Here is a 104,154-nt window from a genome sequence, read left to right on the forward strand (position 1 = left end):
TGAGCATCTGGAGAGTGAGCCAGCAGATGAAAGATGAAAGATGATGTGCTCTCTCTGCCTTTCAAATAAATAAATAAGAAAGAAACCATACATGGCTAGTGGCTATCATATCGGACAGTTCAGGTTCTAGCCAAAGCTTTTCTCTCTTGATTCTTTGTTTATAAGAGTTACTAGGAATGATCTCTCGCGGAACATTTACTCCTTGCCAGCTCTTGCATAAGCGCTTTACAGACACAGCTCAATGGATCAGAAATTTCATTTTTTCAAATTAAACATTTGCTTATTTATTTGAAAAGCAGAGTTACAGGGGGTGGGGGGAGAGCGAGTTTCCATATGCTGGTTCGTTCCCCAAATGGCCACAACTTCTGGGGCTGTGCCAGGCCCAATCCAGGAGCCCTGAACTCCATCTGGGTCCCAGATTGATGGGAGGGGCCCAAGCACTTGGACCATCTTCTGCTGCTTTCCCAGTTGCATTAGCAGGGATCTGGATCAGAAGTTGAGCAGCCAGGACTTGAACTGGTGCTTGTCTGTGATACCAGCATCCTAGGCAGCAGCTTAATCAATCCACAGTGAGAAATTCCATTGTAAAGATTTAAGTAAACTGACTGCAAGCTGCATAAAAAGCCAGAGGGCCACTCGAGTATAAGTCTTGTCTCCATCATTTAGAGAACGTTCCAGCCTGGGTGTCCTTCTCCAGTCCACTCCCCACAGATGGGTGCCAGGGCCTGGTGAGCCTCATCAGCCAGCAGCAACTGGCAGATGGGAGACAGTCCTGCCAAAAAGAGAAACTCTCTATACTCTCCATCTCCCAGGGGACCCAGAATCCTGGTTTCTGACGCGCCACCTTCAGGCACCTCTCCCCTTGCCTTTCCCCTGGGCCACAGTGTCCTTTAGGTCAGAACCCAGAGCTCAGCCGGGTGCTCCATGAGAAGTCCAGGAGAAGCCTGTCATGCTGGAAGCTGGGGTCTGAACGAATCTTTGCTTTTACGCAGGAAAACAACGGTATTATAATAGCTAGCTTTTCTTGAGCACCTACTCTGTGCCAGGCACTTTACATACACTTGTGCTTCTAAGTCTCACAACAGTCTTGGAGGTAGGCATGACCATCACCACTGTCCATATGTGGAAACGGAGGCTCAGCAAAGGTTAAGCAGCTTGTTCGTGTTCACACAGTTTGTAGAGGAAGTCTAGAATCAGCACTCGGGACTGGCATCTGTGAGGACCTGGAAGCTTCCACTGGGCATTTTCCACACTGAGAGGATAAAGGGGGTAGAAGGGCGGGCCAGGGGGGCGCATGCTGTAGCAGTGAGGGACTGGGTCTGCTGTCAGAGCGCCACCCCATTTTCCCCCTGCCCAGCCCCCTGGCCCGGCAAGCCTCTTCTTCCCCTAAACTGTGCTGCAAAGGCAGGCAAAACTCACTCTGGCTGAGGCTGCTCTTCTCAGAAAGGGAAACAGCTGGGATGAAAGGCCTTATGCTTGGCAGGTGCCGGTGTGTGTGTGTAGCTCATGCACCAAAGGAAAACTGCTCCCTTCTCGGCCACACCCCCGCCACGTGTGCAGGGAGCCGGGCAGCTGGGAACTCTTGAAAGGGCTGTTTACTTCCTCCCAGAGTTTCTGCAGGAAAACCACCTGGCAGGGAGCAGGCTCAGCAATCAGGCCTCAAATTGGCTCCCTGCGCTCTGCCTCCAGGCTCATCCAGCCTCAGGGAGGCTGTGTTCCTTCTGCAGAATCAGGAACCCACTGTGCGACCCTGCCTTCCTGACACACAGACACAGTCACGCACGCATGCGCGCGCACACACACACACACACCCATGCAGGTTCTTGATTAAGGCACCAAGTCTGGCCTGCCTGGCCTGCCAGTCCATGCCCACCAGGCACAGCAGAGCCTGGCCCGAGCTCATCTGTGTACACAGCTGGGTTAGTGTAATGTTAGGAGCTGCTTCACAAACAGGGGACAAAGACAGCAGCTCCAGACTAAGCGCAGTCCTCCTGCTCCCTGGGAAGACCCCCCACCCCCACCCCTTCAGTTGGCCAAACACCTCTACCCCATCTCTGCTGCTGGAGGGAGACGGGGTCAGCTGTGCTTCAGGGCCCTGCTGCGAGCTCAGAGCCTGGCTTCACAGTAACCTTCACTTTCTAAGCATGACCTTGTCTATTTTGGGGACCTCAAAGAGGATCAAGTCCCCACCACAGAAGGCCCAAGGTGGCCACAAAGGCCACAATGGAGGGAGAGGTTCCTCTTTGTGCTTTAACACCGGGTCACCTGTAAGCAGAAGAGCGCTGACCTTTTCCCCCTAGTGAACTCTCTAGTGCCCACCCCCAGGGGGAGGAGGAGTGAGGCTGCAGGGCCAGGGGCTGTTAGGATTGCACACTGGGCCCCATCCAACAGTGGCTAGCTGGCTATTTAAGTCAGCACCCCCTTAGCGGGTTGCACAGAGGTGGGGGACTTCCCAGAGCTACACGGTGAGGGCGCGGAGGAGAGAAGGTCTGTCTGAAGACTGGGGTTGGGGCGCTGGGGTTCGTGGGCGTCAGGACGCCCAGGTGAAGTAGGCGATCTCGTCCAGGTCGACCGGGTAATCGGTGAGCAGCACGGGCGTCTTATCGAAAAGCTCACCCTTGTAACTGCGCCACTTGCCCGCGGGCAGGTAGACGTCGCGTTCCTGCTTGCCTGGCTCCAGCACGGGCGCCACGAGCAGCGTGTCCCCGATCAGGAACTGCGAGTCGATGCGGTGCGCGGTCTCGTCGCCCGGCGCGATCCACCACAGGGGGCGCACGATGGGGTCGCCCGTGTCGGTGATCTCCCCGGCAAGCTCCAGCAGCAGCGGCGCCACCAGCGAGGCCCGCAGCGCGGCGAACTTGTGTGCGATGGCCACCACTTCGGCGTCGTACTGCCAGGGCGGGATGGAGAACTGCATGGCCGGCATGAAGGCGGCCACCTCCAGCCAGCGCACGTAGAGCTCGCGCTCGGGCACTGGGCCGCCGCCCGCCGTGCGCTCGGGCACCGCGTTGCCGCCCACCATGTCCGGTAGGATGAACGGGTAGCCCAGCATGCTGAGGGTGAGCACGGCGGGGATGAGCGAGTGCAGCCCCAGGTCGTAGCCCCACACGGAGTCGCGGTCCACCAGGCGGAAGAAGCACGAGATGTTCTGCGACTGGTAGCCCACGCGCACCTCGGCCAGCGAGAAGAAGGGCAGCGCCATTTCGGTATAGCGCCGGCTCCAGACGCTGGGGTCGGGCAGCTGCCTGTAAGTGCTGAAGTCCCGCGGCAGATAGCTGACCTCTCCCGCGTCGAACTTGAAGGAGGCCACAGAGTAGCGCGAGCGCAGCCGCCGCAGGTGTCCCTGGAACCAGTCCCGGGCCTCCGGGCGCGTGAAGTCCAGCACGGCGCCGATGCCGTTCCACCAGCGCACCAGCGCGGGCAGCCGGCCCGTGGGCTCGCGCACGAACAGCTCGCGCTCCACGCCCTCGCCGAAGCGCGACGAGTTGTAGTTGACGAACGGGTGCACCCAGAGCGTGACGCGGAAGCCGGCGTCGGCGAGGCGGCGGAACATGTCGCTGGCGTTGGGGAACTTGGCCTCGTCGAAGTCGAAGTCGCCATAGGCAGGTGTGTACATGTCGTCGATTTCCAGGTGGCTGCTGTTGAAGCGGTGCTGGCGGATCTGCTGGGCGAACCGCAGCACCTTGTCCTGGTCCACAGCGCGCCCGTAAAGGGCCCACGTGGACCAGATCGGGTCTCGGAAGGCCTCTGGCGCGGGCACCCTGGAAGGCTTGTTGAAGTAGCGCCGCACCATGTACTTGTGGATGGAGGTGACGTCGGAGCCCACGCACACGCGGTAGCTTAGCTCCGGAGCCGCAGGGCGGCCGGCGGGTGGCTTGTAGGGCGTGTCGTGGTAGCGGGCCTGCAGCCTCAACGACCGCTCGGTGCTGTTCCAGCCCAGGTGGAAGGGCACTGAGTCATTGACTTTGATGGCGGCCGCGCGCGACGATAACCAGTAGCGTTCCAGGATGCCCCCGAAGGCGGCGTCGGAGGAATAGACGTCGCTGGTGACAAAAGGCTGCGGCTCCAGCTGGCCCTCCAGGCGAATGGGCCAGTGCTGCGTCCTCATCTCCGCGCCACCGTACCAGTACGCTGGGGCGTCGCCCAGGAACATGGCGTGCTCCACGGCGCGCCCCGGCGCCGCCTCCTCCCAGCGCACGCGGTAGCACATGACAGTGTCCTTGGGCCGCACGGTCTGGATGAAGAAGTGCAGGGGGCGCCCGTCGGCGGTGCGCGAGCAGCCTAGCACAGCGCCGTCACGGCTGCAGGAGTCCAGGTCCAGCGCGCCGGAGCGGAAGGCCAGGCGGAAGACTTGCTCGCCCTTCTGGTTGCGGATGGAGAAGCCGCCGCGGTTAAGGTCCAGCAGCTCGGTGCGCAGACGTTCCGCTTTGCGGAGGGAGGCACTGTAGTAGCACCAGGCCACCACGGCGGCCAGCACCAGCAGCAGCCCCAGAGCCGCCGAGCACAGCAGCGGCCGCAGCTCTTTGGACGGCTTGGGCTTGGCAGGGGTGAAGTTGTCCGGGAGGAAGGTGTACATGGCTGCCACCTCAGTGCTGTTGGGGTCTGCGTGGAAACCAGGGCGGCGGCGGGGATAGGCCTGGCTTTTCTCCCCAAGGTTCCGGGACATGGGTCCCCAGCTAAGGAGCTGGCGGACGGTGGCGCCGCTCAGCCATGCCCGTCTGAACCTGGCCTCCCCGGGTCTGAAAGAGGGGAGAGAGACATTCGACTGAGCTTTCTCATTTCATCATCCTTCCATTGGGGGCAGCATCGTAGAGGGAGTGGGTCCTTTGGGCAGGTGTATCCTGGGACCTAAGGGCTTGAGGAGAGTCAAAGGTGACTCTTACCAGGACGGGTTCTCTCTGCCTTACATCCTTTCTCACGGGCTCAAATGCTTGCCAACGTGACTGGGGAGCAGCACATAACTAGGAGATGGCGTGCACCCCCATTTTTCTGGTGGAGAAACAAACCCAGGAGCACAGTGTCTGGCCTCCAAGAGGGACGATGGCCCTGCCAGCATCTAGGGACTTCCATCAGGGCTGAAGGCTAGGAGGAGGAGAGGAGGAAGAGCTCAGGCAGAGGGCAGGAGAAGTGGGGAGGGGGCAGCCCAGGCATGGAATTTGATGAGTCAGAAAACAGATGAGATCCGCAGGTTCTAGAAGACACCCACGCCAGGCTCAATCCCAGGGCCCAGTCTGGAGAGAGGCAGGTTGGGGTCAAAGGTTAGGGCCGGGGTCAGGATCCTGGCATGGATGGCTGGCGGCTTCTCAGGTCTGCCTGAGTCTGCTTCCCTGGCCACCTTCCTGTTCTGCTCCCGGCACCACCTCTGTGGGGCAGCTACCTCCCAGCTCTGTCTCTGTCACTCACCCACTGCTCTAGTTGAGGTGCTGTTCCCTGTATCATTGCAGCACTTCTGAGAGGCCTCCCTGCCCCCAGCCTTTCTCTTCAGTGCCTTATGCTCGTAGCCACCACCGTAATCCTTTTGAGGCACTTAACAGATCGTACCCGTCCCTAGCTTCTAGAGCTGTTCGTGACCTTCACAGTGAAATTCAGATGGGTGAGTTCCACAGTGGAGGCTCAACGCACGATGTGGTCTCAGCTTCTTTCTGATTGCATGTCCAGCCAGATCTATCCAATCAGTGCTTCTCCCAGTAAAATTCTTCAAGCCACCTGCCCCAGGAGATTCACCCACCCAGGTTGGGCCTTTCCTCCACCTACCAGGTCTCTGTGGATCGGATAGCCACCACCACACACATAAACTCACACACTGTTTGCTAAACATGCAGGATGACTTCAGGGGAAACACAGGCTTGGGGGAAGGTGTGCGTCCCAGGCTGCTGCTCAAAGCCACTGAACTTTCCCCATCCCAGCCTCCAGGGCAGAGTCCAACAAAGAAACAGCACCAGCCAGGTGCACATGCAGGCATACACACTGCCAGCCAGCTAGCTGCCTAACTGCTCCAGCTGGGGGAAGACAGGGAGCCTGGCAGAGGAATTAGCTTCCTCCCAGGTGCCGGTGTCTGTAAGTCCTCGGCAACCTCCAGGGAGACGCTGGGTGGAAGTGCTCCACGCCGTCACCTCCCCCGCCTCCCCTATTCCAAGTGCAGATGAGAATGTTGACCCTAGATATTAATAGAGTCCCCTCTTCACCTTATACCCTGACCCAAGATACACTTAAGATTTATTTATTTATTTGAAAGATGGAAAGACACAGAGAGACCTTTCATCTGCTGGTTCACTCCCCAAATGGTCTCAATGGCCAGGGCTGGGCCGGGCTGAAGCCAGGAGGAGCCAGGAACTCTATCCAGGTCTCCGAAGTGGATGGTAGGGGCCCAAGAACTTGGGCCATCTTCCACTGTTTTCCTAGGCACATTAGCAGGGAGCTGGGTCGGAAGTGGAGCAGCCAGGACTCAAACAGGCAGGTGGAGATTTAACCCACTGGACCACAATTGCCACTCCCCAGGGCCTTATCCCTAGTGCTCCTTCCCTCCCAACTACCTAAGTTTTCAGTCCCAGTTTATCTGAGACAACTTCTATCCATTTCCTCTCAGCCCATATCACCTAGCTTTCCTCCCACTTCCTGCAGGTACAAGTTAGAAAGCCTTCCTAGAAAATGTAGGCAGTAGCCCTTAGCTGATGCCCTCATGCTGAGCAGAATCCGAAGACGAAGACAGCCTTAGGCAATCCAGGCCCATTCCAGACACAGAGGGAATAAGGGGAGAGAGACCATATCCAGAGAGGACACGGCCCCCTTGTTCTCAGCTTTCCTATTGTCAGCCTGTCGCTCCATCACTCCCAGAGGCACGGGGAGTCCACCACAGAGGCCTCAGATGCCTTTTCCAACACTTTGGTCCTGAGAATCTTAACTTTCCAGGATTCCAAGATTCTTTGGTGAAGGACAAGAGCCCACCCACCTCCCCAAGGACTGAACATCCATTCTGTGGGGGGTACGCGGCTGGTCTCCTAAATGCCAGCACACTGTCCAGCCCTGGCAGCCATGTGCAGGAGCAGACACAACCACAGTATCTATTCTACAGAGGAGGAAACAGTGGCCCAAACAAAAGGAAACCTGTCTGAAGTCACACACACCCCAAGGGGAGGGGCAAGCTTGCCTGGATCCAAAATCCTGCCTCAGTGCCACACAGGCTAAGTGTCGGGAGATGCGAGCTAAGGGTCTGAGCTGGCTGCCCGAACGCAGGGGCAGCAGGGAGCTGGGTGGCTGAGAGCTCTCAGTCAGATGGGCATGGGTGGAGTGAGCCTGTCTTTGTGAGGGCTGGTGCTGCTGCTGGCTCAGGACAGACCAGAAAGGCCTCTTGGGGGTGGGAAAGAGGCCATTTTAATGGCATCTAGTACCATAGGGAAGGAACTCAGAGGTTCTGTGTTGGTAGTGGCGCTAGAGACCCCTGTAATCTACCACCTCTGCCATCTGACCCAACAAGATAATAATGTGAGCAGGTGGGGTCTGCAGGGTGGAACTGCTTCCCCTCGGCCCTCGCGCAGCCTCCTCCCCACTGGACACTCGACCTCAGTCTTGGCTGCCAGCCCCTAGTCTGGTCTGAGGGTGAGGGCCTGGCCCAGCTCAACCGAGGGGAGGCCATTCCAAGCACAGTCAGTTTGTGGGACACAGTTCGCAGGGGGAGGGGGTAGAAATGTCAAAGGCAACTCGATCCGGTCCATCTCCCTCCCCTGCGACGGGATCCGTGGGGATCGAGTAACTGCGCCTACACAGCCGGGAATACTCCGCCCTCGGCGCCCCGCCCGACAGCCACACCGTACGCGGGGACAGACTGAGGTCAAGGGACCTGTCGCCCGCTGGGAACCACGGCCCAGGTGTCCAAGCTCGCTCTACACACTAATCGGCGGGAGCGAAAGTTCAGGGATCATGCTCCCTCAGCAGCTCCCCCCTCCCCAGGTCCTCCCGTTCGGCTCACTCACAGACAACAGGGACGCCCCGTCAGAAGTGCGGGTGCAGGGAGCCTCCCGCAGATCCCCCTTTGGTGAGAGCGGGAGTTGGGCGGCCACCGCGCCTGGCGGGGCGCTGCCTGGCTCTGCACAGCGGAGCCCCTCCTAGGCCCCGCCCCTGGCTTACTTGGCCACGCCCCAGCCGTCCAGTCTGCCCTCAGCTCCGCCCCTGGCGGCCAACCCCTCCCCATGTGTCATCACGCGGACCTGAGACCCCGCCCTGAGCCCGCCGCCCTCCCGCTGCTCTCGGCCCTGCCCCTGGCATCTCAGGCCCGCCTCCAGCTCCGTGCCTTCCAGCTGGGAAATGTAGTTCTGGGGGAAGCAGCAGCTGCACCAAGTCGGGATTGTTGCAAGTCCGAGCTAGGCTGGGGTGAGAGAGAGAGAGAGAGAGCCGCAGGGTAAAGCCGCAAAGGCCTCTTCTTTTGCAAATTTGGTCAGGTGGAGGCCTTAACTGTGCGACCCTTGTGCGAGCCTCTCAGCTGGGACAGGGGTAGTGGAATTCAGGGAGGATCTCAGCGCCCAAGGCGCGCAGCACCTGGAGCTCTAACCAGTCCCTTAAGCTGCGGGTTCCCCCTGGACAGGACAGCATAGCTCGAGAACAGGAACAGGATTCTGCACCCCCTCCCAGTCCCCAGTTATCTACAGGGTCCAGCCCCTCCTGGAGTGACAGGTTACTCATAAACCTAGTGCTGCCAAGAGGTGGTCGTGCTCCACTGCACTTCTTCCTCATGGGGGAGCCGGGGGTGGCCCACAACTCTGAGGTTTCACATATTTGATGAAGGAAGAAAGAAAAAAAAAACCCGAATATCCCAGAACAAGGCTTTGTTTTGCAATTTTAAATTTTTGAGTCATGAGAGCCTCCAAAATTGCGTTTTGGGCCCCTTCAGTAGTGGGGGGGAGCAGCAAGGGTTCTGAACACAGTCTTTGGGGGTCGCTGGGAGCAGAGATCTAGAGATTCGGGTGTAGGGAAATGGCTTTGACTGTGGAAGGGAGGACTCTGGGCCCCCTGAGACGTGGGAGGGCACTGGGGACATACTGGGGGCATGTCAGCCGGAGGGTCCTCTCAGAGTGGGAAGTGGTGCATCCTCCCTGCGTGCCCAGGTGGGCTCTGAGCGGAGGCAGGAGGACGTGAGCTGGATGCAGGATTGCTGTTGGGTGTCGGGAGGGCACCCAGGGAAGCAGTGCGCTGATGGGAATGGGCAGGGTGATTTGGAGAAACTGCCTCTCAGTCAAGGCGGCTTTGCCAGGGGCCTCAGCAACTGGCCCTTCACGTCCAGATCCAGCTGGGTAAGGACACCGGAGGCTGCCTTTGGGGGTAAAGAGTTTATTTGTTGCTCTTCCCACCGTGGCCTGGCCAGCCCAGGCTCTACCAGCAATGGTAGTCGGGATAGGTCTCAGACACAAACTCAGGGTGCACCACATAGTTGTCTCTCTGGGCACCACCGGTCTTCTTGAAGTGACTTGTATCCCATCTGCGAGGAGACATGTCTCAGAGCTTTTGGACCCTCACTTTTCCAAGTGGACATCTGACTTCAATTCTCAGTGCTGACCTTTGCCGCTAACAACTGACCCTGGGCTCCTACACTGCCCACCCCCACTCTCCACTGTTAACTTTCTGATAGCCAACACCCGCTCCTTAACACTGATTTCTTACCATTTACTAAGCCATGAGCCCAACACCCTTGACTCTGGGTAAATCGACTACCAATGATACCCCCTCCATACGGGCCTCCTTGCCCTCTCTTGGGATCCTCCCTTTCCTTGCCAGCTTTGATTTCGCCATGGCACTAGCTCCCCCTGGTGGCATCTTCCTGTCAGTGCGTCGCGGGGGATAGTACCCACCCTAACTAGCCGCCGCCCCCCCACCGACCCCCTGCCAGGAAGAAGGTGCCAGTGGTGTGCACGCAGGTGAGCGCGCGTGCCAGACTTACCTAAGGTTCGGACATGGGTAGTATGACGGCGGGAGAGTTGTAACAGCACATTCCATTCCGGGCCGGTGGTCGTAGGGTGACACAGCCCTGGAAGAAGCAGCGGGGGGACAGGGAAGGGTAGATCCTATGTTCCCAGTCTAGACCAAGCACCTAGGCGGTGCTTCGTGGTCAGTCAGGGGTCCTCCTTTTCCTTATACCTTACGGAGACCCCACTGAAGCACCGCCTTCAGGGAGCCCCCCGGAAGTCCTCCTCCCGCAAGGCCCCTGGGACTCTTGCTGTGGGGCAAGCACTGTCTCCAGCATTATGAACAAGGCCACGTTACTCAGACTTCTGGGAGCTGGGGCACTTCCCTTCTCTTCCATGCCCCTGTCAGGGATAAGCCACAGCCTTGCACAATGGAGCAGGCTCTGAGGAGGGGCGGGGGACCATCCCTGGGCTAGGGACCGGGCTCCCAACCCCCTCTGCACAGCTCTCTAGAAGCCTTGCCTGCCCTGCCCTGCCCTGCCCTGCCCTGCCCTGCCTGCTGCCTGGTCGCAGGCCCAACGCGGCGCGGCAGGCCAGGCTCTGCTGTGAGCTTGGGCCTGTGTTCCTAGCGGGAACAGGCGAGGACATCTACCTCCAAGGGTGGCGCGGGGCTCCGAGGAGGAGGCCGGGGCGCTCTGGGTCTCAATTCCTAGCCGTTAGCCCCTGGCCACGACCCCACCCCGTACCGACGGTGACCCCGGGGCCAGGAAGAGAAGGGATTTTTCTGAGAACACATGCACACCGCACGGCCATGTGTTCCCCGGGAGAGGGCAGGGCTGGCCGGCGTAGGAGCATAAGGCGACTCCTGTTCGGGGTTACCTCCTCAAAAACGGTGTACATGACCTGGAGCCCTGTGCATTTGGGACGGGGCCGCGGATTTGGAGTGACCTTCGCACTGGTTCTCCCCGGCCTCAGCCGTCTGCCCAGGCTCTGGGGCCCGACTGCGGGCCGGAGCCGTGCACGAGGCTGGTTACGGGCGGGCAAGGCGGCCGGCGCGGGGCTAGAGGCGGGGCTGCGTGCGGGCCGGAGCGCGCGCCTCCCGGTCCGCGGGGACCCTGGCGGCGGGGCCCGCCGAGGCGGGCGGAGCCCTGCGAACCTTACAGTCGGCTGCTCGGCGCACAGAGGCCGCAGGCGGCGCTCCGTGTACGGCGCCTCGCCGGTGCAGTAATCCATCCCGCGCAGGCAGTAGTGGCGGCCCGAGCAAGCGCTTTCGTAGCCGAGGTAGGGCAGGCGGCCCGGCAGCGGGTCCAAGCACCCGCATCGGGGCATGACCCGCGGCAGCTGCTGGTTCCGTGACAGCGAGTTCAGCATGTTCACCACCACCTCGCGCTCTGTGTGCCGGAACCCGGGAGCCCCAGAGGGTCACAGGGATGGGAAAGGGCAGGGTCAGAGACAAGGGGAGGAAGAGACAAAAACAGGGAGGCATGGAGACAGGGCTACACCCTCGCCAGCACCCCCGGTCCCCGCCCTGCCCTCCACCCGGCTCCCCCGACACCCCTCTGCCTTCTCGCTACCCGCTGCTTTCCCGGCCCCCCTATCCTTTACCGTAGGCGTTGAGCCGCTCCGGCTTAGGAGGGTACTCCAAGGGCATTCCTCGAGCTACCGTCTCCATCCCGGCGTCCTGCAAGTGGCACACGTGCTAAGCCCTGACCCGGAAGAGCTGCTCCGCTTTGGGGGTCCTCCCAGAACACCCCGACCTGCTCCCAGGCGGCGCCTTCCCTGGCCCTCAGCAGGTCCCTTGCTCTCCAGGGCTCGGAGTGTTGGGGGTTGTCGCCTGGCAACGCTTTCACTCTGCCTGCCGGGGCGGGCGGTGGTGGAGAGGGCTTCCGGGGGTGAGGGATGGCCCTGGGACCCTGTCTGGGGGGCGTCTGCTTCCGGTTTGGCTTCTTTTTCCAGGTGACTGTGTGTGTGGCTGTGTCTGGGTGTCTCTCTAGGGGGTGCTTTTTCAATACAGCTTTCCCGTCAGAACTGCCTAGGATACCGGGGGTGGGAGGGGAGGAATTCTGATTTCTAGTGAAAAAACGGGATCTGGTCAATCACAGATCAGCTGTCTGCCATCTATAAGAACTTCTGGGGCCAGCATTGTGGCGCAGATGGTTAAACCTCTGTCTGCGACGGCCGGTTTGAGTTCCCGCTGCTCCAGCTTCCTATCCAGCGCCCCCGCTAATGCCCCTGGGAGGCCCAGGCAGTGGAGAATGGCCCAAGGACTCAGGGCCCCTCAGGGCCCCTGCCACCCACATGGGAGGCCTGATGGCTCCTGGATTCCACCTGCTACAGCTCCTGGCTGTTGCAGCCATTTGGGCTGTGAACTAGCAGATGGAAGCCTCTCTCCTCCCTCTTCTTTCTCTCTGTCAACTCTGCTTTCCAAATAAATGAATCTTAAAAAAAGAACCTCTGCTCTGGCCTTGGATCCTGCCATGGGTCCTCTGGCCTGGGCCTGGGCCTGGGGCTGGCCTCGCTCTGAACTCAGAAGGCTTGTGCTGAACAGCTTTGCTCTCTTGCTTTTTGTCCTCGTTTACATCACAAAGGAGGGCTAGCCAGAGCAGGCAGACTGAGGGTCACAGGGTCCAAGACCACATGGGGAGGGGCTGGTTGGCAAGTTTCAGAAAGGTCCCCACAGGGTCTGGTCAAATGTTGAGACCCAGAGACCCAGCAAAGCCGCAGTCCTGGGCTCCCTTTTCAGCTAGAAAATACAAACCCTAGTTTCACAGATGGGGCCAAGACCCATGTTGATGGGAAAGGAAGGAGGGACTAATGGTCCAACAGCAGCGGCTGTGGTTTGGGAGGAGTGGGGTGTGTGTGTGTGTGTGTGTGTGTGTGTAACACAGTAGATACCTTAGGCAGTCGGGGGAGGCAGGTGGTGTACTTGTTCCAGTAGGGACTGTTGTATGGTGCTGTCCTCCACGTGTTGTAACGGTCACTGCTCAGGTAGCATGGGCTGCACTTATCTGCTTAATCACAGGGATGGGATGTCAGATACTCAGTGAGTGTTACTCTGGACCCGCTCTCAGGATCTGGGACCCCCAGGTACTTCTCCTCTGACCCCTGGCACAAAGCTGACATCCTTGGCCTCCCTCAGGGCAACCCCTAAGCCCAGTATGACCCCACACTTGTCTTTGACACTGGGGTGCAGCCCGTGTCCCACCTAAGGCAAGCTTCTGAGTGGCATCCCTTGCACTGGTCAGTTTCCATCCTGGCACTACCCTCTGTCGATCATCTTCTACACCCAGGCTCCAAGGTTTGCCTGTTCTGCCTCCTTAGAACCATTTCACTCTAACCCCTCTACCAGTATCCCATATCTCAGCAGTGCCTTAACCAGGGGACAGTATAATGTCATTGTTAATAGAGGCTCCGTAAATAGGCTGCCTGGGTTCAAACTTCAGTTCTATAAATTATCAGCTGTGTCTGAGCTTGACCAAGTTAATTTTGCTCAACATTAAAATGGGGGTAATAGAGCTGTTAGGAGGTTTAAATGGGTCTACATATAAGAAACATCTAGAATGGTGCCTGGCATACAAAAAAACTACCATGACTAGCATACCAGTCTCTTTGCCTCATTGAAATCATATAATCCAACCTCAACACAGAAGCCATAAAAATTTTCATTTTTCACAAATGAAACGACGTTGTCCAAGACACTTCCCTGCTTCAAACCTGCACAGTCACTGAGTCCTGTCCCACAAGGCCTTGCACCATCTACTCTCCTAAAGTCTAAAAGAACACGTGAGAGGCAGAAGGAAAGAAATCCTAGAGGGAGAGCGGGTGTGTGAGGGGAGGAGGGGGAATCTTGGGATTTGGGGGGTTGGATATAGCAAGTTTGGGATGTCTGGGGACATCCAGGTAAAAATGGCCATGATCAGATGAAAGAGTGGAATTCTGGTGCCAGGTCAAGCCTGGAAGTGAAGACTTGGAGCCATCAGTGACTGAAGCCACGAGCAGCTGAGATACATGGCCTTGGGAAAGGAGCAAGGGGAGAAGAGGGCTCAGGATGGCATCCAGAGGAAGCCAGTTTTCCCTGTGGGTGCACAAGCCCCAGGAAAGTGAGACATCAGAGAAGCTGAGGGAGGAAGTAGTTTCCAGAAGTAGAGAATGGGAGCAGAGTGAAATGTGCAAGGTGAGTCTCCTGGGGTAAAAATGGAAGAGTCCCATGGCTCGGGGGATTGAAACCACACAAGGTCACTTCAAGGGTTTGAGTGTAGGAGGTGCAGACTCCCAACCTCAGTTGGCAATTATCAGTTCACTCAACAAATATTTGTGAAACTTGCACCTGTTTTAGATGGAGGGGATGCATCTTGAATAAGCCAAGACTCTGCTCTTTTGGAATGCACAGGGAGACAGCTCAAAAACCTAACCGAATGAGCTAATTTCTCATGGAGTGTAAGAAGGGCAGGAAAAGAAGAGACAGGATAGACTACGCTTTGGAGAATCTTGGCTGTGAAAGAGAGGAGCAAAGGGGATTTTGAGGCATGAAGACATTAGAGAAGGTTATAGATTGAGGGAAAGAAGTGCGGTGGGACGGAGAGGTGCAGGAAAGATGACATCTGGAGAGATTTGTTGGAAGGAAGTTAATGTTCTCTCCACCTCTCTAAGGATGAGACTCAGATCTCTTCTAGTTCTTTTTTCACCCACAAGGAGTTCCCCCACCAAGAGCCAGAGGGTCAGGTCAGGTGGTTGGTGGTCAGGTTGGAGTGGCAGGGGAAGTGGTTAGGGAAGAAGTGTAGGTCCCGGGCGGAGTTAGGAGTTGATGTAGGATCAGGATGGAGGTTGTGCTCAAAGTTAGGTTGAGGTTCGTGCTCATTATTGGGGTTGCTGCTGGACTCAGAGCTGGGTGAGGGTCGAGGCCCTACCTTCATATTGAGAAAGCCAGTACTTCTCAGGCAAATAGGGATGTCCCGATATGGAACTCTTATAGGTGTAGTCCTGGTTATTGCATTTGACCATCTTCCGCAGGGCTTCAGGATCCACGTGGCGCTCCATGGTTTGAGTCAAACCCTGGGCAAGGGGAGGGGAGAGAAGTGGGTAGGTGCATGGAGACCTGGAGCCTTGCTGGACCCAGACAAGATAAGATCATCCCAGGTGGGTCTCCGAATCCCCTTCCCCATGCAAGAGGGATTCTCATGCCAGTCTTTGTCACTCTGCATGGTACCTGTGAGTGAATCCCTCCCTTCCTCCCTCCTTCTCTCTCTCTCTCTCTCTCTCCCTCCCTCCCTCCCTCCCTCCCCCTTTCTCCCTCTCCCATCCAAGACTAGGGGTTGTAGTCAGGCTCGTGCCCTCAGAGTGGTTTTCTGAATGTCTCATTTCTGTCTTCTCTTGAAGGTCAAGGCTGACTGTCCCTGCCTTCTTCCTTCTGGACTGTGTGCTGCCTGGGATCAGGGCTTGGATCTATGCCAACAGAACCACAGGCCCCTGGCACAGTCTGCAGCCTCTTGGAGGGGTCTTGGACAGGGAGGGCTGTCTGGGAGTCTGGCACCTTGAAGGAGCTGAAGGAGGTGGCACCCACTGTAATACTCAATTCCCTGGACTCCGATCTGTTCCTGATTCCACCATGGCTCTGACCCCGGCATCAATGTTACCCTTGATCCTGACCTTTGCTTTACCCTGCTCCTGATCCTACCTTGACCTTTTCTCTGTTCTTGGTCCAGACCCTGGACCCTTTCTCTTCTGGGGGTTTCCCTCATCTAATCCTTTCAACTCCTTGTTTGGCCACATCCGTGGAGGCCCAGATCAAGCCTCTACCCTTGGGAATCCCCTTGTCCTCAACTGAGGGCAGTTGTAAGCCTACAGTTTTAAGTCTCTGAAAAGGCAGCTTGGGTCACAGGGATGGGGGACCCCCAGCAAAGTCAGAGACCAGAAAGGGTTCCCTCATAAAGGGCAGTGAGGTGCTGGGGTGGTGACGCTGCCACCAGCACTTGCCCCTGTGATTTATCTATTTATTTATTTATTTTTGACAGGCAGAGTGGACAGTGAGAGAGAGAGAGACAGACAGAGAGAAAGGTCTTCCTTTTGCCGTTGGTTCACCCTCCAATGGCTGCTTCGGCCAGTGCGCTGTGGCCGGGCGCAGCGCGCTGATCCAATGGCAGGAGCCAGGTGCTTCTCCTGGTCTCCCATGGGGTGCAGGGCCCAAGGACTTGGGCCATCCTCCACTGCACTCCCTGGCCACAGCAGAGAGCTGGCCTGGAAGAGGGGCAACCGGGACAGAATCCAGCGCCCCGACCGGGACTAGAACCCGGTGTGCCGGCACCACAAGGCGGAGGATTAGCCTAGTGAGCCGCGGCGAAGGCCGCCCCTGTGATTTTAACAGCAGAAGCTTCTTTGGGCCAGGGTCGAGCCCTTGATGCTCTCAGTGCTCCAACCACCCTGAAATCGCTCAGCTCAGGGGCTTCTGGGATCGTCTGCGCCCAGCTGAGGGTGTTCTGTGGGCAGAATATGTGAGATGTAGGTGCAGAGGTCCCATGACTCAGCACTTCCCTGACCTGCTACACACACACACACACACACACACAGTGCATCCAGAGACACTCATTAAACACGTGCAGGTATACATCCATCTGTACACTCTCAAACATAGCCCACTCACACACGAAACACTCAGAGCCACATACACACAAATGGGAGAGCAGCCTTTTAGAACTCATAGATTTTTGGTTAGAGGCTTTCCTCAGATGGCTGCAATCGTCGTCAGCTCATGGATAAAGCATATTGGAGGCTTTGAGCTGCAGATGGGCTTTGTCAACCCGAGTGTCACTGTAGGATGATCTGCTTGGATGATTTTGCTTTTTCCTCTCAAGCTGTAACATCAGGATCTGCAGGTCTTTCCTCTTGGGCTGATGAGATTCCACAGAAGAGACTTCCAGTCTTTGGCCTGAGGGCAGTGCCAGTGGTCTGAGACTAGTGCCCCAGAGGTGTGCGGGGGACTCTGCTCTCCAGTGTGTGGAGGCTTGTTTTCAGCATGGCATCCTGCCTTCGGCTCGTATCCCTGCTCCCGAGGTCCTTGCCAAAAACTAAGCCTTCTGACTTGCAGAGACTGATGCAGGCGGTCACCCTCTGGCATGGACTAGAAGCGAGATTCATGGGTTTTATGGTTTCTTAAATAAGCTTTCAGATAATCTTTATTTTAGCCTTGGTCCTGTCCTGTTTTCAGTTCTAGAGAAGACCAGGATTACCCACAGCTGAGCACTTTGGAAATTGTACAGTTTTAAGTTGAATTATGTATTGAGTTTCTATTGCTGGCTTTGGATTCAGCTTTGAAATCTGTTGTGGGTTACTGCCTATTTGTCATGCTTCCAGTTTTCGAAAGTTTGTTGCCATTGTCCCTCCCTTCTTATCACCAGTTTATGTCCTAAATATCCACGTAGTATAGTTTCAGGAGGGAGCCAAATCGTGTGTGTTTGATGTTAATTCAGAGAATTATAGTCCTTTATTCTATACACTAATCCTTAGTGAGAAATACTACATGTTGCAAATCTTTCAGTTTAAGATTTGAAAGGCAGAGTGACAGAGAAAGGGAGAACACACACACAAACAGAGAGAGAAAGAGAGAGAGAGAGAGAGGGAAGTCTTTCATCTGCTGGTTCATGGTTCACTCTGCAAGTACCTGAAATAGCCAGAAATGGACCAGGCAGGAGCTGGGAGCCAGGAGCTTCTTCCTGGTCTCTCACGTGAGTGGCAGGAAACCAAGTACTTGGGCCAGCATCTGTTGCCTCTCAGGTGTATTAGCAGGCAGCTGGATCAGAGGTGGAGGCAGGCGTCTGATATGGGCTGCAGGTGTCCCAAGTGTGGTTTTAATCAACTGGAAATTTTTACCTCTAATTTCCTTTATGGTGTCTTTGATAAACAGAAGTTCTTAATTTGGGGTGGATGTTTGGTGTTGTGGTTAAAACACACTTAGGACATCAGCATCCCCTATCAAAGTGCCTTGGTTTGAGTCCTGGTTCTGCTTTAGAATCCTGCTTCCTGCTCCTGTGCCTCCCTTGGAGGCAGCAGGTGGTGGCTCAAATACTTGGGTCCCTGCCACCCATGTGGGACACCTGATGGAGCTCCTGGCTCCTGACTTCAGCCTGGCCCAGCCCTGGGTGCTGTGGGCATTTGAGGAGTGAACCAGTGAATGCATGAACGATATTTCTCTCTCTCTTGAATAAATAATAAATGAATGAATAAAAATAAATTCTTAATTTTAATATAATGTGTTAAACTCTTCTTTCATGGTTAGTGCTTTTTTGTGACATGTTTGAGAAATCCATACATAGTTTCCATTGGCTTTTGCTTCTAAATGCTATACAGTATTGCTTTCCATATTTAATTAGTCAAGAGTTGCTTCTTGGGTTTGATATGAGTTAGGAATCAATTTTATTTTTATGCATAGGGGTTGCCAATTGTCTCATTGAGTAGTCTGACTTTCCTCAGATTTGTGATGCTACTGCAAATCTGATATATCTTTATTCCCCACAGCTTTATTTTCAGCAATGTCTGTTGTATATTGATTGTGTGGGTCTATTTCTGATATATTCTAGTCTATTAGACAATTTGTCTATTTCTATAGCTTTGTAATAAATATTAATATCTGATTGAACAAGTCCTCTTCTTTAGATGTGCTTTATCTATTTTTTTTGGGCTTTGCTCTTCTCTATTGATTTTAGAAGCAGCTTGGTAAATTCCTTTTAAAAATCCTATTGGGAATTTAAGCAGAATTGCATTAAATCTTTATGATAGCAGCTCTCCATATTTGTAAGCATATTATCTCTCTCAATTTGATATTAGTCTTTTAGAAAGTATTCAGTACAATTTCATACTATCTACATTTTTTGCACACATTGTTAACTTATTTCCATTTAACTTTTTTTGTTGCTTGAATGATGTGTATTTTAAAAATTATGCTTTCTAGGGCGTCAGCGTTGTGGTGCAGCAGGTTAAGCTGCTGCTTGCAGCACTGGCGATACTGAAATCCATATTGGAGCACCGATTTGATTCCCAGCTGCTCCACTTCTGATCCAGCTCCCTGCTAATGCACTTGGGAAAGCAACAGAAGAGGATGCAAGTGCTTGGGCTTCTGCCTTGATGGAGTTCTTGGGTCGTGGCTTTGGCCCAGCCCCGTCTCTGCTGTTGCAGCCACTGAGGAGTGAGCCAGCGGATGGGAGATCTCCCCCTCTGTCTCTTCCTTTCTCCCTCTGTCACTCTTCCTACCAAATGAATAAGTAAATAAATAAAATATATAGATATGTCTTTTTTTTTGACAGGCAGAGTGGACAGTGAGATAGAGAGACAGGTCTTCCTTTTTCTGTTGGTTCACCCCACAATGGCCGCTGCAGCCAGCGCACTGAACTGATCCAAAGCCAGGAGCCAGGTGCTTCTCCTGGTCTCCCACGTGGGTGCAGGGGCCCAAGCACTTGGGCCATCCTCTACCGCACTCCCGGGCCACAGCAGGGAGCTGGACCAGAAGAGGAGCAACAGGGACAGAATCCGGCGCCCCAACTGGGACTAGAACCCCGGGGTGCCGGCACCGCAGGCAGAGGATTAGCCTAGTGAGCTGCGGTGCTGGTCCTATAGATATGTCTTTTAAAAAATAAAAATTATGCTCCCTAAATATTTGTTGTATAAAATGTGGTTGACTTTTAATCTTATATTTGTCCAACTTTCTAAATTCTCTTAAAAATGTAGATTCTAAATATATAAGTATAATCATCTTAAAATAATGAGTTTTATTCTTTTTTTTTATTTGACAGGTAGTTTTAGAAAGTAAAAGAGAGAGACAGAGAGAAAGGTCTTCCTTCCATTGGTTCGCTCCCCAAATGGCCGCTACGGCTGGCGCTGCACTGATCCGAAGCCAGGAGCCAGGAGATTCTTCCTGGTCTCCCATGCTGGTGCAGGGGCCCAAGCACCTGGGCCATCCTCCACTGCCCTCCCAGGCCACAGCAGAGAGCTGGACTGGAAAAGGAGCAATCGAGACTAGAACCTGGCGCCCATATGGGATGCTGGCACCACAGGCGGAGGATTAACCAAGTGAGCCACAGCGCTGGCCCCAGATTTTTTTTTAAATTATTTTTATTTACTTGGAAGCCAAAGTCACAGAGAGAGAGGTGGGGGGGAGACACAGGGTTGGGGGGGGCGGGAGAGAGAGAGAGAGAGAGAGAGATCTTCCATCTGCTGGTTCACTCCCCGAATGGCCACAATGCCCAGGATTGGGCCAGGCCAAAGCCTGGAGCCAGCAACTTCTTCCAGGTCTTCTACAGGAGTGCCGAGGCCCAACACTTGGGCCATTGTCCACTGCTTTTCCAGATGCATTAGCAGGGAGCTGGATCAGAAGTGCAGCCAGCTGGGACTCAAACTGACACCCCTATGGGATGGGATGCTGGTGTCACAGACAGTGGCTTAACCCAGTATGCCACAATGTTGGCTCCTCTTCTTTTTTTAAAAGAGTTATTTTTATATATTTGAAAGTCAGAGCTGCAGAGAGAGAGGGAAGAGAGAGATTCCATCCAGTGGTAACTCCCCAGATGGCCACAATATCTGTTTCTTCCTTTCCCATCCTTGTATCTTTTTACTTTTTCTTTCCTTGATGTCCTGGCTAGGCCCTCCAGTACAATGCTGAATAGAAGCAATGATAGTGAACATTCTTGCCTTGATACCAGTTTTAAAAATGATTGCTTTTAACATATAACCAATCAGAATGATCTTGGTTTTATACTTTTGGTATACATCTTTATCAGATTAGGGAATTTTCCTTCTATTTATGTTTTCTAAGTTTTTGTTTTTAAATGATGAATGGGTATTGATTTTTAGCAGCTTCCATTTTTGTATCTTTTTTAAAATATCTTTTTGAAGTATAATTTACATGTCATAAAATCCACTGTTGAGTACAATTCAAGGATTCTTAGTAAACTTATAGAATTGTTCAACTATCCCTACAATCCTATTTTATAAGTATTATCATCCCCCAAAAATGTTTCTCACGCCTATTTATTTCTGAATAATTGAAATGATCTTGTGGTTTTCTCCTTAAATATGTTAACATGGTGAATGACATTTTTCTAATGTTAAACCAGCCCTTTTTATTTCTTTCTTTTTTTTTTTTTTCTTTGACAGGTAGAGTTTTAGACAGTGAGAGAGAGAGAGACAGAGAGAAAGGTCTTCCTTCCATTGGTTCACTCCCCAAATGGCCGTTACGGCCGGCACTGTGCCAATCCGAAGCCAGGAGCCAGGTGCTTCCTCCTGGTCTCCCATGCTGGTGCAGGGGCCCAAGCACTTGAGCCATCCTCCACTGCCATCCCGGGCCACAGCAGAGAGCTGGACTGGAAGAGGAGCAGCCGGGACTAGAACCTGGCACCCATATGGGATGCTGGCACCACAGGTGGAGGATTAACCAAGTGAGCCACAGCGCCGGCCCCACCAGCCTTGCATTTATGGAATAAATGCAACTTAACCATCATGGATTACTTTTTAGACACTAGTGGGTACAGTTTGCTAATAATATTCACTTAGAATTTTTGCTTTTATATTTATGTATAATTTTATACTGATGTCTAATTTTTATTCTTAGCTTTTTATCAAAAGTGTATGGCTTCGTAGGATGAGTTGGGAAGCATCTTCTTTTCTCCTGTTCTCTGGAAAATTTGTGTAAGATTGAATAAGGGGTTGGCGCTGTGGCATAGCAGGTAAAAGCTGTTGCCTGCAGTGCCAGCATCCCTGGGAAAGCAGTAGAAGACGGCATAAGTCCGTGGGCTCCTCCACCCGCGAGGGAAGACCTGGAGGAGGCTTCTGGCTACTGGTGTAGGTCCGGTCATTGGAGCCAGTTGGGGAGTGAACCAGCGGATGGAAAACCTCTCTCTATCTGTGCCTCTCCTTCTCTCTGTGTAATAATGGAAAACCTCTCTCTATCTGTGCCTCTCCTTCTCTCTGTGTAATTCTGACTTTCAAATAAATAAATAAATAAATATTTAACAAAAAAGATTGAAATAAACTTCACCTTGAATGTTTGTGAAGACATAACTTTAATTTTTTTTAAGCAATAAGCATGCTAGCAAAGTTTAATGAAGAGAAATAAAGAAGAGAGCACACCTGACAGACCAGGTGGGCCTATCAGTAAAGAGTTAATTGTGAAAGCCCTAATTTCCTATGCTGGGTATTCTTGTGGGAAGCTTAAAATTATTGGTTTAATTTCCTTAATTGTTATTGGAGCACTCAGCTTTTTCTAATTCTTCTAGAACTGGCAAATTTTACTTTTCTAGTATTTGCCTATTGGTTTTCAATTAGCATGAATTTGTTTGAAACATTCTTATAATATCTTTTTTTCTTGTAGATCCATGGTTAGACCCTTCTTCCATTCATATTTTCTTGTCTTTTTTTCTTGACTGAGCGGAAGAGATTTGTATCTTATGAGTCTTGTCAAAGAACCAACTTTTGGCTGTTGACCTTTGAATCTTTGCTTTCTGGGTTAGCTTTTTTTCTTATCAGTACCTCCATTCTATTACTTTCCGTTTATTCTGTTTTTTTCCTCCCATAATTTATTAAATATGATTCTCTGCTCCTTCATGTTTCACCTTTTATCTTTACTTAGACAAACATTTAGGCTTTTATCCCCAACCTTGACTCTTCACGAGTTCTGAGATGCAGTCTTTTCAGTTCTGAGCACTTGTACATTTCTGTTTTGAGTTCTTGCTTGACTCATTACTTAGAACGTTATTTCTGGGGGCCAGTGCTGTGGCACAGAGAGTAAAGCCGCCGCCCGCAATGCTTGACCTATCAGTAATTGTTGTGTGTTAAAATGGAATATGTTGGATGTTGTCAGTTTCCCCTTCTAGTAATTCGATTAGGTCAGTACAAGTTTAGAAGTGTAGTATCTTCCAGGAGAGTCGAAACTTTGTCATTTATGTGTGCTCCATCTAAAAAAGTCTATGTGTGCATTTAACCTGAAAGTCCCTTTTGTATGTTAGTTATTCACTTGCTCAGCTTTTTGATATTGTGTCTGAATCAGTCGTTTGGATCAAAACTAAAATATTAGAAAGCAAAACCACTATGAGTCATATGAGAGAGTTATTTTAGGGGTTAGACTTTACATAATCGCAGGAACCCATTAAGAACTCTGCATGCCTATTGTCAGGAAGGAAAGCTGGATGTGACGTGGGGAAGAGCAAGGACAAAGGAGCCCATGAGGACAAGCGAGAGCCTACGTCTGGCTTGTTGCCGCCAACCTTGACGATGTGTTTGGCCTTCGGGAGAACTGGTGCCCTTTGCCACGGAGCTGCACACACGCTTGGCCCAGGTCCCAGAGAAGGTGGAGGAGACAATCCAGCTGGAACTGAAGAGTTGTAGTTGGATGCTGCCCTATGTTAATAAGAGAAACTACAAAACCAGCAACGTCCTGCACAAGCCCCGCTGTGCCTGGTGCCCCACACCAACCTTCAAAAGTAAAAACGACTGTTCATTCATTGTCTTCCAAATTTCTTGCAACTTTTGTGGCCACTTGGGAACCACGGAGGGAAGGGAATTCTGGAAGGGAATTCTAGTTCTAGCTAGCTGACAGTACAAAACTACAATGTCTTGTGCCCTCTTTAGAACAGTGGAAGGATCTTGGAACACCTTAACTCTGCCCTGTTCTAATTTAATAATATTGTTTTCTAACATCCTAGTTCTTTCTTTAAATATTATAAAACCATTGTTTTTCATATTTTCTTAAATTTGCTTGTGTCTATCATCAGTTGTCACCTTCCTTCTTGCATCCCAGGCTTGCCTTCTCCCCAAATTATACCCTTAGAGGTTGCTTTACTACAGATCTAACAGAATAAACATTTCAGTTTGTGTTCACCTGAAGATGTCTATTTTTCCCTTTGTTCTTGAAAGAATGACACCTTGAAGATATTTTCTCTCTCCCTGCTTCCAAGGGCATTTCTCCACTGGTGTTCTGTAGTTTGTCGTGAAGTACTTAACTGGGGAATATTTCTTCTTTGATTCTGTATCTATGGAATCATATTTTTCATTGGTTCTGGAAAAATCTGAGCCTTTTCCCCCTCAGATAATGCCTATTCTTTTACTTCTTTCCTTCTGGGACTACAGTCGCATGTGTGTGGATCTTTCATCCTGCCCTTCAGTATTGCTTGATTTCTTAAAAGATAAATATTTTTCCAGTTTGTCTCTCTGTGCTGCATTCTGGGGAAATTCAATCTATCTTTTATTTCATTAAAATTCTTCAACAATGTATGATCTACTGTTTAACCCTGTCACTGGGAGAGGGGAGCGTTGTGGGTGGGAGGGAAGTTATGGGGGGGAGGAGCTATTGTAATCCATAAGCTGTAACTTGGAAATTTATGTTCATTAAAAAAAAAAAAAAACCCTGTCACTGGATTTTTGGTTTTAACAAACATATTTCTCATTTCTAAAATTTATATTCAGTTCTTTTTAAAATTTTTTCATTTAAAAATTAATGTTTTGATCATTGATCAGTAATTTCATGTTTTTTAAAATTTATTTATTTATTTGAAAGGCAGAAACACAGAGTGGGGAGGGAGAGAGAGAAAGAGAGGCAGAGGCAGAGAGAGGACTTCCATCTTCTGGCTCACTCCCCAAATGGCCACAATGGCTGGGGCTTGGCCAGGCTGAAGCCAAGAGCTGGGAGCTTTATCCAGGTCTCCCACGTGGGTTCAGGGGCCCAAGCACTTAGTCCATCTTCCACTGTTTCACAGGCACATTAGCAGGGAGCTGGATTGAAGTGGAGAAGCCAGGACTCGAACCAGAACCCATATGAGATGCCTGCACTGCAGGTGGAGGCTTATTTTATTTCTTGTGAGCTCATAGTTGATTAGCTTTACTCTGAAGACTACCTGGAAACCTACATTAAGGATGTTTTCCATCACAGAAGACAGACAATCTGTGTGTGTGTGTGTGTGTGTGTGTGCACATGCACGCTGGAAGGTCTGGGAGCCAGGGATATTGAACTTTCTGGTTCAGTTTGGAATTTACAGATTTAATTCCTTCAGTTTAAGGCCAGTTTAAGGCATAAGCTTCCTCCTGTAGTGCTACTATTGACATCTGGTCTCACAGAAAACCTGTCTTTTTAAGTATACTTACCACTCACCTCCATGAGTCCAAAACAAGATAAAACTTTATTTTTATGCAGGACTTGGTTGTTTTGAAGGCAGAAGTGTCCTGTAGTTTTTCTTGACCACTATGTGGTCAGAGCAGAAGCCTTTGCTTCATTCTTAGTCCCACTGCTAACCCACCTGACTTTCAATCCTTGCCAGTCATTGAAGCTGTCTGGTCAGGGCACAAAGTTACCACATCCAAGGGGTCCCCTTCTGTGTCAGCAACATTTGACACTGACTTTTATCTAATAATGCTGTCTTAGGGCCAGCATCATGGCACAGAGGGTTAAGCTGCTGCCTGTGACACTGGCATCCCATTGCTGAGCTAATTCGTGTCCTAGCTGCACTGCTTCTGATCCAACTCCCTCTAATGCACTTGGGAAAGCAGTAGAAGATGACCCAAGATTAGGCCCCTGCTCATGGGAGACTCCAATGGAGTCTGGGCTCCTGGCTGTGGCTTGACTCAGCTCTGGCTGTTCTGGCCATTTGAGGAGTGAAACAGTGGATGGAAGACTCGCTCGCCCTCCCTCTCTTTCTGCTTTTTAAATAAAAGAAATCTTGGGGCCTGTGCTGTGACTCACTTGGTTAATCCTCCCCCTGCGTTGCCGGCATCACATATGGGTGCTGGTCCTAGTTACGGTTGCTCCTCTTCCAGTCCAGCTCTCTGCTGTGGCCTGGGAAGGCAGTGGAGGATGGCCCAAGTGCTTGGGCCCCTGCACCCACATGGGATACCAGGAGGAAGCCTGGCTTGTGGCTTTGGATCGGCATAGCTCTGGCTGTAGTGGCCATTTTGGGGGTGAATCAATGGAAGGAAGACCTTTCTCTCTGTCTCTCTCACTAACTCTATCTGTTAAATAAATTAAAAAAAAAAGAAATCTTTACAAAATTAATGCTGGGAGCTGGCGCGGTGGCATAGTGAGTTAAGCTGTCACCTGTAGCGCCAGCATCCCACGCGGGTGCTGGTTTGAGTCCTGGCTGCTCCATTTCCAGTGCAGCTCCCTGCTAATGCATCTGGGAAAGTAGCAGAGGATAGCCCAAGATTCTGGCTCCCGGCTTTGATCTGGTCCAGCTCCGGCTGCGGCAGCCATTTGGGGAGTGAACCAGTGGATGGAAGCTCTCTCTCTCTCTTTCTCAGTAACTTTGCCTTCCAAATAAATAAAATAAATCTTAAAAAAATTAATGTTGTTTATTAGTTTCATTTTGACTTTCTTCTTGTGTCTCTGACCATAATTCTCTTTCTCCTTTTATGACTTTTTTTTTTAAAAAAATTTGACAGGTAGAGTTACAGACAGTGAGAAAGAGAGAGAGAGAGAGAGAGAGAGAGAGAACGGTCCTCCTTCTGATGGTTCACCCCCCAAATGGCCACAACGGCCAGAGCTGCGCTGATCCGAAGCCAGGAGCCAGGTGCTTCTTCCTGGTCTCCCACGCGGGTGCAGGGGCCCAAGCACTTGGGCCATCCTCCACTGCCTTCCCAGGCCACAGCAGAGAGCTGGACTGGAAGAGGAGCAACCAGGACTAGAATCCGGCGCCCATATGGGATGATGGCACCGCAGGCGGAGGATTAACCTAGTGCGCCACGGCACTGGCCCCTGACTTCTTTTATCTACCCATGAAATAGGATATTCTCCAAATGTCTGCCCTTGGCCGTTCTCTCAGTCCTCTTTGGCAGTCTCACCTGCTCCTGTGACTTCAGCTACTGTTTATCTGGTGATGACTTCGGAATCGCTATCTGTGGCCCAGACCGCTTTCCTTTGCTTCCAGTAAGTATACCTAACTACCCAAATATTTTCCAATATTTTTGTCCCTAAATGAACTCCAAATCTCTAATTTGCCACACCAAACCTTAGTTGGTAGCAGTACCATGCCTCCAGTTGCCAGAACCAAAAACACAGGAGTCATCCTAATCCTCCCCTCTTCTTATCTCTAGATGGAAATCAAGACCTTTGATCTTTTCTTAAATTCTTTCCTGTTGAGCATGGAAGAGCAGGTAGTCATGCTCATTATTACAATCCTTATTGCAGCAGTTTGAGGTATATATCAAAAAAAATTTTTAAATGTGCATATCCTTTCTCCCAATAATTTCATATCTAAGAATTTATCCTCAGGGAATAGCCAAAGATGTGCATATTTATACACATAAAAGAATGATTATATAAGCAAAACTTTATGAGTAATAAAATTTCTAATACTACTCATAAGATTCCTTAAATATATTATGGTGCACTCATAAAACAGACTACTATACAGTCATTAAAATTATACGGTTGAATATTTTTGATGCAGGAAAATGTGCCTGATTGCTTTGTGAAAAAAGTAAGATTCAAGATACTAGGATAATATGACATCACTTTCGTAAAAAATATTTGCTTCCTAAAAGGGCATAAAAGACTGTAAGAATATATTGACGGTGGTTACTTTGGGTAAAGGAATTGTGGCCCTTCTTTATGCTTCTTTGAGCTATCAACATTTTTTGCACTTGAGCACATATTTAATTAGTAAAATATATATGTAGATCTAAAAATAAATTCTTTAAAATTTATCTTCTTTTCAAGAAGTTCCTTTTTTCACTGCCATAGCCTCTCACTGTCACCCACCTAATGCTTCCTTCTCTTTCTCCCCTCATTGACCTATTTGTCCTGGGCCCCAACCCCTTCCAACCTGAGTGATCTAACTCATGATTCAACCATGACACTTGCAGGTTCAGAAACTTGGAGCCTCAATCACCATAGCCTGAAGGCCCTTCTTAGTCTGCAGGCTCCTCTTCCACCGCAGGGCTAACTGCTCCTGCTCCAGCAATCTCAGTTCTGGTTCTGGGTCTGCCACTCCCCCCCACCCCCCTCCCCATCATGCTGCCTTCCTCTTCTGGAAGCCTCCTCCCCTGGATCACCCGGTAGACCTGCCCTTGAGCTCCCCAAGTGTTCCCCATCAGCCTGTGCCTCCGCTGGGGTCTGCTCCACACTGGTGACCATCCTCTGTTCACCTGTTTGCTGTAACCTCCACAAAAGCGGGCCGTGGTCTTTCCTTTTTGTATTCTCAGTGCCTGTACATGAAGATACTCAGTGGGGGCCTGGCACCGTGGCTCACTTGGCTAATCCTCTGCCTGCAGTGCTGGCATCCCATATAGGCGCCAGGTTCTAGTCCCGGTTGCTCCTCTTCCAGTCCAGCTCTCTATTGTGGCCTGGGAAGGCAGTGGAGGATGGCCCAAGTGCTTGGGCCCCTGCACCCACATGGGATACCAGGAGGAAGCACCTGGCTCCTGGCTTCGGATCAGCGCAGCTCCAGTCTTAGCGGTCATTTGGGGGAAGAACCAACGGAAAGAAGACCCTTCTCTCTCTCTCTCACTGTCTAACTCTGTCAAATAAAAAAAAAAAAAAAATAAAGATACTCAGTGATGTTTTGTTGGATGGTGCACCCAGATGAATTCTCTTAGGCAGAGTCACAGACTCAGAGGTGTCCTCTCATTTTTGTGAAAGCTGAACAGTCCCTCCTGCTCACCCGTCTTCAGACACACACAGACCCAAGGATACTGGGATACACGTGTATAAAGATATGCCTATAGAATATTTTCTGGTCTTTCCCCACAGGCAGCCTCAGGACCTTTGCACTTTCTGATCACTCTGGGACTTTCAGCTCTTCACATGACTAGTTCTCTCTCATCCTTCTAGTCTCAACTCAATGTCATCTCGAGAAAAAGAGGTCTTTCATGGACTGTCTAAGTAGCTCTCTCTTTCCATTTCTAGTTCCCTATTTATTTCCTTGAACGATTTATAAAATCCTTATTTCTTGTTTATTGTCTCTCTCTCCCTACCTCTTACGCTGATGTAATTCCATGAGGTCAGGATCTTGCACTATTTTATATGCCACTGTGAATTCTTTGCCTAGGCAAATGAATAAAACACAAATGCGAAGCTACAAATAATTACAAACACACGATGACAACCCTGCATTGCCAGTCATCTAGACAGCCATGGCCATAAACTCTGGCCCACCCCTCCCCAAACCTCCACTTACCGGGGTCACAAACTTGTTTGCCTCCCAGGCCCACAGAGGTGGGTCCTTGTAGACCTCCTTGATGGAGGTAGGAGCCCTGTAGGAGTCATTGTAGGTGCTGATGGGGGTCTTGGTCTTCCGGGAGAAGAGGAACATGGTGGCGTCTGGGGGATTTGGTAGTGGGCTCTACCTACCAAGGGCTCTTGCTGGACATCAGTGACCACCCCTTCCCCCTCACCTCCAGCCCGGCAGATGCCCCAGCTGCTGTGCCCCCTGCTGTGGAGGATGCCTCCGCTTTCCTCCCCTACAGCCTTCCTACTCCCACCTCACCCTGCTTCTCCCTCCCAACTGGGCACTGCCCATTGTGATATCACCTGGCCCAGCCCCATCCCTGGTTAGGAGGTCTGATTCCCTCTTGTCTCCTGGCCACTTCCTGCCTCAAGTCTTTCGAAAGAGCCCAATTTCCAAGAGTTCAGAAGGCCTCTGGAGACCTTCTAGACATCTCTGAAGAGGAACAGAGGTGACTCACCCCGGGTCACGCAGGTCAGCGGCACCCCTGGGAACCAATGGGTGGAGGTGATGTGACATGTACAGTCAGAGGATCCTTTCTCTCCCCTTCCCAGCCCACCTGCCCTTTGCCCACACCCCAGATAGGGAGCTGAGGCTAGCTTATTTGATGCTTTTAATATTATTTGTGTTACACGATACACAACCAAGGATGATGGTCAATACTGCAATGGAAATGTTAAAAAAAATATTATACACGGCTCATGTCTTCCACACACCTTCCTGGAAATAAATTAGTGAGCACGGAGAAACCTGGCTGGGTGGTAGCCACAGCTGAGGGTAGAGGGAGTGTTAAGGCAGTATCTACAAGGGGGAAGGATGGCAGGGGGCAAGGTAAGGCCTTGATTCCTCCCCTCCAACCTTCCGGACAGGGAAGGAGGGAGCCACAAACTCTCCCCAGACTCGGACGCTGCTGCTGCCGCTGCTGCTACCAATCCCTACCCTCTCAGCCTCACTCGTACTGCCTCAGTTGGAAGCCCTTGCCTGCCAGGGATCTAGTATGTTGTGTGGGGAGAGAGCTTTTCTGGCTTCCTCAGGGCCAGAGAGATTGAACAGGGTGGGAGAGATGGACTCAGATGGGGGCCAGTATGGGACTGAGGGTCCAGCATTTACCTTCTCTGTCCTTGCCTTCCTTTGGCATTTTCTCATTATGTAGGGTCCCTGGACCGGGGGGGGTGGGGGGTGGAGGAGTCGGGAGTGGGGAGCTATACCCCAACACTTTGGAGTTAACAGATCTTGGGTGCAGTTCAGGGAGTGGTGCTACCCTTCCTAAGCCAGCAACCTCCCTCCTTCCTCCCACTTCCCCCTCACCAACTCCCACCTCCCAGACCTGGCGTCCAGAGAATGGGCTATGGATGCGTCCACTGCAGCTTGCAGCATGCAAGTGGGCTCTGTACGAGTGGGTACACCACCGTGTGTGGGGTGTCAGCATGAGGACCTGGGCCCCGGGGGCACACTTTGTGGGCCACAGGCCTGAGCCAGCCTAGGCTATCTGTGCTTTCACTTTTCTTGGCAGGAGGGCAGGTCCACATCGCCAGCCCCAGGGCCAGGCTCTGCTCATGTCTTCCCTCTTCTTTTCATTGTCAGCTTCCCTGTCCCCTGCCTCCACGTGAGCCGCAGCAGAAGCAGCAGTGTACACATTCCGACCCAAACACCCCACACAGCTCCACACAGGACAGGACTTGCACGCACGCACACCTTCACAGACGCACACACGTGCATTTCCAAACAGCCACGTGAACCTCGACACGGTCTTGGCAGGAGCGGCCCCTTCCCTTTTCCACACAGACACAGGACTCGGTGAGCTCCCTGCACGTACTCAGAAACACAAAACTCCCCAGACCTCGCCAGAGGAATCCTGAAGAAATGCCTTCTGGCATAGAAGATCCTAAAAAAATGATTTCTGGGCTGTTCATTTTAGAGTTGAGGAAACTGAAGCCCAGACAAAGTGAGGAGCTTGTTAAGACCAGAGGGAGGGTGCCAGAGCCAGGAACAGACCCCAGGCTTTGGCCGCCCAGGCCAGGGCTCAGTGCACTGCTGAGCAGCCTCTCATGCTGTCAGCACACAATCACACACACACACCCCGACAGCCTCAGCCACACACACACGTTCTGCCAAGCGCTCCCTGCCACACACATGCAGCCTCTCCACCCACTGGATTATAAGCTTGCTTCTTGAAGACTTCCCGGGGACCAGCCTTGCAGATCTTGGACGTTGGAGGCTGGCCTTACTCCCTGATCCTTGCCTGGGGCAGAGACCAATAAACAGAAGCATGGGGTTGGGGGGGGGGGCACAGGAAGCGGACAGCACAGGCATAAGATAGATGAATGGGTAGGGGCCAGTGAGAACAGTTCATTTAACCCCAAACTCCTGCCTAACTCTAAGGCTCACTTACTCTCTCCAGTACCCAGACAGCAAAGAAGGGAGGGGTGGATGAGGCAAAGAGGAGGAGGAAGAAGGCAGTGATCTGATGGGTGGGGCAGAATCCCCTTTGGGCAGCTTTGCCATCCGGAGAGGGGCAAAGCCCATTTAGGTACACCGGCCGGCAGGGGGCGCTGGGGACCCCCCCCCCCCATCCTCACTGCCTTGGGCCTTTCTCCCCCAGCTCCCCTTTCCTGGTCTGGCTGGGAGATTTCCTGGTCTGGCTTTGTGACCCCTAGCCCTGCTCAGAACTGTTGTCCTCCCTGCCGTCCATGTCTTATCCCCCACCCCGGCCACCGGACTGCAGCCTTGGTAAGGGGGGCAGCTCCTGGGTGAAGTCCCCCAAATAACTGAGCCAACAGCCCCCACCCCTCCTCAGCCCCCGGGTGCAGAGAGACCCGGTTTTGGTTTCTCCGGCTCCATGAACACACAGAGGTACACGTCCTACCATAGGAGGAAGCAATGACTGTTACAAGGTTAGCGGCTGTGGCGGCGCGGGGCCGGGGGCAGGTGGACGACGGGCAGGCAGGGGTCGGCCCCTGCCCGGTCCAACCTCCCCCACTCGGCCCCGCCCCCGGTGGCCGCGGCGGCCCGCCCGCTACTGAATGTGGCAGGCGGTGGAGGACGTGGCCTGGCAGCACATGCAGGTGGGGTTCACGGACTTGGGGGGGATGAGGTCTAGGTCCTCGTCGTCAGGGATCTCGTCTAACCGGTAGCCGTCCTTCAGCAGCTGGATGTTCAAGTCTTGGTTGATCTGCTGTAGGCAAAGGGGAGGGAGGTCAGGCTCAGGGCTACCAGGAGGCTGCCCGCAGAGCCCGGCAGCAGCCCCAGGGCACGTCCCGCCTATGCCCCATTCCCGGGGAGCCCCGCTCCCCCCACCCCCCACCCCGCTCTGGCCTCAGTCCCTGACAGGCGCCCAGCCTCGTGAGGCTCTGCCCCACCATAGGCCCCCTCCCCATTCCACAGTCAACTTCTCACCTCAGCCTGATTTATTCGCATCAGGTCAGACCCCGGTCGGAACAGCCCTGGTCCAAGCCCCGCTCCCACCCCGGGCTCCACTGTGGAGCCCAGTGATTTCTGTTGGAGTTTACCCCGCCCTCACGGGCTCCGCCGCCTACCGGGCTCCACCCAGCAGCATCTATTTCCCATCTGCGGGTATGATTCGGAGGCCCACGCCGCCGGGATGGAGGGGTCTGGGGCGGGAAGGTGTGGGGCCTCACCTCAGCAGAGGAGTAGCCAGAGGAGGAGTATCTGGACATGTCAAAGTCATCATCGCTGGCCGTGCAGGAAAGAGGGCAGAGAGGAAGTGACTCAGCCGCAGTAGATGGCACACTCCCCGCACACCCCACCCCTTCATCAGCCAATACCCCTCCAAGTCCCACGTTCCAAATAAACAGCACCATCTAAATAAAAGCTGTGCTTGCTGAGCCAACACAGGTGATTTTTTACAAGCGAGATTCCCTAGCCCATTCACCCTTAACTCTCTTTTAAAGCTGCTACTCTCTTCACTCCTTTCTTACCATTTTTTTTAAAGGCTCAAATCACCCTGTCTTGATGATTGGGTTTTTCCAAAGTCTACTTCTAGCCAGGTGTTCTCCCCAGGAGTAGGCCTCATCCCTTAGAGGGGACAGGGCTGTGAGTGTGGCATCTGCTGTCCAGAGGCAACATCAGAACTCATTTAGGATCAATTGTTCAAGGAGGGCAGCAGGCCCTGCCCCCACTGCCTATAAAAACATTTTCATTCCCCGGAGAACTCATCCTTGGATGGCTCCTGGCTGAGGAACACCCCGAGTCTGACAATATAACAGGGGTGGCCTGTTACCGCCCGCTTGTGCTCACACAGGTTCCTGCAGCTTGCCCAGCTGCCCCCAGGTCTCCGTACGCACCTGTCTGTGTCAAGGGCAACCAGTGGCTTCTCATCTGGGCTCTGGTCAAGCGAGGAGTAGCCTTTATTGGGGACGACCAGCCTGGGTGAAGAATTTTGGTGGTTGGAATGGCAACTGGAGCACACAAGCCTGGCAGGGGACCAGGCTGGGGCCTGGCCCACTGCTTCTCTCCCTCCCTCCTTCCCTCCCTCCATACCTTAGATCCTGTTGAGGGTCTTTCCTCTCAGAGAGGAACTGGGCATGAGGAGGGAGGGAAAATGGGTAGGTGCAGGACAAGCAGAGAGAGGTGTGGGCTGGCAGGGTCCATGGGGTAGGAGGGCCTCTACCTTGTCCGGGCCATGACATTGTTTTTCTTGGGTTGCTGGTTGACAGGGCTGCCCATGCTGCCGTTCTTCAGGGAGCCCTTCCGGGCCAGCTCCCGCTGCTTCTCTGCAGGGAAACATGGGAAGGAAGCTGTGTCCTGCTCCCAGGGCCACCCTGCCTTACCGTTCAGGGCAGCCTGGGCTGGGCCTCCACGGTGGAACCCCTTGCTGCTCTAGAGTCTGAGGCAGAGGTCCCAAATTCTGGCTCCTGCCGCTTGATGGAGACAGTTGTTGGCCCTATACAACCTGAGGAACACAGTGGGAGCTAAAAGGAGGAAGCTGACCCCTGTCTTCCATGTGGGACAGTTAGTGGTGCTTGATACCAAGGAAAGGCTGGAGAGGGAGAGAGGTTCACAGCAGGATGGAGTAATCAGGGAAGGCTTCCTTCAGGGGCACCACAAGTGAGAGAGAGGAGCACATTCTAGGCAGGAGGATAGAGTGTACAAAACTGCAGTGTGGATCTGTATGGAGTGGAGGGGGAGAGGGGGAGAGAGGTCAGGTTGGAAAAGCAAGATCCATTTATTCCATTACTTATTCATTCAGCAAATGTTTGTGTCATCAGTCATGTGTCAGCCCTGTGGTATGGGGCTGGGGACTCCCTCTGGCTACAAACTCACAGCAGAGGAATTTGGGATTAGTGAGGATGGTAGAAGGAAGGCAGGGCCTCTGAAGGTGGAAGAGTGGGAGAGGTAGAAGGGCTGGCAGGGAAGTGGGCGGGGGCTGAGACAGCCTTTTGGCTGCACAGCCTAAGTGACGCTCCTGACTCCTCTGCTAGCCTCTGAGTTCTCCCAACCTCCAATCTACCAGCTCATGGGGCTGGCCACAGGGTGATGCACTTTCTCATATATGGCAACTCTCACTAGCAGTAGCTGTTTGTGTCCTGGAGGAGGCCCATCTACCCCTTCCTTCCCACTCATCTTAAGTAAAGCCTGCACCTAGGAAAAGGGAATGGTAGGTGAGAGGGACAGTAGGGGAAAGTTGTCTCATAAAATAACCACATGCTTCACAGCATAAGGATGAGAAGGGCCTTAACAGTTACTGTGACTCATTCTGAATCTTCCCCTGAGCTCCATGTCTCTGAGTTGCGTGTCTCCAACTCTCTGGCCCTCTTTCCTTTGCTCGTCTGATGCTTGCAGCTTTTTTCCAGCCTCTTTACAACAGGTGGCAGCTGCCATTACCACTTAGATCCTCTAGGGGGTGCAATTTGCCTTTAAGTTCCTAGTGGTGATTTTCTTTGGTGCAACTGGGACAAATTTATGAATTTTCATGCACTTTGTGCTATTGTAATGGGAAAGGGAAAATTATTTTAAAAGTATGCCAGAATTGTTGAAATAGTAAAAAAAAGATGCAAACAATAAACTGGTAAAAAAAAAAACTACGGACTATTATGCAACCATTTAAAAGAATGAAGTCATCGTCTATATAATGACATAGGAAGGAGCTCCAAGAGAGGAGGACAAGTTTTGGAAAACATGTGCAATACGGTATCACTTATGTTAAAGCACAAAATAAAACTACAAAAGTGTAGAATGATTACCTCAGCAAGGTGGGGGGGAGAATGTGATGGGGAAGAGTAGAAGAGAACTCATTCTTGTTGAACTACTTGTATTATTAAACTAAACAACTTAAACTGGTTTTAGTGTGAGTCTGATGTCCTAGGAAGATGAACAAACTCCACTGAGAGAACTGCTCTCTTGTTTAGAAAGACAGCTTGAGGGGCTCCCTGGATGGAGTCTGGAAGGGAACAAGGTAAAATAAATAAATAAATAAAAGGACAGGACTTTGTGGAAAGGAGTCCTGGCGTCTTCACAGGAAGAAGCTTCAGAATAGCTGAGAAAGGCTCTTGGGGCTGGGAGGGGGGCCCAGGATGTGGGGACAGCGATGGGTGTGACTGGGAAGGCAGAGGAGTTTGGAAGGACAGTGGTGACCTGTATTTAATGATAATCTCTTTCTCGTGTATGCTCTGTTGTAATTTTTCTTCATAAAACCAATATTTTTTTAGTAAAACTCTGTTATATATTGCAGCCTTGGATCACTGAAACCTCTTCCCTGGAGGGAGGGGGCAGTATGGAGGGTAGGGTGAAGTGAGGAGAACAGATGCAAGGGGTTGGGGTGGGCAGTAGTTGGGAGCCATTGACTTCAAAGGAGCAGGCTGCCAGTAAATGGAATTTGGAGTGGGTATGAGATATGCTCCCAAGGGAAAGGTGATCTGGGAAGGCAGGGAAATAGTTAGGTTTGCTAAGAAACTAAGGGGAAGACCACCCCCCCAAAAAACAAAAACAAAAACAAAAACAGGAGCCAACTCAGCTCTGAGATCCAGGCTGTAGAAATCTCATTCCTTCCTCTCCCTCAGACACGGCAACTGACACTCCACCTTCGCGGCAGCTTCCTCTTGGCCTGACTCAAGGTTTGCCAGACTTCCAAGTCCTCTCTCGTGCGTTCCATGCTCTTACCCCTGCCGCTAGCCCCGGGCATACCTGGAGCCTTCTTGGCTTCAGAGATGCCTCCCAGAGTTCTGGGTTCCTGCAGAGAACGGTCACTGCCCTCTTCGCCTTGCAGGAGACAAGGTGTCTGGCAGTGCCAATGTCTTGGTGGCTTGAGTCTTGGAATCATCTAGCCTGAGTTGGTTTATTTGTGGTATCTCATTGAAGACCCAGCCCAGAGCACCTTCTCTGTCTACTCCCCACATCTCCCTCACCCCCCAGACACACTCACCCAGCTTCACTTGGAGCGGGGATGGTTTGTAATTCATGGCTACTGACTCACCCTCCCGGGCGTCACAGTCTCCGTCTGAGATAGAGGCGGCGGCTGGGTCCTGTGGGGAGAAAGCAGAGAGACAGGGAGCTGTTGGGAAGTGAGTGCAGAGGGCTACTCTCAGCCCTCAAGCTGGCTTTCCCACTTGCCCTAAGGGCTTCTGGGAGCACTGACCCTGGCAGCAGGCCAAGCATCCTGGAGGGAGGGGTAGACCCATTCACCATGGGGCTGAGGCGCTGAGTTGGGTGGAGGAGCCAAGGGTCTTGGTATCATTTACACCCACCTGAGTGTCTGTCTTTAAAGTCTTGTGTGATCCAGTCCCCTCCAGAAAGCCCATGGTGAGTTTCCTCGCTAAACTCCCACATTAGTTGTCCTACTCCTCAGGGCCTTCTTGAATATTTGTTGGAAAGGTCTTTCTACATTCCTGTGAGTTTAAGCCTGAACTAAGGTAACAGTAGGTTCTCCCTGAGATGGGTCTCTCTGTCTATTTCCCCTAGTGCTGGACAAGTCCCTTTCCCTGGGATCTAGAGAACTAACTGGTCAACCCAGGCCAGCCTTGAAGGATGCACCGTTGGACAGAAAAAGAGTTCTATTGAGGACAACTCCAGTTCATAGCTGAGTTCTAAAGAGTGTCTCCTGGGAAAACCTGAGGGGTTGGCTAGGTATGGTAGATGAGAAGACAAATCAGCAGGCAGCCAGTTCTGTCCTGTGTTGCCCAGAGTGGAAAACGCTTGGTGCTACAGATGACAAAGAAGGTCAGAAAGCATGCAGCCTGTGTATTTCACAGGGTCTGCAACCTTTGCCATCTCCCTCATCACCTTCCTCTAATTGGGCTGGCCCTGTTCTACCCAGAGTCCTTATTTAGCCTTGAATTCACTCCGGAACACTGTCCTCTGCTAAAAGATCTAGGGCCCTAGCTTACCCTGCCTCCGTCAGTTGGAAAGGGCTCAGTCATCCATATCCTACTGAGAAGCTGGTGGTGTGGCCCACTGTTGACATGGGCGCTGCCATCTTTGCATTTTAACCTGGGACTGCAGTGGGATGAGCCTAAGGGATGAAGATTGCAGATGGCATTCAAGGCTGCTGCCTGTTCTGCCTCTGGGGGTACAGAGAGTGGACAGATCAATAGGTAGAATATTCCAGGTCTTGCCTCACAGTGTTAGGCCCAGGGATTTGAGTGATGCTGGTGACTGAATAAGGGAAGAATATATGGAAGGTCTTCAAAAAGTTCATGGAAAATGTGTATTATGAAAAATTTATTCATGGTTTTCAATTTGTACTAAAATAAAACATGCATTTAAAATTTTTTATTTTTATTTAAAAGGAGAGAGAGAATGAATCTGTCGTCTGCTGACTCACTCTTCAAATGTCTGCAATAGCCAGGGCCAGGACTGGGTGAGGACAAAGTTGGAGGCTTGGAACTCCATCCATGTCTCCCCTGTGTGTGGCAGGGACCCAAGTACTTGGGCCATAACTACTGCCTCTCAGGGTGCACACCAGCCGGAAGCTGGATGGAGAGCAGTCTAGTCAGGCACTCTGCTATTGGATGTGGCCATCCTAAGTGGAGACTTAACTATTGTATCCCCAAATAAACATATCTTTTAATTCCATTTTCCATAACTTTTTTGGAGTGCCCTCATTTAACCATTATGATAACTTCTGTTCCCTTTCAAAATGGGGCAGTGGGGATGAAACCACGCTTGTCACTAAAGGGAAATGCAAGGTCTAGAATGTTTGGTAGGGAAATTCTGGCCTTGTCTGTATTCTTCCAGGTCATCTGGTGCACAAGGCCACAGGGGTTTGCAGGTTCCTAAGAGCAACCTCCTAGCTGAGGTTGAGGGGGAAGGGGCCAGCAGTCTCTGCTCAGAAAGCTCAGATAACACAGGATCTGCATCTTAGGCAACTTCCCATGCCACAGCCCTTTCCAATCCTGCCTCATCCCCGGCTCAGCAGCTCCCGTGGGAGACTCCTTACAGACAGCACCTCTCCCCTGTAGCCTTGGAGAAAAGGGCCTCCAGGGGCTCCTTTGTGCAGGAAAGGTGGAGACCCAACAGGAGGGTTTTGGCTTCCGCTTTTAGGCCTTTAGGATTCATCCCTAAGCACTCAGCGGGAGGGCTTTTCTAAGGGCACATCCCTAAGCACGCTGGTGGGAGCTACCAGCGACACATTGGCACGTTTCTGACGTCCTCAGTCACAGTCCTGTCTTTCTGTATCGTTCATCACGTGTCACACACGCCACATCCATCTGGGAATGGTTCCCTCTCCTGGCTTTCAGGACACAGTGTTCGCTTGGCGCATCTCTGGCCTCTTTGACCTCCACTTCTGTGTCCTCTGCAGGGTCCTGCCCTCAGCCCTCCTCTCTCTCTCCTTGGGGGACCCTTATGTCTCTTACAGTTTGGACATTTTTACATTGGTGACTTCCAATCGTGTCTCCTCCTCCACTCTCCACCCCATCCATCACAGGAGAATGTTAGATCTCGCTGTCCTTCCCCTGAAGCTAATTTTTGAAAACAGGAGGCTTGAGGCATTTTGAGCTAACTTGTCACTCCTCAATGCAAATGACTTCTTCAAGTTTCTTCTCTCAGGCTAGAGGTACTGGGTGTGTGTAGACTGAGCAGGAAGGACAGGGCCTGGGAAGCTGCTGACCAGTGCTGGCCACAGGGACCTGTGTGGTCCTTGGGGCCCACTGGACAGTTCCTGGTGGTATTTGGTACCAAGTCAAACTGCCAGATCTTTTGAGCCATGTCTACGGTGTAAAGTCCTAGGCTGAGAGGTCCCATGTGAAGACCAAAATTCACAGCACCGCCCTGCATCATTGTCCAAGCACGACAGAAGGCCATCTTAGTGGTAAAGCTCTCAGCTCCTTGGCTGAGATGCCTACCTCGCCTGCCACATGTATTTTCTTCATTAAACTTTGCTACTTTCACCCCTCAAAAGTTCTCTGTCACTGTGCCTACAAATGCAAGCCTTTACTGTGGGCTTCCTGCATGTCTGCCCTGAGAAACGGCCAATGCACCCTGACTATCACATAGAGATGTAGTCAGGGAGATTAAATATAAAATATTCATGAACAGAAGTACCAGAGAGGAATCCAGGCAGAAAGAATGTCTGGATCGAGAAATTAGGGAGAATTTAAAATGTCCCTCGAGGACATCACTCAGGCATTAGCTAGATTTGGGAACTAGAGTGGAGATTAACAAGATTATTAATAAACGCTCAGCAGAGACAGACATTGAAATGCATCTCCAACAGCAGCCCATGTCTCTGCAACCATTCAAAGTCTCCAAAGACTGTGGAGGTGATTAACAGCCTGAGCTCACTGTTTCTGAATATGTAGGCTAATGGTCAGTGCAAAGCCATTCTAGCTAGAGGAGAATGAAAGTTAGAGAAGACCCCTTAGAGCTATTCTGAGCCAGTGATTTTCATTAATCTGTGTTCTCTGAACCCTGTGCCCTGGGCAAGCCTGAGTGTAAGAGATAGCAATAAGATGGGGGATTGGCTTCCCTTCAGTCAGAAGAGATCTACCTTTATTTCACTTCCACAAGACTTGTAGCCTTTCCATAAGGTTTTGGTTGGAGAGAGGGTTCTATTGCTTTTATTAAAACACATTAAAGGCCGGCGCCGCAGCTCACTAGGCTAATCCTCCGCCTAGCGGCGCCGGCACACCGGGTTCTAGTCCCGGTCGGGGCGCCGGATTCTGTCCCGGTTGCCCCTCTTCCAGGCCAGCCCTCTGCTGTGGCCAGGGAGTGCAGTGGAGGATGGCCCAGGTGCTTGGGCCCTGCACCCCATGGGAGACCAGGAAAAGCACCTGGCTCCTGGCTCCTGCCATCGGATCAGCGCGGTGCGCCGGCCGCAGCGCGCCGGCCGCGGCGGCCATTGGAGGGTGAACCAACGGCAAAAGGAAGACCTTTCTCTCTGTCTCTCTCTCTCACTGTCCACTCTGCCTGTCAAAAAAAAAAAAAAAAAAAAAAAAAAAAAAAAAAAACAAAAAACAAAAAAACCACATTCAAATCCATTTAGTTAATCCAATTTGGTCTTTTTTATTTATTTATTATTTTGACAGGCAGAGTGGACAGTGAGAGAGAGAGACAGAGAGAAAGGTCTTCCTTTTGCTGTTGGTTCACCCTCCAATGGCCGCCGCGGCTGGCGCGCTGTGGCCAGCACACCGCGCTGATCCGATGGCAGGAGCCAGGTACTTATCCTGGTCTCCCATGGGGTGCAGGGCCCAAGCACTTGGGCCAGCCTCCACTGCACTCCCTGGCCACAGCAGAGAGCTGGCCTGGAAGAGGGGCAACCGGGACAGAATCCGGCGCCCCGACTGGGACTAGAACCTGGTGTGCTGGCGCCGCAAGGTGGAGGATTAGCCTAGTAAGCCGCGGCGCCGGCCCCAATTTGGTCTTTAAAAATGTTTTATTATGGAAAATAGAGAAGACAATATATTGAGGTTTTTGGGTAACTATAATTAGCTTCAACAAATATCAATTTATAAACTCATTCTTTTTGTAAAAATATTTTACTGTTTATTTGAAAGACAGAGTGATAGACATGGGAGGCAGGGGCCCAAGCACTTGGGCCACCTTCCACTGCTTTCCCAGGCACATTAGCAGGGAACTGGATGAGAAGTGGAATAGCTGGGACTTGAGCTGGCGCTCTGATATGGGATGCTGGCTTAACCTACTATACCCCAATGCTGACCCCAATCCATTCTTTTTAAAAATGAGAAAACCAGACCGGTATTGTGGCACAGCAGGTTAAACTTCCACAATGCAAGATGGACCAAGTGCTTGATCCTACTGCACACATGAAGCCTCAGATGTGGTTACCAGCTCCTGGCTTTCATTTGACTTAACCCTGACCATTGCAGCCACTGGGGTGGTAAGCCAGCAGATAGGGGAATCTCTCTCTCTCTTCTCTCTGCCATTTTGCCTTTTCAATAAGTAAATAAATCTTTTTAAAAGTAAAAATGAGTGGCCGGCGCCGAGGCTCAACAGGCTAATCCTCCGCCTTGTGGCGCCGGCACACAGGGTTCTAGTCCCGGTCGGGGCGTTGGATTCTGTCCCGGTTGCCCCTCTTCCAGGTCAGCTCTCTGCTGTGGCCAGGGAGTGCAGTGGAGGATGGCCCAAGTCCTTGGGCCCTGCACCCCATGGGAGACCAGGATAAGTACCTGGCTCCTGCCATCGGATCAGCGCGGTGTGCCGGACCCAGCGTGCCAGCCGCGGCGGCCATTGGAGAGTGAACCAACAGCAAAAGGAAGACCTTTCTCTCTGTCTCTCTCTCTCACTGTCCACTCTGCCTGTCAAAAAAAAAAAAAACAAAACAAACAAAAAAAAACAACTATAACTAGGACTTGGAGCTAGAGACGGGCTGTCTGGGAGGCTGCTCTGTTCCTGCAGACCCAAGCATCAATCTGCATATGAACCTTTACCTTTTACCTTTTCCTCCCTATCTCAGAGCTGTATTAGCTCATGGGTTGTTGCAGGCTGGCTAGCCTGACATGTTGAAGCTAGGGTAGTACAGTAGATACAAAGGTATCTACTAACCTAAGAGACCTGCAGATGAGTAAGATGGAAATGGGTGGGCAAAAAGGGAAACAAGAGGGAAAACCAGAGAGTAGGCTCATATCCAGGAGTCTTGGGATGGAAGGGACTGGAGCAGTAGACATAAGGGACAGCTTCACTGAATGGCCAGCAGAATTTTGCAGTTCTACTCTGGTAGGACTTTGTAAGAAGACTTAGAGGGGCCGGCACTGTGGCATGGTGAGTAAACCTGCAGCCTGCAGGGCTGGCATCCTGTATGGGCAACGGTCGAGTCCTGGCTGCTCCGCTTGTGATCCAGCCCTCTCTTACGGATTGAGAAAGCAGTAGAAGATGGCCCAGGTCCTTGGGCCCCTGCACCCAACATATGAAACCTGGGGGAGGCCCCAGGCTCCTGGCTTCAGATCGGCCCAGCTCTGGCTGTTGCAGTGATTTGGTGATTATACCAGAAGATGGAAGACCTTCCCCACCCCCGCCTCTGTAAATCTGGCTTTGAAATAAATAAGTAAGACAAAAAAATTAAAGACCTACAGGGGCTTTGTAGTTTCTAATGCATGTCTTTTAGATCCATGAGGTTGTCTGATTCTCACCCACTAGACAAAACATTTAAATTATACCCCTCTTCCACTGGGCAACAGCCACATAGCTTGGATGGGTTGACCTCACTTCCAATGCTACAGGCAAGACAACCTATGTAATCTAATCCTCCGTGCCACACAGACCAAAAGGAAGATTGTAATAGTTAAAAGCACAGACTCTGGAGCCAGAGTGTCGAGGTTCAAATTTCAGTTCCTCCATTTACTAGCTGTGTTGATCTGTGCTTATTTCCTCATGTGTAATAAGGGATTATTATTAATACCTAAGTCAAAGGTTCTGGTGAGGATAAAATGAATTAACATTCATAAAGCATTTAGAATAGTACTTACTTTAGTACCTACCTATCACCCTACCTGTATTAGTGACACAGCTATTAGCATTGATTCAGTGAGGCCCAACAATTTTGGATAGTGGGCTCTGGGTGTGACTGGCCCACAGCTGCAGCCCTGGCACCACCTAAGTTGGGGGCTGCCTCATATGCAGAGATGTTGTAGAAGAGATGCACCCTCCACAGACTCCTTTCTTTCCTTACTCTACCATGCTAGATTTCTCTCCTTTAATTTACAATGCTAGGCCTGGGGTTATAAAGATAAATAGAAAACAGCCTATCTTGAAGGAGCCCCCAATAATTATTGATAAAGGTAACATGAACCATATAAAAGTAGAACAGATGGTACGAAGGGCAGGTAGTCAGAAAATACACTTGAAAAGATCTCAAACATCAGCTACTTTAAGAGGAAGAAGTAAGGCTAATCAGGGAACATGTGAAAAGGTTCAAAAGCATAAAACTAGCATACTATATTCAAGGAACAACTGGAATTTTGTGATCATTGAAGACTAAAAGGTATACTTAAAAATATCAGGAAATGAAGTTGGTAGTTTCATGGGGGCTGAGATCATGGTGGAAGGTGGGCCTTGATTTTGTTCTTTACTCAGAAAGTGATGGGGGAACCAATTAAGCCTTAAACAGGGAAGCAGCATGATCAGATTTGAGATGGAGGACACTTTGATAGCCATGTGGAAGGTGTGTGGGAGGTGAATAGGGCTGGAGGTAAAGATAATTAGGAATTACTGAAACAATGCTAGCAAAATATAGCAAGGACCTAAACCAAGCAGAAGTAGAAGAAAAAAGGACAGAAAGGAGGATGTTAAAGAGGGTATATTTGGCAGACTTGAGAGATAAAATATAAAAGGAAGAGTCCAGATTTCCTGAGTTTTCTGTCTGGAGTAATTGGGGAAGGAGTGCTAATTACTAAAAAAATGCAAGAAAAGTCACAGCTACATTGCCAGGGAAAACTAAATAAGTTCATTTTGGGAATGTTGAGTTTTAGGTGTCTTTTGGATATCCAAATGATATCACTAGTCAGTAGGATTTGAGTCTTGGGTGATCAGGAAAGAGGTGTGGGCTTACAGTAATGGAAACCACAGACGAAAACAAGCCCTCTCAAAGAGAATGAGGGTGAAGAAAAACAAGAACCAGTGATAAAGCCTTGGGGAACATCCAGTCTTAGGGAATGGTGGAAGAAAAGATTGAGTAGCAGCAGAAATGAGATGTAGGAATAGAATTAAGAAACCATTCAAACAGAGTTTCAAAGTGTAAGAAATCAACAGTGTTAATTAAGTAAGCAGATCAGTCCATAAAATAAAGGCACAAACTAGACATAAGGAAGTCATAGGTAGCCTCAGTGAACAGTTTCAGTTGAAAGGTAGGAACAGAGACTAGATTACAAGGGATTTAGGGAGAACAGAAGACAAGAAGGTAGAGATGGTATACATAGGCTATTTTTTCCAAGGAGTTATACTGAAAAAGGAAGAAAGAGAATGGATAACAGCCAGAGGGAACTTTAGAGTCATAGGATTTATTGAAAGCTGAGGAACACATGACCACTGTCCTAGACTAAATGGAAGGGAGCTGAGTAGAAAAGAAAATGTTGATGGAGTGTAGTCTTTGAGGAGTCAAGAGCAGACAAAACCAGAATCTTGGACCAGAAGAGGGAGTTCTTAGTGAAATGCAAAGGAGGTGAGGACAGGAGGAATGCAGATAATATAGAAATAGAAAGGTAGGTAGAAAGTTAGGGGAAGGCTGGCACCATGGCTCAATAGACTAATCCTCCACCTTGCGGCGCTGGCACACCGGGTTCTAGTCCTGGTCGGGGCACCGGATTCTGTCCCGGTTGCCCCTCTTGCAGGCCAGCTCTCTGCTATGGCCTGGGAGTGCAGTGGAGGATGGCCCAAGTGCTTGGGCCCTGCACCCCATGGGAGACCAGGAAAAGCACCTGGCTCCTGGCTTTGGATCAGTGTGATGCGCCGGCCGCGGCGGCCATTGGAGGGTGAACCAACAGCAAAAGGAAGAACTGCCTCTCTCCCTCTCTCTCTCTCTCTCACTGTCCACTCTGCCTGTCAAAAAAAAAAAAAAAAAAAAGAAAGTTAGTTAGGGGAATTTGGGGCTGGTGCTGTGGCATAGCAGGTAAAGCTGCCCTCTGCAGTGCTGGCATCCTATGTGGGCACTGGTTTGAGTCCTGGTTGCTCCATTTTCAATCCAGTTCTCTGCTATGATTTGTGAAAGCAGTGGAAGATGGCCCAAGTGCTTGGGCCCCTGTCACCCATGTGGGAGACCCAGAAGAAGCTCCTGGCTCCTGGTTTCAGATTGGCCCAGCTCCAGCCGTTGTGGCCATTTGGGAAGTGAACCAGTGGGTAGAAGACCCCTCTCTCTTTCTATGTCTCTGCCTCTGTAACTCTGCCTTTTAAGTAAATAAATCTTTTTTTAAAAAAGGGGTGAATTTATTGGATAAGAGGGATACTCAGTGGCTGGTCACAGTGGAAGGATATCAGGCTGGGCTGTGTGCTACAATCCTCATCTTTCACCTGCTCATGATCTAGTAATGAAGATGAGAGGTGCTCTCCGTGGTGCTGAACAATTCTGTTTTTGTCTTGTACGCTGAGCTTGGTTGATTCAGGGTACAGACATGACTCAATTTTAGCTTTCTCACAAGGGAAAGTAATCTCTGTCCATATCCAGGTACTAATTCTCAGGAATATGGAAATAGAAATTGATTTAAAGTGACGCAGGAAGAGGCAAATTGCTCATAGAAACATTAACCTTTCTTTACACACACATGAATTTTCTTCAAGTTTTAAGAGGAGATGGAGAAACAGTTATGAGTGCCTTTGCTACTTCTAGAATAGTCACATCTGAATTTGGATGAAATTATGAAGTAGGACAGACAGTAAGGAAGGAGGGCCAGGAAGGAGAGTCCTCATAAGGAAACAGCTGAGAGTTTAGCCCACTTTCTGACAAGTGAGCACAGCAACATAGGGTATCAAAGACCAGCTCTGTTTCTTTTTTTTTTAAATATTTATTTATTTGAAAGGCAGATATGCAGAAAAAGAAGGGGGGAGAGAGAGAGAGAGAGAGAAAACGAATCTTCCATCCACTGGGTCACTTCCCAAATGGGTGCAACCAGTTTCTTCTGTTTCTCCCACATGGGTTCAGGGGCCCAAGTACTTGGGCCATCTTCTGAAGCTTTGACAGGCACATCATTAGGGGGCTGGATCAGAAGTGGAGCAGCCAGACTCAAACCAGTAAGCATATGGGATGCTGGCATTGTGGTGGAGGCTTAACCTTCTACACTACAGTGCTGGCCCTCAGCTGTGTTTCTTGTCAGAATTTGTCCAGAGATCAACTCAGAAACTACCTGGGGCTGTGGTTTTCTAATTCACTTCCTCAAAATATCTGTTGGCAATGGATGGAAATAAGTATATTTAAATATCACAGTTTAAAGGGAGATCAAATAAATACAACCTAACTTCATTGAGTGCTCATGACTGGGAAAAAAACCTTACCTCTTATCAAAGAATATTCAGTAGCAATCTAGGCATTGCTTTTTTGTTTTGTTTTCATTTTCATTTTTTGAAACAATTTTTCCCGGGCCGGCACCGTGGCTCACTAGGCTAATCCTCCACCTAGCGGCGCCGGCACACCAGGTTCTAGTCCCAGTCGGGGCGCCGGATTCTGTCCCGGTTGCCCCTCTTCCAGGCCAGCTCTCTGCTGTGGCCAGGGAGTGCAGTGGAGGATGGCCCAAGTGCTTGGGCCCTGCACCCCATGGGAGACCAGGAAAAGCACCTGGCTCCTGGCTCCTGCCATCGGATCAGCGCGGTGCGCCGGCCGCGGCGGCCATTGGAGGGTGAACCAACGGCAAAAAGGAAGACGTTTCTCTCTGTCTCTCTCTCTCACTGTCCACTCTGCCTGTCAAAAAAAAAAAAAAAAAAAAAGAGAAACAATTTTTCCCAAAGAAATCTTTTATTTAATGAGTTCAAGTTTCATATGTATAACTTTAGAAATCTAGTGATTCTTCCCACCATACCTACCCTTCCACCTCCACTCCCACCCAACTCCTCCTCCCTCTCTGATTCCTAGTCCCATTCCCCATTAAGATACATTCTCAATTAACTTTATACACAGAAGACCAACTCTATACTAAATAAAGATTTCAACAATTTGCACACACACACACACAAAGCTGGTTGAGAACAAGTTTTACAGTTGATTCTCATAATAGGACTCATTGAGGACAGAAGTCCTGCATGGGAAGTAAGTGCACAGTGACTCCTGTTGTTAATTTAACAATTAACATTCTTATGTATGACATCACTGATCACCTGAGGCTCTTGACATGAGCTGCCAAGACTATGGGAGCCTTTTGAACCCACAATCTCTGTTAGTATTTAGACAAGGCCATAAGCAAAGTGGAAGCTCTCTCCTCCCTTCAGATAAAAGTACATACTCCTTTGATGGCCACTTCTTTCCAATGGGGTCTCTCTTACAGAGATCCTTCATGTGGGACATTTTTTTTTTTGCCACAGTGTCTTGGCTTTCCATGTCTATGCATTGCTTAGACCCCTCTCTACTTCAGATGACTGTTCACTTAGCCTCTAAGCTGGGATTCCCATCTGTCTCTAACTCCACACCTCAACATGAGTACCATTTGACCAATGACAGCTCTTACTCTGTGGTTTGACCTGAAGTCACACCTCAAAAATATTCATTGGACATTTCCTTTGCTCCCTATCTCTCCTTCTCCAGGAGCTGCCTATAGTACCAGGTAACTGGTCAGGACTTTTGGGACATAATTTGCTTAAGGGTTCCACTTAAAGGGAAGGACAAAGATTTATCATAGCAGTAAGGTACTTGGGGAAAATCTAGAGGAGAAACAGAAACATACGGGAGACAATCTCTCCAAATGTTAGTGACAGTTGCAAGGAGGAGAAGAAAAACAGAAAAGCTAGAGAGAAAATTTGAAATGAAATTAGTAGAGAGAACAGAGGGTCCTGGCTAGCTCAGGGAGTCCTCTTTTAAGCTAAAACTCCCCAGTTTTCTTTTTCTTTACTAGAAGGCTCTATTCAAATAAAATAAATTAAATGCCCTCTGTCTTCCAGCTCAGGACTACTTGCTGGCAGTAGGATGCAGAACCACATTTCTGCAAAGCATTTTGAAAAGTGAAGTTCACTAAAAAGAAGTGAGATTCTCATGCTAGAGCTTGGAATTCATGCCAGTCCTATGAGGAGCTGGGGGTTTTCTGTCTTCTTAAATAGCTCTTAGGGCAGAATTTATGAACAAAAATAAGCACTGCCAAGCCTTAGTATCTTTATGGTATCTGTCACTGGGGAAACCTAAATGAAAGAGAGTGTTGCTGACCCCAAGCCTAGTAACAATGGTAGCCATGGCAAGTTTAATAGATTTTTCTACTATAAAGCAATATCTGCTAAAAATAATCTTTAGTTTCATCATCTTGACATAAGCTCTGTTAATATTCTAGTGTATTGGAGCTGGCGCTGTGGTGTAGTGGGTGGGGCTGCCAACTGCAGTGCCAGCATCCCATATGGGTGCCGGTTTGTGTCCTGGCTGCTCCACTTCCAATCCAGCTCTCTGCTATGGGCTGGAAAAGCACCTGTACCTGCGTGGGAGACCCAGAAGAGGCTCCTGGCTTCGGATTGGCACAGCTCCAGCTGTTGAGGCCAACTGGGGAGTGAACCAGTGGATGGAAGACCTCTCTCTCTCCGTCTCCTCTCTCTTTGTGTAACTCTTTCAAATAAATAAATAAATAAATAAATATTCCAGTGTATCTGAGTCATTTGGACATATTGTAGCAGTAACACTCTGAGATTCCCCTTTTCAGGGAGCTGGTGCTTCCATCCTCATGGGAACCATGCTGGTTCTGTGTGGTCTCACCTCTCTGAATATATGCTTTGACCAGGTAGAGACAATCAGAATCTCCCCCAGAGTTGGAAAATGGGACTAAAAGGAGATGTAAAGTTCAAAAGTATGGGTAACAGAGAAAGCCACTGGACCAGGAAAGTAGAATAAAGCTGTTGTTCAGAAAGAAGCAAACACAAGAGAAGGAGAGTTCAGGGTACAAGTGTTGTGGTGAAGTGGGTTAAGTCACTGCTTGGGATGCTCAAATCTCATTTCAGAGTGCCTAGATTTGAGACCCACTTCCACCTCTTGCTAATGCACACCCTGGGGGGCAGCAGGGATCCAAGTAGTTGGATCCCTGCCACCCACATAAGAGAGTTGGATGGAGTTATTGGCTTCTGGCTTCAGCATAACTTAGTTTTGGCTGATGTGGGCATATATGTGAACCAATGGATAGAAGCATACTGTCTCTCTACCTTTTTTTAAAAAAAGATTTATTTATTTATTTATTTGGAAGCCACAGTTACACACAGAGAGAAGGAGAGGGAGAGGGGGAGGGGAAGGGAAGGGGGAGGGAGAGGGAGAGGGAGAGGGAGAGGGAGAGGGAGAGGGAGAGGGAGAGGGAGAGGGAGAGGGAGAGGGAGAGGGAGAGGGAGAGGGAGAGGGAGGTCTTCCATTCACCGCTTCACTCCGCAACTGGCCGCAATGGCCAGACCTGTGCTGATCCAAAACCAGGAGCCAGAAGCTTCTTCCAGATCTCCCATGTGGGTTCAGGGGCCTTGGGTCATCTTCTACTGCTTTCCCAGGCCATAGCAAAGAGCTGGATTGGAGGTGGAACAGCCAGGACGCGAACTGGCGCGCATATGGGATGCTGGCACTGCAGGCGGCGGCTTTACCCACCATGCCACAGTGCAAACCCCACTACCTCTTCTTCTTCTTCTTCTTTTTTTAAAGATTTATTTATTAATTTGAAAGGAAGAGTGACAGAAAGCATGGGAGATATACAGAGATCTTCCATCTGCTGGTTCATTCCCCAGATGGCAGCAATAGCCAGGGATGAGCCAGGCTGAAGCCAGGAGACAAGAGCTTCATACATGTCTCCCACGTGGGTGGCAGAGGCCCAACTATTTGGGCCATCTTCTGTTGCTTTTCCTAGGCTATTAGCAAGGATCTGGATGGGAAGCAGAGAGCCGCGCATGAATTGGTGCCCATATGTGATGCCAGCACCACAGGTGGTGGCTTTAGCCACTTTACTACAATACCGGCTCCTGTTGTTCTGCTTTTAAACAAATAAAAATAAATATGTAAGTAAATTTTTTTAAAAAAAGATGAGAGTGCTCTCTTGGTTTCAGGTTCTCATTCTAGAGACTTCCTTACTTTAACTACATGCTGCTCTTAGACATTATGAGAAACTCCAGTGACTCTACAGTCCATTCTTTTTAGCTTATATTAATTTTAGTTGGGTTTTGTTACTGTAACTAAAACAGTATGAAAAATAAATAGAACATAGCTTTTTCTTTAAAAAATAAAGAACCCACGCTGTTATCTTGTATTTATAAAAATTACCATCAGAACATTATTAGTTCTTTATATTCCTAATTGTTTTTTTTTTTTAATTTTTTTTATTTTTTGACAGGCAGAGTGGACAGTGAGAGAGAGAGACAGAGAGAAAGGTCTTCCTTTGCCGTTGGTTCACCCTCCAATGGCCACTGCGGCTGGCGCACCACGCTGATCTGATGGCAGGAGCCAGGTGCTTCTCCTGGTCTCCCATGGGGTGCAGGGCCCAAGCACTTGGGCCATCCTCCACTGCACTCCCTGGCCACAGCAGAGAGCTGGCCTGGAAGAGGGGCAACCGGGACAGAATCCGGCACACCGACCAGGACTAGAACCCGGTGTGCCGGCGCTGCAAGGCGGAGGATTAGCCTAGTGAGCCGAGGCGCCGGCCCCTAATTGTTTTTTGTAACTATCAAGTTAATGGTTATATAATTTCCATAAAGATAATGTACAGTAACTGTCTAACCACTTATTTTTGACATTCAGGTTTATAATTTTTCACTTTTATGAATAATGAATGATACACTGAAATCTGTATAAATTCACATTTAGGATCACTTCCTAAATAAACTGGAATGCCTTAGTCAAAAATCATAAGTGCTTTTAACATTCTTGACATGTATTGCCAACTGCTTTCCCAAAGGATTGTTCCAATTTACAGTGCCTCCAGTCATAAGCTAGGTTTTAATATTTTATTTTGCACTGTGTGCCAGGGAATTTCAGGTCATCACATCTATCCATCATCTTCCAAGACAGCTTGCTCCAGTCCTCTTTTACCTGATTCCCTCTGGGGAATCTTCTTTCAAAGAGCAGGATTTCCTCTGAGAATCACCTGCCAGACAAAATACTCTTGACTCAAGGCCACCAATCCAGAACAAAAGGAGGGAATCTGAAGCTTGGGAAGTGCTCTGAGTGGAGCATCAGGACTGCCTGGCAGCTGGCCACCATACTTCAGCCTGTTCTCACCTATGCCAGCATGTCAGCTGTAGGAACTGTGACTATATGTGCAAGCCAAGAGGCAAACCTCCCAGAATGTCTGTCTTGCTCTCGAGCTGGGAGAATGAACCAAACTGGCTCTGGAGTTATCCCGGCTGGGGTGGCAGCTCTTACTCCCTTACCTATTATTTGGTATTCAGAAATAGCTACTCATAAACAGGGAGAGGAAAGGATGATGACAGGTATGAAGCTAGTAGTGAAATGGCAAAGAGCTGGGTTTGTTTCTTAAATGGAGAGCCAGTGAGTTAAAGATTTAGAATCCTGCTTCTTCAAGGTTGAGGAGCATGCTTGTCCCAAGTGGATGCTCTGCTCTTCATTCCTATTTCTAGTTACTGGGAGCTCTGAAACCAAAAGCCTTATTTGGGAGAATGGATAAATGTCTTAACACTCACTGTAGCAGCTTGTACATAAAGGATGAGAGGACAAGCTTCGTGAGCCAGGAGGTAGGAGCCAAAGTCAGAAAATGAGGGTTCCTCCTGAGAAACTTGGCTTGGCCTAACCCCTAACCCTCATTCCCTGAGCCAGATGTTGAGTAGGCTCCTGTCTTACCCTTAAACTAGCTAGAGGCACAGGTCTTGGCCTGCACAAACTTGTGACCTACAAGATCTTTGAGCTTCAGATCACTATCCCTTTCCCTCCATTTCAGTCTCTTTAGGGAAAGACTATCTCATTTAATGGAGAAATGGATAAACCTACAAAGTTCTTTAAAAATAGATCAGCACACATGGCCCGGGAGTGCGGTGGAGGATGGCCCAAGTGCTTGGGCCCTGCACCCCATGGGAGACCAGGAGAAGCACCTGGCTCCTGGCTTTGGATCAGCGCGGTGCGCTGGCCACAGCGGCCATTGGAGGGTGAACCAACAGCAAAGGAAGACCTTTCTCTCTGTTTGTCTCTCTCACCGTCCACTCTGCCTGTCCAAAAAAAAAAAAAAAAAAAAGATCAGCAATGATTAAAATGGTAAATTTTATGTTATATAAATTTTATCACAGTTAAAAAATGAAAAAAAAAATTGACCAGTAGGCCTAAGCAGAAGTTGGGATGAGGGTAGGTAAAGGAGGGGAAATTTCTTTTTTTTTTTTTTTTTCCATTCAGGTTTAGCTAATGCAGACTTTGGAAATGAGGCCTTTTGTGAGAAAGAGGAAATGATTCTAAGATCAAGGCTATCTGGAAGGACTGGGGATTTCTGGTTGGGTTTCTGGGGGCCTTTTACTAGGGATGCCCCTTTGAGGACAGGAAGACAGGAACTAGATATTTGGTGCTGAGAGTTAGGGAGCATGGTTCAGAGGACATTTCCATGTTCTTCCAGGATGTAGATTCTAGTTCCTCAAGGTAAGGATGAAAGTGTGGACACTAAGAAATACTGCCCAGGAATCAATATGGGGCACTCCACTGGAATGTCCTTGAGATTGGTCCCTCACAGCCCTGCACATGGCAGAAAGCCAAAGCAGAAGAAATGCCAACAGACACTGATATTTATCTGGGCCATAACGACATGCAGATCCTCATCTCGATCCTGGCCCTAAATCCCACTTAAGGATTTTTGATAAGCTTCAATGACTCAAGGGACTGAACCTGGCCTGCACTGGTTCAAGAATTTTTGGGGCTCTTTGATTCTTCCAGGAAAGCAAAGTAATAGTCTGACAGAGTCTATGGGATCCCTTCCCTATGGCTTTGGAAAGGTAAGGAATTAGTCGCCTGCAATGGACTTTGGATCTGGAGGACATCAAATAGCTTCTCTCCTCTGTGGAACTTTTCCTGCCCTGCTCTCCCTCTCTTTTCCAGCCTGTTCTAACTCTCTAACTCTCATTATGCCCAGGAGCTCACAAAGACAACTCGAAACTCTAAAGGTCGGCTCTCTGACCAGGCCAGTCTCCCATTTTTTTTTTCTTTTTGTCCTTTCAATAATTAAACATTGGTGAGCTTGCCACTTGTTAAAATTCTTGATATTCACAGAACACCAGTAAGGAGCAGGGCACAATTATATTGGAGAAGGAAAACACCAAGTCATGGTTCTTGCTCAGCTATTAAAGAGGGGAGATGACAAGTACACAAATCAGCCTATTTAAGGCGGAAAGGGGAAGCTGAGAGGTGGAAATGTGTAAAGGGTTGTGGGAGCACAGAGAAGAGAGTGCTGGTGGTGGAGGCTTGCTAGCCTCCCTGACCAGAGGGTCAGGCCTGGGCAAGAGGCTGGTTACACCAGAAGCCCAGCTGTTGGGTCACTCAGTACTTTGGCAGAGGATTTACAGCAATGACTGAAGTTTGGTCCTAGGGCTGGGACTCAAGTCTTAATACTTTCAGTTGCTGCTGCTGTAACCCCTCCAGTGCTCAGCCCACCTCATTTCTGGGGATCAAAACCTTTTCCTTTCACACAGAAAAGGGTCAATTGGCTCCAAGTGGGTGGCTGCGAAGTTTTTATTGAACAAATAGGGATTGAGTCTTAAGAATGTGAGAGAGATAGAGATAGAGATAGAGATAGAGATAGAGATAGAGATAGAGATAGAGATAGAGATAGAGATAGATAGAGGGGATGGCAGTGTTGTGATATGGTGGGTTAAGCCACTGCTTGTGATGCCAGCATTCCATAATGGAACATCAGTTGAGTCCCAGCTACTCCACTTCTGATCCAGCTCTCTGCTAATGTGCCTGAAAGCAGCAGAAAATGGCTTAACGTCTTGGGCCCCTGTACCTATGTATAAGACCCAGATAGAGTTTTAGGATCCTGGCTTCGCCCTCATTACAACCACTGGGGAGTAAACCAGAGCATGGAAGATCTCTCTCTCCCTCCCTCTGTCACTCTGTTTGTCAAATAACTAAAATAGATCTTTAAAGAAAGAGGGAGGAAGGAGAGAGAGAGAGAGAGAGAGAGAAAATTTTTTTTATTGCCTCCAACCAAGCCTAGGGTCTGCAGTCACTCTCACCAGTCCTACTCTACATAGCAGGGAGACCATGGCTGTAGGGTTAGAGCCTGGCCTGGGGTGAAGGAAGTCAGAGAAAGATAAGGAAGGTTAATTACAAAAAGGCTATGGGCTCCCCTTCTGAATCTCTGAAGTCCAAGTGCATAGCAGTTGGGGGTAGAGGAAGGAGAAGAGAGATTTTAGCTTAGTACAAGCTCAAGGCAAATTTTAAAGCTAGCCAATTTCTTGTCATGCAACTCTCAAGAGAAATGATACTCAACTGCTAAGCTAGATTTCCTGGGGTTCCTGCTGGAGGGTTTGCTCAAGGCAGTAGAGAGCCTTTCTCTATCCACTCATCACTTTCTGGCTGGCACAGTGACATTGACCAACTAAAGGAGATTCAACCTTATGCTTAAGGCATCCACAGGAAGGGGCCCTAAAAGAAATAACCAACACCCTCCCAAGGAGCCTCCCTACATCTCTGCAGCCCATACCTCTGGGGACATCTTCTCTACTCTGATCATATCTCCCTGCCACAGCCCCTCCCCACCTATGCAGTTTTCCCCTCTTCTAGATAGCTCTGACACACCTGTGTACAACCTTCTACTCCTGCTGAGCCTAGAGCTTCTTAAGCATTAATGTGCATACAAATAACCTGAGGATTTTGTTTAAATGCAGATTCTGATTCAACAGGTTAGAGCGGAGCCTGAGTGTTATTGATACCAGTGCTGTTAGTGCAGGGACCACCCTTAGAATAGTGAGGCTCTATGCCAGCCCTACACTATCCCTGAACAGTCCCTCAAAGTGCCCTCTACCCTGGTTTAACCTGGTTAGTCTCAGTGCCAAGAGGAGACAATCATTTGGGAAGGGAAGAAGTAAAGGGCTGCTCAAACCTCATGTTGCAGAGGCAGCTCTATTAAGCTCTCTGGCTGATGCAGGCAAGATGTTCAGAACAACTTATCCTACATATGGTTTTTCTGGAATTCATCCAACTGTTGTTAATATTGCTTGAAGATTTGCTATATTCATGTATACAGCCATGGTGCTGGGCATTTTATCTTTATCATCTCATTTAATCCCTCCCTCCCCACCAAACCAAGTAAGATAAATTATTATTTTAGAATTGGAGAAGCAGGTTATGTAAAGTAATATTTTTGAAGTCATGCCTTGAAGGCGATTTGAACCTAATTTGTTCATCTCTCATACCCAAGCCTCTTCTCAGAGACATCAGATAAAGCCTTCAGAGCTTACATAGCTGTGGGACTTTAGTTTTGCAATGCAGTCACTTGGAAGGCTGGTATCCAGTTCAATCATGTCTCCAGCATTTGCTCATCTTTAGAAAATGGCATAGATGCTTTCTGGTCATCAATGTCTTGTTCAGTGAGTTCTCCGTAAGAAGGGAATATTTGAGCTGCTGAAGCAGTCAATAACGAGAGAGAGAGAGGGAGAGAGAGAGAGAGAGCGCGAGCACAGCCTGGTTTGTGATCCTGCTACTGAGGGAGAAAAAGCACTGAGAACTGAGACTGTGGAGTCTAAGAGAAAAAAGTAGAGGCAGTGCAGGAAAAGGAAAATAAAAGGGGTTTTAATCACCAAATTTAGTTCTAGTCCCCCATTTTAGGGATACCTACATTCTAGGCATGGTGATGGGTGTTGAGTATATAATGATAACATGGATATGGTCCCATGAAGCATTCAATGACAGGCAAATTAATAAGCAGATCATTTTAATAATATGCTAAGTGCTGTGACAGGTTTGCATAACTGTGGTAAGTACACAGGCTACAAGTGCCTATTCCACCCTGGTGTGTTAGGGAAGACAACTCCAAAGAAATTTGAAGCATGGAGCATGAGGAGGAAATAGAAGTGAACCAGACAGAGAAAGGAGTGGGGAGGCAGATGCACATGACTATATATAGCAGGCAAAAAAGAACAGCTCAATTTTGCTAGAATGTCCAATATTAGGGGGGTAAAGTGGCAGGTAATGAGACTAGAATGGAAGGAATTTTAAAAATTATGCAGGACATTTTCATTTCAGGGCTTCACACTTTAATTGAAAATAATGGGGAGTCCCTAAAGGATTTTCAACCCATTGTCAGATTTATAAAGACAGAGCACTCTCTGGGAGTAGTATCAAGAGAATGGCCAGGAAAGATTAAACTGGAGGCTGGGAAATCAGATAAGAGTCATTCCAAGAGGTGAAAAAAGCTCGAATAAAGCAGTATTTGTGGCATTAGAATGAAGATGATGGAGAAGAAAAACATATCAAGGTCAAACTGCTGATTGGGTCTGGGTTGGAGGGAAAAGATCTAGGCAAGGATGACTCCTGGTTTTCACCCGTGTGACTGGGTGAATTGTGATGCCATCAAACAAGACAGAAGAACGGAAACAAGAGTAAGCTTTAGTGATTTGTCTGTGTGTGTGTGTGTGTGTGTATGTGTGTTCAGTAGTGTGTATAAACATGAAGGGCTGGGACAAAAACCTCAAGGAATACCAGCACTGAAGGACTAGGCAGAAGAAGACCAACAAGCATGGTCAGAAGGGCAAGAGACCAGGAGAGACCATCATGAACATCTGGGAAGGATGGCTTTTGAGAATAATAATTTAAGACAGTGGGGGACCAGACCAGTCATAGAGGGACAATCCTCATATGACAAGAGAAACTGGCGGATAGTTGACATCAAGAAAGAACACAAGACACGCTCTTTTTCTTAGGTTAGTTAACATTTCAGCAAAAACTTTATTTTATTCTCAACAATTATGGGTCTAATCCTTGGGAAGCTTTGAGACTCTGCACTGACAGAATCCTTCCAGTAGAGAAGTCCAGTCGTAGTCATCATGTCAGGTTCACTGTTTCTTAGGAAGTATGGGTAAGGCGTGAGTGAAAGGTGAGGGGAGGCTGACTAGGGCCTTTACACCCCAGAAGTAACAGCAAGCATGGGGTGGGCAGTTGCTCCCAGGTTCTAGCTGTACCTGAATTTCCCGACTTAGACTTAGGCTATCTCCTGCAGGCTATGGCTAAAGGTAGCAAGGACCCTGGATATCCAGTCCTTGGGGCAGGAGGCCAGCACAGACCTAAAAGAAATGGCCTAGGAGTCCAGAATGAAGAGAGAAGCAGTCTATGTTGAGAATTTTTTTTCCTAATCCTGGAACATCCAGATGGAGGTTCAACTTTGGAACCTATACCCAGTTGTATGGTAATCATGATTTTTCACATTTAAAACCTTCCGTAATACCTTTCAATAAAGCAAACAAATGTAAAAATAAAGAAGCATTTGACTTAATTTGTATAGTAATGTAGTCACTAAGCTACATGCCCCCACTGTGCCCAGGAAGTTTTTAAAAATACAGTTAAAGCTAGGGGTAGATCTTTGTTGTTCTGCCTCCTACAGCCAAATATTGAAACCTACTGGTGTGCAGGCAGCACACTGAGGTACAAGAAAGTCACGTTTACACCAGGGGAGGGGACTAGCAACCTCAATGAAGTTGGACTGACTTCTCAAATCATTGACCTTGGGGACCCACTGCATTTTGGGGGAAAAATCATGTTTTGGGCATGAACAGCCTATGTTTCACTATTTATAAAGCTAGATCTGTGAATGTTGCCAGAGTTGAATGAATGTTTTATGCTATTTGGTACATTTGAAATAACCCAATAAGCTGAAAATTTTTGCTATGAAAGGAATGCTTGTCCTAGAGAGTAAAATCTTGGTTACAATTAGAAAGGAAACTCCAACAGTTCCTGCGTTCCCTTGCAGGGGAACAATACCATTACTTCACGCACTCTACAACTAGTGTCTGTCAGAGGGTTAGTTACGGGGCCTTCACATCTGGGCTTCAAGGAAGCACAGAGTAGCCATTTTCAGGAATGATTTGGCTTTTAAACAGAAACCTAATTTTACAGGCAGTAGGAACCTGCCTTTTCATATTATGACTTCCACTCTTTTCCCAAATCTTCTATCTTTCTCTCCAATGAGAACTTTCTGAGTGTTGGTTCACTGGTAATTTTATCCTGTTTTGATGTTTAAGAGAATAATCTTCTGCTCCTTGTTATGATGTCTTGGTGGGATTGAGTTTTCTCTTTCTAGTTGGGGGGAATGATGTACTATGGAAAGAACCCCAAATCCTAGATCCCAGTCTACAGGGCTGCTCGGATTCTGAGAGAATTTTGCACCCTCCCTTGCACCACCACCACATCTGGCCCAGCTCCAGCCAGCTGCAAATGGTCTGGATCGAGCTGCTTCGACATGCTGATGTTATCGGCCTCATGGTGCCTGGAGCAAGCAGATAGGAACAGGCAATGGCGCCGTCTCACCGGACGTAGTAATGTAATTTAGTTTCTGAAATCCAAGTATAAAATCTTGAAAGCTGACTTTTTAAAAAATCTATCTCAGGAGGCAGGGGGTTGTGTGGAATTCCCAGTGGAATCATCTAAACAGAGAAATGGCTTCTGTTGTGTATTAATAAACAGTTCAAAGCAATGGAAAAGCACACAGAGGGGATAATGTAGAGAAAGTGCCAGTCTTTCTTGCTTCCTGTCTCCTCCCTTCTCTTAGCTGTGCTGCTAGGTGTGGACCACTCCATTTGTGTGATTCCCAAACTGCGACTGGAAGTGCCTGTCCCTAAACATTCCTGTGAGAGTTCTTGATTGTAAAACAGGCACCAGCCTACCCTCAGGCAAGCCAGGGCAGTTGAGGTGGGTCTTAACTAGCACCTTTTTTTAAGGAATTATTCAGATCAGACTAAGAGTGGGGCAAAAGAGTAGTTGCATGCCTCTCCATCTCTCTCTCCAACCTCATCTTGTGCTACTCTTCCCTGGGGTTACTGCAGTTTGCTTCACTGGTCTTCTTTGTTTCCAATGGGGTGTCAAGATCTTTCCTACCTCATGTCCCACTTCTGGTTAGAGGCCTTGGATGACACATCATCTGTTAAAAGAAGCTTCCCAGGAATGCCAGACTAGGTTAGATTCCTCTATATTCTCATAGTCCCTCATTACCTTCCAACCCGCACATTTCTTTCATATACTTATCACATTTTTAAAGTGATGACTTAGATAATTTTTAAAATATACATGCAAGAAGGTAGGTGCCATGGCTATCTTCACTGTGTTATCCTAATTATCTAGCACAGAAAATGAAGGGTAAGCATTACCTCCTACCTGGTTTGTAGGCACAGAAAGGGTCTACCTGTAAGAGAGAGTTGGTGGGGGGCGGTGCCATGGCTCACTTGGTTAATACTCTGCCTGCAGTGCCAGCATCCCATATGGGCGCCAGGTTTTAGTCCCGGTTGCTCCTCTTCCAGTCCAGCTCTCTGCTGTGGCCTGGGAGGGCAGTGGAGGATGGTCCAAGTGCTTGGGCCCTGCACCTGCATGGGAGACCCGGAGGAAGCACCTGGCTCCTGGCTTCGGATCGCCATAGCTCTGGCCGTAGCAGCCATTTGGGGAGTGAACCAATGGAAGGAAGACCTTTCTCTCTGTCTCTCTCTCTCACACTGTCTAACTCTGTCAAGTAAATTAAAGAGAGAGAGAGAGAGAGAGAGAGAGAGTTGGGAAAAGGCTGCTGGCCTTTGAGGCTGTGTCAAATGATGTCCCAGCAGATATATCTTGTGCCTATCTAGGACCACTTCTATTTTTTTATTTTTTTATTTTTTTTGTTTGACAGGCAGAGTGGACAGTGAGAGAGAGAGAGAGACAGAGAGAAAGGTCTTCCTTTGCCGTTGGTTCACCCTCCAATGGCCGCTGCGGCCGGCGCACCGCGCTGATCTGATGGCAGGAGCCAGGAGCCAGGTGCTTTTCCTGGTCTCCCATGGGGTGCAGGGCCCAAGCACCTGGGCCATCCTCCACTGCACTCCCTGGCCACAGCAGAGAGCTGGCCTGGAAGAAGGGCAACCGGGACAGAATCCGGCGCCCTGACCGGGACTAGAACCCGGTGTGCCGGTGCCGCTAGGCGGAGGATTAGCCTAGTGAGCCGCGGCGCCGGCCAGGACCACTTCTATGTAAGCCTCTGGCTGGGGGCTGAAAGACTACCTTACAGGGAGTTATTTTGGAGAAGAACCAAAGTAGGAGTCTTGCGAAACTCTCATTCACTAGCTCATCTGAGGCCTTGGCCTACTTAAACCCAGCTTAAAGTCCATGGTCAAAGCAGCAGCTCAGCTCTAGGCCAACTTCTCATGGGGACTGACCGCAAGCTGCATTGACATGGCCTTCTTTGGCCATGTCTGGGGTCAGGGTCAACTACTTGCTTGCAGAGATTTATAATCCCACAACCAAAGGATTAAGGCTCAATTCTTATTGTGGAGTTTTAGAGGCATTGACAACCAGCTTGGAATTCAAACTATCAGGGAATTATTTGGAGGGAGTAAGGGATGGGGCTTTCTGATCCTTTGTCTGGGGCTTGCAACTGTGGTGAACAGGCAATAAACTTACCCAAGGAATGGGAACTCTTAGGAACTGAACAAGGACACAGTAAAGGAAAATACAAACCTCCTGGAATAGTAAACACAACCTCTGGCTGGAGACAGGGCCTGTGGATGGATTCCAGTTTGCCTGTGAATTGCCTGACTTTCAGAGTCTAGACAGGTTATTTCACTCTCTGAGATCTCGAATCTGTTTTCATTCAGGCCCTGAGATCCCAGAAAGAGCCTCTAGGGCAGAGAGTAAATGAGTTGTCCCAGGTCAATGCCAGATGGCAGCCCTGGGGTTAGAATTCACAGGCCCTTCTTTCCTGCCAGCTGCTTCCTCCCCTGAGTCCTGTATTGTTTCTTCTTCTAAATGCTCAGGACTGTATTCAATTTAGTTAGGTTTGTGGTCACATAATCATGGCTCCTAAATAAAACAGTGACTACAGAGCATCCGCTGTGAAGAAGGCAAACACAGGGGTGCTTTTGCCCCCGAGAACACACTGAGAGCACGCTCTGGGTGAGGTTAGGCCTGTTCTAGCTGAACAAAAATCAACACAAAAAAACCTCTTGGGATCTAGCGAAATTCTCATCCATTTTTGTTTCTTCTTTAGGCATCCTTATGTGTTGAAAGAGCCTGTGCTTAATCCTACAGTTAGGGCCTCTTCTGGAAGCTTGAATGTGCAGCTTCCAGGAGAAATAGTAGGGCCAGGTTGAGTCTAGATTCAGATTCTCTGAACATTTTTTTTTTTTTAAGATTTACTTAATTACTAAAAGGCAGAGTGATGGGAAGGGGAGCGGGCGGAGAGAGAGAAAGAAATATCTTGCATCTGCTAGTTCACTCTCTAAATGGATACAACAGCCAAGGCTGGGCCAGGCCAAAGCCAGGATCCAGGAACTCCCAAGTACTTGGGCCATCCTCTATTGCCTCCCAGGTACATTAACAGGCAGCCAGATTGGAAGTGGAGTAGCAGGGACTTGAAGCAGCAGTGATATGACTGATGGTTCTAGGAGAGCAAGCCTGCAGCTCTTCTCCAGGGGTTTCACTATTTATCACCAGTTTCTTTGACCAGGAAGTTCTTTGAGGTGTAATTCATGACATAACCTTTGAGTCAGACAGTTCCTTCAATAAAGGATCCAGGAATCTAGGAGAAGTGAAGAAAACAAGGTCTTTCAAGATTCAGAGAAGGGTGGTTGGGAGGAATGGGATCCTGAGTGTTTTCATTCAGTTTCTTCCAGGAAGACCTACTTACCTTCCTTCTTCACTAAGTGAGAATACGTGCTGGCTCTGATTCATTTAGCCATGGAAAAGACCTGGAGGTGAAGGAGGCATTTTAAACCAGAAAATCTAAACTCTAGTGGATTATGATTCTTCTGCCCTTCCAGAATCCTCACAGACTCCCTCCCTCTACATACCTTGGTGAATTGGGGAGGAAATCCCTATACAGTGCTTATTGAACTCTCCTCTGCCTCTGTCTCTGGGTGCATGTGCATGGCTATGGTAGGGGTGGCAGCCTATGAGCCCAGACTCACTAGCTTTATTTACGCTTCTACTTCTATACACCTCCCTCCAGGTCAATGCTTTCCTCCTAAACAAAGATGTATTGAAATCAAGACCATTCTCTCTGCCAGGCTGAAGGCCACGAAAGGCTCCTGCTTTAGGTTTTGAAGACAAAGGTCCTTTAATATTTCCTTGTTTTACTGGAATTTTACTCTCCCATCCCCAAGCATTCTGTAGCCCTGAGGTGTTAGAGTATTGGGCCTTGGTCAAGGATATCTTAAGAGATGAATGATTGTTTTGCAAGTTTACTTTACCTGCAGAGAGGTCGAGACCTCAACAGAGAAATCAGTGGGGGCTGTATGTGTGTTGGGGAAGATGTGGGGTAGGAGGGGATAAGAAAGGAATTGCTGTTCCCACAGGAAAATAATAGTATCAAAGAAAAGAGGTCCAATCCTTTACACAGCCAGAGACATGTGCAGAAAGGCTGTTCAAAATGAAATGAGGGCCCGCACCGTGGCACAACGGGTTAAAGCCCCAGCCTGCAGTGCCGGTTTGAGTCCTGGCTGCTCCACCTCCAATACAGCTCCCTGCTAATGTGCCTGGGAAAACAGTGGAGGATGGCCCAGGTCCCTGGGCACCTGACTCATGTGGGAAACCCGTAGGAAGCTCCTGGCTCCAGATTGGCTCAGCTTTGGCTGTTGTGGCCACTTAGGGGGTGAACCAGTGGATAGAAGATCTTACTCTCTCTCTGTTTCTATACCTCTTTGTAACTCTCTTTCAAATACATAAAATAAATCTTAAAAAAAAAAAAAAAAAAGAAATGAGCGCAGGACTATAAGGACATGGCATCCAGGCCTTTTAGACCTGGCAGGGAAGGGCTTCTAGGAGCTATCCAGGGTTCTGAACTCTCTCCCTTGAAGACACTGGAGGCACTGGACAAGAAATCCACCTGCTGGTTAATGCTGACCTTAAATGCCATTTACTCATCTCTGCCCAATGCTGATACCAACTGCCTGCTTGTACCTATGGCCTCATGGCCTGAAGTAGCTCCAACAGGACTCTAATATCTCTGTGGCTGCAGCTTGGGCTTTGCACCAGAAGCCTGGCTCCCTGGCCAGATTTTCAACAAGGGCTGAGGTTGAGAATCTTGGTATGTGTGAGAAAATACCTCCTAGTTCCTCTAGAAACTCAGGACAAAATGGGCCTGGCTCAGGAGCAAAGTGGCCATAGGGGAGGAAGAGAGGTCTCCACGTGCTACATCCTCAGCCAGCTCAACAGCTCTTCTTCAGTGGCCACTGCACATACAAGAGCACACACACTCATATGCAAATATACACATTCTGGATTGATTCTCATCCTGTCACTGTAGACTGTTCTGCTACAGAGAAAATAGTCTCTCTGTCTGCACTTGAGCAGAATGTAACTGCTTTGTTTCCATCACAGATATCACAGAAATTTGTCAAAGAACATCAAGGCAGAGAAAGAGAGAGAGAGGAGAGAGATTGATTTTTCATCAACAGGTTCACTCCTCAAATGCCCACAATGACTAGGGCTGGGCCAGGTTGACGCCAGGAGCCAGGAGCTTCATTTGGATCTCTCATGTGTGTGCAGTGGCCCACACACTTGGGCCATCTTCCATTGCCTTCTCAGGTGTACTAGCTGGGAGCTGGATCAGAAGTGGAGCAGCCAGGACTCCAGTGGTTGCCCATATGGGATGCTGTTGTCACAGGTGGCAGCTTAACCCATTGCACCATGATGCCAGACCATGGAATGTGTTTCTTAAATAAGCATTAAATAGTATTACAGAGTGGCTTTTACGTGGGTGTGTGTATATGTAATAAAGCATATGCTTACCATATGTGTATGCTTTATTGACTGATGATCATATGGCAGGGATTGTGGTAAATACTGTATGTGTATTATCTCATTTAATCCACCCAGTGAGTCTCTCTGAGACAAGTACTATATTTACTATTACTTTCCTCATGTTAAAGATACAAATCCCAGAATTGATGAGAATTGTGTTGTAGTAATTATGCATTTGCTGTGACCCTGAGAATCTAATGTACTAATAAATTGCTTGTAAAAAAAAGATGAACACTGACACCTAGTGAAGTTAGGAACTAGACTGAGATCATTCAAATAACCTAATGACGGAAGTAGGACTAAATTCCAAAACCAGTGTTCTTACAAATTCTTACTTAGGTATCAAACACTCTTACATGCAAGTGTACATCCAACACACACAAGGACCCAAGCTTTGTGCCAGGAGGCTAACACTGGATAGTTCTAGATCAGAGCCTTTTTTCTGCCAATGGCCATTTGGATATTGTGGGCCACACACAATTATCAACTTAAACTGTCTTAACTGGTTTTAACCACTAGGCCAAACTATTTTCCCTTGGCCTTATGGAAACATTATTTTTTTAAAAAAAGATTTATTTATTTATTTGAAAGGGCAGAGTTACAAAGAGGCAGAGGCAGAGGCAGAGGTAGAAAGAGATCTTCCAACTGCTTGTTCACTCCCCAAATAGCTGCAATGGCCAGAGCTGCCTTGATCTGAATCTAGGAGCCAGGAGCTTCCTCTGGGTCTCCCATGTGGGTACAGGGATGCAAGGACTTGGGCCATCCTCCACTGCTTTCCCAGGCCACAGCAGAGAGCTGAATCAGAAGTGGAGCAGCCGGGATTTGAACCGGGGCCCATATGGGATGCTGGCACTGCAGGTGGTGCCCTCATCCAATATGCCATACTGCCAGCCCTGAAACATTCTATACTTACTATTTTGACCACAGTGGTAACCCATCCATCTCCCCACCTTGTTTCCTCTTCCTACTTTTGCATTACTCTTAAAATACTCTTTAGAGAAGTCAACACTGTTCTGATTACAATACTCCCTTGCTAAAGACCCTCCAATGGCTCCTATCACTTAAAGACTCCTTATCCTTGTAGCTGGCATTATGATGCAGTGGGTTAAACTGCCACTTGCAACAATGGCATCCCAAATCAGAGTGTATGTTACAGTCCTGGATGTTCTGCTTTCAATCCAGTTGCCTGATAATGTGTCTGAGAAGGCAATGGGAGATGGCCCAAGTGCTTGTAGCTCCTGCCACCCATGTGAGAGACCAGGATGAAACTCCTGGATACTGACTTTGGCCTGGGCCAGCTCCAGCCATTGTGGCCATTTGGAGAGTGAACCAGTGGATTGAAGATCTCTTTCTCTGTCTCTCCCTCTCTCCCTGTCACTCTGCCTTTCAAATAAACAAATAAATCTTAAACAACAAACAAACAGAAAAAAAAAAAAATGAAACTCCTTGACCTGACGTTCTATAGTTTTAAAAACATGACCTTAATTTGTCAATCTGGCTGCTTCTTTAATTGCTCATCTTTCTATTATTTTTTTAAAGATTTATTTATTTACTTGAGAGGCAGAGTTACAGAGAGGGAGAGACAGAGAGAGAGGTCTTTCATCTACCAGTTCACTTCCCAAGTGGCTGAAATGGGCTGATCCAAAGCCAGGAGCCAGGAGCTTCTTCTGGGTCTCCCACTTGGGTGCAATGGCACTTGGGCCATCTTCTGCTTTCACAGGCCATAGCAGGGAGTTGGATCAGAAGTGGAGCACCCAGGACTTGAACTGGGGCCCATATGGGATGCCAGCACCACAGGCAGATGCTTAACCTACTATGTCACAGCACTGACCCCAGTTGCTCATCTTTCAAAATCCTTTGTCCTTTTTGTCCCAATTGTCAGCCCTCTATGCAGATAACTCCCAATTACTATATCTAGTTTGACTGTACAGTTTTAAGCCATTAAAAAAATTCTTTAGGGGCAGGAGTTCAGCCTAGTGGTTAAGATCCTACTTGGGAGTATTTGGGTTAGATTCCTGGGTCAGGCTTCTGATTCTAGGTTCCTGCTAATGCAGACCCTGGGATACAGCAGGTCTAGCATCACAGGAGGAGGCTCAATCTACTATGCCACAGCACTGGTCTCTTTTGGGAGGTTTTAAGGATGATTCTTTAGGGTCTGGTATTGTGGCCCAGCAGGCTAGGGTGCTGCTTGTGATGCTGGCATCCCATCGGAGTGCCAGTTCAAGTCCTGGATGCTCTGCTTCCAGTCAAGTTTCCTGCTAATGTACTTGGAAAAGCAGATGATGGCCCATGTACCTGGTCTCTGCCACCATGTGGGACACCCAGATGAAGTTTCTGGTTCCTGGCCTTGGCCTGGTCCAGTCCTGATTGTGGTCATTTGGGGAGTGAACCAGGAGATCTCTCTTACTCTCTCCCTCCATGCCCTTGTCACTCTGTCTTTGTAATAAATAAATAAATAAATAAATCTTCTGAAAAAAAAAAAAGAATAATTCTTCAGTACCTCTTCTATCTTCCTATTAAATTGCTACATTATAGTAAACAGATTTAGAGACATGCTTCTTAACATAAGAGTTTCTAATATAAATTAGACAAGGTTAAATCCAGAAAAAAAATTGTAGAACTTTTTATGGCATCTAAACATGTAGTATTTTATTTTTAGTTTTGATTTTTTTTAGCATTCAGAAATATGACTTCTTATTTTATTTTTGATTACACTGAAAGCTTTTAGGCAGATGACTGCCAAAATGACTGTTTTACTACAAAAATTTTTCTTTCTTCTCAAGTCCCATCTCCAGATTTTGTAATTTACATTATTTTTTACCTTGTTGGGCAGAATTCATAATATTTACATTCCATTTTACAACTCAGAAAATGTAGATCTTTATATTTGTGTTGCAACTTATGCTTTCAAAGCCCTTTCCTCATTATCTGACTTAATATGACAATCCTGAGAGACAGAAACAGCATTATGCATCCCAACTTGACAGAGAACACACACTTTGAAACCCTGTAAAGCTGAGCAGTTCCTCTGAAGTTCTCCAGCCAGGTCCAGGACACAGGTTTCCTGGCGCCTTTCCTACTTTCTCACATAAAAACGCCATACTGGAAACTGCAACGTGACAAGTGGTAACACTAGTGGGAAGGAGGCCAGAAGCTAAAGAGAACCATTCAGCTCACATTAGTTATCATGGCTTTACCTTGGGGAATGTGAGAATAAATTTGTCTTCTCTTTATAGTGGTGAAACTACAGGCGATCCCTCGACAAGAGTAAGAGACAGAGTGTTATCTATACAATGTTGATGGCTTTCTGCTTCCAATGAAATGCCCTGCCTCCTCAAAGGTGCAGGGCTCTGCCAAACATGAGAGGGAGGTGAGAAAATGTGAGTTGAGTGGCAGGACCAAGCTGGGGGTGCCCAGCAGGCACGAGATTGGTCAGACAAGTGGCACAGGCATCTGGTAGCTTTTCTATGCTCAGTTCATCTTACCAACTTGTTGGTATGCATACCTGCCTGAAAAATATGGGAATTGTGAGGTAAATGCTCTACTGCCTTGGGAGGCATAATCCAGCAGGAAGGGCATGATTTTCATAGTTTATTTCTCACAATGGGAAAAAAACTCAGAGAAAAGGTAATAGCAGTTTGTAATAACAAATTAAAACAAGTAGAGGTGAATAAAAAATATGAAAGTTATTTTGTAATTCACAGCTGTTTCCATTTTATTTTATACTCACAGGCTTCTAAAATGTGTAATCATACATATAAATTTAAACATATGTAGATGGAATCAGATTATCCATATTTTATGTGTATTTTACAATGGTAACTTTATGCTATGTACATTTGACCACAATAAAATATACATCATGAATATCTTTTCATGTCACTTCATATTACATCTTACTTCCTCCTTTTAAAAGGTTGCCTAGGGCCAGCATCATGGCTCACTTGGCTAATCCTCCGCCTGAAGAGCAGGCATCCCATATGGGCGCCGGGTTCTAGTCCCGGTTGCTCTTCTTCCAGTCCAGCTCTCTGCTGTGGCCCAGAAGGGCAGTGGAGGATGGCTCAAGTGCTTGGGCCCCTGCACCTGTGTGGGAGACCAGGAAGAAGCACCTGGCTCCTGGCTTCAGATCGGCACAGTGCCGGCTGTAGCAGCCATTTGGGGGGTAAACCAACGGAAGGAAGACCTTTCTGTCTCTCACTGTCTGTCAAAAAAAAAAAAAAAAAAAAAAAAAAAAAGGTTGCCTATATGTATGCTCTTGGATGGATGGATCATGTTTTATTTAATCAAGCCCCATGAATGGAGTTTTAGGTTGTATACTGTTTTTCCTTTTCTATTATAATGTTGCAGCTATTGTGACTATTATAGTATCTATTGTAATGTTATAATATTATAAAATTATATTTATAAATATAATATCTAGTAAAATAAAGTCTTCATACATTTTTCTTTTTTTTTTAAGATTTATTTTGTTTATTTGAAAGACAAAGTTACAGAGAGAGAGGTAGAGTCAGAGAGAGAGAGGTCTTCCATCTGCTGGTTTGCTCCCCAAATGACTGCAATGGCCAGAACTGAGCTGATCTGAAGCCAGGAGCCAAGAGCTTCCTCTAGGTCTCCCATGTGGGTGCTGGGGTCCAAGGACTTGGGGCATCTTCTACTGCTTTCCCAGGCCATAGCAGAGAGTTGGACCAGAAGTGGAATAGCCAGGACTTTGAACTGGCGCCCATACGGGATGCCGACGCTGCAGGCTGGGGCTGTAACCTACTGTGCCACAGTGGTGGCCCACATTTTTCTATTTCTGTAACAAACTCCTTGAAGTAGAATTGCTGGGGGGGAGGGGGATGGTCAATGGGTATGCATACATTATGTTAAAAGACATGTTGCTAGTTTCTCTCCACAGAGGAAGTGACAATGTATAGTCTCACCACCTAGGTGTGGGCTTACTCCTATTCCTTCTAAATCCAGCTAGTTGTTTGACTTTTGGCAAGTTACCTTTCTCTCTCTCTCTCTCTCTCTCTTTTTTTTTTTTAAGATTGGCATCCCTTGAAGCCCATGTTAAGGCGTACTGGGTTAAGCTACCACCTGTGACACCAGCATCCCATATGAGCATCAATTTGAGTCTCAGTTAACCACTTCTGATCCAGCTCCCTACTAATGTACCTGAGAAAGCAATGGAAGATGGCTTAAGTACTTGGTTCTGCCACCCATGAGGAAGTCCCGGATGGAGTTCTAGGCTCCTGGCTTTGGCCAGGCTGAGCCCCAATGGTTGTGTCCATTGGGGAGTGAGCCAGTAGATGAATGATTCCTCTCTCTCTCTCAAAAAATAAATAAATAAATGATGATGATAATAATAATATAGGCATCCTTGGAGCTGGCCTTGGGTGCACGTTGTGTATCTGACCTCTGTAATACTATTTAAATTTTTAAAATTTATTTTTATTTGAAAGGCAGAGAGACAGAGACAGACAGAAAGACAGAGACTTTCCATCTGTTGGTTTACTCCCCTAAACACCAGCAACAGCCAGGACCCTGCCAGGCCGAAGCCAGGAGCCTGGAACTTAATCATTGTCTTCCATATGGGTGGCAGGGAACCAAGTACTTAAGCCATCATCTGCTGCCTCCTAGGGTGTGCATTAGGCAGAAACTAGATTGGAAGTAGAATAGCTGGGCCTCAAACGAGGCATTCTGATGCGGGATGCAGGTGTTTTAAGCGGGGACTTAGCCACTGCAACAAATGCCTGTCTCTCTTCTTAAAAAAATTAATTAGTTGGCTGGTGCCACGGCTCACTAGGCTAATCCTCCACCTGCAGCACCAGCACTCTGGGTTCTAGTCCCAGTTGGGGCGCCAGTTCTGTCCCGGTTGCTCCTCTTCCAGTCCAGCTCTCTGCTGTGGTCTGGGAAGGCAGTGGAGGATGGCCCAGGAGATTGGGCCCTGCACCCACATGGGAGACCAGGAGGAAGCACCTGGCTCCTGGCTTCGGATTGGCGCAGCACACTGGCCGTAGCGGCCATTTGGGGGGTGAACCAACGGAAGGAAGACCTTGCTCTCTGTCTCTCTCTATCTAGCTAGCTCTGCCTGTCAAAAATAATTTTTTTTAATTAGTTGGTTACTATGCCAAACATTCTCAACATGTCCTTTTCCTTTGATGGTCTAATAACTATTTGCAAGGACAATATTAGAATAAAATTTATGCAAAATGCTTTACAGCATACCTGGCACATACAACAAATGGTAGCTGTTTCTTGTTTTTATGTTGATCTCTTTTCATTTACTTTATTTACATCTACTCTAAAACATTCATCAATCCTAATTTTCCTGCTTCCTCCTACCCCCCAAAGAACCCTTGGGATGTTGACAAACTTGAGCTTTGCTAATCAATAGCAAGAGGTGTTTGCCATCTTACTGGTCTGAACTTCCCAGAAAAGCCTTGGAGCTAATTTCCAGAGCTCTATCTTTAGTGACTAAATCATTAAGAGACAAAAACTACTCTCTCCCTCTCAATTATCATTACTAGGCTCTTAATCAGGCCATGCTTACTTGCCAAGACACTGTCAGTCGGGCCACTTTAACAGCTGGCCTTTTTCCCCTTTAAAACAGGACACTACATGATGACCTGGAGGCTACAAAGGGCCGCTGAAACAAATGCACCCTGAGACACTGGAGAGACCAGGTTGAGTTTCATTCCTTGTGTCCTTCTACATCTTGGCCCAGAGGCAGAAGCTGAAACTGGATCATGGCTTCTTGGGGCTTTAAGTTCTGATTTACAGTTGAAATTAGGTAGGGCCCTGTGACAACTCTGAAAATCCAAAAGGGGGCAGTATAGTGTTATGGTTAAAAGCTTGGGCTTTGACTAGATGCCAAGGTTTGAACTGACTTTGCCACTTATTAGCCCTGTGACCTTGGTCTCACTCTCCTACTCTGTAGATCAAGGGCATACCATCTTTACAGAGTTGAGAGGATTAAATGAAATGTTATATGGCAGACATGTAACAAGTGCTCATAAACAGCAGAATTTTACATCTGTCTGCAGGGTGTACTGTTGACTATGCTAGTCAGATATGACATGGGGTTACCAAGTAAAAGAGATAAGACCAAATTAATTCAATTCATTCATGCATGCATTCAATATATATGTAGTGAATTACTATTATGTAAAAGGCACCTTATGAGGCACAGGATATCTAAGGAGAAATAAAGACAAATATGGTCTTTGATTTCAGAAACAGCCTTCAGAGGGATCCAGGCAAATAGAATAACTACACATAGACAATTATAAATAGAAAAGGTACAACAAGAAGAGGGCTGCAACAAGTCTAGGGATTGGGGAAGCCCTCTGTGATGAAATTAGAGCTGAGCTAAGAAATGAGGGCTGAGTGAGAGTCAACCAAAAAGGTTGGAAGTGCAGAAAAAGTACTCTGTGCAACAAGAACTTTATGTGCAAAAGCCCTGAAAAAGGGAGTCTGGAACATTAGACAAGGAAAAGCCAGTGAGGCCATGTAGTGATGGGGAGGAGAGTTAATGGGGTGTAAGATAAGCTGAAGGCAGGAGCCAGACCACATAGGCTTTACAGGTCATTCTAAGGAGTTCAGTCTTTCTTGTAAGTGGAAGCTGTTGAGGTGTAAGGGCCTATACCAGGTATCCCTGCAACGTGGCAACACTTTTCTCTAATTATCTCCTTCATGCAAATGAAAGGATGAGGGCCTCATACAATTCCTGCTGTGGTCATCTAGTAGAGGGATGCAAAGAAATAATCTGCAACAGGTTCCTTCCCAAAACAGAATGAGGCCCTTGGTATTCTCATTGCCTAGACATAAAGGAAGAATGTGGGTGGGGCATCCAAGACTGTGAGGCTCTCATCAGAAATCCTATACTGGGTGATCAGTTGTTACTACAGAACCCCTAATGTTTTCTGGCTGCTGCATAGCCAGTCCTTAGCTGGTCTTTACCTCTTAGACTTCCTGCTCCATCAGATGCTCCATTGCTTTGGACATAATGACAATGAGACTAACAACTCTTAGGTTGGGTGGTACAGGTGCCCAGCTCCTGTGAGCAAAGAAGAGTCTAAGGTGGGTGCAGGTTTGCCAGAGGCAGCTCTCAACTTCTGTGTACTTCCTGGTTAGCTCGCTCACAGTGATCATGGCACATGCACTATATTTGTGTGGGGCACATGTATGCCATCTCTACAGGCTCTCCTCTGTGAGGAGAAAGACTAGGTGTGGAAATACTTGGTCAGTACAGAAATGCCACAGTACCAGAGGTGGTAACTATGTTCCAGCCCTCATAGGGATTTTTTTCTTTTTTAAAAAATTTATTTATTGTATTTGTTTGGAAGGCAGAGTGGCAGGGCAGGGGAGATCTTCCATCTACAGGCTCACTCCCTAAATGGCCACAATAGCCAGGTCTGGGCCAGGCCAAAGTCAGGATCCAGGAACTGCATCCTGGTATCCTACATGGGTGGCAGGGGCCCATGCACTCAGCTATCTTCTGCTGCCTTCCCAGATGCACTACCAGGAAGCTGGACTGGAAGCAGAGTAGCTGGGACTCAAACCCACACTCCAATATGAGATCTTCGTGTCACAAGATGTGACTTAACCTCCCTCATAGTTTTTTTTTTTTTTTTTTTTAATTTGGCTAAAAATAGAAAAGGACCCAAGAATGCTAGAGCTATGCATTCTATCCTTCCCCCAAGCCCTCTAGCCTGTAGCCCAGCTAAACAGGAAACCAGACTTGGATCGCTGCCAGGGTCCTGGCTGGGGCAGGAAGCTCAGGAAACAAGCGAGAATGACCCTCCTCAGCATGGAAGAAGGCTGGCAGAAATCCCTGGGAAGGCAAAATAAACACAGCCCCTGCTGAACTCTCTCCCAGAGGAGGAAAAGACTAGAGCTACTTCCATGCCTCAGGATGGGTCAAGACCTAGGACCTTCGTGGGGAGAGATAATGTTGTCTCACTGAGAAGAGAATCTGAGTAAGGACCTCGCCCTCAGAGATACACAGGTCCTCGGTGAAGCATGGAAGGATACCCGTGGTTTGAAGACACCCTAGGGCCATCTTGGATTGATGAGGAAATGATGGTACAGGATAAGGGCAGTGGTGGGAAAAGTAGACCTAAAGAAGAGAGGGCCAGGAATCAGGTTATATCTGTGGGGAATGAAGGCAGAGAGTTAATAGGGCTTCTTTGCTGTACAAATGCGAAGGAAATTCATGATGAAATAATCAACTGAGGCAATGAACATTAAGGGCTGAAGAGGAGGAATTTTTGTAATAAAGAGATGAAGCTAATTATACCACGGACCAATCAATCTGATCATCATAAAAGTAGAACAAACACATCATGTGCCTCCTGATTAAACATATATCATACCTCAGAAGTACACACACATCTCCGAAGTATTCTTCACAAAAAGTTGAATTGATTCTAATCAAACTTTGGGTTAAACTACTAATTTGCATAAATACAAAAGATACAGAAGAATAGGATAAAAAAAAAAACCCACACAGGATGCAATCAACAAAATCCAAAGGCTGGTGTTGTGGTTTGTGAGCTAGGTAGCCCCCTGTGACACTGGCATCCCATATCAGAGTGCCAGTTTGAGTCCAGCTGCTTCGCTTCTAATCCAGCTGTCTGCTAATGTGTCCAGAAAGGCAGTGGATGATGGCCCATATCCTTGGGCCCTTGTAACCCATGGTAGAGACCTAGATGGAGTTCCAGGCTCCTGGCTTGGGCTTGGCCCAGCCCTGGTTGTTGTGGCCATTTAAGGAGTGAACCAGCAAATGGAAGATCTCTTTCTCTCTCTCTTTTACTGTACACTCTGCCTTTCAAAAAAAATTAAAAAACAAAACAACAAAAACAGAATGTGGGATGCTCTACACACACACACACACACTCACACACATACACATACAAATACATTGTAAGAAAAGAAGAAGTGGTAGGAGGGACTACCTATGAAAAGACACATGCCAACCAAATGCACTATGTAGGTCAGACTGAAACAAACCAACTACAATTTTTAGAATGTTATGGAATTATTGTTTTTAGCTATGATAATGGTATTGAGGTTATCTTAAAAATAATCTATTTTCGGGAACCACATCATAATATTTTAGATGAAATACATGAGCCTTATGTTAGGATTGTTTGAAGTTGGGTGATGAGTACCAGGGGATTCATTTTGAAGTTTTCTTTTTTTTTTTTTTTTTTATTTTTTTATTTTTTGACAGGCAGAGTGGACAGTGAGAGAGAGAGAGAGAGACAGAGAGAAAGGTCTTCCTTTGCCGTTGGTTCACCCTCCAATGGCCGCCGCGGCCGGCGCGCTGCGGCCGGCGCACTGCGCTGATCCGATGGCAGGAGCCAGGAGCTAGGTGCTTTTTCCTGGTCTCCCATGGGGTGCAGGGCCCAAGCACCTGGGCCATCCTCCACTGCACTCCCTGGCCACAGCAGAGGGCTGGCCTGGAAGAGGGGCAACCGGGACAGAATCCGGCGCCCCGACCGGGACTAGAACCCGGTGTGCCGGCGCCGCTAGGCGGAGGATTAGCCTAGTGAGCCGCGGCGCCGGCCCCATTTTGAAGTTTTCTGTACTTTGTATATGTTCGAAATTTTCCATGACAAGATATTTTAAAAATATGAAGTCAGCGGGGCCGGTGCCATGGCTCACTTGGTTGATCTTCCACCTGGGGCGCCGGCATCCCATACGGGCACCAGGTTCCGGTCCCGGTTGCTCCTCTTCCAGTCCAGCTCTCTGCTGTGGCCCAGAAGGGCAGTGGAGGATGGCCCAGGTGCTTGGGCCCTGCACCCGCATGGGAGACCAGGAGGAAGGACCTGGCTCCTAGCTTTGGATCGGCACAGCACCAGCCGTGGCGGCCATTTAGGAAGTAAATCAATGGAAGGAAGACCTTTCTCTCTGTCTCTCTTTCTCACTGTCTAACCCTACCTGTCAAATTAAAAAAAAATATGAAGTCAGCAAAATAGAACTGCCTCTTTTCCCAGCCAACTGATATGGGTGGGGGGAGTAATAACAATATAGACCTTTCTAAATGTTTCTTGAGCCCTGAGAGTTGACCTTTGGGAACTGAAACAGCAGCAGGACATCCTCCAGCGTCATCAACAGGGGACTCTTCAGGAAGGTCCCACTCTACCAATGGGACTCTGACAGCCATGGCTCGAAGGGGCAGGGTGTCAGCAGCCCTCTTCAGCTCCTCTAGCCCAGGCCTACTCAATGGGAAGTCCTTCTGGGGATCAATGGGAGCATAGGGCTTTTCTGTTTCTAGCTAAGCTTCACCCCAACCCTGTCAAGGAGGCCAAGAACTCTTTTAATTTGGTGGAGAGAGTAAACCATTTCCTCACGTTCTTACACAAAAGTTCCCTTGGGAACCACTGATAGAAAAAGGAAATCACCAACCCCTTTGTCATTATCAACCTTTAGACCAGAAATGATATAGTAATTTAAGATCATTTTCACACACATGATCTTATTTATCTTACATATAGCCAGAAAGAGGTTAGGAGGCTAGCCAAAGGTCATGGCAAACACAGTAGTTAGAGGTACTCAGAGCTGATTTCCTACCAGCACTATGCAGATAGCTCCTGCCATAAGGCCTGTGCCTTTCACCAGCTCATCCTGATCTTTCCACCACAAAGACACTCAAACTAATTCTTCTTGTGGGAGTTTCCTGAGACCATCTCTCTGCTGTATCTCAACCCCTGAAAATGGAGGATGTGAAACATGAGGTTCTATCCAGAAGTTGACAGGGAGGCTGACAGATGGTCAAATCTTGGCTCCTGACTGGTTTCCTTTGGTGTCAGTGTTTGCTACTCTCCAACTTGAGCTCCCTTCCTGACTTCATATAATTCTCCCTCCACTTCCCCAAATCACTAGCCACCACCACTTGCCCACATCATTATCCTCACTTGGCCTTTTTCTTAGTCTGTGATCTCCTCTAAACCAGGGCTGGAAGCAGCAGAGCAACTGAGGGCAGAGTGGACTTTCTGAAAGCTACCAGTCCTCAGGGAACAGCTTCAGGATTCACAGGAGTCCCGGTGGAGGGCTGTCTCATCGGCTGCTGCAATCTGCATTTCATTGTGGCTACTGGCTTTCCCGCCAGAGGCAGGCCTGCTCTCAGACAGAATGGCCTACAGCATCTGGTTTTTATGGTAAGTAGAATGTGAATTCCACACACCTGATACAACAAGAATAGGACATCCAGACTGGCACTCTTTCCTTCCTCCCACATAGTTTTTCTGTCTCCAGGACGATGCGTGCAAGTCATATAATGTTAGGAGACTCAGGTAGGAGCTTTTCATCAGCAGAGCTAAGTTTTTTGCTCATTAAATATTAAACATCACAACTCTATTAATAACTTCTCCAGCTCTACAACAAAGCTGGTGGCACAGTTATCAAAGTAGAGGGACTGTATCGGCCCTCAGTACTGAAAACCTTCTTAATGCTTCTAATGAAGTAGATGGCGAAAGGTCAAACTATGAGGGAGTCAGACTACCAACTCAGCTGGGAGTCCCTGCAAACCTGGGGAGCAAGAAGCAAGCCATTCTTTATCAGATCATTCAAGGACCTTCTCACTCTGTGGTCTGAGCGCAAGCATAAATTGCAGGTAGGGTTCCTACCTGGCATCTTTAATTGAATATGAAAGAATTTATTACTCTCTCTCATGCTATCTCATTCTTGTCTTTTCTATCATTTATTACAATGTTTAATTGAAATTTCATTTGTGTGTTTTATTTGGTTAATACCTATCTCTCCCACTGGACTGCCAGCTTATAAAGGCAAGGAGCATGTTTTTCTTATTCATCCTTGTATTCTCTGTGTCTAATATAGTGTCTTGCAAATAGCAAATGCTCGAAAGATATCTATGAATAATGATGTCCAATACTTGTATTCCACCTGCATCTCCCACAACTCCTCAATACGTTCCTGCTACTCTACCACTAGCTCCATCTACTCATCCTGCTCTGGGTCTTTACTTTTCTCCTCTCTTTAGAATCACCTGCTCTCTATTCTTACTCATCCTTAAAGGAGCCAGCCATATTCTGTAATAGTTCTGTTTTAAAAGGGCAAGTCTTTTCTTTGCCAGAATGAAAGCTCTGGAGGCAGAAGCTATCTGCCAAGGAGATCAAAGGGGAGCTGGGTGACAAGACTCACAACACAACACATTAAAATGGATACTCTATTTCACAACAGTATATGTATCAGGTTATAAGCTAGAAGCTATAGAGTTTTTGGAATTGGTTGAGAATTCAGGGAAGCCTTCTTGAAGAAGGGGAGTTTATATTGATCTCTGAAAAACAGTTAAGAATAGAATAATCAGAGAAGGAGATGGGAGCGAATTTTTTTTTTAAAGATTTATTTTATTTATTTGAAAGAGTTACAGAGAGAGGTAGAGACAGAGAGAGAGAGGTCTTTCATTCGCCTGTTCACTCCCTAGATGGCTGCAATGGCCAGAGCTGCGTCGATCTGAAGCCAGGAACCAGGAGCCTCTTCTGGGTCTCCCACGTGGGTGCAGGGACCCAAGGACTTGGGCCATCTTCCACTGCTTTCCCAGGCCATAACAGAGAGCTGGATTGGAAGAGGAGCAGCTGGACTAGAACCGGCGCCCATATGGGATGCCAGCACTTCAGGCCAGGGTGTTCACTTGCTGCACCACAGCATCGGCTCCATGGAGAGAATTCTTAAGAGAGGAAGCTTCAAACTACTAAAAGATGAGAGGAGGTGAAGGATTGGCTAACCTACTAGAAAGAAAGTTGGCATGAATAGTATCAAGTATGATCAGCTTTTAGGGGCAAAAGCCTACTATAGATGCCTCAAAATCCACTGGAGAGGTTTAAGCTCAATGTAGAGCTTATTTAGGTCTCAGGATGTGAAGGAAATATCATGGACCTAGGAGTAAGGGATCCTTGGGTTCCCGTCTAGGCCATGACAACCTCCAGCTGAGTAATGAAAAAGTCTACCTTTCTGGGATTCTGCTTGTTTATCTATAAAATGGGAAGAAGTGACTTTTCCTAATCCACTTTGCAAGGTGGTTCAGATGCTTTGGAAACAGCTTTCCATATAATATACATTAAAAAGAAATTTAAGTAAGGATAAGACAACTGCACCAGTAAATTTTACACAAAGGCAACATATTTGGGCCACAGGACAGGAAAATAGAGAGTTCATGTCTCACTGAAGGAAAGAAAAGTATGCATGAAGAAGATGGCATTTTTGTGATAGCCCTGGAAATAAATACTGGGAAGATTCAAGTACATATTAACAGAAAACTAGGAAAGCGCTGTTCATACTAATTTCCACAGAGGAATTTTTTGAACATGTTTATCTTACACTACTTTGGAAAAAGTATGGCATTTTGCCAACAGCAATGTGTCTTCCAGGGTCGCTGGCCTCTGGCCCAGTTTGAGCATGCTACCTTGGGGCTGGCATTGTGGTGCAGTGGGATAAAGCCCCAGCTGGCAGTACTGCCATCCAAAATGGGTGCAGGTTCGCGTCTTTGCTGCTCCAACTTCCAATACAGTTCCCTGCTAATGTGCCTAGGAAAGCAGTAGAAGATGGCCCAAGTACTTAAGCTCCTGCCACACACATGGGAGACCCAAAAGAAGCTCCTGACTCCTGGCTTCAGATAAGCCAAGCTCCAGCCTTGAGGCCATTTGGGGAGTGAACCATGGATGGAAGACCTCTCACTCTATCTCTACCTCTCTCTGTAACTCTGCCTTTCAAATAAATAAAAATACATCTTAAAAGGAAAAAAAAAAAAAAAGAATGCTACCATAGGGAACAGGAGGTAGTAGTGTGGTGTACATACTCCCACCCACTGGCCTTGGTTCCTCCCTGTGGAGCCACAGGCAACACAAAGTCTAACCTCATTTCCTTTCCTAACCCAGTCCTTTAGGCGTTAGAACTGTAAAATCCTTTCTCTGAGACTGTTTATTCACTGGCTGAAAGCCTCAGTTCTTCCAACTTTTCTCACATGATAACAATTTGACTCCTTTCTTTATTCCAGTCACTCCCTCTTGAATGATGATATTAACACGGAAAGCAGGACTTCAGATGGTGCTGACCAACACAGAATAGGGCACAGTAGAGTTATTACCTCCTAGGACCTGAACTCCATACTTTTACGAATGCAACCCAACAGCACAGTAGATTTTCTGGTGACTATTGTTATATAGTGTGCTTATATTAAGTTTCTTGTCCACTCAAACATAGCCCTCTTTGAAGGTCTATTCTAGCCTACCCAGTCTCAACCTAACCTAGATTACTGTTTAAATTCCTCTTTGCTGAATTCAGCCAGCTACTCTTCCATTTTAAAGTGTATTTATTTATTATGTATTTGAAAGGTAGAACAACAGAGAGAGACAGAGACAGAGACAGAGATCTTCAATTACTGGCTCCTTTCCCAAATGCCTACAACAGCTGGGGCTGGGTCAGGTCGAAGCCAGAAACCTGGAACTCAATCCAGATCTCCCATATGGGTGGCAGGGACCCACGTACTTGAGCCACCATCTGCAACGTCTCAGGGTGCACATTAGCAGGAAGCAGAATCAGAAGCAGAGTGGAACTTGACCCAGACACTTAGACATGGGATTGCAGGTATCCCAAGTGGCAGGTTAACCAAATGCACCACCTCCCCCACCCAGCTCCTTTTCTGAGACTATGAGTTACATCACCAGTTTCTAGTAAGCATGGAACCACCATCTCACTAGCCCCAGTGGACCTTTATATATATTGGCCATCAGCCCAGATCAACTTGTGATTTCAGTTTCTTGCCTTGATTTCATATTTTTTTTTTTTTTTTTTTTTGACAGGCAGAGTGGACAGTGAGAGAGAGAGACAGAGAAAAAGGTCTTCCTTTTGCCGTTGGTTCACCCTCCAATGGCCGCCGCGGCCGGCGCGCTGCGGCCGGCGCACTGCGCTGATCCGATGGCAGGAGCCAGGAGCCAGGTGCTTTTCCTGGTCTCCCATGGGGTGCAGGGCCCAAGCACCTGGGCCATCCTCCACTGCACTCCCTGGCCACAGCAGAGAGCTGGCCTGGAAGAGGGGCAACCGGGACAGAATCCGGCGCCCCGACCGGGACTAGAACCCGGTGTGCCGGCGCCGCTAGGCGGAGGATTAGCCTAGTGAGCCGCGGCGCCGGCCATTGATTTCATATTGCTAAGGCAAAGGACTACCCTATTTCATATAAATCCTGAACTCAATATAATAATAGGTGCAGCTATTAAATATGATCATGAAATCTCAACTGACAATAACAAGTATATAAGATGACTATTATGGGTGGTACAGCCCCACACTAACCTGTACTGGTGACGTTCCATGGAGAAGTCTGATAAACTTGAAAGTATCCATTAGCACTGCTAGGGATTTGAAAACCAGTCTTCAAGGAAATGGTAAAAGGAAAACAACAGCATCAATTTAGCCTGGGGTTGGGGAGTATTTAGGCTGTATCTCTAGTAACTGCTGGTTTCTCATAGTAACTGCCTTTTCTCATAGCTTACTCCTTCTTGCTGCTTTGGTCAAGGGCTTATAATTCCATTTATTTTATTTTATTTATTTGAGTGGTAGTGCTATAGACGGTGAGAAGGAGAGACAAAGAGAAAGGTCTTCCAGCCGGTGCCGTGGTTCAATAGGCTAATCCTCCACCTTGCGGCGCCAGCACACCGTGTTCTAGTCCCGGTCGGGGCGCCGGATTCTGTCCCGGTTGCCCCTCTTCCAGGCCAGCTCTCTACTATAGCCAGGGAGTGCAGTGGAGGATGGCCCAAGTACTTGGGCCCTGCACCCACATGGAGACCAGGAGAAACACCTGGATCCTGCCTTCGGATCAGTGCGATGCGCAGGCCGCAGCGCACTGGCCGCTGCAGCCATTGGAGGGTGAACCAACAGCAAAAGGAAGACCTTTCTCTCTATCTCTCTCTCTCACTGTCTACTCTGCCTGTCGGGGAAAAAAAAAAAAAAAAAGAGAAAGGTCTTCCATCCTTCCATCCACTGGTTCACTTCCCAGATGGCTGCAATGGCCAGAGCTGAGCCAATTCAAAGCCAGGAGCCAGGAGCCAGGAGATTCCTCCGGGTCTCCCACATGGGTTCAGGGGCCCACGTGCTTGGGCCATCTTCTACTGCTTTCCCAGGCCATAGCAGAGAGCTGGATTGGAAGAGGAGCAACTGGGACTAGAACTGATGCCCTTATGGGATACTGGCACCACAGGCAAAGGATAACCTACTGTGCCACAGCACCAACCCCCTTATAATTTCATTTTAAGCATGGCCAACTTCCCTCAAGATATTCATGAGACCTCTTCCTGAATCTGCCTCTTCTCTCTCATCTACTCAGCAGAATCAAGATTACCCTCTCTCACCTGCCTTTTTCCAAATGACAATTAACTTTATATTAATTAGTTATGCAAAAATGAATACTAAAGACCAGGTTATGAAAGATCAATTTTCTCCCTAATTTCTAAATTTTTTTTTAAAATTATTTATTTACTTTAGATGTAGCGTTACAGAGAGAGGGAGAGACAGAGAAAGATCTTCCATCCTCAACTGCTGGAGCTGGGCTGATCCAAAACCAGGAGCTTCTTCCAGGTCTCCCATGCGAGTGCAGGGGCCCAAGCACTTGGGCCATCTTCTACTGCTTTCCCAGGCCATAGCAGAGAGCTGGCTCAGAAGAGGAGCAGCCAGGACAGAACTGCTGCCCATATGGGATGCCAGTGCCGCAGGCAGAGGCTTAGCCTATTGCACCACAGCAGTGGCTCCTCTCATTCATTTCTTTTATATAAATATAAATATATATGTATTATATATATAATATATTTAAGATTTATTTTATTTATTTAAAAGAGTTACAGAGAGAGGTAGAGACAGAGAGAGAGGTCTTCCACCCACTGGTTCACTCCCCAGATGGCTGCTGCACCCTTCCAAAGCCAGGAGCCAGGAGCTTCCTCCGGGTCTCCCATGCAGGTGTAGGGGCCCAAAGACCTGGGCCATCCTCTACTGCTATCCCAGGCCATGGCAGAGAGCTGGATCAGAAGAGGAGTAGCCGGGACTAGAACTGGCACCCACATAGGATGCCAGTGCCTCAGGCCAGGGCTTTAACCCACTGCACCACAGCACTGGCCCCTTCTCTCATTCATTTCTTAAGAAGCTATATCATGTCTCCAGCCCAGGGGCAGGCTTTTGGCACAGTAGGTAAGTGTCCACTTGGACTGCCTGCATCTCATATTGGAGTATCTGGTTCAAATCCTGGCTACTCTGTTTCTGACTTAGCTTCCTACTAATATACCCTGGGAGGCAGTAGGTACTTGGGTCCCTGCCACCCAGATGGAGTTCCAGGCTCCAGGCTCTAGCTATTGCAGGCATTTGGAGAATGAGTCAACAGATGGAGGATCTGTCTCTCTGCCTTTATAAATAATTTGAAAATAAATAATTTAGGCCGGCGCTGCGGCTCACTAGGCTAATCCTCCGCCTTGCGGTGCTGGCACACCGGGTTCTAGTCCCGGTCGGAGCACCGGATTCTGTCCCGGTTGCCCCTCTTCCAGGCCAGCTCTCTGCTGTGGCCAGGGAATGCAGTGGAGGATGGCCCAAATACTTGGGCCCCTGCACCCTATGGGAGACCAGGATAAGTACCTGGCTCCTGCCATCGGATCAGCGCGGTGCGCCGGCCACGCGGCGGCCATTGGAGGGTGAACCAACGGCAAAAGGAAAACCTTTCTCTCTGTCTCTCTCTCTCACTGTCCACTCTGCCCGTCAAAAAATAAATAAATAAATAAATAATTTAAAAAATTTTTAAATTTCAGTTGCAATTAGATTCTTCCTGACAAAATCTCTGGACCATAATCTTTTATCTTCTCTCTACTCCTAGGCAGAACCCAAAAGGACAGGTGAAAAAGAAAATCAGAACTAAGGTATGGGATAACCATGACAGGATTCAAGGTAGATATTAAATAAGTAAAGTATAGAGTATGTGAATTATACCTCCATAAAACTGCCAAATAAAAAAGAAGTTAAACATCAAGCGAGCATTTGGTAGAGGGACACAAGGGAAGTAAAACTTTTATAAATACCATGAGAAAAATATGGCACTTAATATTTGCTTCTGCACCTGGCCAAAGTTCATTAAGAACTTCCTCCTCATGACAAGTTCATACCCTGAAACAAGTCAGCAACATCTCATTAGAGGTTAGAATAGGTCAAAATCATTGGATTATAAAAGAGGTTCAAAAGAACTAGGAAGAATATACATTTAGATTGGATCAGAACAGAAACTAATTTCTAAGCCAGAGTTTCTCAAAGAGTATTCCATGAAACACTGGTTCTGTAAAATGTCAGTAGATGTATATAGCATGAAAAAAATTTCTATAGTTACATAAGCTTGGGAAATACTGAGTTCAACATAATTGAAAAGGTTTCTTTACAGCAGGACTTTTCAGAGCCTTTAAAATGCTGTTGAATATCATGATGGGATGGAGTATATAGTGTTTCCCAAAGGAATTTGTCTATGGAGCCCCTTTTTCCCCAAGAAGTATCCCAAAGGATCAATATTCCCAACAATATATTGTAAGAAACTCTGACCTAAACCATGCTTGGCTAATGGCTTCACCAACTCCTTTACAAGGATAAAACTGGAAATTAATATGGGAACTATAAATCATTTATAGCTTTACATAATTGTGTTTAGGTTTATTATAAAATATATAATGCTCTCACTCCATAGTTTGGGTGTAGTTAATAAATCTTAGTGAAAGCGCCCCTTTAGGTATTGTTCTAGATATATGGGGAGGACTCTAAGACAGCCAAGAATCTGGTGGCCAAAACAGGCATAATCAGTCAAGGAGTAAAACACTAAGTGAAGGAAAAAAAAAAGTAGCTGGACTTGTTTATGCTTGTGTGTGGCCTCTGTTCATATTTATACTTGCCAGGGCTAGAACAGTCATCAGAGAACACCCTCAGGGCTGTTACTCCCTTTTGATTTATGCACACCCTCATGCAGTTACTTTTATCACAGAAATGTGAAATGGACCCTCAATTATCACAACCATCTGACCCTGAATTTGACACTCTGAATAACAACAAATAAAAGTGCTTGAATTGGTTCTTAAGAATGTCAAGCCTAGGAAGAAACTCCTAGAGGCCAGTGTCCACCCCTCCCCCAAGCCAGACCCTCTAGGCCTCCTTCCTACTCGACTTCCTCCACTTCAGAGTCCCTCCCTGCAGCCCAGGAGTTCACTCAGCTGCCCTACAATGACGCCTTGGGATCATGTGCCAATTTCCAAACTCCAGAGCACAGCCAGATCCAGAGCTGCTCTCAGCTCTGCCTCCTTCCTTCCTTCCTTTCTGCTGTCCAGAAAACCAGATTCCCACCAGTCTCCTTATGAAACAATGACTTGAGATCCTGCTCAGCCGCACCTCTTATTTCCTTCAACCAGTACCTCTGGGTATCTGTACTACCAGCCTGATTTTCCTTGTCCCACCTCCTCCGGGGTTCCCTGCACCTGTTCTCCCAAGATCTGCTGGAAGACACAAAGCAGCTAAGCCCGAGAAGCTGTTTCCCATGTTCCTTTTCCAGATACAAGTCTCTGCCTGCCCTTTCAGAGAGGGAAGAGGGTCCCTGAGGCTAATCAGGTTTAAGTGAAGAAGGCTGTTTTTCATTTTTGTTCACTCTGGACTACAGGCAGTCTAGGACAGCAGATAGCTGAAGCCTGGGAATGACTCAGCCTGAACCCCAGCTACCGTGAAGCACCTGCAGAGGCCATACTTGGGGCCTCTGAGAAGCCAAGCCATTTCTGAGTGATTTTCACCCTAGAGGCCTGCTCCTTTGGAACACCTTGTCTGGAAGGAAGCAGTGCCCAGACTTCTACCTCAGTGCAGCTTTTCAGGTTGGTGTCAGAAAAGGGAGGTGCATGTCCTTTTCTATTCTAACTCTTGGCAGATGATGCAGTAACATACACATCCATTCCAGAAGAAATCAGTGAGAGGACTTAGCCCAGTCAGTTAATCAGAAATAAAACCATAGTTTGACCAGAATGATGGTAAAAGACCAGGTCACAAACCACAACATAAAACACTCAGACAACAAAGGATTTTATTTTTCCTTCATCCAAGTGCTGCAGGAAACAACAATAAAAACCCACTATGGTTCCTTGCTGCCACAAATTCTTTACATTCATCAAAGCAGGTAGCAGGTAGAATGTATTCACTGGCAAGTGGCACATTTCTCAGCAGCCCTTTTGAGGCTGTAGGGATAATGCCATTCTGACTTTTGGTTTCTAGGACTCCTGGGTTCCCCAACACCCCAAGAATGTAGCTTCAGCAATAGAGCAAAGAAAAACAGTCTTCTCTGTTATAAGCAGTCTTTGAGGTTAAGAGATACGTGGATTTCTAAAGTCTTATGATGTTCTCTTCTTCCATCCAGGTATCTGCATCAGCAACCATCCTTCACTCCCCATTTCTTGCTCAAACAGGTGTTGTACCACATCCTGCCATATTATTAGGATCCATATCTGGCTGTTCCTCTCTGTCTACTTCTGCTTTAGTGTAGGTCTTCATTATCTCTTGACTGGAATGCTGTACCCACTTCTGTATTAATTTTCCAATCTCTAATCTTACCTTCTCCAATCCCACATTCACCACTGAAGTGACAACCAAATTCAAACTTGAACATGCTATTTCCTTAATTACAACCTTTCACCCATCCCAACCATATCCTTTTGTTTCTTCCTCCATGTCCTTTGCCTGGAATTATCTCCCTTGCCTCGTCTTGACAGTCTAAGTTTCCAGTCTTCTTGCAAGAGCCAGTTCAGCAATGTCTCTTCTGTGAAGCCTCCCCTGACCACTTGATCAGACACCTTCTTGTTTCCTTCTGGCCACACTAGACCTGGTTCATACTTCTTTTACCCTGTAGTGCCACAGTCCCTTCTAGATTTGCATAGTCCTGGAGTAAGGTTCTGTGTTACTGAGAGCAGCACAGCATCTATCACCGAGTAGTTTCTTATGTGGTGTTTGCTGGATGAGGGGGGGTGAGTAGCAAAGGGCTGAAGGCCTGGGCAAACCTGCTCCTCAGTTTGCAATATAGGAAGAGAGAATGGTATCCTCTCCCCAGAAGCCTGAGAAACACTACGGGGTCACAAGCCACATGGACTCACTGGGAGAATCTACACTAAACTGAAAAAATCATTTGACTACAAGGAGCAACTTAAGGGGCTCACTCAGCGCACAGAACACACATAGGTCAATGTCTACAGTGGCTATTTGGCATCATTACCATTGTTCTCCACCACTTTCAGAAGCCACTGTGGCCTACTCAGTGATCATCCCCTTCTTTCAGTGTCAGAAGACGGGAGTCTGAAACTCCTTTCCAAGTTCATGTAGTCAAAGGAGCAGAACCTTGGCACTCTCACCTTCTCCCAAGGGAGGGGTCACTCTTTCTCAGGAATACACTCCACTGATATCTACATTTTTCTGACAAATCTAAAAACCACCCAGTAGTTGTTTGAGCCTATCCTTCTCCTGGCTACCTACTGGGGAGATCTCTTTTGTCTCTGTATCCTTAACAGTACCTGGAAGTGAGTAGACACATAGCAAATGATCATAAACTAAATAAACAAATGAGTTAACAGATAATCTGTGTTCAGTAAGGCCAGACCAGCATTTCTCTCAAGTGTGCTGAGACCCCATCTGTTGCCATATGCCATTTTTAAAGTCTTTTTGGCTTCTAAGAGTTCAGGAGGCAGGGTGTTTCCTGACACAATTAAGTGCTTAAAAGCTCCATTTGTTTTTCTTGCAACAAATCGTGCTCTCCAATTGCAGCTGAGGAGAAGACAGACTGTGTGTCTGCACCAGCCAGCCAAGCAGACAGACAAGAAGAGCAGAGAACCTGTCCCTGTTATGCATACAAACAATGGCCCAAACTCAACCCAACTAACTGCTCACTGGAGAGCCTTGGGCAGCTGGGAGCTTCCTTGCATCAGTGAAAGGTAAGGATCACACACAGATTTGACATACAAAGTACACCCTTCCCTGGCAGTTTCTTTGGGAGAATCTATGCTCAGAAACATTCAGGATTGGAGCCCCAGGAATAGGTCTTGAAAAGCAGCTCTCTTTCCTTTGATAAGGAGACAGGAAGAGACCCTGGGGAGTTCTCAGGGCTGGGCTCAGGTCTGGTTCAGCTGCTGAGATGCAGCCAGGCCAATTAAATAATTGGTGTGCTGGGGAAAGGAGGGAAGCTACTCTCAGGCAAACTCCCACTCCAGACAGGAGGCTCCATGCAGCTGTGGCAACAGCAGCAGCAACAACAAGGCAGGAATCTTCCTCTTCTTCCCACTAGCTGAGAAGCATTGCTTAAATTAGCACCTTGGAAACACCCATTTCTGCTGGCTGCTCCTTCTCTCTCAGCTCCTGCCACTCCCCCAGGCTTCTTTTTTAAGCTCAAGTTTTCCTTCAAGTAAATGATAATAATAATAATAAAAAGATACTCTCCTCTTGGAGCTCATCTTTCCAAGTACAGACTAGGCTCTGGGTTCTTCTCATTGATGATGAGGCCCAAGTGACAGGCCTCTGTTTGTACAACCTAGTCCTGAAAGGAGCAATAATGCTGATAGCCAGCCACATTTGCATTTCCATAGAGCTCTTACTCCACTCTCAGGGAGTGAGCAAGAGAAATAAACTTTAACTGAACTCTGAGCTCTAGGAGGGCAGGGCCACATCTGTGTCTTTGTTGCTAACCACTGTGTTCCTAATAACTAGTGTAGAGTCTGGGACAGAATAGATGCTCAATAATTATTGGGTAAATCAATTCACTGAACCAACAGTGTCAGGTCTCTGTTGATATTCTTTGGAAGGGAAAGTGGGGAGTTATTGCTTAAACCTTTAATACATAGTTTGTCTTCATTTTATAAATGGGAAAATAACCCAGGGAAGAAGAGAGATGTCCTAGAGATCTCAATAAATAATGACAAAAAATAGGTCACAAGTGAGTTTGAGCCTGAGACCCTAGTTTTTATTGTTTACCCAAATAGCCCTAAAGAGCCATCTTGCTCTTTCTTCTACCCTTTACCTCAATGGTATGCCTTCTTCATCCCTTACACCCCCAAATGAAGGCTCTACTAGTCCTAACAATATGCAAGGCATTAAAGAGTTTTGGGATGTCTCTAGACTACAACTCAGGGACAGAGGTCAAGAAGCAGGATAATATCCATGTCCATCAAATGGGGGATGACTATATTGTGATTTCCCTAAAACTTTCCCTCAACCTCAACAAAGTATTCTCTTGCAGAAAGGGCTCCTTTAGCCCTTGGGAAAAGGGTCTATGGCAGCCACAGCTATTCTGATAAGTGCCTCCTTGCCACAAGCACTTCTATTTCAGGGCTACACAGACTAGAAGCAGCTCAGAAGTCCTCTACCCAGCCAAATCATTATTAGAAACTTCAGGCAATGACAGAGGCACCAAGGACACATGAGAGATCCTGGTGACCCTATCCCTGCTTCCCCTTCCTCGGTCAGTTATTGCCTCCCTTTTTGGGAATCCCAGATGGGAGACAAAAATCAACTCATTGCTTTCTTCTCCTGACTCACTTGAACTTCCTTCATTCACCCTCCCTTTGGGGTCTTGATGAAATGCTTAGAACTGAAAGGGCAATCTAGTTTGCAAGCCAGGTTGGCTGGATAGAGAAACCAGAAAGGATATTCTTCAAGTTCATGGGACAGACTTCTCTCTAGGATTTTCTGGCTCCCAAGTACTCCAACAACAGCATCATGCTAGGAAGAGATCATACCGTAGCTCTCTCTCCTTATTTTAATAATGTACACTCCCATAAAATGTCTGTGTTTTAGCTTCTATAGCTAAGTAGTCACAAAGGCAGAGAAAACCACTTACCTCTAGCTAGGTGATCACTAATGATTCTCCCCACCATCCCCAAATCATGATATAGAGACGGTCATAGGTCTCTGACAAGACCCATGTTGGCTATTGTAATGCACAGGTTATTTGCCCAGGAAGTCACAAAGCACATATGTTAGGCAGAGGGCTACAGGCCAAGGTAGAAGCTGTTCCTGACAATCTGGCCTAACAGGTAGGGAGGAGACTGAGGGAGCTCCAGAGCTTCAGTACTTGGAATGCTCCATTCAGCTCTAGCAGAGCTCAGAGAAAAGCGCATCCACACCTTCAGGTTCCTGGCCTGCCCTGCCTCCTTCCAGCTCTGGCTTGGGTTCCAAAGGGGGAAAATCTAACAGCCTGGGGCTCCTTTCTTTCTCCTATCTCTATATCACATGGCTAGGCCTCCACATCTCCCACCCTATCGCAGCAGGGCAAACAAGCCAGTCAAGTAGTCCCGGGCAGCGGGGCCTGCAGGTATGGGCTCCCTTAGGCCAGGGCTCCGTGCACCGGCATCGCCCTCCCCCTTCCATCCCCTCCGCGCCGGCAGCGATGACATCATTCCTCCTGCCTCCGGGACCGCGGACAGGAGGCAGGATCCGCGCCCAGCAGACTCCGGCAAGCACGTAGGCCTAGGATGATTGGGGCTCTTCCGAATCGGTGGGCACAGGCGGCTTCAGCGCGGCCCCACCTCCTCTCCCGTGGGTTCTAGAGCACTCTCATCTGTGCCCCTGACTCTCCATCTCGCCGCCGCTCACTCTCCTTCCCGGTCCCGAAACCCCCAATCATGGGCTGCCTGGGCTCCTCTTTGGAGAACAGAATTCCCAGGTCCTGCACTGACCCCCTGCACCTACCGGTCCCTGGCCTCGGCTCCGCGTTCCTATCCTTACGCAGCGGACCGGCATGCAGGCCCTTCTCTAAAAGCCTATTCCGGTCCCTCTTAGCCTGACGGCTCCACGGGCCTCCTCCTCCGCCCTGAGCATCCAGGCCTCTAGGGCTAAAGGCCTTCGCACTTCATCCCAATCCCTGGGCTTGCGGCCGGCAGTGCTTCCTGACAGTACCCTTGCCATGCCCGCCATGGGCCTCCGCTAGCGGCTGGCACCATTGTGCCCCCTCCGATTCATCCGACGGCGTTCTGCCTCCGCCACGGCTCCCTCCACCCTTATGGGTCCCTTTGCTCCCGCTCGGCTTATTCTCCCACGGTTTTCTTGTCCTGCAAGTTCCCCTCCCCTTGGCAGGGCGTTTTCAGGGTTCTCTACCCCATCCGTTGACGCCCCCTCCGCACAATCCCCGCGGCCTGATTTCCTCCTTCCCCCCTCAGGCGGCGCCCCCTCCCGGCCCTGGCCTGCCCGCCGCCCGCCCCCTCACCAGCGGCTGCATCTCCGAGTGCGCGGTGGGCACCTGGAACCGGTCGATCTCCTCCATCATGGTGCCGGCGGGAGAGCGGGCCGGGGGCCGGGCGCGGCAGGGGACGCCGACGGGACCGCACGGGGCGGCGGCCCCAGGAGCCCGGCGGGTAGTGCAGATTAGGCCGCCCCGGAGGAGTCGGGAGGGCAGGCGACCAGGCAGATGGAGAGGGGGCGGGGAGGGCGAGAGGTTGCGAGGCCGGCGTGACTAGGTAGGCTTGCCTAGTTCTATCGCGGCTGAGGCCAGGCCGAGCCGCAGGTCTTGCCTCGCCTCCTCCTCCGCCGCCGCCTCCTGTCAGCAACTCAGCCACTGCGGTGACTCGGCAACTCCACTTCCGGGTCCGGGACACCGCCCGGATGCTGCATTATTCATGAGGAGGAGGTGTCTGAGCGCTCCAGTCCCTCCCACATGAAGTTCTGAACGCGTGCAGCCGTCCGGCATATTATTCATGAGGGGCGGGGCTTAGCGGAGCAGGCGTGTCCTCGCGCGCCCGGCTCCGCCTCCTCCCCGTGCCGAGAGGGGGCGCCAGTAGCGCCTGCGCCTTGGCCGCCCGTCGGTTGCTGGGTAACCGCGTCAGGGAGGAGCCGATTCTGTCCTACAAGGGCGCCAGGACCCAAACGACGACGGCTGTCCCCAAAGAACCCCTGCGACTGGGAATTGAAGTGCAAGAGAGTCCGGATTTCCTGTGTGTGGTCGAGGAGACGGATAAACTTCTTGTCCTCAGGAGAGGGAGCGTTTCGTAGGCTCCCCAGGGGTTGAGGTGCTTCCAGCTTCTGCCAAGATGCCCCAGAAACAGCCTCGTAGGCAGGTAACCCACACCCTGACTTGCCCGCTCTGGATGACCCGTGACCTTTGCCGCCAGTGACCACTGGCCTTCCCTTTTCTACTCATCCCCCATCTTCTTTGCCCTGTTGACTCCTAACTTTCTTTCCTCTGTGACCCCTCCACCCCCCACCCCCAACACACACTGCCCGCGTTCTCACTGACCACTGACTCTGTCTTGCCCTCTCCCACAAGTCCTGGCCTCCTCTCTCATATTGCCTCAGTCCTTTGTTTCTCACTCCCTCTCACTTGTCTTTCCCATCTCCTCCACAAACCTGTCCTGACCATCCTCCTTAGCCCTCAACCCGAGTCCCACCAGCCTATTCCTCCTTGCCCTCACATTGTTTCAGGGGAGTTATTTGTCCAGCCCTTTGCTGTGTGCCCAGCGCTGGGCTAGGTGGGCCCCGCGGTTTGGGCCTTGCCGTTTGGGAATCCACAAAGGGAATCAAGGGAACTGTACATGAGACACGGAACAGATTCTGCGCTGGAGTTGTGTTTGGCTTTTCTGTGCTGGGAGAGCTGTGAGGAGAGATGTCAGGCAGAGGAGAGGAGAGAGACCCTTTTTGGAGGCCCTGGCCCCTTCTTCACACACAGCACAATGCAAACACAGGCCCCCAGCTGTTGCAAGAGCCTCATGTGTCCCTTGCCTGAGAGTCCCTGGTCCACTCTGGGGACTCAGTCAGCCCTGCTAACAGGAAGTCCAGGAGTCTCAGAGCTGAGGTCTGCCTTCTTCCCCAGCATCACTGTGGGAGGGCAGGTAGTCCCAGCTTCTTGAGAAACCCTATGGTGAACCATTTGGTCTTCAGGAACCAGTTTTCCCAAGCCATTTATGAATGACTAGCCTGGGGCTAATGTGCAACTTCTATCTCTGTAAAGCAGGACTTCTATTCACCTATTTTAAATTTACCTCACTTGGGCCTAGGCGTAGTGAGGTTTGGAGAGCAAATCTTTGCTCGTCCTATGTATGACTTGACTTGTGTGGGGTCTTCAGAAAGTTCATGGAAAATGTGTATTACCAAAAAATAAAAACCATATGGATTTCAAAATTTCTAAAAAAGAATTATTTATTTTTATTTGAGAGGCAGAGTTACACAGAGATAGAGAGAGAGGGAGAGAGACACAGAGAGAAAGATCTTCTATCTGCTGGTCCACTCCCCAAATGGCTGTAATGGCCGTAGCTGAGCCCATCTGGAGCCAGGAGCCAGGAGCTTCCTCTGGGTCCCCCATACAGGTGCAGGGACCCAAGGACTTGGGCCATCTTCTACTGCTTTCCCAGGCTATCAGCAGGGAACTGGATTGGAAGTGGAGCAGCCAGGTTTCGAATCAGTGCCCATATGGGATGCTGGCAATGCAGACGGCCACTTAACCCACTATACCACAGTGCTGGCCCCAATTTCAAAATTTTATTCCAAAATAAACTTACCTTTTAATTCCACTTTCCATGAACTTTTCTGAAGTATGCTTGTGTTTTGGTCTGGCCTCCTTCATATTAGCCTTGGCTCCTCTCCTTCTTGCACTTGGCCTTGTGTAGCAGACAGACCTGATTCTTGGATATCTGCAGCTATTGGGAGGCAACTATTCTTGTATGGCTATGTCCTACTTTCATGTTGGGGTTGAGCTGTGTTTTAAAGCTCATGTACTGTGTTTGTGCCTTCTAACCCTTAACTTACAAGCAGTTTTTAAAATTATTTTAAATTATTTATTTATTTAAGAGGAAGAAAGAGAGAAATGTCATCTACTGGTTCACCCCTTAAATGCCTGCAACAGCTGAGACTGAGCCAGACTGAAGGTGGTAGCCAGTAATTCAACCAGGTCTCCCATCAGAGTGACAGGGACCCAACCACTTGAGCCATCATCTTCTGCCTCCCAGGGTGCATACGTATTAGCAAGAAGCTGGAGTCAGGAGCTGGAGCTAGGTACTTAATCTAGGTACTCTGATATAGAATGCAAGGGTTTTTTTTAATACAGCTAATATTTTCTTTTTAAAAATGTATTTTTAATTTATTTTCATCTACTTGAAAGGCAGAGAGATAGAGATAGAGAGATCTTCTATCCACTTGTTCACTCTCCAGATAGCCACAACAGCCAGGACTGGGCCAGGCTTTGGCCAGGAATCAGGAGCTCCATATAGGTCTCCCATGTGGATGGCAGGGGCCCAAGTACTTGAGCCATCATCACACCCTCCTGGGATGCATTAGCAGGAAACTGGATGGAAGCAGAGGAGCCTAGACTTGACTGTCTTTCCAATATGAGTTGTGGTTTTCTCAAGCTGTGGCACCACAGTGCCCACCCCAAGATGCAAGGTCTTAACTGGCATCCTAAATGCTAAGCTAAATACTCACCCTGGCAGTTTGTTTTTAAACCAACTATATTCAGATTTGGTTTACATACAACAAAATGGACCATTATAGTTGTATGGGTTGAGAGGTTTTGACAAATTTATACACTTACAAACCACCACCACAATCAAGATACAGGATATTGCCGGCGCCGCGGCTCACCAGGCTAATACTCCGCCTTGCAGCGCCGGCACACCAGGTTCTAGTCCCGGTCGGGGCGCCGGATTCTGTCCCAGTTGCCCCTCTTCCAGGCCAGCTCTCTGCTGTGGCCCGGGAGTGCAGTGGAGGATGGCCCAAGTGCTTGGGCCCTGCACCCCATGGGAGACCAGGATAAGTACCTGGCTCCTGCCATCGGATCAACGCGGTGCGCCGGCCGCAGCGTGCTGGCCGTGGCGGCCATTGGAGGGTGAACCAATGGCAAAAGGAAGACCTTTCTCTCTCTCTCTCTCTCTCTCACTGTCCACTCTGCCTGTCAAAAAAAAAAAAAAAAGATACAGGATATTTCCTCTAGCCAGAAAAGTTCCCTATGCCTCATGCTGGCCACTTCTTATCTCCTACCTCACAACTGCAAGAACCACTGATCTGCTTCTGTCACTAGGTTATGTTTTCCTTTTCCATCAGCTTGCAGTTTGAACAAGCTTGTGGATGAGTTTCCTCAGACTATTAGGGGAAGACATTATAGACAGGTGACAGCAGGCAGGAAGCAGAGAAAGTAGGGGTCAGCTGCACATATCAGCACCATCTCTGGAGGAAAGAGTTGTTTTAGTACAAAATGTTTACCAAAATAAATGTTGGTGTGTGGGGGTGTGAGAAAAGGCTGGGTTGTGCTAGGTTGCTGTTTTCATCACCCTGTTGTCTCAGGGAAGTTCAATTTGGGTCATTGCTAATACCTAGAGATGTTTGAGAAGTTGTCCCTGTCCTCTTGGGATTCTGTTCGAAAAGGGAGACAGAACACTAGCCAACAAAGTAGAGGGAGGGTGGGATCCTAGGGCTGAAAGAGAGAGAGGCACGCAGGTTGGAGCAGCAGAAGGGCTTTGTGGAGGAGGCAGGTGGGAGTTGGAGTTGGATGCCTCCTGTGATGAGGGAGGATCAGGATTGGGTTTCTTAGGGGATGGAAAGGAGTTTAAACACCATTTCTTCCTGTAATCATTGATCAGGCATTGTGGTAACTCCCTGTTGTTCTCAGGATAAAAGTCCCCAAAATCCAATTTGGTTGGAATGGCCTACACAGTCTGGCCTTTGTCTCCTTTCTACTTGAACCCAGGCACTCTGATATGGGATTTGTGCTCCTGTTAAATTCCACAACTCCAGCCCAATGGACTGCCTTAACTTTCCGGAAAGTGGTATCTACACTCTCCTTCTCCCCCAGGTCTTTGAAACTGCCTGGTACAATCTTTTCTGTCTGCTGCCACCTGCTCTATTCCCCTCTGCTTCAAATCTCTCCTTCATCTCCTGCTTATACTTCAGGTCTCAGCTTGGCTTTCATATTCTCCTCCAAGGGATTAAGGCCCTCTTCTGGAGGCAGGAAAGGATGCTATCCTCATGAGACTATAAACTCAGTTATGGCAAGGATCATGTCTGCTTGTTCATTGTTGATTCTCTCATACCTAGCACAATGCCTGGAATATATTAAATTCTGAGAAAATGAGTTGAATCTGAATTCTGAATGCCTTGAGCTATTCTTTGGAAATTTTCATTTGACTGAGTTCAAAGGATAGGAAGCAGTAAGCCAGGGGTGGGGAACATAGTGGAGAGTGATGATGAGGAAATGTCACAGAGAAATATGTTTTTCCTAGTCTGTGTTTATATCATAGCCAGTAGGGCCATGAATGATTCAAATTAACCACATATGTCCATGCCTTAAGAGCTAAGTGTTGGAGACTATGAGACAAAAAAATACTGATGATGTAAATATTTATTCTAATTCAATAATTGTTTTAGAAAATATTTCTTTGAGCAGCAGAGAGATGGAGACAGACAAAGAACTCCCATTTGCTGGTTCATTCCTCAAATGTTGGTGATGGCTGGGGCTGGGCAGGCTGGAGCCAGGAGCTGGGAACTCAATCCAGGTCTCCCATGTAGATGGTTGGGACCTAACCACTTGAGCCATTACCTGCTTCCTGTCAGGGTCCGCATTAGTGGGAAGCTGGAATTGGTAGTGAAGCTGGGTCTCAGACACAGTGCTTCAATATATGGGACACGGACATCTTAACCTGTCAAATGCCTGCTCCTTACTCAATAATTATTTGTTGAGTACCTACTCTGTGCCAAGCACTGTTCTAGATATCTGTGGTATAAAATAAAAATGATTACTTTCATGGAGCTTTGCTTTTACTTGGAGGTAAACTATCAACAAACAAGACAAAGTATATCAGATAGTGATAGATGCCAAGGAGAAAAATAAATTAGGGAAGTGGACTAGGAACAGGAAAACAGAAGATTGTGACTTACATGGGGGTCAGGGAAAGCATCACAGAGACGACATTTGAGCAGAGATCTGAAAGAAATGAGAGAGTTAGTGTCCAGCGTTGTGGCACAGCAGGTTAAACCACCACTTGCAATGCCAGCATCCCAGATGAGTACCTGTTTGAATCCCTGCTGCTCCAGTTTTGATCCAGCTCCACGCTAATGCACCTGGGAAGGCAGTGAAAGATGGCCCAAGTGTTTGGACCCCTGCCGCCTATGTGAGAGACCCCAGTGGAGTTCCAGCCTCCCAGCTCCCATCTGGCCCAGCTTTGGCCATTGTGGCCATTTAGGAAGTGAACCAGTGGATAGAAGATCTCTTTCTCTCTTTGTGTCTCCCTCTCTGTCTTTCTGTAACTCTGCTTTTCAGATAAAAAAAATTTTTTTTAATGAGAGAGTTAGCTATTTGAGACCTGGGGGTGTAGGGGGCAGGGATGGTGGTGGGAGCATTTCAGACAAATGGCATAGCAAGTGTGAAGTGCCTGAGATGGGAGCCTGCTACACATATTGTAGATCAGCAAGGAAGGGAGGGGGAAACAGGCAGGAGATAAGGTCAGAGAGGTGCATCCCTTTACCATATAGAGCTAATCAAATAACCGATGGCATATTAAATTGGTCATGATGGAGCTCCATGAATCATAATTTAGAATTAAAATGCATGAATATCAGGCACCATAAACCATGACCAGCTCAAAGCATCACTGTTAATGCCCCAATAACAAAGTGTCCTTCCTGAAAATTGTGAGAATGCCAATTGGCTACATGTGTGCATGTGCAGGAGGAGCTTTGCAGCACTGCCAAACATTGCCTGGCAGCCAGACTTCTTAGTAGAAAACCGAATTAGAGTCTTCTGTGAATTCCAGTTAAAAGCTAATTTTAGTTTATGACTAACAAATTTTAGTACCCCTTTATAACTCGGTTGGTTAACATAAAAGAAAAATCAAAGTCAGGAATTTTACGTCATTTGCCTATAAAAAAAACAAAGCTAAGACCTATATTTTAGATCATTTTAAGGTCTCTCAAGAGGCCCCTATGGTACAGTACTTTTAGAAATATTGTTCTAAATGAAGGGTGACTACAGTAGGGGTGAGGGGCATGATTAGGTACAAGGCAAAAAGAAAAGTCTTGCATACTTCAGAGATTTTGAGTCTGGTGGTAGGGCCTGGGATCCACAGAAGAAAGGACAGAACATGAGCAGAGTGTGGGGAGGTTGACTTGTTTTTGTATCCCAAAATAAGAGAACCTCACTTTTGTGACCTTTTGCCTCAGTGTCATCCTTGTGATCTTTCATCCCTTTACCTTCTAAACATTTCTCAAATCAAGCAACATTTTTTTTTTCATATTCACTGCTGCCTCCCTAGCACGACTTAAAATCATCTCTCACCCAGAATGCTATGAAAGCCTGGTAAGTGGGCTTTCCTTCCTCTGCTCACACCCTTTCCAATCCATTCTCTACACTGCATCAAAAATTATCTTTTTAAACTGTTGATCTGATTATGTCATCTTCTGTTTAGAGCTCTTCTGTGACTTCATCGCTCCTAGGATAGGGACTGAATTTTTAGATAACTCTTCAGGTTATGGGCTGAGGCCTGTCTTGATTTCAAAAACTTGTATTAATGTCCCCTGTTATTGCTGTATTTCACTTCTGTGTACTGTCCCCTCTCTCTGGAATATCTCTACACTGTCTTTCACACATGTTCTTACTGCTAAGATTTCAGCCCAAAGATTAATCCCCACAACTTGTTCTGATGCCTCCTGTCCTGTTATTGAAAATAGAGGTAAAGTTCCTCTGTTACATAGTTTCATTTCAGTGTGTTTCTTTCTTCTATAACAAGTATCACAGTTTGTAATTATCACTTATTTTTTAAAAAAGACTTTATTTATTTAAGAGGCAGTTACCGAGAGAGGGAGAGACAGAGAGAAAGATTTTCTATCTGCTGGTTCACACCCCAAATGGCTGCAATGGCTGGAGCTGGGTTGATTTGAAGCGAGTAGCCAGGAGCTTTTTCCAGGTCTCCCATGTGGGTGCAGGGGCCCAAACACTTGGGCCATCTTCTGCTGATTTCCCAGGCCATAAGCAGAGAGCTGGATTGGAAGAGGAGCAGCCAGGACACATACTGGCATCCATATGGGATGCAGGCGCTGTGGGCAGAGGCTTAGCCTACTACACCAGCACTGGCCCAAATTATTCACTTATTTGTGTAAGTATTTTTAGATTTGTAAAGCTACTTACTTATTTATTTATATTAAAATTTTTTTTTATTTATTTAACAGAGTTAGTGAGAGAGATAGAGACAGAGAGAAAGGTCTTCCTTCCATTCATTCATCCCACAAATGGCCGCTACAGCCGGAGCTACGCCGATCTGGAACCAGGAGCCAGGAGCTTCCTCTTAGTCTCCCATGTGGGTGCAGGGGCCCAAGCACTTGGGCCATCCTCCACTGCCTTCCCAGGCCACAGCAGAGAGCTGGACTGGAAGAGGAGCATCCGGGACTAGAACTCGGCACCCATATGGGATGCCGGCACCACAGGCAGAGGATTAAAGGATTAATCAAGTGAGCCATGGGGCCGGCCCCTACTTATTTATTTTTGAAAGTCAACATTAGAGAGAGGGACAGATGGAGAGAGAAAGAGAGAGAGAGATTTTCCATCCACTGGTTCACTCTTTGGATGGCCACAACAGCCAGCACTGGGCCAGGCTAAAGTCTGAAGCCAGGAGCCAGGAGCTTCATCTGGGTCTGCCACGTGGGTGTGGGGGCCCAAACACTTGGGCCATCTTCCACTGCTTTTCCCAGTCCATTAGCAGGGAGCTGGATCATAAGTGGAGCAGCTGGGACTCAAATTAGTGCTGATGTGGGATGCCTGCATTGTAGGTGGCAGCGTTACCCATTATGCCACAATGCTAGCCCCCTATTTGTGTAAATATTTGATTGTTGTTTATCTCCTCCATTAGATTGTGAGCTCTGCATTCTTAGCTTCAAACACAGTAGTTATAATGTTAGAAGCTCTCAATGAATGATTGTTAAATGAATAATAAAATATGATGGGAAAAGTAGCATAGGTTATGCCTATGGAAGTATGTGGGATCTGGGAAGGGGATCTTCCAGCTCCCTATTAATGTCTCCGGGTAAAAGCAGCAGGGGATGGCCCAGGTCCTTGGGAGTTTGCACCCACGTGGGAGACCCAGATGAGGCTGCTGGCTCCTGGTTTCAGCTTGGCCCAGCCCTGGCCCTGTGGCCATGTGGGGAGTGAGCCAGCAGATGGAAGACCTCTCTCTCTCTCTCTCTCTCTCTAATTCTAACTCTAACTGTAACTCTAACTCTAACTCTGACATTCACATACATTAATAAACAAAATTTTTAAAAAAAGAAGGAAAGGGAACTTGCATTTGATTTTGAGGGGAAGCAGGGAAGATTTAAGGTTTGGACAGATGAAGAATAGTCCAAAACGAAGAGTAAGAAACAGTAAGATGTCATTGGGGAGCCGGCACTGCGGCTCAATAGGCTAATCCTCCACCTAGTGGCGCCGGCACACCGGGTTCTAGTCCCGGTCGGGGTGCCGGATTCTGTCCTGGTTGCCCCTCTTCCAGGCCAGCTCTCTGCTGTGGCCAGGGAGTGCAGTGGAGGATGGCCCAAGTGCTTGGGCCCTGCACCCCATGGGAGACCAGGAGAAGCACCTGGCTCCTGCCATCGGATCAGCGCGGTGCGCCAGCCGCGGTGCGCCAGCCACAGCGCGCCAGCCGCGGCAGCCATTGGAGGGTGAACCAACGGCAAAGGAAGACCTTTCTCTCTGTCTCTCTCTCTCACTATCCACTCTGCCTGTCAAAAAAAAGAAAAGAAAAAAAAAAAAAGATGTCACTGGGGACCTTGGAAAGAAAAGTTTCAGGGATAAAAGCTAGACTGAATTGAACTAAGAGGCAAAGACTATATATGCAAGAATTTTCTTAAAGATGAAAGGAGGACTTGAATTTATTATTAAGTGCCAGAGGGAAAGAACTGAATGGAGAAGTTGAAGATAAAGGAGAAAGTTCAACGGTGATTACAGTCAAGTCTCTGAGGAGGTGGAATGGATCAGTTGTGGACAGAAGGAGAAACACTTTGTAACAGGAGAGGAGAAAGTATAGATGCAGATGATGATAATTTTGAGGTTTAGTGGCTGGAAGTTGAGAGAGTTTTCTCTTCTCTTCCCCTAATAGTGTTATGGAATTCCTTCTGGAAGTGATAACTAGAAAACAAATTTTGCCAATGGCTGTTCCATTTTGTTATGATTATAGTCATGCTATTTTCAGAGTTATGGTCTGAGGTTTGTCATGCACAATTATCAGATTATGAAACAGCTGTGAGCATTTGAGGCCAGAATTTGCTCTCCTCCCCTGTGTACTATGGAGCCCAGCACGTTGTTAGTGCATGGTACATGCCAAGTACTCGAATAATCATGGCAGAGGGTTCTTGTGCTTATCACTAGGCTTTGCAGCCTGCAAGCTGATGCTGAAGAGTGATGTTGATTCTCTGGCTCCAGCTGTGAGAAAGCCACATGAAATTGTTTTCTGCCAGTTAGGAATTTGTGTGGAGTGTTCAGTCTTCCCAGTCGGTAAGCACTGACAGAGCTGTATGTTAAAAAGCAAGCAAAGGACACAGCTGTTGATCCAACTTTAGTTTCACTGCTTTGAGTGCCACAACACTTTGTCTTACTCATGGCGTGTCTAGATTCTGGTTTTTATGGTGGGCTATGTCCTCCTTTTATCTCACCCTCTGTATTTGAGAACCCTGGGTGTGGGAATCAACTGAGCCTTGCCTTTTCTTTAGCTGGCTTCCTAGGGACTGGCACATAATAGATGCTAAATGCATACTGGGTGGATGAACAGTGATGAATGAATAAATGAATGATTGAAAGGTGTGTGCTATAATGCTTTGAATATTAACTTCCTGGGCCTGCAGAAGAAAACAGTTCATGCCTGGAATACCCAATTCTTCTCTACTCTTCCTGTCCTTTATGTGCCAGGCAGATTCTGAGGCACATATACTCTATTTTTTAAAAGTATTTATTTATTTATTTATTTATTTGCAAGGCAGAGTGATGGAGAGGGAGTTTATGTGGAGAGAGAGAGAGAGAGAGAGAGAGAGAGAGAGAGAGAGACAGGGAGATCAACAAACCCACTGGTTCATTCATTCCTCAAATGGTCACAACAATCAGGGCTGGGCTAGGCTGAAGAAAGGAGCCAGGAACTCCATCCATGTCTCCCATGCAGGTGACAGGAACTCAAGTATTTGAGCCATCATTCTCTGCTTTCCAAGCTCATTAGCAGGGAGCTGGATCAAGAGTGGAGTAGCTGAGACTCAAACTCTTCAACATGGGATGCCAACATTGCAAGTGGCAACTTAACCTGCTGCACCACAACACCCATCACTAAGGCACATAGATTCTAGTTAAGCTCTTTAAGTTGCAGAGAACAGAGACCCACTTAAGTTGCCTCAAATAAAGGAGGCTGAGAGAAGGAAAAGGGTGTATTTGTATGGGTATGTAGATGGGTGTTAAAAATGTAGAGGTAGTCTAGAATTGGAATTGGAAAGCCATCGTTTCTGAAACTGGTGTTGGGATCGGCTAGTTTCTCCTTATTTCTCACAGACTGTCTACTTTTCTTAGCAATTATGTTTCATTCTCTATTCTCATTTTCCAACCAACCAGCTTTCCCATAGTCTCTGCTCCCTAATAACTCAAGTGTTTTTCTGGTTCTTCATGGCCACCCTGGCCTCTTGTACCTCACGAGCATTTGCATCAGTAGCTCCATTCAGCTGTTGGTGCTCTTTTTTGTCCTAATTCAAATTGTCAGAGAGGGAGCCTGATTACCTATGGCTCATATGTTCGTGATAGGTGATATCAGTGAGGAACAGGATCCTATGCCTCTCCCAGCAGCCAAAACTGAGCAGGGCAATGTCCCTTAGGAGGAGGTACTCTCTTTCTTTGGCTCCTCTGGTTCAAGATATAACTTGCTTTACTCTCTAAACTAACTTATGCGTTCTTCCTGGTAAATTTATTTCTCATGAATTGCACAAAAAAGGGGCCTCAGATTTCTTCCAGTCCAATGCCTTCATTCAGGACTAATATTTACATTACAAAAGTTTCTGTCCATTACAAAAGCTTTTATTGTATGGTTTTTCAAATAGCATGTTTCTGCAATGAATTTTAAAATACAGTACACTTTATATGTACCTGTTGAAGACCTTGATGTAGAGGCCATTCATTCTGGCTATGATGAAGCAATCGGTACTGGACTTGCCCTCTAACTATGAACAACTACAAACCTGGATAAGGTAGATGAGACCACTAGTTTTAGGCATTAGACAATAGATGACACAGGGCAGTGATTCCTACAGGAAGGAAAACACCCAACATAAGGCATATACCTACCCTCTCTGTCTGCCTGGGGACAATTTTATTTTTATTTATTTATTTGAAAGGCAGAAAGACCTTTCATCCATTGGTTCATTGCCCAAATACCTGCAACAGCTGAGTCTGGGCCAAGCCAAAGCCAGGAGACAGGAACTCAATACAGATGTCCCACTTGGATGATGGGAATCCACTTGAGCCTTCGCCTTCTGCCTCTCAGGCTTGTGTTAGCAGGAAACCGGATTTGGGAGTGATGCTAGGACTCAAACTCGGGCTCTCCAATGTGGGATGCAGACATTCCCAAATGGCATTCTAACTGCTATGCCAAATGCCTGTCTCTCAGAACAATTTCTTGATTATGGCTTGGGAAAATATGAAAGGATGATGGTAACAGTAAGATAACCCAGATATTAGATTTTGCAGCTGTTCTAAGTATATTTATGGATTTAAAGAAAATATTATCTTGATGAATAGATGGGGAACCTAAGCAGAAAAATGGAAACAATAGAAAAATATAATATCAGAAATGAAAAATTCATTGGATGGGTCTCACAGCTGAATGTAAAGATGGATCTGTAGAAATTATTTAATCTGAATAACAGAGAGAAACAAGTGTTTTTTTTTTTTAAAGAGCCACAGTTATCTGTAGAAATATATCATCTATGTGTTTGGAAGATATATATAGTTGGAATATCAGAAGGAAAAAGGGAGAGGAGAAATGTTTGAAGAAATAATGACCACCATTTTCTCAAACTTGGTGGAAAATTTGTAGGATAATTAGAAGCTCATTGAGGGGCCGGTGCTGTGGCTCACTTGGTTAATCCTCTACCTGCGGCACCAGCATCCGTATGGGCACCAGATTCTAATCCCAGTTGCTCCTTTTCCAGTCCAGCTCTCTGCTGAGGCCCGGGAAGGCAGTGGAAGATGGCCCAGGTGCTTGAGCCCCTGCACCCGCATGGGAGGTGAGGAGGAAGTACCTGGCTCCTGGCTTCGGGTCAGTGCAGTGCGCCGGCCGTGGTGGCCATTTGGGGGTGAACCAACGGAAGGAAGACCTTTCTCTCTGTCTTTCTCATTGTCTAACTCTGCCTGTCAAAAAACAAAACAAAAAAACACCTCATTGAACCTCAAACAGGATAAATGGAAATAAAACCACATCTAACTCTTTCATAATCAAACTGCAGGAATCCAAAGGTAGAAATAAAATCTTGGAACTAGCCAGAAAAAAATGACACCTTGCATATAGGGGAACAGTGGTTTGAATTATGGTTGACTTTTTTTTGTGTGTGTGGTTTTTTTTTTTTTTTTTTTTTTTTTTTTTGACAGGCAGAGTTAGTGAGAGACAGAGAGAAAGGTCTTCCTTCCATTGGTTCACCCCCAAAATGGCCACTATGGCCGGCGCGCTGCACTGATCTGAAGCCAGGAGCCAGGTGCTTCCTCCTAGTCTCCCTATAAGGGTGCAGGGCCCAAGCACTTGGGCCATCCTCCACTGCACTTCCGGGCCACAGCAGAGAGCTGGACTGGAAGAGGAGCAACTGGGACAGAATCTGGCGTCGCAACCGGAACTAGAACCCAGAGTAACGGCGCCGCAGACAGAGGATTAGCCTAGTGAGCCGCAGTGCCAGCCTGTGGTTGACTTTTTATCATAAACAATGATGATAAACCAGAAGATAATGAAATGGCATATTTAAAGCACTGAAAATCACTATCAGTTCAGAATTTTCTATTTAGTGAGAATATCCCTCAGAAAAGAGAGTGAAATAAATATATTTTTGGAAGACTAAAGTGGAGAGAATCATGGTTACCCATTTACTACAAGAAGTACTAAAGGAAGTTCTTTAGTCTCAA

The 104,154-nt window shown here is 48.1% G+C and overlaps 3 protein-coding genes and 1 long non-coding RNA gene across 10 annotated transcripts; all 4 read right to left on the reverse strand.

Moving 5' to 3' along the window:
• Nucleotides 1-258: 258 nt before the first annotated feature.
• On the reverse strand, nucleotides 259-4,666 carry MYORG (myogenesis regulating glycosidase). Its single transcript, XM_002708023.6, has one exon. The coding sequence runs from the start codon at nucleotides 4,664-4,666 to the stop codon at nucleotides 2,531-2,533; it is 2,136 nt and encodes a 711-aa protein (XP_002708069.3). The 3' UTR covers nucleotides 259-2,530.
• Nucleotides 4,667-8,862: 4,196 nt separating this feature from the next.
• SPMIP6 (sperm microtubule inner protein 6) lies at nucleotides 8,863-29,170 on the reverse strand. 2 transcript variants are annotated; one of them, XM_089299924.1, is made up of 7 exons: nucleotides 29,036-29,170; nucleotides 14,801-14,945; nucleotides 12,789-12,904; nucleotides 11,499-11,574; nucleotides 11,050-11,284; nucleotides 9,929-10,015; nucleotides 9,309-9,469 (listed from the first exon to the last, which is right to left on the reverse strand). In XM_089299924.1, the coding sequence occupies exons 1-7, from the start codon at nucleotides 29,168-29,170 to the stop codon at nucleotides 9,364-9,366; spliced, it is 900 nt and encodes a 299-aa protein (XP_089156050.1). In that variant the 3' UTR covers nucleotides 9,309-9,363. The 2 variants fall into 2 exon arrangements, with proteins under 2 accessions (XP_051700553.3, XP_089156050.1); XM_051844593.3 differs by lacking the exons at nucleotides 11,050-11,284; nucleotides 12,789-12,904; nucleotides 14,801-14,945; nucleotides 29,036-29,170 and having other exon boundaries at nucleotides 8,863-9,469; nucleotides 11,499-11,784.
• A 509-nt stretch (nucleotides 29,171-29,679) lies between these two features.
• On the reverse strand, nucleotides 29,680-90,621 carry FAM219A (family with sequence similarity 219 member A). Of its 6 annotated transcripts, none has more exons than XM_051844643.3 (6): nucleotides 90,262-90,616; nucleotides 36,516-36,564; nucleotides 33,714-33,816; nucleotides 33,388-33,468; nucleotides 32,722-32,776; nucleotides 29,680-32,255 (listed from the first exon to the last, which is right to left on the reverse strand). In XM_051844643.3, exons 1-6 carry the CDS (start codon nucleotides 90,319-90,321, stop codon nucleotides 32,100-32,102), a joined length of 504 nt encoding a protein of 167 aa, XP_051700603.1. In that variant the 5' UTR covers nucleotides 90,322-90,616; the 3' UTR covers nucleotides 29,680-32,099. The 6 variants fall into 6 exon arrangements, with proteins under 6 accessions (XP_051700603.1, XP_051700599.1, XP_051700590.1 ...); XM_051844639.3 differs by having other exon boundaries at nucleotides 29,680-32,258; XM_051844630.3 differs by having other exon boundaries at nucleotides 31,967-32,258; nucleotides 36,465-36,564; nucleotides 90,295-90,621.
• LOC149128801 (uncharacterized) lies at nucleotides 61,760-61,981 on the reverse strand. Its single transcript, XR_016210617.1, has 2 exons — nucleotides 61,918-61,981; nucleotides 61,760-61,809 (listed from the first exon to the last, which is right to left on the reverse strand). It is a non-coding gene; the product is annotated as an uncharacterized LOC149128801 (long non-coding RNA).
• Nucleotides 90,622-104,154: the final 13,533 nt, after the last annotated feature.

Source organism: Oryctolagus cuniculus, chromosome 1, assembly GCF_051225735.1.
Source record: "Oryctolagus cuniculus isolate XC-2025 breed Fujian yellow rabbit chromosome 1, ASM5122573v1, whole genome shotgun sequence".
NCBI lineage: Eukaryota > Metazoa > Chordata > Mammalia > Lagomorpha > Leporidae > Oryctolagus > Oryctolagus cuniculus.

Coding starts and splice junctions, on each gene's coding strand:
- SPMIP6 (XM_089299924.1), bottom strand. CDS start 29,170: ATGTTCCTCTTCTCCCGGAAGACCAAGACCCCCATCAGCACCTACAAT. Junction 12,905..14,800: donor CTGGCTTTCTCAATATGAAG/GTAGGGCCTCGA, acceptor CCTGTGATTAAG/CAGATAAGTGCAGCCCATGC. Junction 11,285..11,498: donor GGAGCGGCTCAACGCCTACG/GTAAAGGATAGG, acceptor TCCGGCACACAG/AGCGCGAGGTGGTGGTGAAC.
- MYORG (XM_002708023.6), bottom strand. CDS start 4,666: ATGTCCCGGAACCTTGGGGAGAAAAGCCAGGCCTATCCCCGCCGCCGC.
- FAM219A (XM_051844620.3), bottom strand. CDS start 90,321: ATGATGGAGGAGATCGACCGGTTCCAGGTGCCCACCGCGCACTCGGAG. Junction 36,565..90,261: donor ACTCGGAGATGCAGCCGCTG/GTGAGGGGGCGG, acceptor TTCTCCCCACAG/GACCCAGCCGCCGCCTCTAT. Junction 32,777..33,387: donor GTTGCCCTTGACACAGACAG/GTGCGTACGGAG, acceptor CTGCACGGCCAG/CGATGATGACTTTGACATGT.